Raw genomic sequence first — 144,179 nt, forward strand, 5'->3', positions numbered from 1 at the left:
TTTACATATGAAAGCCTTATTTGCTTTTCCAAAATAAAGCTGGTGCCTCTCAACGGCACAAGTACTCATGCCTACAAGTGGCCTGCCTGGTCTATCACAAGGTATGTGTTGTGGTCACATGCAAAGACCCCAAATCAAGATTGGAGTAGGGCTGTGGTACATGCTGCAAGGCAAAACACTGGTGCAGGAAGTCCCACACCCTGCACAATTTCCATGCTGGTGTGGAACAGGACAGGGATACCAACAACTGACTGCAGGTATGGTCATGGCTAATGGCAACTCAATCAGCCTGGAAAGCATGTTCTAGGAACAATCTGATCCTTCAAAATCACTCATAAAGGAAACCAAACAAACACTTATGCAAATAAAGCCAGTTATCTTTAAAGGTCTCCCAGCCAGCTCTCGGTGTCCCTCACAAGCTGATGCAGACTGTCACAGCCTTGGTGGCCCCACTCCACGTGGTCAGCGTTGTACAGACTGCTCCGAGCAGCCAGGAGGGCTGTGAAAGCAGGGCAGGTAACACTGCAGAGCCCATCCTCTGCCACAGAGGACATGCCTGCTGGTACCTCACAGAGGACTCCTTATACTTTCAGTAACTCTGCCTCTGCCAAAAATTGGGTGGAGGGAGCCTAACCCCACACAGCTGCAAGGCGGTTACAATGGGAATGCAAATTAAAGCCACCCATTTATGTAAACTAACTCAAAGTACTGAATACAAAAGCAGATGCATAGAAACAAAATTGCAATACCAGTTTCAGGCAGGATCCACTGGAGCACAGGATGAATTATATACATATGGGATTTCAAAGGAGATCATTAGGACAGAGCTCTGCCCACGTCTTAATGACCTGAATAGATTAGCCTCTCCTCACTACCTTGTGCTATCTGGCTGAGGATTGACACTGCAGAGATTTTCATCTTCTCTTCAGGCCTTAAAGCAGAGCTTCAGCTTTGGGAGGAGGGCAGGGGGCAATGGTGTCTTGCTGCATCCCAAGGAGCTCCCACCACACTGACAGGTGTGATTTGTGTGCAGAGACAAACCCTGGGGCCAGTCTCAAAGTAGGAAACAGGCAAAGTGAAAGGAGAGAGCCTAGCTGAGCACACTTGGGGTGGGCAAGCAAGGACAAGGGGGAATAGTGTCTGAAATTAACCTTTCTAGTTCTGGTGTTTCTCAGGCATCAGTAGAGAAAAGTGAGATAAAAGAGAATGAGCAAAGGAAAGAAACAATGAAGGAAGAAGTATAAGAAGTTAACTGGAGAAAGAGCTTAAACGAAAAAAACCCCAAACATCCAAGAGATGCATGAAGAGCATAGGAGATGCCCCTGCATTTTGCAGGTCCTTCCTTACAACAGCTCCTCCCAGTTCTGTGAAAGAAGTGCCTGTTGTCCGGTGAGGGAAGGCTGAGCAAGGCTCCTCACAGCCTGCGCAGGGATTCCCTGCAGGGCGCACTGCCCATCCCTGTGCCGAACAGCTCTGCCCTTCCGGAGCACAGGTAAATAATCCCACGCGAGCACGCCTCGGGGCGAGTACATTTTTCCTGGGTGAATACAGTTTTTCCAAGTGATTAAGATAGGATAACCAGAAGTAAGCGACCAGATTATACAGCGGAGCTCACAAATTTCCATGGAAGGCCAGGAATGCTGTGCCACAGGTAAGCACTGCTGTCACCTCTGTTGTTTTTCAAGACCAGTTTCCAAGGGTAATTTTTGGTTTGTGATAAACAGCCTTGGAGTCAGTCCAGATTTATTCTTGGTAGATCACATCCATTGACTGTCCCCTTGTCAGGGTGGTCAGTGTCCTTATGACTCCAAGCCTGTAGCCCCTGAGGGAGCCTTCCTGCAACTACAGCAAACATCCCATCAGGTTCCCTATGTCCTGCATGCAGCACAGAGGGTCTGCATGGCTGCATACAAGAGCCCACCCCAAAATTATGACTCCTTGCAAAGCAGCAGAGTATCAGAGTAACTACCTTTGGATAGAGCAGACCTAGGGCCTATGTTAGCATCCCTTAACCCAAGCAGACAGGTTCAGATAAGGCAACTTGACACAATCTGTGTTTTACCCCTCTCTCTGCCAAGAAAAACTGCAGCTGTTTGGGTTCCCATGGCATTTATTTAGTACCCTTTTATCCTAGCCTCTGTGTTCTTTCATGTAATAAACAAATCACATATCTTGTTTTACATATCTTTGCACATGAAATCTCCTTCCAATTCTTCTTATGCTTGTCTGAAAAGTGCCTAGCAAACTGCTGCATTAAATAAAAATTAAGTCAAGGTTGGGGCTCCTGTACCCAGAGCCCTGAGGTTTTATAGAGCTTTCTTTGTGCAGCTTCTATTTCTGTCTGATTAAGCTATCTAATTCTCAGAGGTTAAGCTATCTAAACTGACTGAGTACTGGAGCATTTAAAATGTAAACCCACTGAACTTTAATCACAGTCTGCAGACTACACCTCTCTCTCCATCCATATATATGTGGGAGCTGTTTCCTTGCAATTTCTTGATGTTACACTTGCATCTATTAGCATCTCACATGCTACAATTAACCAGAGTGTGCTGGAGCAAAGGACAAGGTGTCCAGTATATGGAAGTGAAGCTAAACGTGTAGCTACAGCAGCTAAGATAGAGCAGCTGTCTCCTGTCTGTGTCCTGCTACCCTCACAGCATCTTCTGTGTTGGTGCTCACACTGCTGGCTTGTCCTTGGTCAGGAAACACTGCTGCCAGCATGAAAGTCAGGAAGGGGGACAAAGACACAGCTCCCACAGTAATGCACTTTAGACAAGTGAGAGCTGCCAAGCTCTCCTCCCTCCCTCCTAGTACCTCACAGTGATATTCAGAAGTCCTTTGATTTTTAGATTTGAGAAAAATCCTTGCATAGGTAGTATTTCCAGTCTGGCATGGTGTGCCCTGGGAAAAGAAGACACACTAGAGCTGTTCTGCAGCTCTGGCCCATAGGGGTTATCGGAAAAGAGTGCAGTGAGCCTGATGCAGGCCTGCAAATCCCAGCACCAGGCAGCCCAGGGACTTCCCAGGCCACAGGCAGCATCTGCAGCAGCAGCTCTAACCAGCCTCCATAGCCTGCTTTCCCATTAATTTCCCTAATTGCTTTTTGAACCAATGTATAGTTTCAGCACCTGAAGCACCCCATGGCAATGAGTTCCACCAATTAATTACGGTTGGGAGAAAAAAATACTTCCCTCTCTTAAAAGAATATTGGCCTGATGATTTAATTTAACATCCCTTGGCTTTTGCCTTACAAGCAACTGCAGCCATTCCTCCTGCTGTTCGTCACGTTGCAGGCCTGTCGCAGCCCTGAGTCCTCCCTTTTTTAGGCTAAGTCTAACTGATTCAGTCTCTTTTCATACAGATAGCATTGTACATCTCTGATCACTCCTGTCATACATCTCTCTGCCTTTTCCCATTCAAGTACAGCCTGATTTTCAAGAGTGCCACACACCCACAATCCTGAGGTTGCTCAGTAGGAACTGAAGGCACTGTGCTCTGCATCCTTTAAAAAATATTATTTGCTGCTGTGGGTTGTGCTCCAAAACTGACTGCAGCCCTCTCAGCAGATGTCCTGGAGGCATTCAGCACTAGCCCTGTGTTTGGTGGAGGGGTGGTAGCACCATGCCTGGCTCCCAGGGCTTCTACAGAGATCAGCTCCAAAGTGCCAGCCACAGCCAGCTCTGGCATTTGCTTCTTGGTGCCTCTGTCACTAAGCCCACAAACAAGAGGTGACTACCACAACATTTGTGTTTGAGATCACAGGGACAATGTAGGTAATATGTTCATTGAGCAATTGTGTTACCTCAGTGAAACATTTATAGGCACTTGCAATAGAAATATTGCAGATAGGATGAAGAAATTACCTCAGACAGGATCAAATATGCAAAGCTAACTGTAGCTGTGGACTTCTCCCACAAGATAAACAAGTGGCTAAGGCCTCAAGGGAAATAGCAGGAAGGGGAATCCCAGCAAGCTATTCTTGTGCCAGGTATTTTTTTGCAGGGCTTTAGTAGGAACTGTGTCTGGGAGTCCCAGGATGACCTCACCCCTGCCTGCCCACAGGAGCCCAGCCTGAGGACAATGCTGCTGGACTCCCACTTCCCCAGAGCCCTGCACTGCAAGCCCTGCACACCAGGGACAGAGCAGGCTTGCACCTACTTTGTGTCAGCAGTTGTTTGCAAACTGAACAGGACACAAATATAGACAGGTTTCAAAGGGAGAGGGGGAATGTTTACAAGAGCCCAACATTTAGGATGCTTTTTCCTCTTGCTCCTGAGATGCAGAGATCATTCTGGTGTTCAGTTCCATCCCCTCCAAGACAGCCACCAAGAAAGAAAGACAAAATGTGGGGCGAAGAAAAAGCTGATTCAAAGCACCATGCACACTTACCTACATCTCTTGAGATAACAACTCACCAACCACTTCTCCAGGCAGTACAACTCCCAGTGGGCTGCAGTGGGCCAACTCAGAGCTTGTCTTTGCTGCCTCTTGGCATTTTACTACCTCAGTGTATAATCTATAATCCATTTTTCTTTAAGTACTCTGTTTTTCTTAAACAGGGTTGCCATTCCCTTCAAAACATAACTTTGTTTATCCAAAACAAGCAAGGGCTGGTATCACACCCTGCCAAATGCAACCGTGTTGCTGCTGGGTGGTGCTTGACAGCCTGAGCTACAGGTGATAACTCCTTTTTCCACTCAGTGAAACAGGCAAGGATATGCCCATAATAAACCACCACTTATCTGTTGAGGCAGAGATTTTTTTTCCCCTCTGGTTGCCAGCATGGATTACAGTCTGAATCTTCCTTTTCTTTATCAAAAAGCATTTACAGACATTTCCATCATTCCTTCTCTAAAGTTATTCTGCAAAAAATGAGTGAAACAATTAAATTGTTGGATTAGCAGGAGTGAGACAGCTCTTCTTTTAACCAGGGGATTTTGATTGCACCCTCTTACTTAATCTCTTTAGAATATTCACTAGACAAAGTAATTTTCTTGTCTCTGAACAATGCTAAGGTGTCAGACTCCTTTTATCTGAGCAAAAGGCAGTGCAGCATCTTCTCCCCACACAAGTGCTTTTTTTGGAGAATAAAAAAGAAAAGGCAAAAGAAGAACATCCCCACTTTTCCAGTGGTCACTTTGAGTCAAGAGGAAAACTGTGTCTGATCATGTAAAGCCCCAGCACCCAGGAATCCCTCCTAGCAGGATTGCCACCCCAGGAGAACCAGAGCATACCAGGAGGCTCATTTAGCAGCTAAAATAATCCACCCTGCAAACATTCTTCCATTCAGTTTTAAACAGCAGTGGGGCTGAGATTCAGCCTCAAACAGGATGGGGGGATGTGGAGGATGAGGGATTGGGGCAGGGCAAAAAGAGATTACCCAGAGCCCTCCCTTGCAACCAGCAGAGACACTGCCCATGTTGTTTGGTTATTGGGGAAACAATGTCCTCTTTCAGGGGCTGCAGGTGGCTCGGGGCCTTGCAGAAAAGGGACATTATGGCTTTCTCTGATAGCGTGGTTGAAAGGTTTGGAGCCTATGTACAAAAAAGCCTTTGCTGAGGGTATTGCTGCTGCATCAAGTATCCATGAAAGCTGCATCTCTGCTGTTATGAATCCAATCACCACAGCAAATGAATGGGAAGCATTAAGAGTGGCAAAATGGTGTTTCAAGCTGCAATGAACAGCACCCAATTCATCAGTGAATAGCAGACTTGGGTCAGTGAAAGAATAGCTCTGATTGAAAGAAGTATGGAAGAGCCTTGAGCAGTGTGCAGCAGATGTGTGAAAGAAGTACCCAGAACGACAGACACTTCTGAGGTCTCATGTACAGCTAGCTCCAAGCCAGGCAGTCTGGCTGGGTGTAGGGTCTCCAGCTCCCCACGTGAACCAGTTTACAGGGCCTTTAACTTCACCACTCCCTTGTCTTTGGAAACAAGCTTCTCTAAAGAAGAAAAGCAACCTGTATGTGCAACAGCATTTTAGCCCTGCAGTTTATCTCCAAATGTCATGGTCAATCTTTCAGATTCCAAACTGGCATGAAAAACATGAAGATGTTATCAGAATTTTTACAGTTAGGCAAAGTAAGAGCATGTAGTAAATCCAGAAGCAAAACCTGGCTGTCCCAGTTTCTCATCCGTAATCGTGACCATGCTGCTTCACCAGCCCCTGTTCATTTTTAGGATCCTGCAGCCATGAGGGCTGCAAAACCCAAAAGCAAGCCCTGCTTTTTCTTCACCACTGCAGCAGGACAGCCTAGCCTCAGGCTGGTATCAATGGGTGTCAGGAACTTGCTTGCCAGCAGCCTCAGCCCACCTTGCTCCCTTGCCAGGGCTCAGCAGGCTCTGTGCAGTCTTTTTCTAGGTGACTGGGATGCACCTGATGCTGGTGAGACCCTGCTGATGGCACCCTGCCCACACTTACTGCGAACTAAAGGAGGCCAGAAAGGCCGTGTTCTTGCCAGGGAGTTAATAGGCACTTGGGCTCTTGGCCGAATGGCTGCTAGTCCCTGAACTGCTGGGATGCCATGGGACTGAACTAATGCCGGGATGTCCCTCTTGTTTTGTACTGCTTTGGTGTGCACACTGGACTTCTACCCAGAGATTGCTCGGGCTGACCTCTCTGTGGCAGATGCTGTCTTCAAAGAGCAGTGACACAGGCATAGCAAGACAGCTGATAAGGTTTGATGGCTCTTTATTTAGGGGAAATCCTCCTAATGATTGCCCAGGGCAAATAAGGGCTTGAATTCCCAGAGGAGGCATTGATGCACCAGATCAAAGCCTGCTCCCCAGCTGTCACCACAGAGGCATCACCTCCAGCCATAACAGGAGGTTATAAAAACAAAGTCTCTCCCTGACACATCCCAGGCTGCTCAAAGAAAACGGCTCCAAAGAGAGGAAGGTGAGAGAGCAAGTGCACTGTGGACTTTGAGAGCAGGGGCAGGCTCCCAGAAACACTTTGAAGTGGGGGTTTCAGCCCCAGGGATGCACCAGAGCCATGTGGGAGCTGGGGCAGGGCAGCACGTGTTGATCAGCTCTGCCTATTTCTTGCCTTAACTGCTATAGTCAGAGATGCATCTGTTTGCTTTCATTGGTACACTCTCACACAACAGAACTTAAATCCAGAGCACTGTGAGACTTTAGCTTTTAGAAGTTCCAGAAGATAGTTTTTAAACCCATGGAGCATGGGGTCCTGCTGCTGGCAGGGTGATTTCTCTTGTGTGAGGCTTTCCAAAAAGCCTTGCCACTGCTGATACCTCATAAGGAGCCTGGCTGCAAGTGGGCACAAGCTACATCACCATGCTTGTTGTAACACACACAGGACACAGGACTGTCTTGCAGGGCACTGTGTGTTCTCATGATGGTGGCTGCCTCTTGGGAATGGGCTGCCGGCACTGCTGGCACAGATCACACCAAGCCAGTGTCAGGAACAGCTGGCAGCCCTGTGGAAAATTTCTCCCCACTTGACTAGTGCAGAAAAGGCCAAAGAGGTTGTTAGTTGACATTGCTTTAATAATTTATATCACATTTTATAGCTGTTGAAGTTACAACTCCTTCAAGGTACTTCAACATGAAAGACAGCAAGGTCCCTGCCTTGAAGACCTTGCAGTCTAGTACAGACAGGTAAACATAACAAGTAGAAACATTAAATTTTGGTAGGGAGTGGGGACAGGTTGAGGGAGTATGTACAGAAATTATCTTTGGCACATCAAAGAGCTGGAAGAAGTCCATCAGAGGAACCTTTAGGCTATTTATGTATTTCAGGTAGCAAGATAAAATCATGAATAATTAGTTCCTGCAACCTCTTTGCAGAACTAGGACTGAAGCAAGCCTTACAGAGACACTTCCCTGCAAATGTATGGCCTATGGAAGGGGAAGACTGAATCCTCCCCAGATATATTTTACATTGCTGTCTTTTAACCGGTAACAAGAAAAGAAGTAACAGGCAGCACAAGCACACCAGCATCCTTCCAGGTGTTGGTCCCTGTCTGTGGCTATATGATCACATTGTTGATTAGCCCAGCAACATCTTTCTTTTTTTTCATTCTTTTCACCACAAGCTGCATTTTGTGAACTGCCAAGATACCTACCTTCCCAAAACACCCTATTTTGAAGCTGAAGTTCCCACTCTTTAATCCTGCCCTCCCTCACCATACCCAACCCATGCTGTGTTCACTGAATCATTGCTGAAAGAACGAAGATACACATCAAAGAGTGGAACAACCAGACCCAGCTTCAACAGAGCCCACTGTCACCTCAGCTCCTGCAGCTGGACAGTCAACACATGGCTGTCCCACCAGTGCCTGCCTGCACAGCTTCTCTGGACAGGGCAAAGGACTCACACCCCTTCCCCAACAGGCTTTCAAAATTCCAGAGTATTGCAGAAATCAGGTTTTCTTGGCTGGAAAACAAAAGCAGATAACCCACTTGTGCTACACTGTCAAGCACTGGTACACTGAGGCCTCCAAGCACCAGAGACAGCTTGGGCACAGAGCAGGAGGTGTTTCTAGATTTATTCTCTCATTTGTGAGAGCTCCCTTGAGCAGATACAGGACATGAGCTCCTTCCATTTTGATACAAAAATGTATCACCCAAAAACCTACAAACATATGTAGTATCATTGTAGCTGTTCCACTGCCAAACAGATCCAGCCAAGACATTTGATCAAATCAGAGAGGAAACCTGTGGGTCCAGAGCAGGAGACCCTTTTTACCAGGCTGATACAGGTCTGCCAGCCAAAGCCCCATAGCCATGGTGTGGAGTGCAGGAACAGAAAAAAAAGCAGCTCCTGCCCCCCCTGCAGCTACCAACTCCTGTGCTGTCTCTCTCTCCCTGCCAGCCCCAGCACCACAGCAAAGAGCTGAGTGATAAAAGTGTTAACTTTTTTTAAGTATTAAAAAAAAAGTGTTAAAAAAGTTATTTTAAAAAACGTTAACCAAATGAAAAATGACCTGGTGAAAAGCATTTTTTCTCAGACAGATAAATCCAGTTCATCCCATAACAACTCCTGTGGGCTTGTCAGGCTCTATTCTTAATTAGATCCTGAGCAACTGAGTTAGGACTCTTCTACTTGGTGGCAAATACTTGCAAGATATTGATAGTGTTTCGGGGTTTTTTTTCTCTGGCTGTTTGTTTTCTCTTGCCCACTTTATTGGTCACCATCTCGGTTGTGGTTGCCATGAGTCAAGGAGCTTGGTGGCATTATGGTATTTTTGGTTGGAAAAGGCTCTTCCCAGATAACTCTGCTTCTCCACAGCCTGACCTCAGGGCACACAGAGAGATGTAGGCAGAACCATGCAACCCAACAGAAACCAGCCACGACAAGGTGGTGAAAGGGCAGACAGGGCATTTGCCTTTGCATGGCTGAGGGCACACAGGGCTACTGAGAAGCTGCCTCCGCCTTAGCCACCCGATAAACTCTGAGATAACTGTCAAATTTCTTTTTCCCTCCTTTCTCCACTTGTGCTCCCTTCAGTCAGGACTGCCAGAGACCTGCTCTCCTGAATCAGATAGATGGAACCTCTCTGTCCTTGCAGCTGTCCTGATCTCTCCTTGCCATGGTATCACCCACCAGTTACACAAGCCAGGATACCCCTCCCTCCCCATTCCTTCCCCTCACCTACATCAAATACCCCCTTGTTTCCCTTCTGTTTCAATGACTTGAGGAACTGCTGCGGCGAAGCAAAGGCTGGTCTCCAACACCTCCTCCTCAGGCATGTGGATAACAGAGACAGCAGCAGGGATAAGGCACAGCCTCCTCAGCCCCTGCGAGGAGCTGCTGCTATCTACAGAGGACATACAGATTACCAGACACAAAGTACTCCACAGTATGTCTCACAAGGGGTTACAAAAGGCTTTTAAGTTACCAAATGTTCTCTTTCCCACTTATTTGGCCGTGGACACTATAAATCCATGGTACATTGTAGACTGCAGCTCACTGAGTATAGGGTCATCTGCTTGCCCTGCTGGGCACAGAGCCCAGTGCTTTATGCACAGCCATCCCCAGCCCTTCCAGGCTCCTCTGCTAATTAAAAAAAAAAAAAAAGAATTAAAAAGCACCATATAAGTGAGAGGAATCACCAGCCTCTTAAAGGCAAAGTAAAGAATCTGAGAGAAAAAAGTTTGTACATGGGTTGGCCAAGAGAAAAGGATGTTTGTTGCACAAATAAAGTGAGTGGGAGCAAGACTTTCCAGCCTGACTGGTGAAGAGATCTGTAAATCAAGACTGGAGCTCCTAGCCATGTATATGAATCAATTAATGCACTCAATGAATCATTCATTTTCAACATAGGCAATCAGAAACAATGGTTTGATGTTCAATTGATTTCTCATTTGTCTTGCTCCCCTGAGTAATGATGAACAACTCACCACTTACATGGTGCATGCCTCAACCCGACTACTCCTGGAGCAGCTTCTTCAAGGAATCACACTGGGCACCTGCTTCTACCTGCTGACATTTCATACCTCTTGGTCACTACCTGCTGATGCCTTTGGCTCCACTTATCTCACTCATCTCCTATGCTCTTCCCACCATGTTCCTCCTTATTTCTGTCTTTAAAAAATTAAATAGAAAGCTTTGTTTCCAACATGTGACAGTAGAGCCAGATTCTTCACTAGGAAGCATCAGGATTCTACTTCTCAAAAGCTCAGAATACCAAAAACTGGCAGAAAAGCAGCACAAAGGTCTGTGACATAAAACAGTCTAAAGAAAGGAGGGAGTCTGGAGTATGTTTTCTATTAGATACCATATTCACACTTTTCCTTCATCCAACGTGCCTTTAGATGAAGTAGTGTGTGCAGACCTCTGCCTCGTATTTTGGATACCTCCTGGCACATTTCACTAGTCAGACCCAGACACATCCCAAAAGAAAGCCCTCGGTTCACACGCTGGGCTATGCTGCAGTCTCGAGTGATGAAGACATCACCCAGTGGCGAGGAGTCCTGCAGTCACACAGTCAGCTTTGGGCTGTGCCATTCACATGGCCCCAGCTGGTCATCCTGAAACAAGACAGCTCAGTGTGGCTGTTGACTATTCCTGGCAGATACAAGGCATCTCTGGGACCAGGCAAAGAGGAACACAAGCATAATCCTATTATGATGAATAAACTGATAAAAGACAAGGGAGAAAAAAATATTGGGGCACACTGAGCTTTCTCATCCATGAGAACAAGGTATCTGCATCCAGCTTGCAGAGATGAGCATGAGCACTGATTTGGGGACACTGGGAATAAGTTTGCTGGAGGTCCAAGTCCTCCCCTCATGTGGTCCTCTGTGGGGAGGGCAGAAGGCAGAGGTGGGAGCTACACTGACTCCCTGGCCACTGGCAGGACTGTGGCATCGGCTTGTCACTGCTGAATATCAGGGGTACACAAAGTGTGCTTCACCTCTGTCTGCCTACAGTCACCCTGGAGCATCCTCTCCCCAAAGGATATGCTCCCTGGCAGGAGGCTCTGGGGCTCCTTTTCCCCTCCAACAAACCAGGCAACTGACCAAGAGATCTTGCTTCTTTGTCTTTCCCCAGCCCTGTGTAGCTCTGTAGCTCTTCAAAAATCTTTTTTTGGCCATATTTGTGCATAAAGCAGGCCTGAGAGAGCTGCGGGATCATAAACAATTTGTTTCCTCTGTGCTCAGAACATTTGCAAACACTTGGGCTTTTCAGCCACTTCAGTGGAGAACATCTCAACCCTCCCCTCTCCTTCCATTTATAGCCACAATTTAAAGATTATATCTCCTTTCCCCACCTTCTCATCTCTAGAGCTTTCAGAGAGCAGGGAACCTGCTCTTTGAACCTGCTTTTTCCTCGAGGAACCAGCTGCCAGCATTGCCGTTCCAGCCCCCATAGAAGTGAGGTGTGGAAAGCAAAAACTACCCCACACCCTTTCCCATGCACACACACTCTGATTTTTTAAAGAAAAATATCAGCATTTTCAAGATTACATAGCAAGCTGCAGGAAAAGCTGTTGAGATACCTCTCCCAAAGTGTGAACCCTGTGTCATTTGCTGCACTTGGGCAGCACCACGCATGCTGCAGTTATGACTCAAAAGAGTGAGCACAACAGCTAAGGAAAGTCCTTTCAAAAGGCTCCAGATTCACCTCCATGGGGCAGGCACGTTCAGAGTTCACCAAGCCTGAATTTGATGTTAGCTCCCTGATGTCATCACAATTGCAGCTCACTTCCTTAAAACCCTGCAAGCCGGAACAGAGCTGGTATTCACTGAGGCCGTGAAAATCATGCCCTTGGTGCTCCAGCTCTGGTTTGGGCCATGTTCAGATGCACCTTCCCCAGCGAAGTAGCTCTCCTGGGAAAGGTAAAGAGCCTTTGACCTGATAGCTTCCATCTTACCTACAAAATCCCAGGTCATGCAGTGCATCCCACAGGCTTCTTTGTTCTAATACAGTTCTAATTTCATTATCTAACCCATGCTGTTACATGTGGTTAGCCACCAACATACACCTAACAGAGTCAAGGAATGGAAAGCAGCTGCCAAAATATTACTTTGGGGATTGTTAGCACTATCCAATTAGCAGCAACACATGAAGGTGCCTTGCCCAGGAAGAGGGATGATGGCCAACACTCACAGTTCAAGAAGCAAATATTTGCAGGAGTTGAGCCCTGCTGACTGCTCCTTGTTGCAGCCCACTGGCTTCCCATCTATGCTTTGGAGACAGCAAATGTAGCACCTTGAAACCCCAGGGATCTCTGGGAATAAATTTCCTCGACTTTCTCCTGAGATCTGAACTCCAGATGACAGCAATAGAGGCAAAAAGCAGCTTTGAGCTGCCTCATTGTCATAGATGCAAATTCCAACTTCATCAAATCCGCCCCCCAACCTTTCTTAACAAAAAAAAATAGTTGATTTTAAATTCTTGTAAAATTATCAGCCTTTTACAATTTTAAGATGACTTTTTAAATTTTTACCAATTTTCTGCATTGGTTTTGATTTTAGAAGTCCATGCATTTAAAATAACTAGCACTTTTCATAGCATATAAATATTTGTCTTACAAGAAAGAGTAAAGGGTTATTATTTTTAATATTTGAAATTAGAAAAAACCACTTGATGCCTGCTCAGAAATCAGCAATTTCTTTGAAATAACAAATCCAACTGAAACAGAAAACTGCCACAAATTAATTTTTAGAAGAGGCAAAAGCATTTTACTTCAGCTAGAGAAAAACTCAAGTAAATCCTTCAGCTGGGTTTGGCAAGTGAGTCTGAACCGGTATTGCAGTAAGTCAGCTCCATGGGCTGGACACAGTGTGCAAAGATTACATCATCAGACTTCATGTTGTGATCACTTGGAATAGGCAATACCACTTGGAGAATCAAAAAAGGAGACAAAAACAGTCAATGCAAAGAGAATTGCTTAAGGCTAAGTACTTTGTAGACCTTGTGCCGTATCATTCCTTCTTGCCTTACAAGTTTTGTTATGAAAGTCACCTCAAATTAATTCTTTGTGTATTGCAGTACCTTCCTTCCTTGCGAGAAGGATCTTTGCCCTGTTTGATCCTGTAATGCTGAATCACATGCCCGATTAGGTCACCTGAAAGCTCTTCGCTGGGATGCCATGTTCCTGGCTCCGGGAGCAGAGTTCCACGTGACTTTATCCTTATTCCACTCAGCAGGCAATGAGATCATCCTTCTGGTGGCCCAGGAATTGTTGCAAGTCCTCTCAGGCTGGAGTGATTCATGGGGAGGCTGCTGGAGGTGGCTTTGGTGGAGCATGGCACCCGTGACTCACGGCAGTGCTGGATAAACACCCGCGCTGGCAGGGTGCCGGCTGCAGCAGGGCTGGTCCCCAGCAGCATTGCCGAGTCCTTCGTCCCTCCGCCCCACTCCAGCTCCAGAGGGTGCAACTCCTTTGGTTGCCATAGCACAGGACTCTGCAATAACATCAATAAAGGAGAACGACCCAAGATGAGGCCACCTTGTTTTATAGTCACCTTGAGGCACTGCAGCAAACGTGTTGTGCTCAACTGAGAGATGTTTCATTTCCATAGCACAGGGAACAGGAGAGGTCAGGGAGCAGCATAGCTCAGGTCTGCTCAAAAAAAAAAAAAGTGAAAAGACTGGGGGGAAAGGGAAAAGAAAGGTAAAAGAAAGGAAAAAAAGTCCTCTCTTCTTAAATGCACCCTTAAAATAGAAAAAATCATCAACAGTCAAAAAATGGTCAATTGAGAATCAAGTGGCATAGCTGCCATTTGGTCTGTAGGGTAGCTCAAGGTTTCTCATCTGCTTTCGTGGAAGGGAAGGAGGGAAGGAAATGCAGGAGAAGAAGGGACAGAGTCAATGGTTTCAGATTTACTTTTAAAATTATTTCAGTAAATGAGTCATTAGAAGTTACCACTGTCTCCTTAATTACAGAATGCTCAACACAGTCCCAAGGGGAAGGGAGAGGTTTACTGAAAAATACATATTCCTTTTTTAGGGACAGAAGGATTGGCCAAAGAGCTGCAGACCAGCTGCAGAAGACAACAGAGGGGAAAATCATAGGGTTTATCAGCATCCACATTATCCCCATCAGGGAGAAAGGAACAACAAGTACAACAGGTCTGACCAAAGAGGGCCCTGGTGATTTCCAGAAGCATGAGGACTCTAACTGGCCAGATAGTGGATGCCTGGTTAAATAACATTTTAGGCACAATTATTGTGTATTTCTGAAACAAGTCTCTTTTGTTGGGCACATTTTTAATGTAACAGAGACTGAACTTGGGCTACCTAGCGTGGTTTTGGGAAACCACTGCAGGAAACACAGATCCAACCTCCCAGAGCTTCCACTGAACTTTGCTGTCAAACTTAACTCTGCCAAACAGGTTTCTAAATTGTTCCTGTGGGTCTCCCCGAGGCCAGCAGGCAGGCAGCATCCTGCCAACCAGAGCCGCTATCCCTTGGCAGCCTCTGACTCCATGGAGCTGAGGGGGGACCAGCCTGAGGGCAAGACCCAGTGCCTGTGAGCAGCAACAGTGCCCCCAATGCCAAAAGCCACCACAGCCTGCTGAGAACAAGGTTCCCCCATCCCAGCTTGGCAGTGGGAGCACACCGGGACTCCATCTCCCAAGTGTTTCCACACCCCACACTGTCCCTGGAGCACGGGCTGGCCCCAGAACTGCTGTGGACCCTCAGTGGGGGAAATCACAACTCCTTTCCTGCAAAGACTTAATCAAGCAGAAATATGATAATAAGAGTTTGCCAGTTTGGCACATAACATTGTAACAGATCCAGTTACCAGCAATTAGACACTCCACCCCGATTAATTTGTGCTAGAAATCCTATCACAGTTTTAAACAGAGAGCGTGATTATGTGTTCAAACTATTTACTAAAGGCTGGGGTGATTTCTCTGTCATTTAAAATGTTGTATATTAAGGGTTGGACATTTTATTCAGAGATATTTACTGTACTTTAAATGAGACTTATTCAGAGAAGTACTTTCATTAAACAAGAGTTTAAACTTGATCGTACAATGGACCTCTGTGATTAGTCATGGACCCCACTGCCAATTCATGCTGAATTTTCAAGCTACACATTCTTGCAAATCTCTGCTTTATGGCCTTTTTAAATACTGTTGGTTGCTTCTATAATTACAAAACGTCTCCTGCTGTATTTCCATATGCCCTTCTCCCACGGGTTGCCCATGCCACATTTCACATTATTTCAGATACTGTCTTTGTGCAGGGTTGGGGACACCACAACCTCTGGGACTCCACGGCCACAGGGCTGTGCCCAGTGGCCTTGCTTCTCTGCTTGTTGTACAGACGAGGAACAGACCAAGATTTCAGCAATATTCCACACAACAGTTTAAAGAGCTTCCCTTGCCCCCACTCCACCCACAGCCCTTGTGCTGCATCTTCAGCTGGCAGCTCATCTGTAAATTGTCTTGCAGGGTCTGATTTGGTGGTTATATTGTTTAGCAGATCCAAGTAGTCAGTGAAAATTGGTTATGTTCCTACTGCAAGCTACACACAAAGAGGGCAGGGGTTAAGATTGGACTTGTGCAGTTCATATTCTCCCTACTGCCATCTCCTTTGCTGCTTTACTCAATATGAGGTCCTTCAGAGCATGAAATCTGATCTGGAACCATCTCTACTGGGGTATGAACCAGTCTCATATTTTGCAGAGGTCACTAAAAGCACCATCAGGAGCTGCTAGATGAATCAGTCCATGCTCCATCCAGCTGTATTTCAAGTCTCTGGCAACAGATTGCATCAAATCCCTCACAGTAACTCGGGCAGTACTTTGCAGTAATGCAAAAATACTTCCTAGATTTCTAGGCTTCCTGGTTAGCTGCTGTTTTGCACACTCCATACAAGTATTTGTACTACTTGGGATGACCACAGCAGCTTTACTATAAGTGTGAGGGTGCTGGTTTCATTCATAAATCCACACTGCAAGAAAAAACAAGCATCAGAAGTATTACGTTTGTCAGGAGACTTGCTGCTTAACAGTGTATGCATAAAGAGGCATCCCATCCTGCAGGACACAAGTTAGTCACTGGGAACACTTACTGTAACTTACTACTCCATTTGATTCCTTTAAGAAGAGGGTAAGCAAATCTCTGCCAGGAAAGGTTGAACTGTTGAGCACACAAGGGTCGTTCCTCAGTCTCCCACAGATTGATTTTGGCACTGCCAGCACCTGTCCACATTCATCTGTGCTCAGGCTAACAGTGCTGGACCAATCCTCAGCCTGGCTAGTGAGCATCTCTCACCTCTCCTCCTCTCTCTTTATCCAAACTACAGAAGTCCACTGCTCCCACAAGTCTTTGCAAATTTCAGTGTTCTTTTTTTACCTCTGGTGTCCCTTAAGCTACAAGCTTCTTTATTTCTTGCATTCAGTAGGTTGCCTCCTGTGTTTGAGTTTTCTCTCACGTTTCTTGCCAAATTCCTGTCTTTACTTGCTTTACTGACTTCACATCACCATCAGACATCTCAGACAGGCTACCATTAAAAATTGCAATATATTCCCAGCTTTCAAGCCATAGCCCACAGAAGACCAGCATTTTCCTTAGGGTTTTCCCATCTTCAAAACCCTTATTTCAGTAGCAAAATCATAGTCCTCCCTCTTATAACTACTTCATGCTAAGAACAACACCCTATGGCCTTCAGCAAAGTGACCTATGCATAGTTAGCTCTTCTTGGAGCAGGAGGCTGGGCGACCTCTGCAGAATCCTTCTCAGCTCAATTACTCAATTGCTTAGGCTGTAACCTCCTGGGAGGAAAGCCTGTCTTAAACAGGATTCTGTCCTTTTTAGAAAGAACACATGTGAGCACCAAGTATTTGCAGCAATAAGCAGTGCTTATGGTATGAATACACTATACATGTGTTCCAAGTGCTCTCCCTTTCCTATAGTGATTAGTTACTTTCAGCAGAAGGAAAATTGAGTATACATTCTTCAAGAGCTTCCATGTGCTCTTATAAAAAGGTTGTTGTCCTTATCCTATCAGAGAAACCCAAAATATCCAGGAGCCTTAGGACACAGTAAGCTTTTCCAGACATGAAAAGCTACGTGCAAATTTAAGAAACAGTAATACAATTATTTTGCTCTGGTGCACAGGGAAGCAGCTCAAAACTGGCAGGACAAATGTATTTGCTCTCAGTACCAAGACTAAGGGTGGGGTTAGAAATCATTTCACCAAATGGCTTTTGAAGCTGTCGTCGACAGTCTTTCATTAGGGCTTTTTAGACACCGCAAAGCTAAATTAGTCACACCTTTATTTGAACAGACTTTCCTCACCCACCTCTGCAAAATCACCACATGTGCTCAGATTCTCAGCTACCCCATAAGCTGCTTGGCGCAGGGGGTGAGCGACGTTCACATAGAAAAGATGCAAAGATGCACTTCTCGGTAACGGCCTCCCCCGGCGACTCGCATGCAGTAACAAGGCAGAGCTGCAAAATACAGACATGCAAGCCTTAAAAGCCTGAGTTAATTTTGTTCCTCTATTCCCACACCTTACTGGAATCTGGCAGCAAAAAGTCTCAGTTTGCAGATTTTGCAGACAGACGTTAGAGAAGGACTCACACTGGCAGAAAGAAGAAAGCAATGGAGCAAAGCAGCCACTGGAATCAAGAAATGGAGAAACAGCGCGATGAAGCAAATGGAAGAGTACAGAAAGCCTGCCACGTGAAAATAAGATTAAGAGAGGGATGAGTTATTAACAGATGATGGAAAATTTAAGAGGAAGATGAAGATTATAATAGAGGAAACAGAAGTGGGAGGAAACAGTCATGGGACATATAGGGGCAAATACAGCTGTAAAAGGGTGGGGAAAAAATCAAAACCACACTTACACCCATTTTTCTTCCTAACAACAGGGATTAAAGATTTGCATAGGGAATACGTCTGAATCAGTTTAAAATGCAGCGTGAGAAACAGCAGAAACCAAAACATGAAGCTAGCGACGTGTCCTATTTTCAGCCCCAGAACTCAAGCGACTCCAGCAGTTCTCAGGCAATTGCTTTCTGCAGTGAATCAATGGAGTCAGGCACAGGGAGTCCTGGTTTCTCCTGGAGACTGTGGTTTAAACCTAGAGTTGCCAGAAACAGCAGACAGAAAGGGAACCCCAAGGGTTCTGAACACTTGTCTCCACTTGTGCCTATCTGTTGTTGTCACTTCCTTCCTTATGCACTTATCCCTATGAAGCACACTAGTTACTGGGTTTCAGCAATTCCTAACACCAACTGAGCACATATCCACCTTAGATATATATTTATTTCCTTCCCAAAACTTATGCTAGCCCACCTGAAAGCTGCAAAATCTTACTCTTTCGAAGAAACTACCAAAAGTGCACATAGAGAGTCAATTAATCTGTTTTCCCAAACCTACAGAAAAGGACCATGAGGAAAAAGCACCAGGGAAGTGAAGATGATAGTAGCTTTGTATCCCTCAGCCCTGCTTTACTGCTCTCTCTTGAAGGTCACCTTTTTACTTCTAATGACAAAGAAATGGAAGAATAAAGGGAAATAAAACTAATTGTGAACAATTATTTAGAACTGGAATCAAATATTTTCTAGCCAGCTCCTCTTGGGTGCCCAAACGAACATAGTCTGGGTTCAGTTGCTAGGGTTTGTTTCCAGAGAAGAGGAAACTATCACTGGGATGCACTCTGGAGCCAGAGTTCTTGCTTTTATGCTTATTTTGCTGCTGGATCACTCAGCCACTGAAATTATCTGCTGTCCCTGTGCACAGAGAAGCTAACAGCTCTTTTATGAATGAAAGTCCTATTGTTTAAAAAAGACCAAAACCAAAGTAGGTAGAGTTTATATCTTTGCTCCACTTGACCCATGAGGAAGCATCAAAGTTTCTTGCCTTTTTTCCCCTCCTCTTCCCAACAAGGATAGAATAGGACAAACAAGGAGCTATTGTTCAGACCTGATCAAAAGCAGAAAAGGCACATCTCTGTTCAAAAGGGAGTCTGTCTGCTTCAGATGGTGTGAACAGTCTCAGAAACTCATGTAACTCTTCCCCTTCCATGCACACAAGGCCACCCTTGCTGAGCATTTGCTCAGCCACTGCCAACCTCACCCTATACACCACCACTAAAGTCAACCTGCTCGTATCTCCAGTGCTTGAATGCTGAAAGTTAGGACCTCATCAGCTACAGATTGAGGATTTTTGTTTTCCTTTTTTTTAATCAGAACAAGTTGCCAGTTGAGGCAATCGGTGCCTATCCTGCAGCCTCAGCCTTCAGGCTGAAAAGGCATGGAAACCAAATATATGGCAAGGAACAACCACTGTCTTGAAACAATTTGCTCTGAGTGGAAGTATTTGATGCTCGTGGTGCCGATAACACACCTTGCAGCAAATACCTTCACATGTCGTTCGCCTCAGTGTCTCTTTCTTTTAGACTTGCACAGATACTTCCTCAGCTGCCAGTTTTAACAGCATACAACATTTCCAGAAAGCATCTTTCAACCAGGAGAACATGACAGAGTTTTTAATATCAGCTTACAAGTAATAAAAAAGTAACATATTTTTGGCTATTTAGGTAGTGACGTGTCTAAAACAAACTCTTTTGTTTCCAGCAGCTGTTAACAATACCTGTAGGGAGCTGTTCCCAAGGCAGTTATCTCTGGCACTGACGGCAGGAGGATGTAAACAGCATGTATCAAGTTAATGGAAAACATTGTGCAGCCAAATCTGAAAGGAGCAGTGTTTAGCTGGGCCTCTCTCACAGGGATTACGTTCTCACATGCAGCAGCAGGCAGGCCTTGCCGGGGTGAGCAGCCGGGGCTCTGGGCAGTGCTGGTGGAGCAGCGGAGCCGGAGGCACCGAGCCCGGGAGTATGTGCAGTGACTGCCCCAGGCTGGGAGCTCGGGGTCAGTGCCCAGGGAACACCTCCAGCACACAGCTGGCTCGGGAATGGAAGGCAGGAGCCAGCGTGTGGCTGTCTGCATCCGTCCACACAGATGGACCCTAAGATTAGGAAGATACTGACGGGTTATTTTGAATGACATAGTCCAGGCTTGTAAACTGTGGGAGGTGTGATGGGAACCCTTTCTGTCTTTCTTGATAATTTAATGAGCTGTTGTAATGAGGGATCCACCGAGCCCCTCATTTGTATGCAATTCCCACATGAGATGTGAATATTAAATTCCTCCAAGTATGAATCAGCACCTCTTACTCCCACAGCTTCCCTCTATCTCTCAATCTTCACCAGCTCCACAGTTCCAAATTCCCCTCACGGTCCTGTGGGCTCCCCCACTTCACTGCCACCTCAGTAGGGACCAGAGGAGATTGATGCACCCTGGCCACAGTCAGAAGCATCAGCCACTCAGTAGAACAAAGCAGGAGACAAGGTCTCAGTTCCTTCTTGAAAGCCAATTGCAACCAGGCGAATGCTGTGCCCTGCTAGCCTTGGGGAAAATTGTATGACATGGGAAATTTAACCTACAGGGCATCTCTGTCTCTGACACCTGGTAGTTTAAATAATGAATTGGTAATTATAAACCCTTTTGACATAAAAATGAAGTTTAAAAAAGCAAACTTTTGAGACACACCTTTTGATGGTTGAGGGCTTTCCCACGTAGATTCCACCAACAGCCGTCATTCAGCACTGGCAGACAGCAGGTGCTTGCCACTCCAAACAGGGAGAGACACTCACCAAACTAGAAAAGTCAGGGGCTAAACAAGTTTGCAAAAAGCAGCAATTCCAGTCCAGAAATCATTTCCATAGCAGAGAGGAGGAAGTATTCCCTGAGGACAAGGAGGCTGGCTGGATTTCACTTTTTTCCTGCTGAATAGATATTCTTTTGTATGCAATAAAGAAGGAAAAATAATGGGAGAATGGGACAAAACTGAAAAATTCACAATTGCAGTGCAAAAGTCACCACCTGCTCCTGCAAAACAGGCTGTTCTGTATTTCCACAGTCCTGGGAGTTGTAGACCAGAATTTCTCAATAAAGTGTGCTAAGCTCAAAGGCATGAAGATAGCGACAGATCCAGACTTGTTAGTGCCATGAACATTTGTCTTGGCCACAACATACAGTGTGTACACAAAGTGCTGCATCTACCATCTAATGCCTTCCATGTGATATCCAAACCTGTGCAGAAAGTCCCAACCCAGAAATGTTTAGAAACTGAAGTTCAACTGCATGTCTCAATATAAAAACAAACCCAGGATTTCAAACACCATGATTTCTGCTGTAGACTCCTTCCCACAGTCACCCACCCAGACTCAGTTGCTTGAGATCTCCAGGATCAAAGCCAAGAGTGTAACAGGAAGGAGAAAGTACAAACCTCATACCCAGTAAATGGGAACTTTATTAAACTACCAAGTTACTTCGAAATGTATAAATGTTCCATTAAATACAGTCAGTTTTCTTTTATGCATATTCATAGAAATTTATTTACATGTTCCAAACACATTTAAATTATTTTCAAGCTTGCTACGAATAAAATTTGTTGGTTTCTTTTAAAAAAAAGGAAAAAATCATCTGCTCTTGCAGATGTGCATACATCTACATAGATACAAATAAGAAGGGAGATTCTTTTGTATTCAACCCACAGTGGAGGCAGTATCCAAAAAGCTTATCCAAAAAGCAAAATATCTGCCCTTGCAGAAAAGCGGGCTCTATAAATTCTCCCTGTGGGACAGACTCAAACAAGAGGCCCTGTGCAATACTTTATGGTGTTTGGGTATGATGTCTACATCAAGATTGGCTGGTATGTGGGAGGAGCTAAAGGCCCTTGCCAGATTCAAACCTCAAAGTTAGCTGTCCCTGATACCAGCCCGTGAGAAGCATGTGAGCTCATTCTCACTGAATTACGCTCTCCCAGCACAGAGGGATAGAGCAGACAAACAGATCTAGCACTAGTATGTCAATGCCACTTGTCCAAAGAGATTTCCCTTTTGTTTTTTATTTTATTCTCAAATGAGGCTTCATTCATAAGTGAATAAAAGCCAATTCTTTAAATAAAATGCTTAGGAGAACAGCACTTCCCCCATCTAAATACATTTATCTGGGGAAGATGCACAGCATGCTGAATGAGTTTTCTCTCATTCTCTGTATCTTAGTGTGACAGAGGTTAAAATTTGTATCTCCAGGAAAAAGGGGGTGGTTTTATACTTTGCAAAAAGCTTATCAAATGCTAGTTTGATTCCTTTAGAGTCTTTAAACATTAAAAACCACATTTGAAGCAACCAAAGAACTCTACAAAAACATTGTCATGCGTAAGCTCTGTGTTTCATGCTAAATATTCTTGTTGACAAGGAGAAGGAGTGGAGGAGGAGAGGCAGGGAAAATAATGGCTCAATCAGAGCCATTGCAACATTCAAGTAGTTTGGTAGTGTACAAACCAGTGGAAACATGGAATGGTAAGAAAGTGCTCGGCACTACATTGCAGCCTTCAAGAGCTGAACTGCAAGCATCCTGATATGTATCATAAATATATGGCACTTCTGTATGACCAAAAGCTGACAAGTTTGCTTGTGATCAAAACAATTCAGGAGTAGTCGTCATGCCAATGGCCCTTCCAACAGGCACAGCCTCCAGCTGTGCTATCCAATGCAGCACCAGCCATATCCACTTGTGCATGCAAGACAATGCTGCCACATTCTTGGAGAGCAAGCCTTCTGCCCAGCAGAAAGCCTTCCCCAGACACACATACACATTCATAAAACATGCTATAAATTCTTCAGGGGAATTAAAGACAGCCACAAACAGCAAACGTCTTGTTTTACAACTTTTTGGCCAGCAGTTCCCAGTTTGTCCAATTGCCAGCAATGGACTTTGCAACAGGCAAAAAGAGCTCCCTAATCCAAGGAATTGAAAGCAATGGAAAGCACAATCACCTAAGTTCATTTCAGTACTGTTCCACAGGATTCATTTTGACATCAAATAAGAAACCAACAAGCACAAAGGCTTGAGTCCTAGGAAGAATCTTATGTACACAAAAAAACTGGCCTTAATCCATGTTTTCTGTCACAAAGTGTTTCATCTCATAGGTAAAACTTCTTAAAACTTTTTGGCTTTTGGTAACTTTTTTTATCACAAATGCGAAGATTTGCTCTTCTGCTCACATTCCATCACAGTAGCTTTGAATACATTCAAATTCATAAAAAAGGATTTAGACCAGAACACAACTACTTGCCCTTTCCCAACAGTGTGCTGTACTTCAATAAGCACATGATGCCATGCATTGGCAAGGTTACTGTTTTAAGGAATTTCACTACACAGCCATCCAGTGCTTGGACAAGTGTTCACATTCCAAGGTTAAAAAAACTCTCTCCCTTATTTCAATAATGGCTTCAGTATTTTACCAATTGTTGTTCGGTTTGCCTCCTTCAGTTTAAGAGATGCCTTTTCCACTGTTCCCTGTTCCTTTGGTGCAGGCTCTGCTTTTGTGCTCACAGCTTCTCCCTGCAGGATGCTTCTTCCAACCACTCTGGCACTATTTGCTCTCTTTAAGGTATTCACGCTGTTCTCCTTTGGATTTGGATCATCAGAGGTTGCTGCTGGCTTCACTTTAGGCAGCCTCTGGGACACAGACCTTGTGATGGGCGGAGGTCTGGATGAGCTGGATAGATCCACTTTCGCACGCTTTGAAGAAGAGGCCACTGTATTCCTTGCAAAGTTTGGGACAGCAGGTGGTGCTTTGGGAATACTGACTGTGGCAACCTTGGTGTCATCTGCAGGCGTCTGGGGTTTTACACTGGAGCGGCACATCTTTGTTTCATCAGTCTTTGATTTGACATTACTCTTAATTGGTTTAGAGATTGGCTTCTTGAGAGCGACTCTGTCCCTCTCAAAATGAGCACTGCTTGAGGTGACAGTGCCCCTTCGTAACTTTGGCTCTTCTACTGACATGCTGTGTCTGTAGGGACTTCTTGGCAGTGTGTCTGTTGTGCCTCGGACAGAGCTGCGATGAGACAAGCGACTTTCCACTGCACTGCTTTCACGAAGGGTTGCTGGCTTGGCTTCTGGCTTTTTCACGCTGCTGGGTGCCCTGTTTGACCGAGAAATAGGCACCACCTTCCTCATACTTTCATTCTCAGAGGCATTCAAAGTTCTGACAGGTCTGGAAGGAGCTGTGTGGTTAGGGCGAGTGCCACTGGATTTTGTGGAGTTTGGAGATCGATCTTTTAGAGCATTTGTCTTTGGTCCTACTAGATCTTTATTTTTTATGGGTTTTTCTTTAGGAAGAGCATGCTTGCTATCGGCATCATCCTTATCATTGGCAGAAGTGTGAAGAGACAGGTCCTTGTCAGAGGTGGAATTCAGGTTTGAGAAGAAAGATCTAGCCTTGTTCTGAGAATCATTGCCAGAAGAGCATGCTTTGCCAGCCTCATTTCTTATTTCATTGCCTGCTGCTTTAAAATCATTTCCCTCTTCAGAGTCCAACGTCAAAGAACAATCAGTCGTGGTATCTGACATGTAGCACACTGGCCCATCTTCCCTACTTCCTGAAACACTTGTATCCATAGACATAGGGCTGCTGCTGTTGGGCTCTAAAGGTTCATTCTTGCAACTCACTGCCTTGGCTTGATGGTCATGGGCTTCTCTGGAGCTTCGGCAAGCTGGAGGCAGGTCATCATCAGCAGTGCTCAGGGAATGAAAGCTTAGATCATCTAGAGTCTCCAGGTCTGTCCCACACGCATCCTCTAAATATATTAAAGGTGCATCTTCTGCAGGCTTTGCTCCTTGAATATCAAACTTACGTAACCCTTTAACAAGTTCACGCTCCTCAATTGCAAGGGCCAGAGCATTTATATCTGTGGACTCCTCACAGGACACATTGGAAGCGTGCAGGTTGTAGTCAGTGCTCCTCTGTGAGTAATGGGCACCAGGACCGGCTGAGCCGCTGAGGTGACTGGGCTCAGCTGGAGACACCTGCATGGGACCACCACTTTTCACTTCCATTTCAGACTGTTGGTGTAAGTGCAAGGTATTTAAATTGAGATCTCTTGTTTCTTTGGACTCCGTCCAGGCTACGTTTGGTCTTGCTTGTCGGGTGTTTGCACGGGGAAGGCTGTTAAACTTGTTTGGATCCTCATCTTTTGAGATTTCCAGGAAACTCTGCAACTCCCTGTCTGCAGTCACCCCCAAAGAAAGTCGAGAGCGTCTGGAATTTGTGTTTCTGTACAAAGGGCTTTGAGGCCTCTGCTGCAAGAAAGGAAGAAATTCTCCAAGTCCGTTTTTAGCCAACATCTCTACATCATTTTCACTGCTGCTCCGCCCAAAGCTGCCAAGCTCTCCAGCTGCCCAGGATCGACGCTTCTCCTCCAGCTCCTTTCGCCTTTGCAGATTATGAAGTTCCTGGACCTCTCGTTCCCTATTCTCCTGAAGAAGGAAAATCACAAATATATGTCTCAGAGGACAGTGTCCTATGCATAAGAACAAGACACACTCCTTCCTCTCTTCCTTTTTTTCTTCCCATCAAAGTTAGCTCCTACTGCTGCCATCCACTCCCAACCTCCAATACATACACAGGCATGAAATCACTGCAGCAGCCACAGCCTGCAACCATTAACCCTATGGAGAGCAGCTCCCTGCATGACTAATGAGATGACACATCCATCCGGCTAGTGTACGCAAGAAAAATCACCAGACCTTGCAAAGACCAACAAATTGACCCATCAAACCCAAGCAGATGTCACATCTTAGAATCACAGAATATGCTGAGTTGGAAAGGACCCACAGGGCTCACTGAATTCAACTCCTTGTCCTGAACAAGACCATCCCCAAGAGTCACACCATGTGCCTGAGAGCATTATCCAAACACTTCCTGAACTCTGTCAGGCTTGATGCCATGACCCCTTCCCTGAGGAGCCTGCTCCAGTGCCCAACCACCCTTTGGTCAAGCCAGAGTTTCAGATGTAAGATGGAGAGCATCAAGTCCTCACTAAGTTTAAAGGTGGCAGTCTTATCAGGTTAGTAAACCTCTACCTAATCTTTACATTCATATTTTAAGACTAACTTGTCTGACCAGCAGACAGCCAGCATGGTTTTTCCAACCCACCTTACTACAACTGCAACTATTCCTCAGCAAGTCCAATTTCTACGCAGTGATACTTTCCTCTAACATTACAGACTGAAAATTTTGTGAAAAGGCATTGCTTAATTGCATATGAAAGCAAATAGAAAAGTTAACACAATGCCTCATGATACTTAGACATAACTGACACCACTCAAGGACCATCAATCAATGTCTTGCTCCAATTTTGGATCTCATAATCACTGTTGGTTTCAAAAACTGGCAACTGTAGTACAGAGATTGCCCAGGGTAGGATGGAGATTTTGGCAGCTAAGCTGAGTGATTTTGGTTGAGGAAGCCATAGAAGCGGTAGTTTGAATTTGAAAGACAGCACAGTAAACACCTTTTTACTAAAACAATTAGCAATGATTTACTGTGAATATCAGCATTTTAACTGTTACCTCTAGGCTTCAGATTTAATCTAACTGCACCTTTGGTTGAACTTTCTGGGTTGCTTTCTGAAACGAAGAACTTGGCTTGTTGCAGCCATTACAGCTGTAGCAAAAGAAAGAAGTAAGAGGCTAGTCTTGACAGAGGATTCAAAAATTACATGGCTTTCCAGCATGTTGTTAAATCCGGTCTAATCAATGACACACTGTTTTAAAAAATCACACCTTTATTTGTCTAAAGCTCTGTGTAGTTTAATCTTCCCGTTGTTGTGACAACAGAACAGCTGCACCACTAGAAAATGTCACCTGAAAGCTTTCAGTAAACAAAAGCCTAATGCTTTGTGATGAATGGATTAATCTACATCTCTTAAAGTGGATTTGAGACTACACTGGCCTCTGAAAGATAGGATGCATTAGAGACCTAAGAAACCTGAACATTTAAGAGAGGAAAAAGAAAAAGCTTGCATTTCAGGAAAAATGTTTGGCAGGAAGCTTTCTTTCACAGGTATGGATTTACAGAATGAATTCTTGTCAAATGCTAAAGCTCAACTTTAAATATACCATTGTGAAGAGAATGGTTAAAATTAGTCACAGATATTAATACTATTAGAAAAAGACTATTTTAACCTCACCCAAAAGGAGTTTTAGGAGATTTTACTCATACGAAAATCTATTTTAATCACATAGTTAGACACATCAAAAAATTGCAAAAAATGCTTAAGCATTTAAAATATGTGCACATGGTTATTGTGGCACAAATCATCTTTTTAGACTGTTGGATGTGCTGTCTACACATCATTCTTTTGTCAGTACTGACATTTTTATTCTAAATTGTTCTGCTAATTTTGTAGGAACAACGGTCAATCAACAGTTAGCAAGCAAATCTCAAAATTTACAAGCAAGAGTCTAATTTGTCTTTTTCTTAGACTGTAGCTACTTACTGCAGAGAGATGACCTCAAAAGTCATAGCTATCCAACAACCACTTTTAATATGTGACTATGAATGAAATCCTCAATCTTCAATATTTGAACACATATGGATGAAGTCACCTCTTGCTAAACTGACTGCAATAGCTATCGCCATTTGGTTTTACACATCTGTGCAATGTTCACCCTCGTGTAACTACGTGTTGTCTTGGGTGCTAAAGGTTAGGTAAGCCAATGGTACTACAGGCACAATAGCAGAACATCCTGTCAGCCCTGAATCGAGACTGTTCTCTTCTTTCTGAACAAAAGCTTTAATCCAAAGTGCTGCCAAATGCAGATTGCAAAAGGGCACTGATCCAACTAATTCATGCTATTTATAAAGATCTAAGAAATACCTGTAACAATAGATAGACTTTGCTGAACCAAAACTGTAACCAATGCCAATACTGCTCCTCCATCTTAGTACATTTCCTGAATTATTTAGGACCAATTAAGGGTATTCGGCAAACAAATGCTCACACTGGGGATAAGGTATCTTGCTGCCATAGGCCTCTTCCACTTAAGTTTTCACCCACAATAATCCTTTGAAAGGACGAAGTAGAACATACAGCCCTTACTTGGTAAAGTGCCTCAGGCCATGTAAAGGAAGGCACTGGAGAGCCCGAGCTAGTGCGGATTCAGGCAGGTATATCCAAGGAATGGCGTGCCACACCTTTCCTTTTGCCTTTCCAACGATCCAACACTACCAGGCCAAGGCCTGGACAGGGAGCCATGGTCAGGAAGTCTGTGCAATCTGTCTCACAGCTCAGCTTAGCAGTCACCAGCCTCCTCACCAAAAGAGAAGGGAGGTCCCCACTCACAAGGCCAGCGAACAACCCTGATGTATCATCCCAGTGTCTCGCCTGCCGGAAACAGAAGATGCAGAGCAGCAGGGCTGCCCACAATGGCCATTTCCCACCTGGCTTCTGGCAAGGAATGCTTACAAGAGTGCAGGTTTCTGTCGCTATTTGAGCAAATAGATCAAATACAAGATACAAAATGCCCCTTTAGCAGAAAAAACAACTTAATTCATGTGAGTCAATATCCACTTCAAAAGTGTAAGAGCCTCATTCAGCACTCTTACCTTAACAGCTGTGTTGAATCTTATGCAGAAGTCCCTAAATATCTGGAAACATTCATCCAACTTCATAGTTTCTTTGTCTTCACAGAAAAAGTCAATGAGAGCATTTCCCTCCTTTTGCAATTCTCGTTTCTGGTGTTCAAGCTCCTTTAGATACCTTACAGCAAACTGTAGCAAAAACCATACACACATGAACCAAACAGAAAAATTAAAGTTACAACGGGTCATGTATATATTAGGAACTTATGAAATTCATGTTACAACCTAGAAGTTGTTACAGAGCCCAGGAAATTAACATCTTGAAGGAGAACTTGTACTAACAAAAGGAAATATGCCATTTCAGCAAACAGCGTAAAGAAGGTCAGGAAAAATGGATCAATCAAAATGTACATTCTAGTGACTAGGATGGAAACCAAGAAAAAACTCAAAAGCCCTCAAACAAACTTACAGCTTTAATTTTTAGATGAATAAAATCAAAGACTGTACTAGAAGACTGACAGACCTCTTGGGAGCTCCTTAAAAGCTCCTCATTTCTTATTTTCCCATCTCCCCCTCAACCAAGCATAAAGGATTAATTTTTCCTCCCCACTTTTCCAAAAACAAACTTGAACTGATTCATGGGTATACATCACAAAATCAATTCCTTCCTAAGGTGACCCTAGACCACAAGAAAAAAGGTTTTCATGCTTGAAAGGTAAGGAACCACTGAAAATATATATATATTAAGACATTTAGAAAGTGTTCCCATAAAGTAGCACTTTGAATTATAAGTATAGAGCAATACTGACAGGACAGGAATAGTTTAGTGGAAGAAGATTCAGGAGGAAGAAAGCCTGTGATTACACTCTGAGCAGCAGAACTGCTTAAAACACTTTGATCAGGTGCCCCTGTCTCCTCTATCTGCATCACCAGCTATCCACTTCTATTCTTGCACAATCCCACATCTGACACCACCTGTAGCTCAAAGTGACCTGAGAAGAAAAGTTAATTTTTCAGACAAATATCTTCTCTAACTCATAGTCCCTAAATATTTTTCATAATGTAACATTGGGGTGGGAAGATGCACCTGGAGGCCCTGGTGACCACTTAATCTAAACTTGCTTTCAGGAATTGCTTGGAAAATTATACCACTAGGATAGCAACAAATATGACTTGCGAGTCTTAAGAAAAAAAGAAAAAAAGAGAGGGGAAAAACCCCCCCACAATAAAACCTGGACAGAAGATAAACTGGACAACTGATAAAAGCATTCATCAAAAAATAGCTCCTCCCACATATTTCAGGAATTTATTCACAAGGGTGAAATAATCAAAGCTAACTTTTAGATCAGCTTGGTTATCACCTGTAATTTAGAAACAAAATCCGGAAGTGTTTCTGTAAGGTATGCATTTGTAAATTTTTTTCCCCAACATTTCTTTTGGAATGTGGCCTAAACAAGGTTGTAGTGTTACATAAAACCACCTATTAGATTTTTAAAAATCCCAAACATGTTAAAACATAACATTAAAGAGTCTGGGTGCAATGGATAAAAGCCAGCAATTCAGAGTGAATGAGGACAGGTATTTCAATCTTAACCTGCCCCTCTCTTCATCAGCTTTTTCATCTCCTGAAAAACTACAGGGACTATTAACTACATTTGCAAGTTGAAAATAAGGGCGGGTTAAGTTCCAGATTAACACCTGCCTTCTTACTTTTAATAATTACCTGTAGTGTGAAACAGAAAAAATCATTTAATTGAAGTATAATATGTATTTCTCGAGGCATCACCACATACTCAGAAAATACCAAGAACTCTGCTTTCAAGGTAAGAACTATATACATCCAGGCCTGTAAAGTCACTGCAGTACTTAATAAAATTAAAAAAAAGGAGAACCCACACAGATATAATGGTAGGGCTCTGAATAAGAGACTCTGCGTTAAGGGTAAATTAGTAGAGAAAAGAGTCCCTTAACTTTCCAGCTTCTAACACTATCTCTTCAGTCACTCAGCAATCAAGATTCGTATGCACAGCACACCCTCGGCTGAAACTGATTTGCTCCAGAATAACATAGCATGCAGATATTATATTTTGGGCAGCTGCAAAGTAGAAAATCAGAGACCACTCCAAATTGTCTTATATTTTAACCACTGATCTTCATCAGTAATTTCGCACGCACCAAACACTCTTGCCTAACAAGCCTTGGGCAATGTACACTCAATATCCCTCCTTGTAAAAACACAGCCCTCCCAACACGCTTACATGACAAACAGCATGAGGCTGGAACACCTTTGTACAACTGACAGGCTAGGCATATTAAAACAGTGCTTCTGTTTATTAACAGGTCCACACAGATGACATTCAGCTGAAGAATGCTGCTATATTCAGGCAACAGTAACACATTAACACAGATGTCCTACAAACCTGGAGAAAGTTTTCCATCTGGTGAAAGAGTTTTGGGTCTCGTCGGATGCTATCTTTAACAGATCTTGTCTTGACAGACAGTGAGTGGAGCTCTGCCTCTACACTATCGATGGATAACCTAAAAATAGCATATACAGGGAATGTTTATCAAAGGAGAAGGAGTATCCCACAGGTTAGCCATAACATGCTGCAAAAGTGGATGCTTTACATGAGGTGCAAACTGGCTATCAAACAAGACCTGCCTGTTCAGGAAATCTTTCTAGAGTAGACATTGAAAATTAGGAGAGAGATAAGCAGGTTTCTTCTTATTTGCAAGCTGAAAAGATTCCCATGGGGTGTGGTTTCATGATTAACTTCAGCCAGTCCTACCCACCCTACCCACCTATCCTTAGGAAGGTTAATGCTGCCCTGCCTCTGTCCAGGTGCTCCTTTTCTGTCCTGGTGCCTGTCCTAGTGCTCATTTTTGAGATGGCCAGCCATATCTGTGAACTGAAAATTAACCTAGGAAAAGGAAAAAGCCAGTTTGTTCCAGATTGATCCTTTGCTTGGTCCAACTGGTGACATGACTGTTTGAGTGCAGGAGCTACCACAAAACGAGGGCCACAAGAGACTCAGCCAGAACTACTAATTTTGGCAGTAGCATCTGGCATCATTAAATTCATGTCACACTCTTCTAAGCAGTCTCAGCAATGCAACCCACACAGTCTCAACCCCACAGTTACAATATTTCATCCTTCTACTAAATACCAGCAGTGAAGCCGCTGCTATGAAAAGGGAACTAAGAAACTGAAGATCACAGGAAAGACCTCTGATCTGGTGTAATTTAAGCATTCTCCTGGTAGACCCATGTTCCATACAACAGTTCCCACCTAAATTTCCCAATCACTTTGAGGGTAAAAGCTTCTAAACCTTTGTCATTTCCTTCAAAAGAGAACTAAGCTTGGCCTAAGAATTGAAGCACTGCAGTTTGCCAAATAAGAACTAACAACTGTACACATGCTCCTCCTAAGGTTGTTTCACCAGCACCACGACAAACACTAAAGCTGAAGAACTTGTGGCAGCCTGATTGAAATGCACATGGCAGCAGACAGTGACACATGCATAAGTTTGTCAGCACACACAGAAATGAATATAATGTGCTGGTTTTTCTCTGTGCACTTCATCTGCAAAACTTAGTTCCCTGTTTTGGGAAAACACTGTGTTTCTGCAGCTAAGAAAAGCAGTAGAATATACAGGCTACATTTTTCTGCTTTTGAAGGAGGAAAAGGATGGCCTACGAGTAAAGGTGGCAAGACAACAAAAGATAAAGAACATAAAGGTAGTTGTTTTAACATGCTCTAATTGGGTGAATTTATGAGCAACATGTACATGACAGTTCTCTTTAAGGACCTTCCTCATGCCCGGTGGTGAGGTACGTATTTAATTTTGTTTCGTTTTCATGTACAGAGTGCACTCCCTGAATAGACTTCAGCATGAGTTACAACAGAAGACTTTCAGCTTTAACAAATGTGATCAAAGAACAAAGTGGTTAGAAAATAAATATCATCAAATTTGGGATCCTGCCTGTTCCTCTCCTGTTTGCCAGGGGGCTTGGATGCTGAGGAAAGCTACATTCCCCAGCAGGCCACATGGCAAACTGCCAAAAAGGTGTGTGGGTTGGATGGCAGAGAGCCACACAGGTGGTCCCTCAAAAATTTTCCGATTAACTCCATTGCCACTCCTTTCCTCAGAAGATCTCAGTCTTTTGGAGACATTACTTAACCCTCCATCAGATCTAAGAAACTGGATCCATTTTGCAGCTGGGAAAATAATGTAAATAGATTGCCCCAAGCCCAAGAGTAGGGAAGTAGCAAAACTGGGAATAGAACTTCAGCACTGCTAGTTTCCAGGTTTCAGATTTAGATCACACTGTCTCACAAAAGTAAGCACAATTACTGAGGTATGAATGAGGCTCAGTTTAAAACGACGAAGCTTAAGACTGAGCTGAAAAATGCAGAGCCACAAACCCTTCAGATTTTCCAATGAAGACAGCAAATGAAACCTCAAAAAGCATCTAAGTGAAGCCAGGGCCAGCACCTGTCCCTGGTACCAGATTTGGAAAAGTATTGTAGCCTGCTCAGACACTAATGAAAATCGGTTTAAGAAAAAACAGTAACATTCTTTCAGTTCGGTCCCTTAAGAGTAATGAACAGGCACATGTCTTTGACAGAGACAGAATTACTAAAAATCTATGGAGATCATGTAATAAAAAAACCTCATACCTGAAGGCACATTGCAGGCATACTTCTGCCAGTAAATGGAAATGAAGACCTCAAAGCTGCAGTAAATATTTGTAATGATCTGGTTTTGTGCCAAGAGTTTCCTGAATAAACCTCATTGCTTGACAAATGAGAAAATTCCAATTCCTGTCTAACCATAAGTTTTCAATTTTCTTTTAACTCACCTGGCGGCATCATGAACACTCCTAATTTTTTCTGAAAAGTTGAGAAGAGCAGCATCTTTCTTTTGGGCTTCCTGAAACAAACATAACAAAACCAAAACACACAATCCATTAACATTCCACCACGATGCAAAATCCCTAAGTCTGGCAGCTCTAAAGCTTCTGGGAGGGCACTTAAAGGTTTCTCTCGTGCACTGTTTTAATTCCCATTCAATCCTAACACAACTGAGTGGAGGATACCCCTTAAAGAAAGGCAGGAATCAGAACTGGAGATTTTAAAAAACAGTTTCCATTTTGCAGGGTAAAATAATACTGCTTCTGCCAGTGAACACAAGCCAGATGTATTAATAAGGAATATCAGGGAAAGAACAATTTATTGATGCCATTGTTTGAGCAGATATGATGCTTCCTGCACAAACACCAAATTATACCCTGTTGTTTTCTGACTGGAAATCTGTTAAGCCAGTTTGATAGCCAAAGCCATATAGATGCATTTAAATTCTCTCCCTTCTAAAATGAAAATGTTTGAAAGGAAGGAAAAATAGCTTGAAAATGTCTGCAACAGCTTTAAAAAACACACATCAGTCATCAAGGGAGAAAGAAAAGCTATCAAGAAGGCCACTGAAAAGATTCAATGGGAAGATTGAGAGAACTTTTATCAAAATAAGCCACTTCTACAGTGTAAGAATTTGGAACAAGAAGAGAAAATCAACAATGAAGAAGTTTGATGAAGGCAAGTTTCTACAAGATATAAAAACTTAATCTTTCAATGGGGTTCTGGATAGGATGATCAGGTAGAGGTAATTTTTGGTGAATTTTGTGGCAGGAGAAGAAAGGTGAAGATTAGATCAAAGCTGTGAGAAAGTTGCATTTTTTTTGGAGGCACATGGCCCCTTTTATTGTCTAAATTGTGTTAAGACAATTAATGGACCTGTATTTGTAGAAGTTGCTTATATCAGCAAAGTAAATGTTCTATACCAGAGCAACAAAATGCAGCAGACTCATCCCAGGTTTGTTTGCTTTCGTGTCTGCCAGCTTGAGCAGTGACGACAGTTTAAATCCAACAGCATTGCCAGCATAACCTCCCTAAAAAGAAACAATTTGCAAAAGAGCAAATGAGAAGCTGAGGCATGACATCAGAGCACTGAAATACTAACAAGGAAGTATGGTCCATCAGCCATCTCCCTTTGGGATGTCACTTACCGCATTCATAATATTCCCAGCCTGAAGGACCAAGTGCAATATGGAATGCAGTTCCTCACAAGTCATTAACTCTGTAAGGAACAAGAAAATTGCTGTCTAACAATTGTTTGTTTAGAAAAATAGTCAGTTACCAAGCTCCTCTTCATCTCAAGCTTTTTTTTTTTTTTTTTTTTTTAAATTTGACAAGAAACTACAATAAACTGAAGACCTCGTGGGAAAGATAATGGCACTATACACTTCCAATTCACAAGCACAATTGACAAACCTCAAGTCTATGTTCAGACTTTAACTTAGCAAGTGTAGTATTTCCAAGGCAACCTCCAGCAGCTAAGGAAACATTTGGAGCCTAATCCAGCAATGTGTGAAGTGCCTCATGCAAGTGGTTAAGTATCCTCACCACCTACTAATTATTCCAGTGTGAGGCAAGTGTTCTGCACCCTGCAGGATCCATTTGCCATCTGCCAGGATTGGGCTTTTGAACAATTACTCGGGTTTTTTTAGGAGACTTGGCCATAAGGCCTGAAAAGGTAACAGGCAATGTTTAAATTTTCCTTGCTTCTCCCACTATGAATCATCATTTTATTTCTGTATGACCACCAACTCAGAGCAAGCAGCATTTATTTTACTTGTCATATCAAAGATGATTTAGCACAAAGTTATGTTCAGTGTGACAAAGAGTCAAATGGAATAAAACTGCCTTTTGAAGTTTTCCCACTACACAAGCCTGGTTTGTATGTATGTTCATTTCTTTGCAAAATGCACACTAGTGTTCTATCTGAATTCATGCACCTTTTCATTCAGCCACATATGAGCAAAAAAAAACCTGTGTGCAAAACTCAATGTATGTGGACCAGAGGGATTGCCTTAGAAATAAGGAGTGGAAATTCAAAACTGTAGAGTTTATAAATGTGGCAAAACCAATCAAGTGACTCCAAATTTGCAAGTACCCGTATGGCAAGAAAATCACCATGAACATGTTTCATAGTTCATAGTGTTAATGTGAGGTACTATATGTTACACTAATGAACAAAATAGAAGGTGGATTCCTTTTGATTGCACTGTAAATGCTTAAAAAACCCTATTTTGCTTCCAGCTCCACATTCTATAATTTACCCTGCATTGGGCTGCCCGACACAATACAGTAATCAATCATTTTGGAAGCCCATAGCTCTTATGCATTTGTATTTCAATACTGGCAGGCTAAAAACATAATTAAATAACCTTTCATCTAACAAGTGATAGGTGAGGAAGCAAGAAGGGAGAAAGAGGAGAGAATAAGAGAACAGCAAATTTCACAAGGCCAAGAGGAGAAGGCAACTTCTAAAGACTTCACACAGTACGAGCCTGCTCCGCGTCGCTGTGACATACATCCATCTGCAGGCTAGATGAGAATCCACCAGGTTGTTTAGACCATCCTAACCCTTAGTGATTATCAGCATTAGAACTGAAATAAATATTCTCTCAGTTTAATTACAGGAAAGAAACCTAGGAGACAGCAATAGAAAAGGAGACATAATTCCTAAACAACTTCAGGCTATCAACAAACCCTGAAGTGAAAAGACCAAATGGAGAAGAGCACATGACAAAGTGGACTGAACACAGGGAAGCCCCAGTCAGTGATTTGCGTGACTGGCCTGATGCAGGAGTTGGAGACCAAAGTGTCTCCTCTCTGGAGGGAATTAATTCACCAGTTTTTACATATGTCTTGGGTGAAGGACACGAAGGACATTAAGGTGTGGCTGCTTTTATACATAACATATTCCCTCATGTAAGTCTGTTGCTCAAAACATAAAGAAAAAATTATTTGAAAGAGATCCTAATAAAAGGCCAGACTCAAACCTAAATCCTATGGTACTGCACACTTTCCTGAATTAAGGACAAGTTCAATCTCCACTGGTGGGAAAAAGCTTTTTTTCCCTTTGCTTTTACTTGAAAGGACTGTTCTAATCATCAGTGCTCATATAGTTGAATATTTTATTTACTGCACCTTTTTATACTACTAGAAGCAGTCTAAACATGATCTAGTAGCCTGTCAAAAATTTGCAACACGAAATGAAAATTTCATATTGCAGAACAGGACCAAGAGGCCCTCAAAGTACTGTAAAGGGTCAGCATTAATGTTCAAGTGAAACCAAGAAATCAACTATTTTCCTGCAGAGTAGAAGACACTATATTACCTTAACAAATAATCAGCTTCAGCAGTTCAAAACTTGTGAAATGGAAAGAACAAAACAGGTATGTAGAGAAAAAGAGAAGAAAAACAGAAAACAAAGGAATAGTGACAGTATTCTCTACAATAAAGACTTTAACCTCTTGATACTGTCACCTCAAAAGGAAATGGCCTATAGAGAAACTTAGAAAATACAATAATTTTTTCTAGGGATCTCTGAAAGAATGAGCAGAGAGGGGTAACAACCACATTCCATCAGAGGGAGAACAGTGCAGGAATGAGCAAACTATACTCAAAAGGTGGACATCCTAATTTGGTTATGGACACCTTTGCTTCTGTCAGTTTAGGATACATTACTTATAAGCTTTATGCATGAATCTGTTGCTAGTGTATCCAAAGTCTCCAGATTTCTGATTTTGGAAACAAAGATCCACTAGGCACACCCTGATGGCATTTGTCAGAGGGGAGTTAGCTTCCTTTTAATAGCTAAGGTACCTGAAATTCAAGCTCTGGTCTTCGTAATGCAGACTAATTAACATGCTAACAAAAACAAGAGTATTAGGCATGTCCCAACATATTTAATTACCTTTTGTTGCCTCTCTTATAATTTTCATGTCATCCTGTAGAGAAGCACAGGAGGGTGAGAACTCCCTCTCCAACACCATGGCTTCAATCCTAAGAGCATAGCTGGAGTACACAAACAGGTTTAGAACTGACAGCCAAAAAAGAACATTTATCATAAACAGAACAAACCAACTATCTCCTTACTTTGGCACCTGGATTAGTAAATACATGAAGGAATCAGCTTGAGACAGTTTTGATACATCTCCATCAAAGGCTTTTAATTTCTTTACCTAGAAAAGAGGAAAAAAAACACTAGCAAAGAATTCTATCAAAGATCAAGATAAACTTTACTTCAGAAGGCCTTGAAAAGCAGTAAATTTAAATGAAGGCATTGGAAAGTCCACTCAGTGACTGGCTTCACTGTCCCAAAATCCTGTAATTTGCACATATCCCAACCACAAAAAAAAAAAAAAAAAAAAAAGTGTCACTCTTTTCCCAAAAAACTAGCTACACAGTTCAGCAGTAGAAACCATGATGCCACCATTCTGATTGGTGATCTTGATTTCTCATCAATGGCTGCTTTCATCACTATGTTTAGGATACTGATGATGATCTGAAAAATGATCCTTAACTCTTCAACACCTGTGATGTACACTTGGTCATAGTTTAACTGTGTTCAGAATATCCAGCATAGGACTGCCTAGATCTAATTGGCACAATGCAACTAAACTTTAAGTTACAGGGTTGTTTTCAAGATACTTGCTTCAACCATTCCCCTGAAAATGCTCTTAAGGGGTAAACTTCATGATCTTGAGTTTCTATGTTTTTCATTCATATGAAATATTTTAAAAATAAATGCAATCTTACATTTTAAGTAATTTGTTGTCAGTATTCTCAGTATTCTGAGGACACCATTTACATGCAGAGGAAATATCACTGCATTAATTTTGTCGATCTTCCTTCCCAGCTCCACCAAAATCCATATATTTGCATGATCTGGAAGCCACTGATCCACCCACATACCTACTATTTGTTTATATAGAAGAACTGAAAAACACATGCACATATGTTTAAGCACAACTGGAATTTCTTCCACATCTTCCAACACAGCAACAGTGTCCAAAAGCAGAGCTCACTCTCAGTTACACTCTTTCTTCACTTGACCAACAAGTTCACACCCAGCAGCAGCTGTATGTTTCCACTGATTTACACACCAGCCCATCATCCTTCCTTTGTGTAATACCACACTTAAAGCCCATTCACAACCACATCTACACAGATGGTCTTCAGCTTTAGAAAGCATATTAAGCTGTTGGACAGAGGGACACTATGCCAGGGCATCAACAGTTACCTCACTGCCATGGTTTAGCAAAATATCCAGAGGGGTTTTTTTTTAAGAATCAGCCTACAAATTAATCACTTCAGTTAGTTTTCTGCTTCAACAGTAAAAAAGCAACTGATCTGTAGCAGAAGACAAATAATATGCTATACCATACCAAATCAGAATTCTTTTGTTTTCTGTTTTATTCCCTTTTTTTACCACATCATAAAAAATAGAAATGTTGAGAACACATTAAGAAAGAGAAAAATACAAGTCAAACAGAGAATGGAAAATAATTCCTTTTTTAATTAAAAACCACATCAACAAACAAATGAACAGGGGAAAAAAACCACCAAAAAACAACAAAAACTTAGGACCAAGAAGGAGACCTCTAATCAGACAGTAATTTTTATTCAGGCTATCTAGCTTCATTTCCTAACACCACTGTCCCTCTCTCCCCCCCCATTTAACTCAAGAGACCCAGACAAAAGCTCCTTCTAAAGATAAACAGCATACCCATTTTTTTAGGCCTGAGAAAAGTCCTAATTTACTGAGTAATTCAAGAAGTCTGCCAACAAGAAAACAGGAAAGACCAGACTTGACATTCCTGATAATTCTAAGGTGTTAAATGAGCAAGAAACAAACCCAAAATAAACACTTTTTCTACATCATTAAGTGGGAGTGAGAGATAGTATACTATCTCAGTCTTTAAAGGTGTTCTTTAACCTAGCTTCCCAAAAATAGTGGTCTGCAACCTAAGAAACAAAAGCCTGTAAATTCTCCAACCTTATTTTAGTATCTTGCAAATATCAGTTTGACTGAAAAAGATACAGGCATTCAGACATGGGAGAGAGGGAGGAAAGGAAGAAAAGCAGCCCACCAATAAAACCCACGCCACCTCACCAAAATCAGATCATACAAGCCACAGGTTAATTATAGGAAGATGCAATTTGAAGACTGAAATGCACAAAAAAGTGAACAACAAGAGATCCTGAGACACTCACAGGAATATTAACTTATTCCTGCTACCAGTACTATATTTAAATATACTTCCAACAGTAAGTTGCAATCAGTGTTTTCCATGTGGAATTTTAGTTTTACATGCAATGGATGAAATCCTCTTTCTTCTATCCGACTAGGAAAAATGTCTGGAGTCACACGAGTGAGTACTGAATCCCAGAATTAATTCAAAGCAGGAACATTCCTTAACAGGCACAACAGAAGACACTGACAAGGCTGCCTTCTGATGGGTAGGATGGGATATCAATGTCACTGTGCAAAAGGCTTTGGGCAATAGTCAACCCAGAAGAAAGTCGTGTAATCAGACTTGAAACAAAGATATGTTCACCACCTGGTTCCAAGCCTACATCTTCTTAACCCTCACTGTCTTCTGCTTAGATATCCCAAGCTACCTTTGTAAGAAGCATGAAGGCAGCTCACCTAAGAAGCCCAGAACCCAAGAATGGTAGAAAACAATGACCGATTCCACACACAAAACAGGAACACGACAGAGTTATAAGGTCCTTTTTACCCCAGAATTCAGTAAACATAGCCTGTCTCTCTAGACACGTCTTAAGTTTTTCACATGGAAGACTAAATCATCTGTTAACTTGGCCTTAACAATAGTAAATAGTCTGGGAAATAGCTAAGGTAAAGATAGGATAGCAAATATTCTGTGTTCCTTTTTTATTAAAAAATTCGTAATTTAAAAATAATTCTCACCATGAAGGAAAAAAAGGTTATTTGACTTTATCAACACTATCAATAAACCAAAAACCCAGCTTTTGAACCCCAAATCTAAAAAATTACTGGAACACATTCTGGATGTCTGTCATTACACATTCCAGGGGAGACTATTCTAATCCCATGGGACCGCCTCTAATCTCTGCTACCATGTTGTCCAAGTTTCTGGAAGAAAACTGAGATTCTCTGATGGCTCCCAGAAGTGGGGGTCAAATTCAAATACCAATTGCACCCAGGAGCTGCAAAGAAACTACAGGGATTGACAACAATGTTCACTATTAATCATGTTAACAGATATAGTAGATCAGTTGAGAACACAAGAGAATTAAAAATGTGGCTTATTATAAAATCATAATGAATAACCCTATCAGTTCTGGCCTTGACCTACTCTCTTGAAGCACAACAGAACTCCTCCACAAGAGTAGGCAGCCACGTACCGAGATATGGCAGTGTAATATGTACATTCAAGAGAGCATAATTACATTGTATGCTCAGCTCTGTATTACTCAAATTAGGTGCAAAGCTACTAATTTAATTTTTCATTATATTTGTATATGGAATATGCATTTGCACTGTCCATGCATGCCCATGCACACTAAATCTGATTTTAGATACACAAGGTTCTCACGTATGTAATTTGCTTAATTTTAAGAACAGTTATGAAACATAGAAAGCCTGATCTTTGATTTGATTTGTGAACAATTGCAGAAGAGATGGCAAATATGCCATTATACCTGGCAGACATGAAACCTACTGTATTCAAGTTCTTGGCAATTTTTAAGCTACCAGTAGCACTTCTATTAGGATTTTATTTTATGGCATAAAACAGGTACCTTGCAGGATCTTGTAGGAATCTATGAAGGGTCTTTGAAGAAGAGTAATCAACACTTTCTCTGTGGGTTTGTTTGTTTTTATTATTATTATTTATTATCTCCATACCAGTCCAAATATTCAGGGCACTAACAAAAAAGAGAGTTAGAAAGTATCCTCAGAAAGCATCACAGTGGAATCCAACTAAAAGGGCATGTGGGAAAGTAGCAGACATATGAGGCAGTGAGCACGACGGGGTATGAGCTGGGGCAGAGGCAAATCACTACCAGCAAATGATAAAAAGAAAGGGAGAAAAACCTGCAGGTAATCATAAAGGACAAAAAAAAGGAAAAGGAGATGAAAGGATCCTCTCTGAAGGATGGTCAACCCTATAAAGCACTGGCTGAGGAAGAGAGAGGGCATTTAACTACAGACATGGTTTGAAAAGGGTAGAGCTGACAGAAACAGTTCCAATAAAGCAGGTGACAGACGACCAGGTTTGAAGTCAGAGAACAAGAGCAAAGGACATGCTTGAGACATTATAAAGGAAGTAAAGACATTGTGTTGATAACCTGGGCGTGCATGTGTGTGGGTGAGCTGATTACCAGCATGATATGCTCCCTTCTGTATGTATTTAAAGTACAAATTCTGGCTATTCTAGCTTGTTAAACACTGGACTCTCTCAACTTTTACCAGTCTGGGCCTGTTGAAAGTGCAAGAGTATGCACATAAAAGTAGCTAAAAGCTTCTTCTCTGCTCTAGTCAGGATGCCAGTAAATAAAAGCTGTCAGCCATTTCAACAGGGTATCATTCAGAAACAACTAGAAATCTTTTTAGAAGTGATATAGCAGAGGAGATCACTGCTTCAGTCAAGGTTCCCTGGAAAAAAAAAAACAAACTGAAAAAAGGGATGAAGCAGAGGAGATTCCAAATAGGTGTTTGTTTCTCCTTAGAAAACTGCTAGGCACAGTATGCTACAAACAGCAGGATTTCTAAGATGGCTTAAACAAAAAGTGATCTTATCCTACTTGTTGATGCGTTGAGAATTTTTATAAATTTGCTTGGTCTTTTTTCTAACCACTGTATCACGGCCAGGCCACACACCCACAGACAGCCCTGAACAAAACATAGAGTGGAGCCTTGCAGCAAGCTCCATCATGGCCAGCTTCAAGTATTCGTCAAGTTTTTCAAACTAAACATTTGAAAACACCCAAACATTTTAAGTTGTAGGAAAGACTTCACAGCAGTGCCAGTATTTCAGTAAGTCTTATTCAGCTTGAGAAAAGCAGTCAGCAAGGAACCAGTATTTGTCATTTACATGCAAAAATCTCCACAGCTTTGATAGCTGTTGGGATTTTTCATAGAAAACAGCTAGAAAATTAGCAGTACTGACACCTCTTTCTGCATGCAAACAGAGTTGCCACATTACAATACTGCAAATAGAATAATTTTAAAGACAACAGGTGTTAAATGTACTTGTCAGTCCAAGCATCAGCCTCCATTGTCAAAAAGCTGGAATATCATCAGGTGCCTGCGATACTATGAACCAAAATGATCTAAAATATGTCACAAATGTCAAACAAGAGACATGGGGCACATTCAGGTAATGTGACTCGATATCAAAACACTTCTAGATAAGATACAATTGGAGTACAAAGCTGGTGCTTATTCACACTAGGTAAACTGTAAACTTAAACTTCTTGGTAAAAAAGATAAAACAGTCCAGAGCCGCCCTTTCTACAGCTGTGACCAGGAATGGCACTCCTCTCCCTCCTTTCAGTTTGACAGACTAAGAAATTATGGTAAAAAAGAAAAGAAAAAGCAGAAGACATCTCAAAGCACAGATACTGGTGCAGAGCACAGGCCTACAAAAGGCACCTGGCCCTCATTCCAACTTGTAAGAAACCTGTGCATACAGGCAAACGTGTCTGTAAATAGCTGAGCTGCTGCAAAGAGCACACAAAGAGAAACTGCAGAAGCCTGCCCATGGTTACACCAAGACAGTCTGCCCTGGTAACTGGATAGCTACTAACCTTTTAGGATCTGAGTGCTTAAGTCTCTGCTCAGAGTAATTCTCAACTCTTACAACAACAAAGCAGCTCTTTAGGAGAACAGGAAGTGTCTAAAGGGCAATCCCAGGGAATCCCTGCTGAGGATGGGTGCAACATTGCACAAGGACAGGCCAGTGTGATGACAGCTTGCCAAAGCTATCTCATGTGGTATGACAAAAAAAAAAAAAAAAAAAAAAAAAATCGGGGAGTATTTAACAGAAGAGGGAACAACAGAACAAATAACACCATTTCACCTAGTGTCTCTAGAGGTTCTGGATTATTTGTATGTGGGGCTCTAAGCTTCTGATGCCTTTCCCGCAGTAAATGGTGAATCGCTATTCTAGAAGACAGGTAATCAGACAATACAGAAGGCAGACAAACTAAGAAAAAGTAATCAACATAGCAGGAGAACAATGAACATACATTTAGGGCAAAAATGGTGAAAAAGAAAAACAAAAAAGCTCTGAGGCTCCTAAAAAGAACAAAATTTTTAACTACCTACACTAAAATATTAGGAGCCACTGTAGTAAATGAGTTACTGGATCCACTTATTCTTTGACCCCACCAAGCATGATAACATAAAGGCATGGAAACATTTTTCCATACAGAAAAAGCAGAAGCATCAGTTCCTTACATTCAGGATTTTCTCTCTGTCTTCCCCACCACTACCACCCAGCTCTCAAGGGGAAAAAATCCAAAAATGTTAAACAATTACAAGAAAAATAACAAAGAGAAAAGGAGTATTTCCTTCTTCTGAGACATGAAGTTAATTAAATACTAACACCTGCACACTGGAAAGCAGCCCTTTTCCAGCCGTCCCTTGGGAACGGCAACAAATCTCATGTTTGATACCCCTTATTTTCTGATTCTCCCCTGTACCATAGAATATCTTCTATTAATTTCTCAAGTGACTCCTTAAAAGCACTTCTTAAGTTCTCTGGCTTCACTATCTTGAGGGATGGACCTATTGTCAAATCGGTTGTCAAATAAATAAACACACTTTTTCACTCTTAGCATTACCTGTTGGATAGCTAATGAATCTAGTTAAGCACTGCAGACAATTTTGATAAAATTCAACAACTTACATTCAACTCTAGCTGAATGACAATAGTTACATCATACAAACCACACTAGCTGAAAGATTTCCTACCTGTCATAAAATAACAACCAAGATCTAAGCCAGAAAGAGGAAAACAGGACAAAAGTACATTTCTTCCAGTCAAATTTTCTGACTACACATGAAGTTAACTAGGAGTCACTCTTTCTACTCCACTGTTCTCCTCTGTCTGACTTTCAGGAGATAAATTCTGTTTATATAATGGAATATGTACTAAAATGCAAACAAAGAGGGAAGAGGGAATGGCTTTGAGGTCCCAGAACTACTGTCACCTATTTTTTTGATTAATTACATTTCAACTTGTTGATATCCCCCAACTCTAAGAGATATATTAATCAAGTATACTAATGTAACACAATTTTTACAAGATTCTCTGCAAAGGCAGCCCAATTTAGGGTCATAAATTTGACAGCAGAAGACTGCAACATGTTTTGCTGATGACTGGATCTGAGATTTGCTGCTGCACAGAAGAAACAAAGCTCTTTGACAGCATGACCTTGAAGTGGTAAAGCATGTGAGCTGAGGTTGATCTGTATGTGGACCTTAACTTAGCAATTTCCCAAGTTTCAGCCACTCACTTTGATGTGAAGCACTCAAGCAATTCTAATGCTAATTTTGTCAGGTTTGTGGTTTACATTTCTCTCAAGTACATACAAATGGGTCAGTGCCAATAGTGAGCAGGCAAGGAACTATACATCATTAAGCAGAGCTCTCAGGTCAGTTGATGAAGCTTCACCTCTTTAATCATGTGAATAGACTTGAAGTTTGGGACTAGGAGGGGAGAAAGCTGCGCTTGGATGTTGGTCATATGGTGATCACAGCGACATTGAGAAGGTACTGCTGGTAATTCTGTGCATTCTAACACGTCTCCTTTGAGCACTAGGCCACGTTAGCAAACACCACGGGCGCTGTGCATTGGAGCTGCCTTTCTGCCCTACTGAAACCCAGTGACCAGGCCTAGGAACAGACCCAGATGAACCAAGCAGGCAGTGAACCTGGCACAGGCACTGCAATGGGAAGGCATGTGGCAGGTGCCAAAGAAGTGAAATTTGTTTGCTTAGAATATACTTTGATTCTGAATTTTCTAACCTCCCTAGAGCAGTTATCTGCACAAAAGAAGGTCCCAGGTGTTGCTGTTTATGTGACAAAAGTGACATCATAAAAACAAAAGATGTCTTATCAATTCCTTAAAAGCAGGTGAAATTACTTGATGTGAAGGAAATTACTACACTGCAATCTCAATACCACAAGTCATATGAAGACTGAACATTTACACTCAGTGGTTCCCTGTTCCCTAGCCTCAGAAAGGCATTGAGATTCCTCTTTTACAGAGCTTCATGTTGGAATCCCATCAGCAGAACTCTACAAAAAATAAGTTCCACGTAAAGCCATTATTTACCTCCTCTGCTTCTGGTAATAATTTAAGAAATTCATGTAGCAGTTCAGAACCATAGGGCTGACTTCTTCCATGATAAATATCTTCAATGATGGATTCGGCAGACCTTGAAAAAACAATTGAGCACACATATTTCTAACACTTATAGGGCGAACAGTTACACAGATTGAAAAAACCATGCCTGGGCTACTCCACAGAGTTATAAAGAGATTGTGGATGCATCAGTGTCCACAGCAGCACTGCTCTGACACCACTTTCAGTGATGCCTTTATGGAAAGGCAACATTATCAGAGAATACAGACAGCAAATGAAACAGCTCGCTCTTGAAAAAGTTGCTCACATTGCCCCTTTCTAATTGCTTATGAAGAGAGGAAGCCAGTGAAAGGCAGCTCACAGGCACTGTTACATGAGGTAAAAGGGCTTCCCTTAACCATACCTGAAAACCCACTTTAACTGGTTAACATCAGCAAACCCTAAATGTTTGATGCTAAGTCATAAACGCACTCAAAACTAAACATGTTAGAAAACAAATTATGTCAAATTACTTTTGAGAAAACTGCATAAAACTGCAAACTCCACAAGGAACAGAGCACAATGTATATATTTTATGAGAACAAGAAAGAATTCTTACTTTTTGAATTGTTTGAGAAATATCCCAATGTTCATACTTCGTTTTGCATCCAAAATGGAAACCTGAGAGAGAAAGCAAGACAGATTACTCTAACAATACCTAAGAAAATAGCATATAATTCAGGCATAATTTCTTAAATTGCTACAGATAACTGTCTGCACCCAATCCAAGGCCAAATAAATACAGATTCACTTCTTATCAGCAAAGCTTATATACTACAAAACTACTTTTTACCAGGGAAATATATAGCATGCTCACATCACCTTTCTCCAAGTGAAACAAAAAATTCCATAGCAACATATAAGGAAGGAAGGAATCAATATTTCTATTTCATTACAAAGTAAAAACATTCTTCTTGCTTATTTCAAAACGCTGCATCTGCAAAATGTTGCTTATCAGGTAATACACTTTATTGCATTTGAAGGCCCCAGGGTTAGTGAACACCACATTTTAAAACCCATGTAAATTCAGAGGTTTTATGACAAATGTGAGGATGGGATTTCTAAGCAGAGGTCAGGTGCATTACTGATTTAATTCATGCCAACTAACAGCCACACTGATTCGGGGGAAGATAAGTTCATCTTGAATCAAAAAACCCTCAAATCTGTTTGCTTACCTAGAAGCAAACAGAAATCCATAGCAAAGTAAGAGTTTCTCCCAGCTTTGTATTTCAAAGCTGGTTTGCTGTATTATCTTACATGTACAATTCTGAAGATTAGGCAGCGGGGAAAAAAAATTCCCCACAATATTTTCCCCCAATTTTGTAAAAAATTTAAAATCAAAGTCCCCTCTTTTATGCTAGTTTTCCCTCCTGAAACAGCATACAAGTTTAAACCTGAGAGGTTTGCCCTGTTTTAGCAAATTATGTCCTTAAGGTCAAAATTTTACCACAGCTATTTTGGTGATAACAGCTAGAAAAGTCATGAGATTTACAAGGACATGAGAATTGTTTCACTTTAGCAGTTCCACCTGACTGCTGCAATAAAAGAGCTCAGTACACATAGATGTTCAAGACTACTGCTGGACTCGCATGCTGTTTGTGGTTTTGACAACTGGAAAGGCGTTTTGACCTTTGTGACAGTGCTCAGATTAGAAGCAGATATATAAATGCAACATTGGCATTGTCACGAAATTGAATTAGCCTGCAGTCAGCTGGTGACAGTGAAAATATAGGGATGATTAATGGGCTATCCTCAACATACACCCAGGAGACAGCCTCTTTGTCTGCTGAAAATAGTGAGTCGTATTGAAAAGTTTTCTGAAATTCTGGAATTTCCTCTCTTCTGAAAACAGCAAAGACTAGAAAACACAGGAAATATCAGCATATTAGTTTTAATTAGATGACTGGTAGCCCAAAGCCCTTCAGTTTTAACATTTGCAGAGATAAGGGGACAGATTGTGGTTTATTCTCTTGTTATCTTAAAGAGTTGAGAGGCCCCCAACAGATCATTAAGGAAAAGCCCCTTAACGCAGGACAGGTTCAACTATCTCTCCCCCTGCAGTATCTAATCTTTTTCAAATGTTTTACTGCAGGGACCTCTCACTGACCTCTCTAACTGTAGCTCCAGTCTCCAATTGCTCCGGTCACCCTTAATTCTCTCATTTCTCTGTACTGGTTTAAGCCTATAAGCTTTACCATCATTTAGCTTTTGGTTTGTTTGGGTTTTTAAGCATATTCAGAGTTAATCTTGTGTACATTTTTTAAACCACAGTCAGTAACTGTTACAAAGAGACTGATCATCAGCTGAGTAAACCTTTGTTTTCCATGGCACAACTCAGATTTACAGTACAACCTCAAACAAATGACATAATTTTTAATACCTTCCCTTGAAGAAAAACAACAAATAGGAACATATATAGCTATATTTGTCTTATTAGCACAACAAATAAAAAAGAAAAAAATCACAGCTGTTCTTAAGTACCAGGATTTTACATACACTTCTTGCTCTGTATATGACTGTACTCTATTTATTTTTCTTTTATTTCTTGTTTAACCACATAATCAAAACAAATCTCACTTTTGGTCACTCTTTGCTTGGTGTCTACTTCAAGCTTATCAAAAGTGTTTGAAACTTTATTGAAACTACTGTTATTACACAGCCACCTTCAAGGAGTTTCCAGATGGAAGCACAAGGAGGAGAAAAGGGGAACCCAGCAGATATTCCATAAATACAAGTTCCTACTCCTTGCACACAAATACACTATCTTCCAACTCATACTCAGTTGCATATTAGATTCATAACCTCAGCCTGAACATCTGTTCACAATGTCTACTCTTCTCCACCGAGATTTCACTTGATTTTCTTCACGCAGAGAGCACTGTCTGCTGTTGCTTTTTACCCTTTGAACATTACAACAGCTTTTTCTAAATTCTGCTCAGTCTGCTCCTGCCTTCTGTTCACACACATTGTCAACACTGTTGCTGTCATAGCACGTTTTAGGTCTCTGTTCGCCACCCGAAGAAGTTTTGAAATGCTGTCCACCAGTAGTACCCCTGAACTTCTTGACTCAAAAAGTTACACTGGACTGTAATTGAGAATTGAGAGCAGGCATTTGTAGTCCCACTGGGATTCTCTATAGCAAAAAACCCTCTCATATGCTTTCTTAGGATTTATTTTAGATAAATTCAGGAGAGCTTTCTCCATTCTCATCCTCTACTCTTTAAAACGGGAAATACTGCAATTCTCTCAGATACTTTCTACCATCTTCACATCTGCAGTTTGCAAGGCCATGCAAAACATCACAGGTCACGCACACTTGCCACCTCTGCTTTATAAACAGTGCAATCTCTAAACCAAGGACAGCAATTCACTCATGAATCCACTTTTCATCACCAAAGTACTCAACCCAGCATATTTCCATTATCTGCAGCAAGCACAGATCACATAGTAACAGGCCTCAGTTTGACAAATGTTAATCCACCACAGAAATATTCAGTTTTGTGAGAAGGGGAAAATTAGCTTGACTACCACGGTGAAGTTGTGTTGATAGTAAGAGGATATCTACTCTTGAACCTAAACACAAATTTGCAATCAATATGAAAGAGTCAGAGGAGTGTTCCGGGAGACATAAAAAGATCCACACCAAAAGTGACTTTGTAGTGACTGGAGAAATGCAACAAGAGTTTCTTGCCATGAAATTATCAATAAGGAAGAGAAACACAACAAAGTAGAGTTATAACAGGTCGGTAAAACAAGACATTGTAGGTTTTCTTTGCCTAAGAACAATGGAGTTTCACATAGTGAGATACAGTTTACAAATTACAGCAACCATGGAACAGCCTGGTGGCTCAGGCTTGGTGATGAAGGTTAGGAAGGATATAAATGGCTTCCTGTTTCAACTTCCACTTCACATTATAACACACTAACCATCATTCCATGCCTGGAGTCACGGTGCATCAGAGTGAACCTAGCAGCTTACTGAAGGGCTGTCCCCACTCCGTGTCATCCTCCCATGTTATGTTCCTAGCCTGCTCTTTCCTTTAGGCAGGCACTGGTACTCATCTCCTTTGGTTCTTGCTGTTAGTTCTTTTCTGGATTAACAGGTTGAATCAGATCTCAAGAAGGTGGAATGAGCATCAGAGCCAGCACAGGGAAAACAGAGAGGGTATGTCTAGGAGAGGGGGCAAGAGACATCCTGTTCATTCCTTCCATCTTCCTTCTCTCTTCTCCTCTCACTGTCCCCTTGCACAGGTTCTGGAATTCACTGCATCCTTCCACAAAGTCATCAAAACTCACTCAAAGAGCAGAAACGACTCCAGTAGAAAACAAATTAAGAACCCCACAGCACTCTGCTGAGCTGCTTACTCAAATATGTTTACAGAGGGTGCGCTACGTGTATTACATTATCCAATATCTGTCCAGAGCCTGCGGACAGGTGGGGTGAGAGCCAGGAGCAGAGGCACAGTTTGAAGGAGAAAGCAGGAGCAGTTCCTCTGGCTGACAAGAAGCTGCTCTGCCCACTCCGTTGCCAGGCTAACCATAGCCTGGGTGAGTGCCTGTTGTGCCACACTGGGACACCACAGAAGGATGGGGAAAGTAAATTGGCGTGTAAACTTAACCTCGCACCCCCTATTTTTCAGAGCCTCAAATTACATGGAACCATAGGGCAAATTAGGCCTTTAGTCAAGGAAACATGTTAATTAATCTCCTAAGGGTTTGGTGAAGGATTGTTTACAAAAAGGAAAGCATTTGCTGTAGGAGTTTGACTCAAGCCTCAGAAGGGACTCCTGTTATAATGATGATGTTACATCTAAATTCCCTGTATAAATCACTGTCAAGTGAGGAATTAAAAGGACACGTAGTGTTGCAAGCTCCTACATGTGTAGAACTTTTACCAAAACTGCTCATGATTTCATAATCAACAGTGATCTCCGGCAAAGGTATGAAACCCCAAATCTCCTCCACAGTCTACAGGGCAGTACCCTCAACACTGGCTGAAGAGTAATTCTTCACCACTTCCATTGAAGCTACACCACTGCACCAAGAGGGACTCCACAGGGACAACAGAGCATTCTCTGGCCATCCACTTCTGCACAGCACTTTGGACACATGCTACTTTTTTCAGATTTGGATCTAAGTAAAAGTTGAGTATATGTACTTGAAGTTATCTTGAAAATTCATTGCTGATATACTATGCCAACTAAGCTAATTCTGCTATGTAAACATCAAAGAACATTTTTCATTGCTAGACCATAAAGCTCTGTCTAAAATCAACTGTTTTACACAAAAGGAACAGGGGTACTGAAACACAAATTGTTTTGCCCACCTGCCCCTGGTTGGCCAGCAACATGGCCACACCCAGGACTAGAGCTCCCTCAGCCTCACACTAACACTCTCCACAAGGTCATACTGATTCTGCACACTTCGGCCTGCTCCCGGCTCCTGTCAGCCTCTGTAGGTTTTACCAGAGTGAGCTGAGGATAGCCATCCCACATGGAAGCAATGGATGGCAGGAGTCACAAACAAGGCCTGTGCTCCCTTGTGCAGCCCCCTGCTGAACCACGCCTGCAGTGGGTGAAGCACCTGAGCTGCTGTGTCTGCACTTCCGCACTTCCAACAACTCCTCAGGATTAGCTCCTTCCCTCCTTGCTAAGCAGATAGGACTGCAAAGTCCATTAACACATAAGAAATTGCTCACCACTGACACACTGCTGCAGCATGCTTGACAAAGCTTAGCGAGTGAGTGGAACATTTTGTCACTTAAGTGGCATCACTCGGAAGCAAGTCCTGTTGCCTCACCGCCTGCCACGTGCAAAGTCACCATGGGAGCCCTGAACCAGGGTGCACAGGCATAAAGCAGTGCAAATGCACTGCACCACCATACTGGCTCCAGACAGACACACAAAACCCATAACTTTTGGCAAAGCAGGGTTTTGTTTCTAAGGCACTGAATCTTGGAGAACCCCCAGTTTTGCAGGCCTCTGATTTTAATCTCTGCCACTGCATGAATTCTGGAGCACTCTGGGGTTTTCTCTGACCTACCTATTGCATACTATGGGCCACAATCAGTTTACGAAACTTATTTTAATATTTACTACAACTAGATCTTTATCACACAGCAGTCCTGAAAGGGGGAGCTTCTGAGGAAATGCAGGAGGCCAGAGCTCTGTACGTGGCACAGGAAGTCCACTCACTACACTCCTGATTCAAAGATGAACATAGCCTGAAAACAGCACAGAGCTTAATGACTACCTCTAATGACGGCCCCAATTACCAGTTCCAGACGTCAGGGTTTCAGAGCTGACAACACACATGCCTTTTTAAACCTTAAATTTCAATATGTACAGCACGCGTGCTATCAGTGCATTGATTTCTCATCTTGTCCTTTTTGATCTTATTTTGACATCTCCTGAATCCTGCAAGATATCAGCAACTTCCTGTCCCTATTTTCTCACTAAAAAATCATGCATTGTTACATCTCTTAACCCCATGCCCTCTGTATTTTGTTTACAAGCTAACATGTATGTAGACACACACTAGTGATTAAATCTGCATTTCAGCCCTCCAATTACTTCAGAGAAAGATCACTTGAGACAATTCAATTCAGGCTTCACAAAGAGGCTGTCTATAAATGAGGATTTAAGAACCAGAAAAGCTACTTATCAGTTCCCTGGAGAGTGTCTGAACCTGAGAGTACTCGGTACAGAGTACTCCTTGCCACCAGAACAGAAATGGGTGGCAATCTTGGAAGGTTATCTTCATGTCCAGAAAAAGCAGGGAAGACGAAGTGAAGTTTTTCTTAGCAAGAAAGTCATGTTTATGAAAGTGGAAACTTTAAAATTATCAAATAATAAATATCCTTCATCACTATATTAGGTTCTATATCCTTGCTGCCCTACTGGCACTTCCCTTCGTGATGTCTCTAGGATACTGTGGGCATATACAGCATCAACCCTTGCAAATGGGACTCTCTTCTCTCCTGCCTGGTACATGCTTGCATGTACAACATCTTGTTTGCATCACAGACATAGAGGCAGAGTTGAAGAGACAATATAATTGTGTTCCACACTGAAAACTCATGGGCTATCCAACATGAGTAAATACAGATGCTTTCAGCTCCCTCTGCTTATTCATATTTATTTTAACAGGTGATCAAATCACAACACTTAGCAAGTTAAAATAATAAAACACAGTTAGCTCTTTGAAAAACAAATATGTGCCACTAAGAACAAAGAGTTTATGCTTCCCATCATTCCCCTCTCCTTTGAATCAAGACAAAATTGCCGTAAGGATGAAACATGACAGAGAAAGAGAAAAAGGTGAGGCAGAATTCACATAAACTCCTACAGCATTATGTAAAAAAAGAGGTTTTACTTTAATTCTTACCTCCTCTTTAGTCTCTTTAAACGAAGACTTTAAAGATCGGTTTCGGGAGTCCTGGGGTTTGGCTTCTTCCTGCTGCCCAAAAAGTTCCTCAATCGTCTTCTTATCAATTTGATACTGTGATCTTGCAGCAATTGTCCAGATGTTGTTTTTCCCACGGACTTGTTCTTCAGGGATAGTTTTCCAGAAGAAGCTCCGCATCCGTTTTTTTTTTGCCGTGGCCGTCGTGCCCATTGAGCAGCTGCGGGGGCAGAGGGATGCTGGGGCCAGGCAGAGGAGGAGGGGGCGGCGGAGGGGGCGGCATTCCCGGGGGCAGCGGAGGGGCCGGGGGAGCCCCTGTCAGGGCACATGGCGCGGGCGGCGGCGATGCTGCCGGCTGGGAAACTTGAGGCGCCGTCGTCGTATCCTCGCTCATTAATCCCGTCGCAACTGGAATAGCCCCATTTTCTTTATCATTGACCAAGGAGAGACAATTCATAACATGCATTTTACAGCCTCCCCGAAGGGGAGAGTGTTACTTCCTCGGATGGGTTCGGAGCATTGAGCAGTCAGCGCGGCAGCCGCTGGGATCACGCCCTCTCAAGCCCTATCTGCCAGCGGCGGCAGCGCAAGAGGGGACTGCACCATCTCCACAACCTGCGACAAAGGACAATAGGGACACTCAGATCACACATACCGGACATTGGCCCTCGCACTGAAAAGACACCAAGGTACAACGGCTATCAAGTTTTCAACCCAGAAGAGAAATTTAGTGATTCAAAAGTCTTTCACAGGGCAATTGTTCGACATTTACCCACACCGAGATTTCAAACAGCTTTAGGTGCTTTAGATTACAAGAACATACATAAAAACAAGGATACCTCTAAATCACCCACAGTAGGTGTCAAAACTGCCTATGAATCTCTGTTCAGTGAAATTTTGTAAGAGAATATATTTCTCTCAACTTATTCAAACAAATACTATTCCACTGCTGATTTCAGATATGCTTTTAAAGCTGACTGTACACAGTACTAACTATGGTACTAGATTAATTACATCAAACAGACCCTGTTTGAATCCTCTAAACTCATGGTTCAAACCCAAACTGCATTAAAATAGCTAAAACTTTACAATAATTTGACAGTCTAGCCTAGTGTACTACTTTTTTTTGCCTTTGTATTTTTCACACAGTTGTCAGTAAGGGCAAAAATAGTGTGCAGTCCCTAAAGTCTCTGTGTTTGCTGAGCATGAACTTCGAAGTATTACTGTTCTGGCTGCACCACCTCCCAAAATACAGTCAGAGAAGAGACCACAGTTTGATTAAGCTGTCCTCTATAATTCACTTCAGCATCTAGGTTAACAGTGCCAGTTCAGTAACAGAGAGAGAGAAAGGCTAGAGAAGCTGGTAGGGACTGGACCCTGCATATCCATTGCACATAGGCAACGCTTTAAATACTTTGAGAAGTTTTTATCTCTAGATGATCTCATAAAACAACTTAACAGGAATCACAATGGGTTTTAGTACTTTTCTTATACTGTCACCTTTTAAATAAAAATGCTATTATTAGCAGCAAACCTTCAGGTAAGAGCATGATTTCCACAAACCCCACACTTTTGATAAGCCAAGTCTATTGAAACAGATTTAATTCATAAATCTCAGAGAAAACAAAGAGTTTCAAATACATACCATTGGGGAATCTCAGGATTTTATGGAAATTTGGAAGCTATCTCAAAAAAGAGATTTGGGCATTCATAAAAAAAATAAATTAAAAATTCAAAGATGTCACCCAATACAAACTTAGATAGGAGACAGTCCCTGAGCAAAACTCAGTCTCAGGAAAACTCAACAGAAGAAGCTCAAATAATGCATTGGCACAAAACCAACGTCAAATCAGAAATCTGGCACTGACTTAGTGGTATGCCTCCTCAGCAGAGTTCACACGGAGCCAATTGCAACTCAGATCAATTCGACATTGTATAATAGTGATGAAAAAAACTTCACTATTTTTGCCAGAGATCCATCACTAGACTGTACATGAACAAACAGACCCAAGTCACAGAAACAAGCCTTAGGCAAATTCTCGCTTGGTCTGCAAGGACTCAGCCACTCACAGTTTCACTGAAATCAATAGAAAACAACACAAAATCATCCACTGTACCTTTTCTTCCCAAAACCTTGCCTAGGTAGCAAGGAGCTCCTCTCTCCTGCTTCAGATTTTCTAATCCCATACCTTACATTATCCGGGTGTTTACAAGAATAGAAAACATATATAAAAACCCTGTATGAGGTTTAAATCACAGGCATGATGGAAAATACTTTAATGGCATGGTAAAAAAGAGAGAAGCTACAAAGAAAGTGGATCAGGATAGAGTGTTTCAAATTTAAGCCAGTATTAATACCCAGCTGCTATTACAGGCCTCTGTATGTTCACGCCTCTCCTCCCAAATTCATGATCATAGAAGCAGAGAGGCATAAAAAAGCAGGTGCAAGGTGGTGGAAAGAGATTAACCACTCAAAGCAATTAAGTGTTGCATTAATTTAAAGAAATACTCAACTAGGAAAAACACTTTTCCTCCCTACTACTTATTTAAAAATGAAAAATGTATTAGCTAGTTTTCCACCATCACAAAGCAGTATTCAACATTATTGTTTTCTACCTTGGGTTCCCACACATCCACATTAAAAAAAAAAAAAAAAAAAAAAAAAAAAAAAAAAAAAAAAACCACCAAGAGACACAGACAGACTGACCAACCATGCCCCAGGCAACATCCAAGAACCTCATTTTGGGACTTTCAATAAATCCATATGCTTTAGGAAAAACAGGATCAAATCCTAATGGAACAGAGTTGAAGGAGATGAATCATCAGCCCCAGCACCAACACACAGGAGTGGAAAACGACTGATCTCAGACCTGAGTGCTTCTGAGCTAGACAAGGGACACTCCTAGTGAAAGGAGAGGAGAAGGCACGGGGAAGAAAACATCCCAACCTAGATGTAAAGATAGACAGAACAGGAAAAACTGTTTTCAATCCAACGAGCCCTGTACTGCTTTAGATGAGGTAAGAGCCAGAACCAGGAAAGGGGAGGAATCAGCATTTGGAAGGAAGGCATGAAAGGAAAGGCACAGCATAAAGGCTGGCATTCAGCTTTGTTTTCTGACAGATAAGCACGATCCAGGTGACAGAGGTCACCTGCTTGTAAGAGGATGGCGGTCTCGAGTTACCAGACACCAGGAGACTGGTCAAAATTCCCTTCTCATGCTGCCTCTCTGCAGGAGCGACTCAAAGTCGTTCCCAGCGGAGGCTCCCACCACTGCCGTGGGTGGGAGAGGAGAGAAGCTGGCAGCCAGGACAGGTTCTGGGCTGCTCGCTGCTATCAGCAGGTGCCTCTGAGCAGGAAGTAGAGCAAGAGGAGGTGGGGAACAACGCAGCCGTTCCAACTGCGAACTACAGATTACCAAGACACGCTGGGACTGGGATGCGTAATAGAAGCCAAGCAAAATTTTAACTCCTAAGGAGCCTCCACACTTTTCAAAGGATTAAAGGGGGCAAAAAAATGGACCAAAAGAACAAACGTTTAAGATGTCGCAATTATACCTCATTGTTGTACGTCTGTTACCCAAAACAGCCGGAGAAGCACCAAAGCTCTAATATAACATCTTTACTGCACGTTTTAATTGTGTCCATATTTGACATAAAAGAAATATTTTATTTCTTTGTCTCATTCATTGTTTTAGCCAAGCTAATCTAACTTGGAAATGTAATTTAAAAGTTAGAGGGTGGGGACAACTTTCTCCCCAGGTAAGAGAAACACTCTAAAGTAATTTGTTTCTTGCAAAAAAGGCAGTTGCCACTGAGACGGACACAGATTGTGTTTGCATACACAAATTAACAGGTGAAGTGCACGACACACTGAAGGGCATTTCATAATTTATACTGCAAGACATGACTCCCTTTAACTCACACCTTATGCTCTCCCCTGCCCACGTTTTTGTATCAGGCTCCCTCCGAGTTCTCATGAGAACAACGCCGAGCCCAACCACAGCATTTGGATGCCTGTGTCTCAACAACAACCCTACAAAGAGGCAAAGGGAGCAACTAGTTGCTCAGTGCAGACAGAGAAGCTGCAAACGCCGACAACCAGCCGCGGATCCTGCCAAAAACTGCGGGTTACAAAGAACAGGCAGCTCACGCTATTCAGCGTCTTCGCACTTCCCCACTCAGTGAGTGCATCCCAGCCCAAAGCCCTGCACGGCACCGCGTCCCCGCCAGCCGGGCCGGGCCGGGCCGGGCAGCAGCCCGGGACAGGCAGGGACCTGCCAGGGCTCGACTCCGGCTATTTTTTGTTCGGGGTCCCGGGTGCCGCGCTGGCCCCGCCGCAAGGAAAGAGCTGCCCTCAGCCCCAGCGCCGCGTTCTCCGCCCGGAGCAGGTGCCTGGCTGAGGTGCCCTGTGGGGGCCCTACCGCCGGGACCACCCGAGGGGCCGCGACTGATCCTTCCTCCGTTAATTCCCTTCGACCGCCGCCGCAGGCCACGGGCACGGCGGAGGGCGCCGGCAGCTCGGCTGCACCCGGGCTAACACCGCGCCGCTGCCCTCCGGCTCCCGCCGGACCCCGACGCCCCGAGAAGCGCCCTGGCCCGGCGGGAGCGGCCCGACCCCGCTGTTCCCCGCGGGACGCGGCGGGGTCAGCGCCCGTGCCGCCGGAGAAAGCCCGGGCGCCCGGGACAGCGCCCGCCCCGCCGTCAGAGAGGAGCGGGGCAGCGGCTCTCCCTCCGCGGCAGGGCCCGGCCGGGCCCGGGGTACCGCGGGGAGCGGACCCGTCTCCCCGGGAGCGCTCCCTCCTCCTACGCCTCGGGAAGGCGGCGAAGGACCCACGCAGGCGGCGGCGACTCTCCTGCAGCGCCCGGCCGCGCCCCCCGGCAGCGAGGAGCCGCCGCCCGGCCCGGGGGTCCCCGCGCCCCCCGCTCACCTCGGCGCCCGCGGGAAGACGCGGCGCAGCCCGGTCCGGTGCCGCCGCCTCCTCCCATCGCCCCGGCCCGGCCGCGCCGGCGGAGCGCGGGGCGGGGCAGCGCAGGCGCGGCCGGGCGGGGCCGCGGCAGGTGACGGGAGCGGCGGCGGCGGGAGCGGCCCGGGCGCGGGGCGGCGGAGCCTCGGTGCCCCCCGCCCGGCCCGTGCCACCGAAAAGCCCGTGCGGGAGGAGAGCGACCCAGCACCGGTGCCGCCGCCGCGGCGAACGGAGATGCGCAGTGGGGCCTCCGGGTGCGCTGGGTCTAAGCCAGCTCCGGCCGAGCAGATCCATCGACACATCCATCCATCCATCATTGCTCGCACGCTGTCACCGCACTCACAACAACGATTTCTATAGGAACAGGACCGCGGTGCTACCGGCAGCGCGCGGCTGGAAGGAACGGGCTCCTCTCCACGGCTGAAGCCTTTCGCCCTCTGCCCACGCTCCCGAGCAAGCGCATCCCTCGGTCCATCCCGCATCCCTCACCCGGGCGCTCCCGGCTGAGCCCTGCAAGCTCGGGGGAATCAGCCGAGACGGGCCCCTTGTGACTCCAAAGCGGACGGTGTGAGAGAAGTGCAGACGAATTTAAGATGTGATCACAGCCCTGGGTTACAGCGCTCCAGGCAGCAGCGCATGTGAGTTGCGGATACCCGAAAGCAAAGTACCGTCCACTGATAAGCCAGCAAACAAATACAAAAGGTTCTAAAATATTTTATCAAGAGATTGAATCCTATTTCTAAAATAAAACCAGTTTCCCAGGAAGAGTAAAGGTGAACTTCACTCAAGTCTATTATTAAGTCAGTCCACACACCTCAACACTATTTTTCACAGAAGGCAAATTCTAAAGGCAGAAACAGAAACCCTTCCTTTCCTGAGAAAAGGAGAGAGGAAGAAGAAACCTCACTTCCAGTCTTGCTTCATAAGCCACCAGAACTTATGAGCTGAGCACAGGAGAGAGAAAATAACACCTTGGCACAACCAGGGGTGGGAAGGCAGGAGCAGCGGGACAAAATCATGTCTTACCTGAGTGTGTAGTGCCTCACCTGTGCTATTTACTCTGCCCAGGTATTGGGAGGCAGGAACCCGAGGAAGAGTGGGAAACCAGGTGGCCTCCTCTGGTGCCAGGCCTGGAGCCCAGGCCCATGGTCGCTGAGGTTACACCATTCCTGCTCACAGTTCTGCAGCCTACTGGTCTGGCAAGACAGCCTGCTTGAGTCACCTCAATTTAAAAAAGTAATATTAGAACAAAAGGAAAATTCAAGGAATGTAATGCCAGAACTCAGTCACTTAAGCTGAAAATTCACTGAGTGAAAAGAGTTCAAGTGCAGTAAAAGGCAATTCCCATCACAGCACACATCTCTGCTTGGCAGGGTTAGCAGCAGCTGGAGAGGACAAGCTCAGCTTTGAGCCAGCGTGGACATTCCTCGAGAGTGTCGGGTCAGCCCTGAGGTCATCGGCGAGGAAGCACTTTGCCGCTTGGACTGTAACTGCTTGTGCTGGAGCCAAGGGGACTTGTTTTCATTGCTGCCAGTCATGAGCACAAATGTTCTCTCAAAAAGACGGAAAGAGCAAGCCAAACAAGAGACTTGCATAATGGCATTGTATTAAAAGAGTCAGAACACAAACAGGACAGCAGAGGACCTGGGAGCCAGTCCGGATGTGAAGTTAAACTCTTCACTTTTCCTCACCCTTTGGGTTTGTTCTCCCTGAACTTTTCCAAAACACACTGGCAAATTAATTTTACATTTTTAGCTGATATTTTTCACCTAAACATGTAACACTCAACAGGCAAATATTTTACCCACAAGGCTAAAACTGATCTGAGTTATAAACAACTGAAAACAGGCCTTTACAGTAGGAAGTATTAGGCAACTTTAATAATAGGTAGATCAAGCAGCCCCACCTATAATATTCAACAAATGCACCTCCCTAGTACAGATAGCATTTAGATGACTTGGTATACTACAAAACCAATTCATACTGTTAATTTTTTTAGGATTTCCAGTTAATGAAATGCTCAAGACAGTTTTCAGGATGACTACTTTTTTTTAAGGCTTTTTTTTTTTTAATGCGAAGTAAAAAACCACCTTGTATTTTGTAAACTCTGCTTTTCTTCAGAGCACAGAGCTTCTAATTCTTTAGGCTGAACACCAGTCCAATGACTGAACAGATCTAATGGAAATAAAGCAATTTATACCACCTAAAAAAAGGTGTCATCTTCATTATCAGCCCTCAATTCTACAGAGCTTGGGCAAAAGGAGGAGAAAAAGTTAATTGTGACACTCTTGTGACATTAAAACCAAGTTATATTCGGATTCAAAATTAAGCACTCTGTTAGTTAAGCTCTCAAAACAAAACACTGCAATTAATTACCACCATCACGTAAAACTAGCATGATGCATTCACATATGTAAGAAAGGCAAATCAGAACTGAACAGGCAACACAAGTTTTTAGCATTATTTATCTCATAAGTGCTTGAATTTAAAGCCCTTGGTATTCTTTAAAAGGCTGCAAGATGTATAATTATTTAATTAACACAGTAAGACACACTATTCGTTAAGTACTAGGAACACACTGCTGATAGCTGAACTGCTCCTGACTGAACCAATGGATTTATGCTGCCATAAACAGCAAGAACAGGGAAAACCTGAACTAAAAACTCATTTCGGGTTGATTCTGTTCTATATCTCATCTCTGCACTTAATTAAGAAATGTTATCAGACAGTCACACTGGGACCCATCTCACTCCTACCAACCAGTATTACACGGGAACTCTGCAAAGATTCTCCTGATCTCTCTTCCTGCTCCTCCTCGAGTATCAAATACTCCCTTTTCTTCCAGAAGCTATTCTCTTTAGAACAGATTCTCATCAAGAGATCAGACTGAGTTTATTTGCTCAGAAAACAAAGTTCACCTACAGCCATTAGAAAAACTTGAATGCTCACTTTATGCTAACAACAACTACTTCACAGAAATACACCACCAAGAGCAGACAGCACACAATTGCTCCTGCTCCTGCTCCCTTCTTACACTTTTCTTTTCTAGAAAGGCAGCTGAAGTGTAAAAGGCACTGCTTCTGTGCCAGCCACTCTCAGCTGCAGGAAACAGAAGATTTGCAAACCACAGACTGAGCTTTTCTGTCCAAGGCCACTGCAGTGCAAGGTTCATACACTGCTGCTCTGTGTGTCAAAGCAGGGACCCTGATGAGAACAGCAACGCATCACTTTGCCTTTCCATTGCTTCTCCATCAATTTATACCCTTCTTCTCCAAGGCAGGCACAAGCCATCCTACCTGCTAAACCTACACTACAGGGCAAGCTACTGCCTTGACTCCCTTCAAACTATTGCCATGATGACAAAAACATGTAATCTCCTCCCATCTCCCTGGCCATTTGGTTTCTACTCAAAACTCATGGAAATGAAGAGGAAGGACGTTGGGAAAACAGGTACAGAGAGGTGAACAAGAGCACTGTCACAGAGAACTCTGTTTTCTATGTATCCCCAGCTTTAACCTCAGAGCAACTGTGAAGAACACAAAGATGTCAAAGAGCAACTAACAAGGCCAAATATTAAGAAATGAGAGAAATATAAAGCACTAGTCAAATTCTCAGTCTAATAAAGGTCTTCTAATACAAAAACCCCTTCAATTCAACACAACTTAACAATGAGTAGTTCAGTCATTTTAGGGTGGGATCTACCACAAAATATGATAAGACTCATAACTCATAAAAATTTTTGTGACTAGTACAATCTTACACCAAGCATGCAACATGGAAAATGTAACCAGACTAAAAAAAAGCCACCCCAAACCTACAGATAATTGCAGATGAGGAATGCTAAATAATTACAATACCTTACACTTCTTATAACACCACAACAAGGAACAAGAGCAGATAAGCAAAGCATAAAAAGTGAATTTACCCCTCATTCAATTAAAAACAAGAGTTGAGGCCAACATTTAGCTTTCCTTTGACATTACTTTGATCATTTTTGAAAGGACAGACAGGCCAGAGATAAGGTTTCTGGGAAAACCACTGAAGACTGAAAAAAAGCTGTTACTTTAATGATGTTGGTGTGTTACTGTACTCTGCTTGTGTAGATGTCTTTCCAAATAAAAATAAAGACACATTTTGTAAGCAGAAAGGGTCTTTGGAAGGGGCTCGTCAAAGCATGAAGTAAGCCAAAGAGCATTTTTAGAGCAAAAAAGCTGTTTGTAGAATTCAGGTGAACAAAATAATAGGAGCACTAAGTTTCAAACAAGCCAGGAGTACAGATAATTTATAGTATGGTTACTGAGAATCAAAACAGCTCCCCAGGTCTCTGGTACAGCTATTACAATGACACATCTGACAATGTTACTGATTGCTTTTTCTTCATGCTAAGAGACCTCACACAACACTGTAAGCATCAATGTAACAATTTGTTAACAGAGATGAAATCTTTCACAGACAAGTCTCTACTAGGTGGGTATGGCCTCCTCTACAAACAACAAAAACACCTCATTCTGACAACTGTCCACCTAGATAAAGGCCACATTACCACCTGAAGATATTTAAAATGCTTTTTTACAAGAACCGGAAAGCCTGACAACCATAGTTAATTTCTATTGGAAATACTGAAGGGTCTTTTCTCTTACAATCTCTTGATACATGTTTCTAAATTTGGTTAGATCTAAAATGATAATTTTAAATATAAGATAGGAGCTTGAATTATTTCATAAGCACATGCATTTGAGCAGTGACAAAGGAAGTTAAAGTGCTATAGCACGCTGCTATCAGTTTAATAACCTATTGAACAGCTGAACAGAGAACCCTGTCACTGAGGCTACCTATTAATTGTTTTGCTGAGCAAAATTAAAGTAATTCTTCCTTCCCCCTGGTGTAAACAATACACAGACAGGTTTTAGCAAGTAATCTCTTTGGTCCCCACTTTTTTTTCAGGTGAAGAGACTCCAGCAGCTTTAAGCCATTGCAAAAGTTTGAGGGTTACACAATGCCACCATCGGTCAGTCTTTCTTAAGGCAACTGCAGACTCAAAGTTCACTCTTACCCTTTCTGACAGATGAGCTCCTTCTGAGCAGCAGCAGTCGTAGGCAGGAGACATGTGAATCTGAGGGAGAAACCAAGAGCACATGTCCCTTTTGTACCCTCTTCCTACAGTGTTCTGAGAGCCAATGCTTCAGTTGTGGTTGGTGGGGTTGCATTCTTCACCTGTGCAATAACACATTTCTTGGCTCAACCCTAGTCACTCAGTTCACTTTCCTTGCACCATCATCACACACATATGCCAGGATTCAGTGGAAGTCAATGGCTTTCTAAGAATTGTAAACGAAATTTAATTTCCTTTAAAACCATGTGTATTTCAAGATTTGTTTCGCTATGGATTTACTTTCCAGGTGAACTTGCCCACTCTTAAAACAGCATCACTACCTAGCATTGCTCTATGAGCTATTCTTGGGCAGGGGTGACAACTCACAAAAACAGGACTAAGCTTTCACTGCAGAATTTCCCTTCTACTTTTAACCATCACAAGTCAAGAAAGTTTGACTGCAAACACATTTAATGTGAATACAAAATTCAAATAGGATATACATTTTAGGGAACGAAACTGAGCTATTACAAGAGATTCTGACCGAACAAAAACATAAAGAAGGCCCTGTCAGGCCAAGAATTTAATGAGGAATGATTAAAAAGTTTGATTTACAGTTACATTACAGTTGTGTTAAGCACTGAAAACTTTAGAATGTCAGCTGAAAGGTGTTTAAACATACAGTACATAAATCATACAATCCACACCATTGTAAATAACATATTTGAAGTATTTCATTTTACTTAACATAACATAAAAAGCAACATAACATGTGCAAATGAGGACTCCAATAGATTGAATTTAAAATGTCTATGATAAAATTGACATATAATTTTACATTTAAGGACTACAGAAATGATGAAGAAATTAAAAATGTGTCCTCCATTTTACTCCCATTACTGAAGTATGCTTTTCAATTAAACAGAAAAAACATACTGGCCCACTTTCCTCTCAAAATCATACCTGTTAAACATGAAGTTTAACTAAAGCTGTAATTTGCTCTAAGTGTACAATGACACAGCATTTACACAGTCATCTTCCCCTTATTGGGAACTGACAAACTATCACATGAATGGGTTCTTAGATTATGTACACTGGTGGAAAATATCTTATAAAAAGGCACATACCTGTGATTTAAGGCTAGTACGGTATTTGTTTCATAGAGAAAGAAACATTTTAAATGAAATTAGTACATTTAATGGTTGGCCTCACTCAGCAAACCACTTGGTGCAAAGCAAAAATGTGTGCTCAGAAGCCTCAGACTGACAGCGATTCTTGCTTTAGTGTTTTTTGTTTTTTTAACCCTTTGATGGAAAGGTACATCTTTAAAAAAGACATTTGCTGCAATTGCACTTGTCAATTAACCATCTGCTACTCTTGCCTTATATGCAGGTATCACATACAGGCCTTATATTATTCATCTGCAAAATATTCTTTTAACTTTCTCCTTTTTTTAAAAGTCATATGAAAATTACTAAAGATGTTTTCTATATTCATCTATAAAATACCAGATGTTGGTACAAATCACGTAAACCTCCATTTGGAAATATTTTCACTAGCCACCAAAATACCAAAAATCACAAGCATCATTTGTCAGTGCAAATTTATAATAGTTTTGTTTCCCCTCCCTCTTTCCCTCCCCTATCCCAGTTACAGAAATAACCACCAACCTTTACATACAAAAGGAGTGCTCTATATTTGAAATTACAGAAATTACTTTTGGTTATTACCTTAAAGTCGCCCACTTTCCTATCAAATTCAGTTTTACAGTATTATAAAAGGGGAAAAAAATTAAAGCTGTCTGTTCAAGAATCACTACAACAGTCCTTCAACCCCAACCCTTAATTATTCTCAGATTTAAAGATTTTTAGATTAACATTGGGTCCTCCTCTATGATCTGATTACTGTTCTTCAAGCCAGGACGGGGCATCTGCTCCAGGAGTTTTCAATTTGATGTGGAACTGTTTGAGTGTCTGTTCAAGCTGCTTTTGATTGCCAGCAAAGTAGGCCGCAATGGCATTGTGGAACAGAACAAGCTGATTGTGCAGTACCTTCACCTGCAGGCAAGGAGAGAGACATAAGAGGAGGAGCTGAAGTTAACATCATCACAGGTCGGTTATAAAGAAATAGGTGTATTTGAAATGCTCAGACTTCCTATAGATTTATTTAACAAAAGCTTAAAAATACAGATACCATATGCAAATATGAATTTCTTTAACATTAAAGATACAGAGTTTTCATAAAGTGTGTTTAACAGTCAATACCAACTCAGCACGCACAGAGCAAACACAATTCACTAAACAGCATAATGTTATCAAATATCAAACACTCGATTATAAGTACTTGATGCCTTGAAATTACATGCCAAACTTCTAAGATACGTGCCTGCAGGCCAAATGGACCTCCCTGAAACAGTACATGGCAAGGGCATTATCTGAGTATACACTTTATGTGTTTGCCCCCCTTGCGGAGAGTTGCTGCTTTCCAGCTCATGGACACCTAAATCAAATTAAACTGATTTCCTTCTCCCAGCAATATTTCTTGCCCATCTCCTGTAACACATGATTATTTACAGCACTTTGTCAATGTCTTGCTTCTAACATTTGTGCAAAGTCGAAATAGTCATGAAATACACCTGTCAGAGCAGCAACCAAAACCTGGGGAGAAGAGCACAAGGGCAGCTGGAGGGCACCACTGTTTTTCTCTTCCAACCTGGTCTATGATAACAAGCTACAGCCTCACTGCTGAAGTCAAAGCTTAAGCAAAGGATACATTTCCATCCTAGCACACCAGGAAACCTGAGGCTGTGAATAGACAGAGACATGCTGAAAGGCATCTGTCCAGTTTCTCCTGTAGCCAAACCCTGTCCTTTTTATTCCTGAGTGTACTCTCAGCCCAACATCACCTCACTCTTGTGTCAGACTCCCGTGCTGGTGGCCCTGTACCTGCTTCCAGCCTACAAGGTTGAGCCTAACAGCAGGCAGCCAACATAAAAGGGAACAGAGGAACAAGATGGCTGAGAGAGCCCCAAGGGAAGATGTGGGAGGTAACAAATTACACTTTCTCTACTCAAATTTTAGATGACTGTCTTATCACTCAGCACAATCCACAAGGGTCTATTTCTGTCACACTGGGAATTAAAACTGTCCTTAGGCCAGGTTTGGCCTATGCCTACCAGTGGGCTATGCCTCTTTTAACAGGTTATTTGTTATTGGCTACTGTGCTTCTTTGAAACGCATGCAACCCAATACAGAAAAACCTTATAATCTTCATTTAATGAAAGATCTCTAATTAAACCCCCCACCATTATATCTGACATCCTACAACACCTAAAGAGTGCAACACTTACTGAGAAATATAATAAATATATTTCAAAAATTCCTTAAGAAAAAAGGGCTGAACATGTGTGTGTGTATCCCTTCAGGAATATTTAAAAATTCTGCACAAAGTTAAAGTTTCTAATTATATAACTTTTTTTTTTTTTTTTTTTTAACTGAATAGGAGACTCAGTTAAAAAATAAGTGATAAACTGTTCTCTGCTGGTCCAAATTTTCATCTAAGTTGCTTTGGAATCTGAAAATTTGAATTCCTATGTTTTCTCCCTATGTTTCCCCTAATAATTCAGGTTAATTTATGCAAATACATGCCAAAGAGTAGACTTTTTGTCTCATTAACAGTGTAAGATGATACTTTATTCCACCAAAAGGCCCCCCAAGAAAATAAATGAGAGGTGTGAATGGTTAGAAAGGAATTCCCCATTACACCTTTAGACAAATTTTTTTTCACTTAAAAAGAATTTACAGAATTTATCACATACAGACATTTTAACATCTAGGAGATACAGGATTTAGCTAAGTACACTTGTTCAAACAGAGTTCAAACTCTTTTGAGTCATAAAAGATGGCCTCTTCTTCAGTTTGTGTGGGCAGACAGGTATATAAACACATGGATTTTTCATCTATAAAAATGTTAATTACCAAAATATTACACTTTACAAGTGGAAAATGTCACAACAACATGAAGGATTTGCTTTTAAAAGTTTAGATAGAAAGCACAGTGCTCCTCTTGAACAGATTCTTTCATCACTGACATGCAAGACTTCATGCAATCCAAGTCAAGAATTCTACAGACAAGTATACTCACTGTTATAGCATATTATTAAAATGATACAAGAGTTTTAGGAACTCAAATAAAACAGGGGTAATGAACCTCCCCCTCCCAGCCCAAGTCCATCAGTCTGAGACTATATTTGGTACTTTGCTAGCATAGCTTTTAACATAAACCCTCTGTGAACTGCCCCAAAAATCTTCTGATGATTTTAAAAATTCAGTCAGGCCTAGGATGTGTGCCCACACACACTGACAGAGGCACACACACAGTAGAGGCAGACAATTTGGACTGGAAAAACATGGTTTGTTTTGGAGGGACTTTTAGAACTACTAAAGCAACCTCATTGTATGAGGTTCTATCCTCTCAATCATTGTGGTATAAATTTTGTGATTGTTATCAAACTGGTTACAGAGGTTCAAGGTGTTACAACTTCTATTCTCCTCCTTTAGAAGCTGATTGCTAAGTGAATGCCAAAAGTGATGGTGTGACCTTCTTTTCCATAGCTTCATTCAAGTAACTTTATGTTAAAGTTTTTCTAGAAAAAGACCACTCAAACTGTCTGACACCATACAAAGAAGCTCTACTATGAAGCAGCAGCCAGCAAAGAGAAAAAAAGCTGTAATACCTCAAAACACCTGATGTCCACAGCAAAACCACCTGCAACCACGGCTACGGACTGGAAACCAACTATTCACTTAAAACTAAGTTCAAATTTACCCACTCTTCCCATGAAAGAATCTCCCTCCAACTTGGGGAATGGGAAAGTATTTTACCCACTCCCATATCCAGTCACTGATTCCAACTTCCACACTGTATTTCACCTTAGCCCTCTGTTGGCAAAACATTCATGCAGATATGCAGTCAGTTGAATCAGAGAACAGATCTAGATTAAAATTAAGCAGACAACAATGTATCTGCTTTAACCTGGATCAACTCCCCAGTCTGATTCTCTATACACAGCTGCAAAAACACTTTGACGAACACTAGACAGAAGGCAATGGAGGGAAAGGGAGGGATTTTTTTTTTTGCAGCAATGCCTTGAAACAATTGTCAGATTACAGCAGTAAAGGCCAACTCTTGATCATCAAGCTGTAGCACTGATTCCAGAAAGGAGTGTTTGAAGATTTGCCTCAATCTAAGGATGCTAATCGTATGCTGCTAAAATACAGCTAAAGTACAGGTTCCAATATATGACTAACGTAGCTGTCAAAAAGCCATTATGGTTGAACAACAGTTAAAATCTTTGTTCCTTGTTAATTAACTACATATACCTATTTGTTCCTAATTATAAGCAGAGTAAGCACTCTGTAATACAATTGGCAACCATATCTCAAAACAAAACTGAACTTTGTGGATAAGTATAAGAACCAAGGCACGACCTACACAGGAGACTAAAGTGTCATATATGGAAGACAGTAAAGGTTGGATTTTACTTCTCATATGGATGCTCTTAACATTTCAGTTCTTTCTAAATACTGTCCTCTTTCCCCACCTCCTTCTGAACACTGTATTTTCTGTGGCACAGTATGTGCATATTTCTTTACACCCTCCTCATTCAGCCTGTTTCAGCCATCTCAATGACCAAAAAGACAGCACCTCTTCGAGTCTTTCTGTGAGTTTGTACCTCCTCACAACCATCACAATCCCTTCTCCTAGCTATCTTAATTTGAAGGTGCTTAGTCTAAACAGTTTCATCATCTGGATCTCCACTGGACTGCAGACTGCTTTTATTTGTAGAAGCAAGCATTTAAGAAACAAGCTCCTGAAGTACAACTCACACAAGTGCAGTCAATTTCTTTCTCTACATGGAATGGTATTTGACATTTCTCTAGTGCATCCAAGAGTAACAAGAGTAACTTTTTTTCTTAAAAGGACAAAACCCTCTAAAACTGTTTTCAGAAATGACAGAAATCTTTGAGCCAAGAACAGGCCATCATCCTTATTTAAAAAAAACCCCAAAACTATTTGTAAGATGCAGATTTTAAATGCAACTATTCTTATAGTCATTAGCAAATACTACAAACTTCTACAGAACTCTGCCAGCTAGGGATAGCACCAATAAAACTTTGTATCAGCATTAAGAAAAAATTAGTTTAAACTTCAAGATCAAATGCTATAATAAAAGTCAATACAAATCTTGGTGCAACTTGGTTTTACAGACAGAAACTTGCAATTGCAGCTTTACTGTAAATGCAACTCTCTAAGCCTTTGAGGGCTTTTACCTGAAATATTAGCATATGAACTGAGGAAAACAGGCACAAAGAGACTGCAACCATGTGATGCCTTTTCCCCATATAGAGAAAACCTAGACAGGGCCATCTAGATTATGGGTTCTTTGGTGACATTTGCAGCAACACAGACCAACTGGAGCCCACCAGCCAGTTAAACTGGCTTCAGAGGTTCTTTGCAGCACCATTTACTTGGAACACACTGCTGATAGCTGAACTGCTCCTGACTGAACCAATGGATTTATGCTGCCATAAACAGCAAGAACAGGGAAAACCTGAACTAAAAACTCATTTCGGGTTGATTCTGTTCTATATCTCATCTCTGCACTTAATTAAGAAATGTTATCAGACAGTCACACTGGGACCCATCTCACTCCTACCAACCAGTGTTACACGGGAACTCTGCAAAGATTCTCCTGATCTCTCTTCCTGCTCCTCCTCGAGTATCAAATACTCCCTTTTCCTCCAGAAGCTATTCTCTTTAGAACAGATTCTCATCAAGAGATCAGACTGAGTTCATTTGCTCAGAAAACAAAGTTCACCTACAGCCATTAGAAAAAGTTGAATGCTCACTTTATGCTAACAACAACTACTTCACAGAAATACACCACCAAGAGCAGACAGCATACAATTGCTCCTGCTCCTGCTCCCTCTTACACTTTTCTTTTCTAGAAAGGCAGCTGAAGTGTAAAAGGCACTGCTTCTGTGCCAGCCACTCTCAGCTGCAGGAAGCAAAAGATTTGCAAACCACAGACTGAGCTTTTCTGTCCAAGGCCACTGCAGTGCAAGGTTCATACACTGCTGCTCTGTGTGTCAAAGCAGGGACCCTGATGAGAACAGCAACGCATCACTTTGCCTTTCCATTGCTTCTCCATCAATTTATGCCCTTCTTCTCCAAGGCAGGCACAAGCCATCCTACCTGCTACACCTACACTACAGGGCAAGCTACTGCCTTGACTCCCTTCAAACTATTGCCATGATGACAAAATGTCATCTTGCACAATAAATAGAAAGAAATAAAGTAAAGCTTACCTCAGAAAAGCTCTCAGCAGATAATTATATTTAAGCCAGTATTTAAGTGTAAAGGAAGTCCTTTCTATAGCTCATTTGGGAACCAAATTACACACACCCTTTAGTAAATATTTTTACATCTCCCGTGTCAAAACTGAGAAATGTCAACCACTGATAAAAAGGCTGAAGCATGTGAGATTCCCTACTATATTAATCTAAAAGGCAGGAAGGAAAAAACAATCTCTTTCAGAAACAATTTGTAGCCATTGACTGCTAACAGGATGCTTGGTTTAATTCAGGACTGTCACTAGAAGACAACTTCTTCATTGTTTCTTAAACTATCTTATTTAGTTTAAAGAAAATATGATAATGTTTTGTACAAGATTTAAATCAAATGGTTTTGCTCTGAAGCCTTCCTATATGTATAAACGTAAATTGATAAGTGTGTTATATAGATAATGGAAACCATGAGGAAGCAGGGTAAGTCCTATTTTAAACTAATTTGAACTTAAGCATCAGAGTTCCTGTACAGATATGAGCTGAAAGAATTTAAGCATTTTAACAGAGGTACATTTTAGTGGTAGCAAACAACTTACTAAAAGGTGGGGAAAGTTGGAAGACATCTTCAGCATACCAGTTTTCAACCTAGCACAGTTTTAAAACTCAGTTCTCAGGAGCATTTTCTAGTTTAAGAATCAGTGTCAGCGTTTAGATAAAACTTCAGCTTCTTCAAGAAAATGAATTTCAATAAAAATTTTCTCAATCCTTTTATTTTCCAATTTTTTCAGCAAGAACCAGAAATAACGTCAGGCTATTGGCAATTTTTTCATCACCTGATGATCTGGTCCATCACAAAGCCAACTTCTGATGGCTATGTAATTCCAGACCAGGGAGTCCTAATGCAGATGCCTGTATGAAGGAACAGAGCTCAGGAGCTAAGTTTTAAGCATATTTTGTTTTGAAAAACAAAGAACTTTGCTTATTTTCTCAACCTTTTTCTTGTCATGTGTTGATGGTTCATGTGTCTTCCCTGACCTCATCTAAGAAGCTGATGCAATGGCATATGTGATATTATATTCAAGAATATAACATAATAATCAATTTTATTGGTTTAGCTTGTCCCCATGATTTTTCCTTTAAGGTTTCCTCTTTCCATGCAAGGAGCATGGTTTGCTATTGCCATCTGGGGCCAGTCATGTATTCTTTGACAGGCTGTTGTTAGCTACTTGTGTTTAAATTTTTAAAATACATTGATCATCCCACATTGAAAACATTAACCAATTGATAATGTTAAGCCTGGATAAACTGATGACTTTCTCTTATGTAAATTTTAATCCCATTTTCTTTCCTCTGAAGACATGGGAAATATAGCCACACATGATTATAACCACCTCATTTACCATGAGTATGGACAAAAATCAGATCTTGAAAGACCATAATTTTTACATCTAATTTGAAAGTACATATTTATCAAAGAATGGACAGTTTAAAAGTTTTGTATGGCAGTTTTGTTTTCCATCTGGGAGAATAAGAAGGGTAAGAATCCCATCATTAAGAGGGTATGGATGAAATGGCAGGGTTGAAATAAACACTTACAGAAAAAAACCCCACCCATCAAACCAACACTTCGAGTCCTGTTTTAAATTAAGAAACTGTAAGGGCATTAATTATAGAAAGTAGTACTTCTCAGTTCAAATTCTTAAAGAAAGCTTAATTTTGAAGAAGCCTTTTCATACTTCTGTCACTTTCTTTGTGCATAACCTCCGTGACAATGTTGCCAAACGTACATATTACTTTGAATATTAAATCAGTAATTACGTGACTCATTTAACCATTAAATGTGGTAAACTGGAAGAGTAGAGCTTTTGCAAACTTGAAACCTCCTGTAACAAGAAGAAACTTACTGCCACAATGTTTGTAAATTGTAGCTGAAGCAGCTTGATTAGGGACTCCTAAGGCTGCTTGCTCTAGAAGTATGTCCTCCACTGATACAGCAAGAACTCAGAAAATTCAGCTTATCTTCCTTGCTTGCTCTACTTTTAAATGAATAAATATTTCAAGATGTAACAACTTAAAATATGTCTAGAAAGCGGTAACTTCTACAACACAACTCCTAAACATAACATGAGAAGTAGTTGCTTACCTTATTTTCTTCCAAAAACTTCAATTTGATAGATACGTCATTACGCATTTTGTCGTATTTCTCTTTATGCACTTGAAACAGTTGCTGTGATTGTTCAATCTTTGGCAGAGTGTTTGCATCACGAGGGCCAAGATTCAGCTCTTCCAGGTCTGTTCGATAAGCATCGTATTCAATCCTGAGAAGAAAGAGAAGCGAAAAAACCAAAAACATCTAAGGGCAGTGCCTCAAAACTGACCTCACACATAAGGCCAAGTACAACAGAAGATGAACAAAACAGTGAAGTACAGAAAAAAAAAAAAAAAAGGGTAAGTTTTTTTTCTCCTTCGTCCTATTTATGAGGCAAACCCTGACGCACATTGTATAAAACTGCCTCGACAAACACCCTCCCTTTTCTGTTCCTGTCTGGGCCAACATGCTCTCAGCCTTCTGTTTTGTACAGGCCTTGGTAGTCAGAGCTTTTCCTGGGACATCTCAACCTACTAACCCAGAAAAAGCTAGCAAATATTTTTGAGGTCATTTATCTGCTGTTGAATCGGTTCACTGGAGAGTTTGTGTTGAGAGTAAGAGGCACAACAAGAGCAAGATATCCCCTTTAAACAGACGTTTGAGGAACAGGTCACTTACACTAAACTCTGACCTAAAGCATTTTGACCACGCTTCAGGCTTCTCCATATGCATTAACTGGACAGTTTCATAGCTCTTCCAAAAATACTTTCCTGAGAACTTGTCTGTCATATGGAAAAACAGACTGCAAAAAGATGGTGCAGCCCTGCCCAAAGCATCACTCCTCCTTCCATGCTTTTTTGTAGCTGTCAAATAATGGAACCTAGCATATCCACCAATTTAATTGGACACACCACATGATTTCTGGCCTTTTAAACATGCTTTCTTACAGACATTTCTTAAACTGGTAACAAAGCAGGATGAATAACTGGTTATAAACCACAGTTTTCACTTGATGTAACTGCTCAAAAGAAAAATAAAACTTATTCAGAGGTAAAAGGAGTAATATTCTCAGGGCTCTGCTTCTCATTGCCATTATGATTGAGGATTTATATGTAATTTATGGATTAATTCCAAAAAGGAAACCATTAAACTAATAGAGAGCTGACAGAAGAGGGGAACAAGAATGCTAAAGTAGAACTGCACACAGGAAAGAAGAGGCACAGAAATAAATGCAACCTGTTTTCACCATGCAAAATTATTAACTAGCCATGTCAGTGAAGAACCTTTATAATCTGCTTTATTAAACATTCGATTTCTTTTGTGAGCAGAAAGGGAAAGCAATGAAGGTATTTCACTTAGTGAGCAGAAAGGGAAAGCAATGAAGGAGGGAAGAAACATATATAGAAAATTACTGACAAGAACAATTGCAGCAGATATATTATGCATAAATTTTCAGGGGGATACCTGGAAAATATATGAACCAATTCTTTTTTTTTTTTAAACACGCGTCAAAAATAAAGCAATACCTCATCTACACATTAATTCTGCCTTTCATGCTTTTGAAAGTTTACCTAAATATCAAAACAAAACATTACTATTTTATTTAAAAATAAGCATTAAAACAGAACAATTAAAAAAGAGGAGGAAAGAAATTCAAAACTCTAGCAATTTGCAATTTCTGACCTTCAAATCCCAAGTATCACAAAACATTATATAAGCAAACTACATCATTTGTCAAATTAAAAGAAATGCACTTTATTTAGGTAAGTGAAAGAAAGTCAGAATGGAACCACTCATCAGAAAGAACTACAAGTCCTTGGCAGGAAAAAGGAACCCAGCTTTAGCATACTACGCCACATCTAAAAGTAACTTTCTCCAGAGTAGGAAAGCCATTATTCACTTGCTAAGAAATTTGTGTTTTATTTTCCTGTTTCTGACTGAGTTTGCAACTTCTGCATAAAAACTGAAGTGTGAATTGCAGGCATTGTTCATCAACAGAGGCACAAGATTCAATGTCTTTCAGTCAAAGAGATTATTTTACCTATTGCAATGCAGCTGGATAAAAGTGTTAATCTTCCACTGTCACACTACTAAGAAAGCCACCTTAATCTAGCACATGGGAAAAACCAGCTATAATTACTCCTACAGCTAACAAGTAAAATTCAGTCTACAAGGGAACATGTACAAAACATTTGAAGATCTGTGCAATCGTTTACCGTTAAACAGAAACCCTCATTAGATGAGAGCTGTGTTATAAGGTTTTTATCTGACAGGTTAGTCACTCAAATACAAGGCCTAAGCTCATACAGAGTCTGCTTCCTGAGGATTAATTCACAAGGAAAAGAGCTAGACACAGGATAGCTACCTGGCACTTTCATACTGTTTCACAGTCAACAATGTATCCTCAATTGTTTTATTCACCAATGTATTCACACTGGCAATAAAGAAGTTAATAGCCCCGAGAAGTGTTTCTCCATTTTTAGCTAGAAGTTTCTGCGTATCTGCATTGTAGCCAAACTCCTCCTATAAACAAAGAACAGAGAAAACAAAGCTGTAGATCAATTGAAATCATAGCATTCATCAGCAACTATATAAAAAAAATGCAAACACAGATGTGGCAGGTCTTTCACTTCTGTTTGGGTATGATTATGATTAAACCATTATGATTTCAATACAATATTTAGTTCACAGTTCTTATGAAATCTCTCCAATATCAGTAAAACATAGGGTATGATTTTGTTACCACACATGATGTTAAATCCAATTTTATAATGTGACTTTTCTGCACTCTGATATCTTGAATGTTACTTAAAAGTAAGTGGTAATGCAAACTTCACATTGTCATTCAGCAGGGTTTTAATCCAACATCTCTTGTGGTTGTCTAGGTAATGCTTTAATATGAACAGAGACACTGCTACATTGAATACAGGAATGTAACTAAATTCACAAGGGCACATAGCATTAATTAACTACTAAGTTTTATTCTTGTATTCTGGAGAGGAGTACTGCAAGAAATCCCAACATCAATCATGTTTAATAGGCTATAAATAATTGAAGAGCAGAGCACTATAATGAATAAAATCTTTAATGTAGCCCATCCATAAATTTCGAAGGGAAAAGGGCAAAATTATTTCCAAGACATTTTAGTCAAATTTAGACATATGTTTGTCCATGTGTCTTTGTTAACAGCAGTGTAAGCTGACCAAGGCTGCAAAGATTTTCCTAATGCATAGATGCCAAATGAATCCAATTATTATATCTATGTCATCCATATGGCATCTCTGTATTCTACAGATGGGAGTTCTCACAAAGGAGTACAATCCCTGGTTGTAATGACTGTAAAACACACTAGGTTCATATTTGGAACTTTGGTCTTTTTAGGCTTGCACACTGCCAACAACTGACTCAGAAGTGCTGTATTCTCCCAGTTTCTTTTCATCTGTCTAGAAAATGAACACCAGAGCAAAATGATATTTCATATTAACAACTTCATGACAGTAAGGGCAATGGTGATGGGCAACGGTAAGCAAAGAATCCTTTAGAGAAGAAGGTGCAGTGGAAGCATGCAAATGAAGGAAAAGAAAAAAGGAAGAGAACTTAGAACAAGTTTTCATGAGCTAACTCCTGTAAACACTGCTACAGATCTGTCATCTTTGCTTCGTACAGCTGCTTGGGCAGCAAAAGCAGTTGGCTAAATTGCTACATATTTTGCTAGAAAAAAAACCCCAAACAAGTATGTTCCAGCTGGCTTTGCTCTAACATTGCCAACCACACAGCTAACACAATTGCTAGCACAGAGAAGAAATAGCAGCATGCTGGCAGACGACAACAGCAGTAGGACTGCCCCTTGCAGCAGCTTAGTCCCATTTATTTTTCCTCCTGCAGGCAAGACTGCAATTAATTTCCCAGCTGGTCCTCTCACTCAGATCACCCCAGACCTAAGTGAACAACACTACTGGTTCAAAGGGGAAGGTACCAAGGGGGGACTGCAGTGGCCTGCAGTACTAAGGAATACACTAACCAACAATCGTGTCCTTCCAATGGCTCAGAGTGTCATACAAACTTTTCTGTTTTGTCCATGACCTCTGCAGATACCTTTTACGAAACAAACAGGAAATCCTTTCTTCACCAGAAGTTTACACTCAGTTCATACTCTATGCTCAAGCCAATTAAAATTGGGATTCATCTGCCTGTGTAATTAGAGGCACATGAACCTGGAACCAGCAGTTACTTTTATATCCAAAAGAGAAACAGCAACCCATTCACATGAAGTAATACCTCACCAGATACCACATTAAAATTTTGTTTTATCATGCATAAAAGAAGAAGTATTATCTTGAGACTTGGGGAGCTTTTTAATTTTATTCAAGCTTATATACTGTTACCACATAGACTAACTGTTCAGAAATTTTACTTTTAGTCCTGCACAAGTTCTAGAGTCAAAAATCCAAATAGCCAAAAGTAGGCCAGGCTACAGATGATAATATATTACAGATTAAAGAGAGAGAAAACACAAAGAGGAAAGAGACAAACACCAGGCAAGTCTCCAAGAAGCAAAGGTTAGATAACTTTTATTATAGCAGCAGAAACCTTTATTTGATTTCCATCAACAACCCCATTCAAGAATCTACACCAGAGATGAATGACAGAAACAAATCCCAAGACCAATGGATTGAAAGAACTTGGGAGATAAGTATTCCCATTAGAAGTTACAAGCTAATCATGGGAAAACCCCCAAGATTCATTAAATGAGCATGATGCCAGATTCCATCAGTGTTTTGGAAGAAACATCCAGCTTCAGCACATACTTTATAACAATCACTAAATCCTGCCACAAACCCCATGCCCATATTTGTGTCAAGAATAAACTGATTATTAAAAGCTTCTTTTAGCAGATCATTTCATTTCTTAGCTGCTAGAAGTGCTCTACATTCACAGATTTTCATCTGTCAGGCTAATATTAAAAATTCCTCCACATTAGTGTAGGAGTTTCACATTTTTTCAGCTAGCTATCACTTAGGTTCCTCTGTGCAAGCATGAACTCCACCTACTCCCTTAAAACTCAATGGGAAAAGAACAATTATGAAAAGGCAGATGTTTTTAAAATCACAAAGATAATTTGAGCTGTTTCAGCAGCTATGTTTTAGGGTATTAGTAAACCATTTAATATTGGTTTTCCAAAGGACTAAATTTTTTAACTTTGCAAATGCAGAAAAAGCAATGTAGAAACAAGCCAGCTACTATGCTCTGTAAGCAACATCCACCTTGTCTCTCTTTACAGCAAACAGCTTTACTACTGGCAACAGAAGTGCCCCAGTGTTACATAAACTTCTATACCATGGAATCATAACAACCCAGATATCTCAAGACTGCCTCTCTTGCTCAGCAACTCCAGACAACGTAAGAATACAGATTAGTCTTATTAGTAGGAAAATTCTGATTAAAAAAAGGACTTTGAGATCAAATCTCAATGCCTAAATATGCTACAGAAAAGGAATTTACTCACATTCAATACGCACAAGTGAACTAATGTGCCCTAATATACTTATTGCCAGGCACATTCCCCAAAGACATCTTGTAATTGAAATGATGTAACACTCTGGACCACTTTGACGGCATTTCATTAGGTGCAAAATTAATACTAAAATGCTTCTTCTCTACAAAGCAAAATTGTCATTTCTTGAGTTCAACCATCAACTAGAGGCTAACGTTTAAGAAACAATAAAGAACTACAGTAATTTCAATAATTTCCTATAGTTTTAAGTGAATCACATAAGCATTCAACACAAAGAGCATGTAATATATTGTTAACTATCAGGTTTATGAAAGTAGCTGCTAACTAGCAGATACTCTGCACGCGTCAATTAGGTTTATCTTCATCTCTGCCGCTGTATTTTTTTAACACTATAAAAGTCTTACATGAAGTTCCAATGATTTCAAACTCAGGTCAGCAAATGCATCTCCAAGTTGCCTTTGGGTATGTACCATCTGGAAGAGCTGCGTGGACAGTGTTTGTGCCAGTCGCAAGATATTTTCATATTTTTTTTTGTTATCTCTCAATATATCTATCTGAGCTTCTAATTCCAGGTCTACTGTTCTTGAGCCACGACCCAGCTTTTCAGAGATGATCTGACGTGTACACTGCAGAAAAAAAAATTAAATTATACAGATTCAAGTAGATTCAAGACAACACAGCATACACCCATTTTCAGCTTCAAGGGACATATAATTACACACAATTCTTTCACAACCACCCCTCCCAATATAAGTTTGCACAACAAACTGAAAAAACAACACAGTCTTTAGAAGTTTATCAGGACTCAGCAAGAACAGTTGGACAAGTCTCAACTCCTACTAAGATGAATATTCAAGTTAGCAAATCAAGAGCATAACTAATTGTTTCTCAAGTAAAAGAACACTTATCTCTTTATAGGTTTGGTGAATCTCATTAAGTTAAAAGCAGCATTTTAGCACATTGCATTTAAGTCAGTTAATAGGAGCGTTACTATTCTGCCTAAAAATGTCTACTTAGTAATCTTTCGGGCTTTGTCTACCAATCATTCAATTCCAGAACATCCATGTTACATTTTACAAAAATATTCTTTTTGAGGATTTTTTAGGGGGCAAGTAAGAAGGTGGTGGTTTTCAGCAAGTTTTTAAAAGCTAACTAGGAAACTGGGAACTCCTACTGAAAAATATGCAAAAGTATTAAAATGCACTCATTATTTACACATCTTTAAAATAGAGATGATTGACTCAGAAAGATTATTTCTTTTCTGCCATAAGTCAAATTCTTAGTAGGTCTGCAGTTCATTAACACACTGAGCAGGAAATGTGCTCTTCCGTGGCTGTAGACACTCTCACCCAGCCAATGGCTGCGACGGAGCAGGCTGCTGCCACATTCCACTGATCTGTGACAGCTTCTCTGCCAGAGATTCGAGCCCAGCTTGGCACTGAGCGTCCCAAGAGGCACAGTGGGGTTTCCCTTGACTGAGACATAGAAGAAGCCATTTGCAAAGCAGATATGTGGCAAAGCTATACAGTTTCTCTATGGAAAGCAGAATTATTTACTGCTATAGTAAGTTACTTGAAGTTAATCTGTGGTCCCAAGGTGTGAACAGATAACCAACTTAGACATGAAAAATTACAGCTAGAAGCAAAAGTTACAAGAAAATTAAGTTAGTAGGTCAAGGCAACAACTACTCTGAAAGGACTTAACCTAAGCACAAAGCTGCTATTTTAGTTTGGGGTTTTTTTTGTGAAATAATGCCCAAGCTTATCTTATAACATACCCCCCAAATACACTAAAGCACTGGATTTTCCAGGTTTCCCAACTCAAGGACTTCAGTTTACTACCATCTTTACTAGTTTCCAAAGCAGATGCACATTCAACATGCTAGAGCTTCCATGTGCTTTCTTAATGTAATAGATGAACACAAGAGAGACTCAAGAATTATCAAGGAAATCAAGTTGGTCATGACCCATAAAGTCTAGGTCAGAAGATAAAGACTATTTGGGGTACTTTGTTAGATTCAAATAATTCACAAGAAAAAGCACAGCTAATCTAGATGATGTTTGTCTGTCAAGCACCAGAAATTTGGGAGAGCATAACAAATCATAGCACAGAATGCAACTTTACTACCAAAGACTCCAAGAGAAACTGCAAAATAGAGCTTTGCTCTAAGTGCACTCAGAGCATAAATAAGCCTTTCATTAGGTACTATGGAAATGACGGTCAAATGTTGGCTATTTTCCAAAAGAGCTGACGTAAACACACACAGACCCCGGTGGAAATGCAAGAGAAAAATCTGAATCATGGAAAGCAAAATTTTTGAAAGCAAGGATAAATTACAAATGAAGGAATTATTTTCAGCCAAGGGGTATTTGCTTCTTAAGTCACAGCAAAACACTTAAAAACGTCCAGCAGTGACAAGTGAGGAAAAACCAGCAAAAGGAAAGACTTATACTGCATGCTTTAATAACTCAGATGCAGCAAAAGATAATGTCTTAATCTACTTTGATTTACTCCAGTTCTAAGTGGAATAGTACACACTGCAAGCACACAAGTCGCTCTATATTCTCACTAGCAAAGAAAATTCCACACATTAATTCCATCGTGCTTTGTTCTAAGAGTATCTGTAAAGGAAACTGCCATGAAAAAGACCATGCAACTCAAAAAGAAGTCATCCAATGCAGAGCTTAAGAAAAATAACAGAAAGAAAAAAAGTTATGAAAATACATTTAAGAGAAATATATTTTAAATTGTATATGCCAAAGATGAACAAAGACATTACTGGACATGTCTCAAAAAAAAAAAAAAAGGATTTTATTGGTAGCCCAGTGTTGGAGAGATTTGTGAAACAGGTTTGCCTTTTTTTTCGCCCCCCCTCAAAGTTTAAGAAGCTGTATGAAAAACAAAAAGATAAGCTTGTTAGAATTGCTGAAAGTCAAGAAGAGTATTGACTTTCTTGGGCCTAAATGTTTTTGCTAGACTGAAAGCCTCTTTCTCATCCAAAGGGGAAGGCATGGGAAGAAGAAAGAACGAAAAAAGATCTTTTCACTAGACTATGGAAAGAAGAGCAATTTCTTTTCACACTAACTCATGATTACTAGGGAGCATTCAACTGGAAAATGTGAAGGGTAATGGTAGTTACAAAGTCATTTAGAGACAGGAATGACTTCTGAACATACCCAGTAATTTAGATTTCTCAATCCCAGATACAGACACCATGGTACAGGCACTACTCATGTTAGATTTGTAAAGAATTTCCTAACAGCAAATTTCACCAACTCCTCTTTGTGTATCAATGTCTGGTACATTGATAATAGGAATTTTAAATTCAGAGGAATGCAAGCATTGACATTTATGCGTCCGTTATTTCTGCATCTTCAAACCTATGAACACTTACCTATTATGAGGTCATCTTCCCATGATCTTCCTGATAGGAACCAAAGCAAGCCAATATGTCCACAAACTTAAATACTGTCCTTAACTATGTTAAATATGCGTTTTGTATGAAGCCTATGACACAAATGTATGGCATCTTCAAGTATAGTTGCACAACACTCCGTCAACTCAAAATGAATTTTTAAGTTCTCTGAATGATTTCAAAAAAAGAGTGGATAGCAAGTCAATATGGAACTCTAGAAAGATCATAACTGACACATCTCCTTAGGCATATTTGGGAACAGATAAAAGTAAACATGTTGTTTTCTGAAAATGCTAGTCTTTGGTTGCTGTGTCATTACTGCTGTGATTCTGGATTTCAGCAAGGGGGAAGCTTAAGCTATAAAAGAAATCTAAAAATCTGGACTTTGCAGACATCACAGCCAAAGAAAGAATGTTCTACACAAAGACCCAAGACTCCTTTCCCCAACATTTTCCACTACTTCTCTGGCTGTTGGTTCATGTCAGTGAATTTGAGACATTGTGAGTTTTTGTGGTTTTTTTCCAAATCAAGGTTCCAAAGGTCAAGTCCTGTCCTATTTAGTTGTGGCATAGGAGATTTGATCCTAAGAATCAGTGTTTTAAAGAGACAAGAGAATTTTAAAGAACAGTTTCAGCTAAATAGCACATATTCTGACTGGACCACAGCACACTCCAAAGTAGCTGACAGAAAGCAGAATCCTAGAACAGGTCAGATTGGAAAGGACCACAGTGGGTCCTCTGGTTCAACATCTCTGCTCAAGCAAGTTCCATCCTAGAGCACATGGCACAGGGTTGTGCCCAGAGGGTTCTTGGGTATCTCCAGTGAGGGAGACTCTAGAACTTCTTTGGGCAACGTTACAGTGCACAGTCACCTGCACAATAAAGAAGTTCCTCATGTTCAGATGGAACTTCCCGTGCTTTAGGTTCTGCCCTCTGCCTCTTGCCTTATTGCTTGGCACCACTGGGAAGAACTCGGACCCATCCTCTTGACACCCCCTCTCAGACACCTGATAGGCATTCATGAGTCTCTTCTCAGTTGTCTCTTCTCAAGACTGAACAGGCCCAGCTCCCTCAGCCTTTCCCCATACAAAAGCTGCTCCAGTCCCTTCACCATCCTGGCTGCCCTCCACTGGACTTATTCCAGGAGCTCCGTGTCTCTCTTGTCCTGAGGAGCCCAGGACTGGACACAGCACTCCAGATACACCTCACCAGGGCTGAGTAGAGGGACAGGATCATCTCCTCAACCTGCTGGCAACGTTCTTCCTAAGGCTACCAGGATAAGTCCCAGGATAGCACTGGACTGCAACTTCTGCAATTACTACAATATTTAGATGACAAGAAAAGGAGAAAATCTAAAAGTGATTTACTTAGACATAAAAAAAAAATTACATAAAGAAAAGAAACTTCTGATTCTAACAAAGACAGCATTAGCATCCACTAGGGGTAGAACGTCTCCATCCCTGCTTCTCATCCCCACTTAGGAGGATATTCTCATCTGGACTTAAAGAACACTAAAGGGATTCAGACTTCCCTTTCCACAGATTGTCAATTCCTTCATGATTTAATGTAGGCCTCACTAATGCACCTGTCCACAACCCTATCATTTAAGCTGTAGGCATAATAAGCAGCTATTTTCCAAAACTGACCTTTGTTTAAAACTTTTGACAGGAATACATTCCCTGACAATTGTTCCTTACCTTATAGGTTTTTAATGAGAGTCACTTCCAGCAAACTGTGTGCTTTAAGCACCTTTTCATTATTCTTATGTTCTTCTAATTTCATCAAATCTCAACTGACCAGGAAGTAGAAGTATATAAAACACACACAAATTGAAGCAACTATTACAACACTAAGAAGAAACAATCAGCCAAGATGAAACAAAACCATCAGAATAGGAATTAACAAGTTCGGAACTTACAGACGCCCCTGATTTTTTTCACATCACCTAAAATCTTATTGTATCAGCAGCCAACTCAAGAAGATCAAAAAGATTTAATTCCAAGCTTTAGTATTGAAATCTCCACATTCGGAATGACGAAGGGAACATCAGAAATGGAACATCCTTTACCTTGCTAAATCATTAATACCTATTAAAGATTCTCCATGTGACACCAGGGATTTAATAAGGAATATTACACTTGGAAGAAAACTAAGCCTCTCCTATACATTCTTGCTGATGCTCACTGTAACAACGGCTCACTTTCATACAGCTCTATTCCTATCTACTAGCAAATTAACTTACAGAATACATACACACACACACATATGGCTGCATACCTTGTAAGTGTTTAGGCTCCACTTTCTCACCAATTCCAGTTTCTCCATCGCTGGATTCTTTACTTCATCTGCTAACACAACTGGTCCACTCTTCTGCTGAGCTCTGCCCCCTGTGTCAGACACAAAGCAAATCTTCAAGGCCTTGGGTCTGGGCTTTTTGTTTCTTAGTTTGTTTTAAGGGATTAGTAGCAGGTATGGAAGACTTGTGCAATTGCACATCCAAAAGCAGAGCAAGGTGACAGTAAGAACTTATTATGAATAAGCAGACTTTTTAAAATCAGTTCCAGAAAGAAGGACTTCAAAACTGATATAAAATGTATATATACCTCTCAGTATTTCATGAATAGGGCAAATTAAGCACACTGAAAGCTTAAAACAGCTTTGAGACATGTTTATTACTTAATCTATGTTTAAAAACTCCAACAGTTGAACACTCTTCTGCATTTAGTCAATCTAAAAGTCTGTTTACAACCTGAAGACCATTAAACAACAATTACTGGCATACTGCTATCATGAAGTACAGAGCTTTTTTTAGTATTTTCTAATTAAAGTCATTCTTTCTAGAAGATGTGTTCAGCCAATATTTAATTTATTTATTTCAGTTTTATTAGCTCATTGTATTAAGAACAATTCATTCTACAAACCATGAGTATAAAACCAGCAAAGAAGAGGTTTAAAGCAACAAATTAAAATACCTAGGGCAAATCACTACACACAAATCGCCATTATTCAGCATTTTCAAGCTAGTATGGGATATCATATGGATTCCATGCTTCAATTTTGCAAAATTCCTAGTGTCCTAAATATTAAAAACTGCTAAGTATCGTCACTTTTCAAGCAACATTTTTATTTATTCATGTCCATATTAATTTTAACTACCCCTGACTGATCCCTACTGCTACTCATAGTCACTTTAGTCTTGGCAAGTTATTTATGCAAGCTAGAGTTTGGAAAAAAGTCTATACAGATGCCTCAAGATACTCCTGTAGCATCAAGTTCTACTGTGTTCTTTACATCTTCAACATGCTGCGCCAACATTAATTAATTAACCCTCTCAACACCCTTATGAGGTAACTGAGCTAAGTTTTCTCCTTTTATGCAGGAGGAAGCAGACTAAGATGTTAAGTAATTTGCCCACAGGCACAAAATGAGTCAAGTGGCAGAGCTCAGTTTGGGTGTTGTGAATTCCAATTGGCTGCCCCCATAGTCTACTGGAATATGTGATCATTGTGGCAAAAAATGCTAAAAGTTTCAGCTTTAACCTAAATTAAAGATTTTGGACACTCACATTTTATCAAATGTTTGTTATTATTAATATTAGTTACTATTTTAATTTTATGGAGTAAAAGCAGTTAAGAGAGAGGAAAGCAGAGGTTAATTTGTAAACTGTTGAAATCAGAAGTGAGAACCACCAAAATCCCGCAGAAATTTGATTTCCAACTAATAGTACATCAAATAATTAGAAACATGGAAGGGTTAGTAGAGTGTCAGCAGAGACAAGGGCGTTATCCATTCACTGCTTTGATACCTGTGGGAATAATTAAATCACAACCTTGTCCAGCCAGTCTGCTAGCTGCTGCACTGCTAGGAGATATAACAGATGATTTGGGTGATGCTGAGGAACCTGAAAAGGGGACATTTAACCATGAAAATCCATAATTTTCCCTTAGAAGTGAACATGCATTCTTGTATTTTTTAAAACAAAGAAGTATTTGCTTAAGCAACTATTAGAAGTATTCACAGAAAAGTTGTTGACATTTCTGGTGGAAATGCTTTCCAAGAGGTGCATCTCTCCATGTGAACTACTCCAAGTTTTCTCGACTTAATCTTTTTCTCTAGGTCATGATGACTTTTTTTTTCCTGTAAGAACAATCAATATGCAACTGAAGAACTCATCAGTGAAGTACAAACCATACAGAAAATTTCATGGAAGATTGTTATATAACAATCCACAGCTGAAATGCCTTTTCAGGTCTAGGTAGAATTCACTGCACTGTCACTGAATGGTACTTAAAGCATTAAAGAGTGAAGCAAGCCCTGAAATCTCTGCCAGTTTCAGGTACACTTTATTGACATCGGCTCTAAAGTCTGTGTAAACATGCAGCAAATAAGATATCCTGAAGATCATACAAGTCACTAGCTGTGAAAGTTTGTAAACTTATCCCCAAAAGAAAGATTTTATGGCACTTGCTTTTTCTCTTAAAAAACAAGCAAAGAAAAAGAAACAAACCAAGATAACCAAAACAAAAAGCAAACAACTTTAAATGACCTGCACTGTGTGTGTTCTCTAAGCTGTTTTAGGATTATGCTCATTATGCTTTTCAGAGCTTTGCCACTCTTTCGTAACAGATAAATCTGAAGTGGCATCCTTAAGGAATTTTCAGGATTTAAAAAGAGTAAGTTAGCTTTTCCTCTGTAATGACGAATGACCACTATACTGGGCAAAAACTTTAACTGCTTTTGCTGAGAAAGTCCAATATACTTCAGGGCTAAAGTGTACTGAGGGAAAAGAAAATCAAACCTAAACTTTGCAGTTTCAACAAAATTTAGTTATCAGTGATACCAAAACATCACCCAAAGTAATTGGATCAACAATCAGCTTTAAAACATTCCACAGAGCACTACTAACATGGGGTAAATAAATCCAACAGTTTGGATCCTGTTGCACAGAAAAGATGAGACAAAGACAGCTCACTTGCTGTGTTCTTCTGTAGATATACATTGCATAAGAGCTGCAACTGAATTCACCCAGGCATAGAAGTTTGACTGCAAGATCCTGCCTGAATCATTTCAGCAAGCGAGCCAAGACAAGCAGTTAAAAAAATCCTTATCATTTGACAGAGTATTAACACAGCCTTATGCATGCTTCATCATTCAACATCCCCCAAATCCTAAAAGCCCTTCCCCCTTCAGTACTGCCTACTTTGCATTCAGAAATGAAGCCCTAATAAGGACACTCAAACAGAGGACATAACTTTTAGAAATAGGGCAATCATTCAACTTTTGCCCATGATTTCACAGGAAGCTCTAGCTTTTACCACTTCCCTCTCTCTAATTTTGTTAGAACATCAGGAAAAATCCAAAGGAAATATCCTTGGAGAAAATATATGATACCCAAAATGTCCAAAGCTCATAATTTGTGTACAGAAATTTCCACAGAACATTTGCATTTCAAACACATTAGTGTAGCTTGAAACATCTTCAGACACTTTTCCCTTACAGGCTAATACATGTAACAGCTGCAACAGTTATCCTGGTAAAAGAATACAAAAAGGCAGGAATGAGCAGTTTGCCATCTGCTCCAGTTTTTAGCTAGATATTTTGCTATTTTCAAAGGTATAAAGAAACACAGCATTCACTTTGTAATATATGTAAAGTACAACATGTAAATCAACTGTTTTCATAAGCAAAGAGTTTTACAAAACAGGAAATTAAGCAAAATGTAAATTAAATTTATGACTACAAAGAGACTTATTTTCACAGCTGCACATCTGAGATAATTTCAAATCCTTCAAATTCAGAAATGGTCAAAGGTACATAATTCATCAAATACCATTTGCCCATACAGTATCATGGTATTCTATTGCTTTCAGAAAGGAAATAGTGACGTTATTGGCTTGTCTATCACTTTAAATTTCTCACTGTTTAATACCACTTAGACTCTCTAAGGCACACATTAATATGACAAGAAGGATCCTGCTTTTTAATTTATTCTCAGTAAGTGAAGTGTGAACAAAAAAATATCTCTCCAGTTATGTTTCAAATCAGAACAATAACTTGCAAAAGCTGAAGAAAACTTCAATGCAATGTAACAGTAAAATTCTTCAGCCTGAGACCAGTCCAAGGTGCTCAAGGCCTTCCTCCCCTGTAAGTGCAGACCAGCTTAACACTAAGTAGTTCCCTCCAGTCCCTTGACAGATATTACAAGTGTAGCATTGATTCTCTATTTTAACAACCCAGCTACAAGAGAAGATAAACTGGTTGTCACTAATGCAAATCTCAAATGTGTACTTTCATCCGAACTTCTCAAAGCAGCTACAGAACATTGTATTTCTGACCACGTAAGAATATGCCTCAAGATTTTAAATTGAGAAATAAAAAAAAAAGCATTTACCCTTACTTGGAAATTGTCCTGCCTCAACAACTCCCTCTTTGGCACCATCAAAGCCATGAGATGTTATTTTGGTTTCAGAAAGTCCAAGTCCAACTGGTAATGAACATTTCAAGTCCTGGAAAATACATGAATAAAAAAGGAAAGTTAGAGAAAAAACAAAAACAAACAAAAAAAAAAGGCAGCAATTTAAGTGACTCTAAAGTATTATAATGAAGTTTCAGCAGCTCTCAGACAAGCAATTCTGCCTTTAGCCTGGAGAGCCCTTGCTGGTGTCACAGCTTTCTACTGGTACGCACAAACAAAACTTAAATGATTGAGAAACACTGTAAGGATAGCCTGACTATTTATGCTAGATTTTTTTGTTATATTGATAACCAAGTAGAATGCCGTGTCTTAGAGAAGCAGTTACCAAAAATGTGGCCAGAAACATCATATTATGTGGTCTGACGCTGGTCCAAACAAACATGTCAGTTTAATGAAGTTTCCAGTTAAAAACTGACATGGGTGCAGAATGATATAAGATTATCAAGCAGAGAACACTTTACAAACAAAAAATATGGAAGCAACTATCATAATGTTAAGATCAAAAAGCTCACTAAGCAAAGAATATCCTTAAAATTCACAGCATCCTTATTTCTTACAAATAGCACATGAAGTCTTTTTAATATTTGACATGGGAGAGAAGAGACATCCAGTAAGGTATCACTTCAACAGCTTCCTTCTGAGTACCTATTCTACATCGTATATGTCCAGAGCACAAAGCTACCACAAACTTTTGTTTGCTTTTGAAACTCCTTCATTTAAAATTGCCTGAGATCACCTTGTTTAACTTCTGAGGGCTAGATCAACTATTTCAACCAGCTCTCAAGCAACCAAAGTCTTCACTGAAACCCAGCACAGGCCTAAGAAGGACTCCACACAGCACAGCTCACAAAACATCCTACTGCCCATTTTTGCTGTCTTACTCCTCTCTACAAAAAGCTCCCCACAGGTTTCCTGAACTATATTGCCAGCCAAGTTTAAGCCTCTGGAATAATGGAATTGAACACAGTACTTTAAAAAAGTTCAGGTTTTAAAGCAATTTAAATTTAAAATTCATAGTAGTAAAAACTGGGTGGAAAAAGTACTATGAAAGTGAAAGCAAAAAGGTAAAATAGAGTTACAAAAAATAAAAGCATCAGGAAATCAGCAAACTGTCAGTGTCTGGAGTCAGGTACTATTTTGCATCCCCTTTGCTTCCATACAGAGGTAAAAAAGTGGAGAAAGTTTAGAGGACCACTAGAGAAAGGCTATACATAGCTTTAAGAAGTCAGTGTCTAGACACATATAGTAACTGTTTATGATCCATGCAATGCTTCTAACTACAAAGAAAACACAACCTTTAAAATCTAATCCATGTTTGACCTGTAACAGTAGTTGTTCAATCCACAAACCAGAAGCAAGGTAGTGCATAAGAATGACACTGACACTGCCTAGAGGCTCAGATTGTCAAGAAGCAGTTTTGGATCACATCCCCCCAGATATAGTTAGATGTCTTCTGTTTAGGACAAACCCCTGGGAAAAAGAAAAAAGGAAGAACTACAAACATACAGCAATTATTCCAGCAAATTAGTTTTTCCATGTGAATTCCAGAAATCTCACTGACATCAAAAACTCAGCATGTTACTGCAAAGAGTAACCAATTCCTACATGAACAGGCTATGTGATAATAGATCATGCCACATTTGTGTACCTGAAGCATTATTAAAAGAAAACAAACAAACAAACCCAAAAACCAACCCCTCCAAAAACAAACACATCACAAAACAAAACAACACAACAACAACAAAAACAAACAAACAAAAAAACCAACAACAAAAAAACTCTCCCCACACACACACACACAAAAACCAAACAAAAAAACCAAAACCACATACACACACACAAAAAAAAAAAAAAAAAAAACAAAAAAAAAAAAAAAACAAAACAAACCCACACACAAAAAAAAAACACCACCCCAGCAAGGAAAACAAATAGTAGTCATATGCAGAACCTGATCCCCCAAATTAAGCCTGTCAGAACTTCTTGCAGTTGGTGGTATGCTGGAAAGCCTTTCCTTCAACTTAGTTTAGCTAATAGAGTCCATTTAACTTAAAATGTACCAAGTCACTGGAAGCTGAAAAAGCGGAGACTTGAAAAAAGATAACCAGATTGCAGAGAAGAGGCACTGATTTCACAAAGAGGACATGGCATGGACTATTTTTTTCCTGAAGGCACCCTGGCATGCTGTGTAGTTTTTAGAAATATCCAAACCTGTAGCCAAACAAATGTAGACAGCTAACCTGCTTAAGCACGTTCACCATAGGAATCTAAGCAATCATCTGTACTTAAGGTAAAAATGCAGAACATGCTTTGTAAAGACAAAAATTTGTATCTAAATCTAAGCAACTGCACTACTTCTGTACACTCAATGTAATTCTAAGTTAAATACAAGCTGAACAAACTACAGAACTAAATAAATCAAAATACTACAATCATATCAAACCAAACCTTGATATTTGTAACATGAAAAATTTAAAGATCTACAATTGTGCATATTTACATATACACACACACCAAAGTTTTTTACATGAATACATACACATATGTATATGTATACACATATTGTTTGAAGATATTTACTTTTTTCTCACTGTCAAAAAGGCGAAGTTCAATTTAAAGAAAGGCAAAGTTCAACTTAACCTCCTTCTTTAACATCTAAAAACCAGTCCAAATATATCTTTATGAAGAATGATATTCTTGCATATGAATTGAAAAGAAAACATTAGCATTTGTTGATTTATACATGACCAAAATTGACAAAAGGTCACTGATTATCAAAACAATACCTTTTCACTGTTTACAAACATGCAAGTTACTGTTCAGAGGAGATACACTGCTGGATGGAAACTAAAATTTTAATGTCATTCTTGCAACTGATGGTGCTTGGTTTTGTTTTTTCTTTTTCTTTACACAAGTGCAGATAAACAAAAAAGCTAGCAAAAAAAATCTGTAATCATACTGACAAGACACTTTATCCCTGCAATAACTTACAAAGAGATAATTTAGAAAGGGTGCACAAAATGTCACTCTTAAAGGGAGGTATGAGTGTACTTAATGTTTGAATGGTAAGAGGGTAGGAAAAATAGCTTTTGTTTTTGTTCCAAATAAATATAAGTTTGGCTCTTACAACATAGGAAGTGAGAACAGATCCCCTTACTGAAATATGATGATTCTATTTTGATAATGTATTGCTCTCCTAGCTACGTTTAAGATTCTCCCCTTCTTTGTAAAAGGCAAATTCAAGTCTTTGGAATTGATCAAAATTTATTGATACATGGCAAACCCACAAATCTATGAAGGGATCACCATCACCAAAAAACAAATAGAAGAGTGCTTCATTAATAATTTTCATTTGTATGACACTGAAACTATGTTGATGCAATTACCACCTAGCAAAAGTACTTTAATTTTATAAGTTGACTGAGACCCAGAGCTAGAGGTATAAAACCCCCACAATTTAAAAGATTCCCAAGTTAAAGACTGCATTATCTACCCCATTCTCAGATATTTAGCAAGAAGCAAAAGCATGAAATACAGCTAAACAGAATAAGTGCACTAGTTTAATTAGGTCTAGTCAAGACAGTTCAAACCTATATGTCACAGAACACTGAAGCCACTCACACCATTTGTTAAAATCCCATTTTAATGACTTCAAATCGCTATATTAAACTAAACATATTTTAGTCAGGGTACTCTTATTTACACAACTCTATTACACAGATTGTCTGATGAAGCAGTACAGATTTTTGACATAGCAATCCTGTTGAGACAGTAGACACAGCAAAGAAGTCGTTCAGAAAGCATGTTCATGAAGGAATGTTGGCTGAATTACAAGACTGCCTCCAAAATGGTGCTTCCCAATCATGCTATCCATAACAATCTAAAATGAAGAAGGGAAAGACCAGAACTGTATTGTTTCTCCAACAGCAGAAACCAACCCAGCCAAAACTTAATTTATATAGACTTACTTAACTATTGAAACAACACTCTACTAATTTCTTAGTTATAGTACTCCATTAGTAATGCATCACTACGCATTAACTCTGGCTTAGTACCAACAGGAGGTGTGACAAATAAGAGTTTTGCTTACCTTTAATACCTGGAATTAATATACTCTTAAAACCTCACACCAATTGCTAGTTTAACAGTGGAGCAACTAATATCAGACCAATCATATGCTTGTTTGGTTTTAATGGTGGATGACATTTTAAATAATACTACTCAAGTTGAGTTCAGGAAAAAAATTACAACATATCTGATTGTTAAGTTCACAGTTTAAAGTGTGATTACAAGTCCTATGGAACAAAAGGTTGTATAGATAGACATAACATCTATCCAGTAAGATACACGGGCTCTGAACTTTAACTTCTTATCAAAATCACGTGCAAGTAGAGCTCCTCATACATATTCAGGGTTTTCTTCTTCTCTTTACCCCATTACATCACTCAGTTCCTATTATCCATGAATTAAGTCACTAGATCCTCAATCAGAATAATTCAACATAAATAAATGGGAGAAGACCTGAAGGCTTTAATCTTTGATGAAGTGGCAAATAACAGACTAACACATTTCTTATTTTCCAATACACTACTCTTCAATTGGAAGACCCTTTCTACCACATCCCATTTGACTTACCTAATGTCATACTACAATTCAGTTTCAGTTTTCCTCCCACTCTCATCATTGCCACACATAATTTTGGTTTTCCAGACTGGTTTTTCAACGTATGGAGAAAATTTGACTTTTCTATCTCCTCAAACCAGTTTTCTAGAACTGTCACAGTTCTAGAAATATATGTTAAATCAGTTCTACATTAATTAAACTATAATTACCCAAAGTGAAAATCTACCTATGCCAGTCAACATAGGAAAACCTAAGATATGAACTCAGTCCTTGCAGGCAGAATGTGAGTGACAAGGCTGGCATTTTTTTCAGAAGGCAAGAAACAAAAGAGAATTGATGTTATCTATTTGTGCAGTCTGGCAATAAAATTACAGAACAAGACAGTGAACACATGCACTCAGATTCATCAGATCCCAGAACTAATTTTGTAATTCTAGTAAGACAAATTGAAAACTCACAAAAAAGTTCATAATCTTTTTGCATCCTGAAGTTTATTTCTGGTTTTATATGCATGATTAACTATGGTTTTTCTCCCATAGAAGTACAATAAGAGCCATGAGAAGAGGCAGTATAAAAAACAAAACAAATTCAGGCACGAACTGGTAAGAATATCATGTAAATTTTGTGCAATACTTGAAACATAACAAATTGCTTACAGCTGCGTGAATATCTTCACAGGCAGATAAACTATTTTCTGAAAAATTTAGTTTATTCCTAAGCAGCTCTCATACTATATGGCATGTTCTTGCATATAGGAATAATAGCAAGAATATACTTCCCTCACTCCTTCCTACCATCCTATGCTCCCAATCTCCCCAGTCACATTAAAACACCACTACGCTAATCACATCATTACAACAGCATGGGAGGAAACCTGGGCTCTGGAAGTCAGGGATAAGTGAATAATATAAACCAGCCAGACATTTTTGTATGTTGGGCTTTCTTATACAAAGTAATAAGAAAAACTTTTGATTAGGAAATGCTGAAGTCTTCTGTCTACCAAATACCCAAACATTAGTCAATAGTTCCATACAAAAGTTCTTAAAGCTCAAGTGAGACCCAGCAGAGCTTGGGGAATTAAAAAGCACTATGTCAAGCTTTTTGGTACTGCAAGGACATTAGATATTTGATCCAATGATGACTGAAGCTACAGCTTTTCTTAGTAGAAGAGTTTGCATCCATCATATGGGCAGGACAAAACTTGTTTGAATTCCAAGGGCATGTCTTATTAGAGAATTAGAATGTAGCAGCATATTTCTGACTGAGATTTTACAGTGAGGAAAACATGTAAGTTACCTTTTAAATATGCATTATACCAAAAAGATGCATCAATTAATGCCATGTCACATTCCCACAATAATAGAACTAACATGCTTCCTTCTGAAATGACATTATGACAATCTATGCTGTCTGATGTTCTGCAAAACCAATGGCATCTTTCTTTAAAGAAGGAGCAACCCTACTTGTCATTTCCAGGTAAATACATTTGCTCTGAACTGCCTCGCAAAATGAAATACTTCTCATGCTTGAATGCATACTAATACTGCTTTTGGTGAAACACAAATGTGCATTTTCATGCCTGAGCAGCTTATGGATGAGGTCTGATGGAAGTGCTAAACAGAATATGACTCTAAAGGAAAGTGTAGTTTTGTAATTAAAGAACTCTAAAGTAAAGGTTGTACAAATACCTCTTTACTCAAAACCAAAGAAAGCTGCTCAAGTCTTGGTGCAAAATAGCTGCAGAAGACCAAAAAATACAGAACGAGGAGTACTTAATTCTTTACATCGGAACTGTACAGCATCTAGATGAGTATTTCCCTGATCATAAAAATAAGGAAGCAGGAAATTAAAATAACCTTGTTCCACAGCTTCCCAAGAAGGTGCAATCAAAATGAACATATTGGAGTGCTCAAACTCTAAACTCTACTGTGGTCACATACTCTCACAGAGCACTGTGGTAACAGTACAAATTAGAGTGGTCATGGTTTCTTGCCCCTTTCTTAAACGACCTCATAAAAACCAGTACTTGGCTTGTCATTTCCAGAAGTTGTAGGAAAAAAGACCCCAAAAATTTTGTGGTGCAATGCATATTGCTTTAGGTTAAAGCAAAAAATTACCTGGCAAGCAAAAAAAGAGAAAGCATGGCATTAAGCATTAGAAATAACAAACATGAAGCAAGATGAATAGAAGCTAAATATTAAAATTTGAGACTAACAGATTAGTAAACAGACCTAGATGTTAATTCCAAGAAGTTTATTTTCTTTGTTTTGTTTATAAGAAGCCTTGATTATCACATATTTTGACTTCAGGTCACACATGCAGGTGTGAACTTGTACAAGACAGTTCAAAAAAATAATTGAAGTGCACTTCTTCATTGATCTCAGAATAAGCACTGCAAAAATAATTACAGCAAGTTCAAATATGCTTGCAGAGTACAGGTTTTTCTGCAATGTGACCAAAGATTTGACCCATTTTTGTGGAAGTACAAGTTTCAAAATATAGTTGACTCCAAGCCAGCAAAATGACTAGCATGCAGGAAAAATCTACTCCAACTTCCACACATGGCCACAGACAAAAACCAACTTAAAATTCGACCTTTGCATTTTCCCTAAGCAAGGGTCCTAATGCAGTCACCAAGACTGCAAGTTCCATTTGCTGTACATAAGTGTTGCATGCACTGCACTGCAGAAGCAACCACTATGTAAGGAAAAGGTAACTCAGATAGTAGTCAAGTCACAGCAGTAGCAAGGTCAGCAAGCTTCAAATTACTAAGTCTGTTTCCCTACTTTGAGGTGAACCCAAATTCCTTACCTGTTCAAGATGCATTTCCCAAGCTTGTCTCCCTAAACATACATCTTTATAGAAATGTAGTTGTAACTTTATTTCATCAAACACTCCACTAATTTTTACATTATGTCACTGGTAGATCTTAGTTGAACAACAAATCTTATGAAATTTCCCGTCTAATCAGCATTTTAGTAAAATAGAATAAAATGTTGAAGTTCTGCTGAGTATTTTTTTAAGAATAATTCTGCATTGCAAGTCAGTATGGAATTGTTAAAAATTAAGAGCTTTCCTTAAAAGTTAAGCCTCAGCAGATATCAAATGAATGTGGACAGTTAACTGGCCTTCATATTTCCAAAGGAAAATGCAAACAAAAGGAGCCCGAGCCCAAATTCCACACGCTGTGCCCCAGCGCCCTCTGCTGGACACGCGGGCACGAGCAAAGCTGATCGTTCACCTGCAGCAAGCGGAGGGGGAAGAACTCCGCTTCTGCAACTACGAACGCGCCTTTAGACAAAAAAACCCACTGCAATATGCAACAACACCGTGCTATGCTAACGCTGACAATAATCTATGAGCTTCAAAGGAGTTTCTTCGGCAAACCCCCAGAAAACTATGTCAAGTGAAGTCTGCTACACATCAAATTGTAACTTCAGCATTTCTGATAATAGTATCATGACAGACAGCAAAGAAAATTCTGACCCTGTTAAAGCTGTGTTCATGAGAATCTTCCAGCTGTCCATTGCTAGTCACAGGAATTTCTGCCGCTGAATTTTTGGGAGATTCTTGAGCCATTGCACTTTCCTGTAAAAAGAAACAGGTTAGTGTTTGTCTTACATATGCAATGAGTAATCTATACGAAAATATTTGATCTATGGGTTTCATAACAGTTGATTTTATTTCAAACTTCAACTGGAAATATTCTGATTTACTCAGCCTGTATATGTTTATTTAATCACATCACTGAATCACAATAATACTCTAGCACAGCTCAGTCAGTAGTAATTTAAAGTTTCCAGATCTAAGAGAAAAGGAAAACTAAAATTGAACCCACTGGCATTGGGGGAGTAAGGCACAAATGAGTCGTGGGCCCAGACAAATGTTTCAACACACTTGAGCCTTAGAGTAGTTTCTGTATCTCAAATTTATAATAAGCTTGGCTAAAAAATTGTATTATCTATTCACAGACAACAAATACTAGAGAAGAGCAATATGTTTAATCATGTGTTGCAAGAAAAGCAATGATTCCAAACTGTAAAATAGTTGCTTCTTATTTTACCATAATGCAGTGCCACCTTCTGACTAAACTGTTGGAATGCAACTCTCATGAATTCAACAGCAGCACACCTGACACGCGATGCCTAAGTGCCAAAAGAACTCAAAAGTTCCAAGAGAATTCAGGATTCAAAGTTAGTTTCAAATGCAGCTGCATCATGAACCGCAGCAGCAGCAGCTGTGAAGCCAGCCACTGCTTTCAAGTACGACCTAAGGTATAGCCTAGAAGAGACATTCCCAGAACTGCACTTCATTTACAAGCACCTGAAGACAGAAAGGCAGCTTAACACTCCAAAGTTAAGAGGAAGTGAAAATTTCATCCCTTTCAAAAAGCTACTCCTAACTCTGCAAGGCAGCTTCATCAGTCACCTAAAGTGTAAACAGTAGAAAAATCAACACACAACAGAGGCAGTGTTTGTTAACTAACATAAAAGTTGTCTAAAGTCCTCAAACCAGCTCGTACACTTGTGCTAGACTGGCAAGACAAGGTGCACCATCAACAGGTACTTGAGAACAAGTACCCTTCTGCCCTTAAAGCTCTTAAATCATCAAACTGAACCAGCTCTTTTCAGTCCAAGGGTCAGGAAGAGGCCCAGCCTGAGATCAGGATCTGAGGTACCATCACCTTCTCCAACCACACGTGAAGCTTTACAGAGTATGAATATAACGCCAAGATTTTACTGGTACTTACTGAGCATCACTTGCATCATTCTTAACTGGAACATCTTCTGTTGTACCCCATTGCTAATATTTCTTCCACTTTCACATATCCCTGCTTCATTTATATTCGTGAGCCTGATTTCCTTTATTAGTTTTGAGGCCTCTCAAGACTTTTTCTAACTAGTCACTGTCTGTGGGCTCAAATAAATGTGCTTCTACTGAAGTATACTGAATGGTCTAAGCTTATTTTATGAGTACTTTTAAAACAGTAATTTGTTTCATTTCATACAATACACAGTATCTCAAGTTGTAAGCGACCCATAAGGCTCATCAAGTCCAGTTCCCTGCTCCTGACAGAGAGTGGCTATACAACATCATTATACTAAATGTGGTACCAGCCACATTACATTTTGATTTGGGAAAGCTGCCCAATAGCTCAAGTTTCTTAAACTTGCTCAAAATCTCACATGTGCTTAAGCTCTAAGACACTTCTACTTTATATGGTCAAGTGAGGTATTTTTCCAAATGCTTGGCCTGTCACAGCTACTTGCACAGTACAGAAACATTAGCATAGGCCATGTTCTGTTCTGTTCACAGCTATTTTTGCTCTTCTTTCTGCAGATTATCAGAGAACACAGTGCAAAGGGAAGTCCTCTACTGTCGAGGGAAGCTTTTCTAGGGATCAAAAACAAAGCTGCATCTCCAATTAAAAGAAAAACAAATAATTGACTTGGGTGCTTTTCAGTAAGAATCTCAAATAATTTTGCAAATAGTGACACTGATATATTATTATGGTTTTATTCAGTGATACACATGCTCAGTGCATATGCACACATCTCTAATAAATATATGTACTAGAAAACAAAAATTCATCAGCTTCTCTGGACAACTAGAAGCAATTCACTTATTTTTTTGGCACTCCTATTTGAGTCAGACCTATGTATCTAGTTCAGAGAAAGATAAAAAAATTACTTGCTTGGTAATGGAATGTCAGTTCCATGTTATGATTGAACTACAACAACTTCCTCTTGCTGAAAAGGGGACATTTCACCACACTGCTTTTCCAGTCTCTACTGTGAACCACACAGTGCCTCACCTCCCCAGCACTCACCTGACTACAGTCACCACACACAACTCACTGGCCTGGCAATAGACCTTTTCACCAGGTTAATTTTCCAGCTTCAGTGAGCTGAATCAATTTGAAATGAGGTCAGACAAGCACCAAAGCCATGAAATGAGCAGCTGAAAAGGAGAAGTGGGATAAACTGCTAATTCAACTCAGACATAACAAGAAACCACCATCTCCATTTTAATCAATAGTTTAAGCTTGCACTGCTGTCAAGAACCAGTCCTTACCCTCCTCCCCTAACTCTTTCCCCCAGCAGCTTTCATCATCCCTTCACCTCCTTCCCGTGTCACAACACAAGGTATTTGTACAACAAACAAGATTCTGGAAACACTGCAGATGAAAAGAAAGTGACCTGTGCTCAAAAAGAGTAATTTTTCTACTCCCATCAGTTCTCCAAAGCATGCACACTCCCAACACTTGTGCCTGTGAAAGAGAGCAGGTAGTAATGCAGTAAAGAAACTACTGAGAATGAAGGACTGCCCTAGCATCAGCCTACTTCAGCACTGCAGTATCTCAAAGTATCACCCTGACTGCAGGCTACTGCCAAATCCAGCAGCCATCTCTCTTTACCTCTGAATGTGTGCTCCTGTAACTTCACACAATCATGGTAAGGTAACTGATCTAAGAGAAAACTAAACCACCAAACCACAGGAGCATTTCTGTTGAAATAGGGAGCGTGATTGCTGAATCAAGTGTCTCTTTAGCAAGCATAGCCCACAGCCGACTTACACTAAACATACAAAGAGATTGATTCCTCAGAGGAAAATTTATCATATGTATAAACAACCTAAAGTAAATCTAAGTTCCTAGATTTGTACTGATGTATTAGGCACGAATGACATAAGCACTAGAGGAGAACACTGCATTTCAGATACACGTTTTATTTTGGAAAATACTCTTCAGTAACAATCAGTATTTTCTTTGTACATCTGTGTTTACAAATACCAGATTCGGAAATATGCTAAACAGAATCACTATTCTTTTTTTACTGAAAGTTTAAAAACAATTCACTGTCACTGAAACTCCAACAGTGATAAAGCCAGCATCATGGTTTTTTCATTATCACATTAGAACAGTCAGGAAAATGTTGACAATCTTTCTGAAAGAGCCTCCCAAACACATCCGATTAGCTAAGTAATATTGGGAACCTTAGGAATTTGTTCATAATTCAAATATGTCACAGACTTCTCTATAGAGAAGGTGCAAGAGAAAAAAAGTTTCGCTCTTTCAGCAGTAGGTAGTTATAGTGAGGTTATAGTGAGGTTACACAAAGATTATGCCTTGTTATAGTGAGGTTACACAAAGATTATGCCTTTTAAATACCAACCCTTTCCTCCTGCAATATTCACACAGATTCTACCATGCCTAAATCTATTCAACTTACAAAACAAATATTGCAGCACAGAAACAGGCTACTGGCTGAAGTAATCCTTCACTATGAATTAATTGGACTGCTCTTAATGGTGTCAAAACCAACCCCACCCATTCAAGATGCTGTGCATGAACTCGTATCCACATACTAACAGCACTGCGCTATGTGTAGCAGAATTTTTGGGAATCTGAATCCTGTTAGGATTGGTTGATTTTACACTAATATAACTATCACCCAATCACCTCAGAGCCAGACTGGACCTCTTCTGCAGACGGATGAGACACATCAACTGTTGTGGATTCACTGCTGTGTTGTGACATACCTGAAAACCAAATAGGTTTGGCATGCATTAATTGAAGTGAAAGGAGCTGGATGTTGCACCTCACAGAAAGCAAAGCAGGCTTTCAGAACACATTTCTTTTAGAAGTTCTGCTAAAGCAAAGTGAAACCTCTTTCTTTTGATGGTGACCAGGTCTTTAGCTCTCCAAAAATCTGAGAGATTAGGAATACAGTCTAGTGTAAGCTTCCACTGCCAAAGCGACCTTTCCCCACAGACAACAAAGCTTGCAACATAAAACCCTGGAAGTCAAACAAGGTTCTTCAGCTGATAAATATATACTGCCACCTGCAACAATACACTAACTGTATCTTACCATTGCAAAGATCACCCTTTTGTGAAGACATAAGAGTTATCCAAATATTGAAAGATTGTATCGATGCTAAGCCACTGAAACTTATTAAGCTGTTAAGTCTGTTGTGTTTACTAGAAACAAAATCCCTTTCATTTTAGCCTCAAAAAAAATCTCAGCTACAGAGGCAAAGAAAGTTGTTAACACTGAGCATATGTGCAAGAAATCAACTCTGTGAATATAGTGATTGTGAAAGATGAATTACATACACAATTTTAGCTTAAGTAAGAAAAGTATTTAAATTTGATCTAAATTTGATTCCAAATAGCTGGTAACTACAGGTGACACCACAATTCACTCAGCTGTTTGAGAGGAGGAGACAACCAATCATTAAAAATTAATCAATCTGCCAGTATTGCATATAATCACACATGACTTCAGTTCATTAAGTCTTGCACCACTTCATACATGTTCAGACACATACCAGATTAAAAAAAGTTACAGAGATTACAATTTGTGTTTATATTGTATTTCAAATTCCTGAGCTATAAAACATTCTAATTAAAGCAAATAATTAATAAGGTAAGCAGCTCACATAGCAAGGGAAATAAAGAAAGGACACAAAGGCTGAGAAACTGAATCACCTAGATCATATTACACTGGATAGCCTATTACTTTATTTTGGAAAACCAAATGCATAAAATAAGAGATTTTCTCCAGAAAAACAGTTCATTCAGGGCTATTACTGAATAAAGTTGGATTTTCTAGGAACAATAAAAAACCCCCTTTGAAGTAATCAAGAAGTAAGTTGAACATCCTTATACAGCTTTCTTAATTTTTCACATTTCTTTTAAACATGGAAGACTGTAGAGAAGAGATGCTGTTTGCCCACATGGTCCTGTCCGAACTCTGCTTGTGGCTGAAAACAACCTCTGTGCTTAACAGCTTTCTTCTGACTAGCTAAAACAATTACATTATAGAATAGGAGAGTAAGTGTGATTTTCTTGCTCTACTTGTTAAACAAAAAGCTAAATTCATCTTCTAGTAGAGCCTTCATTAAGACAATCGTCCTCCAGTTCTACAACATCAGTGTTCCTGATTTTTGTACATGTGATGTATATTTGCACATCACATACAAGCCATGGTAACACTGCTCTAAACTATTAAACGCTGCAGGCAAAAACATTTTTAATAGATTTAACAACTTTTGATATATTTAAGAACCTAGGGGCAAGAACCATCTCACCAATCCATGTAGAAGACGCTGCATAAAAGCAAATCATTTTTAAAACCCAAATGAATTCACCATTTGTGCTAAAACACCCCTCCATGATTAATTTTTTGTAGTGTTCTTTTCCTACAAGTAGTGCTAACAGTCTCAACATAGCTCTGCAAGATCACAGTGATCAACTTTAAAACATGTGAATGCAAAAAAATGTAAATTAAAGGTGGCTTTCATTAAAAGTTCAACTGCACATTCAAATTTAACTACAGAACTTCCTCTTTACTGCTTCTACAGCAAAAAAAATGGGGATGTAAACATCAAATACTGGATTAAAGGATGAAAACTTTCTATACCTTCACCAAGACTCAGAAGTGAAGACACTCATGTGAAATTGTGGTAATCATGACATCTGCATACATACATCATTTAAGGTTCCACTACAGCAATGCACACAGACTTTTGCATCTCTGTAGCTCCTGCAGGTGCCAGCCAAAGGGCTGCTCTTTATAAGAGGCCGCTAATTCCCAGTACAACGTGGATTGTGTTATCCAGGGCTTGGTTTGTTTCTTCACTAAAGCAGCCACAACTTCAGAACTCATTAGGTGACTGGTGTATCAGGACATTTGCTACCACCTGCTGCAATAGAACAACTCGAAGAGATTCTACTTGGAAAAAACACACTTGATCCATATTCTGACAAGAACTGAAACCCTGTCCATACCACTCTTGCCCTTCTGGGTCCTCTTTTACCCCACTATACCAGTTCTGCAAATCCACACAAACACTGTACCACAGTAAAACAGAAGACACAGACTAGACTAAGAATCATTCCCCCCATGGTGAAGCTCCCTTAAATGCATATTGGATTACAGTCTCAGTAATTTTAAGTTTTGCTCACCATAAATAAAACCACATGATTTTTGAGTCCTGGGGATTTTTATATCACTTCTTCAAATGGCAAAGTAAAAAGCAAAACAAAGCAAGAACTTACGAACAACATAACAAGCTTCCTCTTGGATGAAGACATAAAGAGACATTTAACCATTTATAATTAATGGTTATAAGAGCATGTTTATGTGCTTTTCATAAAAAAAGCCAAATTCAAATTTGCTCATTCATGAAAATATTAAGAAAATGTCAGCAACAATGTATTAATTTTGAATAAAAAGTATATTCTTCACATACTTACATCACTTAGGTAAATGGTTGATGATCTCAGAAATAAGAACCATGGGATTCTCAATAATCAGATCTGCTTTTCTGAGCAATATGCACTGGTTCCTTCATTTACTTTTCTCCTAAATTAATTGCCAATAAGGCAACAGCAAGATATCTTCTGTTTAAAATGAACTTTATTACACACTTTTATTGTTGTTGCATTACTTAACTGCATAAAGAATGTAAATTTTCATAACACTGCAGAAAATCCCAGTGCTGGTGAAAAAATTACTATTTTATGGATGTTTTCCTAATTTCAGTTTCTAACTAAGAACAGTTCCACCAATTCTTGTCAAGATAGGGATCAATCACTTTTTTAAAAAGACTGTAAACTGTATTAAACACTTCCTGCTGCAATCACACCATAGTTTCCTCTTAATGCTCTTGAATTCCCTTGCTGCTCCACTTGCAAGATCTAATCATGCTTGGGAGTCAGAAGACACGATGGAGACAAAGACTGGAAAACAGAGCTGCTGCTGACTTTCACACTCCATGCTAAGGCAACTCGGCTCTAAACACTTAAACGCTCTGCTCGCCTCCAGATCAGCTAAGCCATGGGCTCCCATTAAGGTCTCAACTTCTACCAAATCAGAAAAAAGCAGCTGATCAAGCTACTGCCTCAGTTTCCAGTTTTTCCAATCTAACACTCTTCTGTGTTTCTTATTCCTGACATTTTAACTGTGTGTGTACACAGACACACACACACACACAAACATACACATAATTCAGAAAGTTTTGGAGTTGCACTGATCAAGTAAGATCTTTCTCCAGCCCTGCAAAAAGAACCCTTCTGTTATCTTCTCTCGACAATCAACTCTTAGGTAACAGAGCCACCGACTGCAAAGTGATAACTCCTTGCTACCTTTTCCACCAAACCTAAAAAGCACACGTGAGAAACTGAAACTACATCCTGGGCTGAACGTTCAGAATGATCGCCTCCAAAGACTTTCATGCAAGATGAAAGGCTATTAGAGGGCTTCGATTAAAAATAACCTATTAGAGAAGTACTATAAGAAATACTGGAAAAACTGCCTCTAGCTTGGAGACAACACCACCTGCAACACCTGCTTGTCACACAACACCACAGAGTTTCCGTGCTCTAAGAGCAGTAAACAAAACACAAATTGGCACACTTAAAACAGTAATTGCCAGGGTGTGGAATAACTCCCAGGGGCACAAAATTTACACAGCGTCTACAGTTTTCTTCCCGCACCAACACAGCGCTTCCCTTTCTCTCTGGCGGGGCCCGCCCGCTCCCCGGCTCGGGCGCTGCCCTCCGTGTCCGGCCGCCCAGCTCCCGGAGCGGGGCAGGAGCCGGGCCGACCCCGACCCTCGGCACAGCCGGCGCCGCCCGGGGCAGGCCGGCCGCTCCCGCGGGTGACACGTCGGACGGGACGGAGCGGGAGGCCTGCCCTCCCCGAACCCGGGCCCGGCCCTCACCTGCCGGCGACGCCGCTGCGGCCCCAGGGGCGTCGTGCTGCGGGGAACGGGAGGGCAGGACGGAGGGAGGAAAGGGGGGACGGAGGAGGCCGGGCGGGGCGGCGCCGACCGCCCCTCTGAAGCTTTATTTTCTTCCTTCCCCGGTGGCAGCAGGAGCCGGAAGCGCCGGGCCGGAAAGGGGAAGACGGCGGCGGCCGCTCTAGGCCGTCATGTCTATGGTCGCAGCCATGGCAACCACCGCCAGCGCCGCCCGGGAGGCTGCCCCGGCCCCGGCGCTGCCCGGGAGGCCGGGCCGCCGGCTGGGAGAGCGGCCGGGCCGCCGGCTGGGAGAGCGGCCGGGCCGCCGGCTGGGAGAGCGGCCGGGCCGCCGGCTGGGAGAGCGGCCGGGCCGCCGGCTGGGAGAGCGGCCGGGCCGCCGGCTGGGAGAGCGGCCGGGCCGCCGGCTGGGAGAGCGGCCGGGCCGCCGGCTGGGAGAGCGGCCGGGCCGCCGGCTGGGAGAGCGGCCGGGCCGCCGGCTGGGAGAGCGGCCGGGCCGCCGGCTGGGAGAGCGGCCGGGCCGCCGGCTGGGAGAGCGGCCGGGCCGCCGGCTGGGAGAGCGGCCGGGCCGCCGGCTGGGAGAGCGGCCGGGCCGCCGGCTGGGAGAGCGGCCGGGCCGCCGGCTGGGAGAGCGGCCGGGCCGCCGGCTGGGAGAGCGGCCGGGCCGCCGGCTGGGAGAGCGGCCGGGCCGCCGGCTGGGAGAGCGGCCGGGCCGCCGGCTGGGAGAGCGGCCGGGCCGCCGGCTGGGAGAGCGGCCGGGGCGGCGCTGGCGGGGCCGGGGCGGCTGTGGGCGCCCATGGGCGCGCCGCGGAGACGCCGCTCGGTGCCATGGCAGGGGCTCTGCCCGACCGCACAGTGAGGAGGAAAAAAAGCATATCTATCGAGGAGAAAATTGACATCATAAGCGCTGTGGAGAGCGGCGAGAAAAAGGCGGATATTGCAGCCAAGTATGGCATCAAGAGGAACTCCCTGTCTTCGATTATGAAGAATAAGGAAAAAGTGTTGGAAGCCTTTGAAACTTTACGGTTTGATCCTAAAAGGAAAAGACTGAGGACTGCTCTTCATGCCGACCTGGAGGAGGCATTGATGAAATGGTGCAGAATTGCACAATGCTTGAATGTGCCTGTCAATGGCCCTATGTTGCGCCTTAAGGCGAATGATTTTGCCCAGAAGCTTGGACACAGTGATTTTAAATGCAGCAATGGCTGGCTCGATCGTTTCAAGTCGAGGTATGGTTTAGTTTTCAGAGCTCAGCCTGTAGAAGCAGCTGCTACTCCTACAGTGGGTGCTCCAACTCTTTGGTACGAAAATGTGCTTCTTCATTATTTAAATGATTATCAGCCAAAAAACGTGTTTTACATACAGGAGACTGGCTTGTTTTATCAGATGTTACCGCATAACACGTTTGCGTTTAAAGGGGAAATTTGTTCTGTGGGTGAACAAAGCAAAGAGAGCATCACTGTAGTGGTGGGTACAAACATGGATGGCTCAGAGAAACTCCCGCTGCTCGTTATAGGAAAAAGCAAAAGTCCACGCTCATTCAGAGATGTGACATCGCTGCCAGTGGATTATGAAGCAAATGACAGGGCATGCATGACTTCAGGACTCTTTGAACAGTGGATGCATAAACTCGATAACAGATTTCAAGCACAGCAGCGCCAAGTGGTTATTCTTGTTGATTCTCTCCCAGCTCACACAGAAGTAAAGAACCTGAAGTTTGTCAAATTAGCTTTCTTTCCTCCAGACTCTTCTTCATATATAGCTATGAAAGAAAGGATAATCAGAAGTCTGAAAGTTAAATACAGGCACTGTCTTATCAAAAGATTTGTTGACTGTGTAGAAAGTAACAAAGAGTTTATGCTGACCCTTCTTGATGCAATTGAGATGCTGTACCTGTGCTGGAGGGAAGTAACACCAGAGACTATTGTAAAAAGTTACAATGGAGCAACTTTCAAATTAAAAATTGAGACAAATGATAATGACAATGAGGATGAAAGTGATTTTGATTTGATTGCACATGCACGGGCAGCTGGAGTAGAGTTTCCAGAAGGTTTGTCTTTAGAAGAATATGCAGCTCTGGATGATGGCTTGGTAACTTATGAAGTGCCCACAAATAATGAAAGGGTGTGTGGCAAAGAAAATGCATCAGATAAAACTGAGACATTTGTTGGTGATGAAGATAAGGATGAAGGTGATGGACTTCAGGGAGCTGAACAGTTTTTACCATCCAAAAATGAGGCTTTGAGTGCTTTAGATACCCTTCGCAAGTTTCTCAGAAGTCAAGACACAGATGATTCTCTTTATGATTCCCTAGCTGACTTGGAGAATTTTGTTCAACATGTAGCATGTGAATAAATATTTTAGCAAAGTGGGAAAGCATGTAATTGGGAAAAACAAATTATATAATCAAAGATAGGCAGTTTAAAACAAGCCTTGCTGAAATGTTTTCTGGTGTATTTTGCTCAGGTGCCTAGATGAACATAAGAAAGTTATGAAGAAGAGGTATGAACTGAAGTTTTCCACTAAATCATGAGTAAATAACACATACTTGAGATGGAGAGAGGGGGTAAGCTGAACCCTTAACATGCTAACTGTAATAAGTACAGTGGAAGCAAGATAAATTCTTTGAGCAGTTTGGTGCACTCAGGATAAACTGTTGACCACTTGGAATTCTTTCTTCAAGAAGAGACTAGCACTTCTACACATCAATAATTTCACCAGTGTTTGGGTGGTTTTGACAGTGGAGTAGTACATATTTATGACCTTGGTGCTTTTGGTACATAAACACAAAATCGACTAACACAGAAAACACACACTTAAATTCTGAGAAGTAAGGCATTTTAGAAAGAAATATTTTTCACCCTTCATAAAGAATTCTGGCCATCATTTACTCTTGCAGCAGATGATGAGCAGCAGAAAGTTACCACTGCTTTGAATGTGTTGTTTTGCTTTCTTTAAACTGCTCATGTGGATATGCCCAAATGGCATAATTATTTATCCGAGAGTCAAAAGACAAACAGACTTTTACTTGGTCTTTGAAGAGGTCAGAAAGGAAGGTCATTCTCTCCTTTTCAGCCTTTTTGGTGCATAATTTGATGTACGTCTTTTTGTGCAACTCCACGTTGCAGTAAATTCAGAAAAAAACCCGAGTATCTGCAGTAAAAACCTCACTGAGCTCTTGTTTTATTTTCAATACTTGGAGGCTTTGCTGTAGGATTCAATGCCCTAATGTGGCTTCTCACTACACATGCCATTAACAAGGATGCTGTTTGCATGATTGAAGTGTGAAGTTGTGTAAATCACGGCACATTTAAATGTCTTTGTGTATGCATTTCAAACAATGTTATCATATCAGAGCCAAAATCCACAGTGTATATGTCCTTCTGGCTTTTTTCAAAACTTGTTTTAAAAAACTTGTTTTTTCAAAACCTGTTTCCATATCTATCAATTTAAATTTATTTAAAAAGTTGGAGATAATAATTTATCTAATTTAGGGGAATAAGAAAATATTTTATGGAGGCTCTTTAGGAAGCCTGTGTAATAAAAAATCTATTATGGTGCCTATAATTAAACCATGAGAAAAAAATCTCATGCATATGTGAATCCTCAGTTTTAAATAAATAGTTTGGCTATAGCTTTTTTTACTTTTTTTTTTCTGGTGTAAGACACTTTATCCGTTTGTGAAATCATTTCAGAAAATGTATAAGATTGTTGGAAGACAGTGAAAATATTAGGGCTGGTGAGAAAAAGCTTTTGGCTGTATGAATGTTTTACTAGAACCCCTTCCAAAAAAAAAAAAAACCCCACAAACTTCTGGTTTCTTGTAGTGAAATATATTATGTGAATTCTATCCAAAAGATATTCTGATTAAGTAAGAAATTTCTGTTGAAATCCCGATAAATAAAGTCCTGAAGATTTATAGAATCTGTGAAAAAGATACTCCTCTGAATTATCTCTTCTAGGTATTCATTATTTTAAAATACAGATGCAAAATCTTTTAAATTAACAATCTGTGTCACATTCTGCTTGCTTAAATACTTTTGAACAAGCTTATGCAAAGTACTTTCTATTCTGACTAAGTTTATTTGAAGTTCCTCTAAATCCCACAGACATCTGTAAATAATTTTCCTATAGTAATCTTTTGATTTAAAATCTATTTCTTTGTAACAGCTTGTCCTGCTGAAGGCAAGTTTAGGAAAGAGTTTTCTTATCCATATATTAAATGTCTAAGTTGTTAAGCGATTCCATGTAGCCCTCACTGGCCTGGTTTCTGGATAGAGAAACTCTGTTTCCTTCTGGGAGAATTCAGAGTGTGAAAGGATTGGATCTGAATGAGAAAGGCTCATGTATGTAAGCAGCAAATCTTGGTTAAACAAGGGGTCACTGTACAAGAAGTGTGACTTTTGCAAGAAGAGGCTTAGAAAATCAGGAGATGGGAAATAACTTCCTTAGCTGGAAAGGAAGGAAGTGAATTACTGAGTGTTGTCATACTCCCCCATGAAAACAACAGGAAGGATTTACTAATCTGGCCTGGACTTTGAAGGTGAGTTGCAGAACTTGCTTTACAAAACATACAGCCTATTGAAATCCTGTATCTTTAGAGAATATATGAGCTAGGACTAGCCTCCTAGTTCATTCTGAGAAACCAAGCTAAAATGCAATCACTGAAACTGATTCTGTAAGTCAGACACTTTATATTCTAACAGTATAGCTTTCAAAATTATTTAGGAGCCCAGATATTTCTCCTTGCTTGGATTTTGGTCACATTTATAGGTAGTGAAAATGAAATCCATTCTGAAGTTGTTGCTGTTTCAGGTGTTTGTCACGGGGAGATGCAGACTCTCGGATCCGAAATGCTAACAGTGGAAAAGGAAGCAGTGCACTGTGTAAATGTTTGTCAGTTTAGCTTGTGCACACAGTTTGAGCTGGAGGTTTCTTTACATTGTCTGGGTAAACCAGTTGGACACTGGCTTTTTACATCTTGGGGTGATATCTTTTGGAGGGAGAGGAAGAATATAGCTTTAGATTGCATCATATTTAAAATTAAGAACTTTTTCTACAAAAGACAAGTAACTAAGGCTGTCATTTTCTTTAATACTTTAATATTAGTATGGAGACAATAATGTGCTTTTTCTCTATAGCTTTTCCACTTCATGCTATGGTTAGGTAGTGACTATGTTCTTCAGCATCAAGTCAGTGAGGTTGCTTTTGGTAACTGAAAAGTGACTTCTAGAAGTGGGAACTGAAAATATGAAGTTTTAAAAATATAACTGCTGTCTAGACAAGGCCAAAATACAAAAAAACCCAATGGAAAGTATGTCTGATATAATAAAAAACATCCTCAGATTGATTCTTGAGATAAGTAATATGTAAAATAAGTATGCTCTTCAAAAGTGCATAGGTTTTTGAAAACTGTAAGAAATACTACACTGTGATTTGTATGTGTGTGTGTGTGTGTGACTGTGTGTGCAGTTCTGGATACCTTTCAGGTCTATAAAACAGGTCTTTTTGCACCCTTAGGCAAAAATGGAAGAGAGGAGGCAGACAGGGATTGATAGGAGAGCAATCCATGTGTACCTGTATATCCAAGATTTGTGATGTTTTGTTAGCCAGGCAATCGAGGGAGTAAATGAGTCGATGGTTTCCATTATTACACAAATCTTGAGAATAATACCCTCAAACACACAGAGTCTTTAGTGATTTAAAATTTTTATGCAATATTTTTGTAAACTTAAATTAAATTATAACATTAAAATATTAGTAAAATTTTAAGTCTTTTGGTGGCTGTGTTTATTGAAATGGTAGAGTAATATTGGCCTATTTAAGACTTAACTGAAATGTATGGTGACTGGGCAACCATGGAATGTAATGACAGTGTTTCATGTTATTTTATTCCTTTAATATCAATAAAATCTGGTGCTTCCTATTTTCGGAAGGCATTTGTTAAATGAAGGGTTTGCAAAGTTGTCATTGGGCACTGAATGCTGCTGTGACCAGAGAACAGTTCTATATTTACACAATGAAGTCAATATCTGTATCTAAATGTTTTAATATGTCTGTTTTGGGAGATCCTTCCTTGAAAATCAGAACCAAGCCTAGTCAATTAATAAGCAAACAAATCTAACTGAAATTTTTGCAGTGGGATGAGCGACAGCATACTTCTGTCAATACATTCATTAACAACAACAAAAAAAATCTTTGCAACAGATGAAAATATAACATCTTCATGTCTGACAGCCTGATTTTACACACAGCCTTTATGCTGGTAAAGCAGTGTGGTATAGACATGTGATTCCCTTTTCCTGATACAACTGCACTGTGGTATAATCACATCATTGATTTATAGAAACAGGAATTCGGGTGTAGGCTCATTTCCCTTCTTGGTAGCACAGTTACTCTACTTGAGCTGAATTTTCTCCTTTCAAATGTAGCTATTTAACTGCATTGGTCTAGTTAAAACCATATAACATCTGGGTTAAGCAGAGTGGGGAAGCCAGTAGTGTCTTGCCAACTTATTCATAGCTGTGTCACCTCTGTTCCTTGAGCAGAATGGAAAAGTGTAAATTGCAAATTAGTGTGATCAGTAAAGTGAATAAATAGCACACTGAATTACCAAATCCGTTTAATGAGAAGGGGATATATTTTTGACAATTTTTTAAATGGTTTTCTGTGGTTTACAATATTTCAGCTGCAAGTCATGTTCTTCCTAAGCTTTCATGTCATGTTACCTCTGCCACAACATTCCAGCCCTGTGCATGAGTAGCACCTCGGGGAACAGGTCACTGCCATAGGTAGCTATAGTGTGTGAGTTGTGAGGCTGCCCACAGGTAGTGGCTGTGTCACTGGGGAGGTGAGTTCCAGGGCTTGTTTGCATCCTCCCCTTCCACGCTCGCATTGCTCTGTGTATCGTGCCAGCACTTGGCTGTAATTACCAAGGTAGTGATTCATCTGTCTGAGAAAGTTGTGGTCCCATGGGATGATGCAACCTCACCCCAAATACCAAATGAAATAATTCGTGGTTTATTGTTTGAAGGCTGTGGGACCAGGAATTCCTTAGGAGGGCATTAAGATGTCTCCACTCTCCTGGTCACTCCTCAGTAGCAAAGCTGAAAGAGAAGTTCTTGCTCGAGAGTTCTTACAAAACACTTGCTATTCAAGAATTGCTGAGACATGTGGTAACTAGTTGTTGGATTTCTCATCTGAAGTCATCCACTTCTCTTGAAAGACGTGCTGTGGGGCTGCCTCTGTATCATGCATACAAGGAGACAACCTAATGAAAGCAGTGCTTCTCTTCTAATGAGAGTGTTGGTGCCTCCTATTTCTAACCTGTATAAATGGTGCAATATGATACTTTGCTATTCAAAATTCTATTTCTTTCCCCTTCCACCTCTTTTTCATCCATTGCCCTTATCATTTTATATTCATTGATATCCTGACAATTCTAATGTTAATGTCAGGATTGTTGGCCCAACCTTCTGGCAAGCTGCTTTCCTCCTTACTCTCCCTATTTCTAATATTATCTTTTGCAGGTCATATTTTTGAATTGTCTCATGTATCAGCCAGTATTAGCCTCTTCGTACACGTCCTCGTGATCGTGGGCCCTAATTTCTCCATTGCTGTATTTAGTGGCTTTCCCAAATCCTTGCTTCATTTATCTGAAAACATTTAGTATGTCATCATTTCTTTTTGTCTTTTCCTTTTGTAGAGGAGGGTGTGCAGTGCTTTTTTCCAGCAGCCCACCAGGATGTCCAAGAGAACCAGTAACAAAACACATCATCTCTCTCTTTTCAGGTCTCTCCATTTTCTCATTCTGCCAGTGGTCCCTTCTGACCTGTTCTTTTGAAGTTCTCAATTTGACATTTAGTATCTTTGTTTAAACTGCTCCTACTTCTCTTTCGTCTCTTACCCCTACCTGCCTGTATAGCATCCTTCCCACATTTCACTTTTACATTTCCATTTCTAAATATCATATCCCTACCCTTAGTTCTTTGGGTCTTTCTTCTTCCTCTTTTACTGGCCCCATCTAATATTTAAACTGCATTTCAAACTCCCTTGTCCTCCTTTGTATGATTTCATGTCCAGTACTCTCTTCCAAAAACAAATACTTAACTCTTTCTGGAGACAAATAGCTTTTTTACTATCTTACTTGGCATGTCTTCATTATATTCTTACATCAAAGATTATGTGATGATTAAAAGTATGTTATCTTCCCTAAATTTACCTCTTTGCATTTTATTTTTCCCCATCCTCTACTCTTAGTCATTTCAAGTCTTGCCTTTGTTGGAACCTTTCTTTTGCACTCCTCATCACCAGCACAAATCTTATTCTTTTTTTTTTTTAACCTTGTAAAAAATAAACCCACAAACAAACCCTGGACAAAGATGGAGTTTGGGACTGTTTGTGTTACAACGTTGCAGTAAAAGGTCTGATTGAAAGCCAGCTCAAACATTAGCTAGTATCTATCAAGGTTTTTATTTGAACCTACATATTTTGTTGTTTATTTTTGCTCTTCACTATTTCAGAAGCTGTTTGTGAGACTTCACATATTTGTGCCATATTCTGCTTTGTAGTGAGCTCATATGGCCTGAGATCATAGAGAAATGCAGGTAGAACATAAAAAAGGAGGAGTTAAAAGACAGGGTCCTGATCTATCGAGATTCCACTGCAGGAACACAAGAAGAATTTGTAAGTCGGGTTAAGCAGAACTTTTTGTTAGAAATCAACATCGAGAGTCCTCTGTAAGTCCATTTCCATTATTATTATTATTATGGAAATTATTATGAGAGATAACACCACAATTTCTCTGAATTCTGGATACCAAGAAATGGACACCCACAATTCAGTTGCACTTCAAAATTGACACAAGTTTGGGTTTGAGTTTTCTTGCCCAGAGCTAATGACAAACAATCCATGTAACCTGTCTGTCACTGGCCTGCCCAGGGCCCATCAACCTTCAGTAAACAAACACACATTTGCTTAGAGACAAAGCAAGGCTGAAACAGCATTTCTGTGTAAGAAGAGTTCCCGCAGAGTCCAGATATTTCTGTAGGAGTCAGATGAGCTTGAAAATTGACATGGCTTTTCGAAAGTTAACCAAGAGACATTTGGTAATATGAACTTGGGAACTGAATTAGAGATACTTACTATGTTACCAACAACTGCTAAACTATTTTTGAAAAGCTGGTACAATGGATATCAGTTTTACTGCTCTGAGAAAAACTGGCTCTGAGTGTTACATGTATACTCAACACATGGCAAAGGCAAACAACTCGAATTTGACTTGCAATTCAGATTCTAGTAGAGGCAAACACTTAATTCCCTGTGAGAGCTGAGGGTGACCAGACTCCGTGCATTGTACAGTGAGCATCTGCTGAGAAGCAGGAGCAGATGTGGCAAACGCTACAGACATGCAACAGCAGGACAGAAATACAAGTACAGGCATACAGAGCTACAGGCTCTTGGCTCTGCTTGTTGAATGAATACAAACAATCCTCCAATGCTCCATCAGGAGGCTTCCCCTACATGTCCTATTACCAACCCAATCTTTTCAAAAAGCAACAGAAATTCCCTTAGGAACCAAAAGAAATTTAGGGTTTGATAATTTCTTGCCAGGTTGGCAATGTTGTTCTTCATACTCTTTCACTGTGTAGAAGTTGGCAGCAGAAATCCAAACTAGAAAAGGTAAAGCTGAAGTAAATGTGTAATAAAACATACTTTTTTTGTGTCCCATCCTCACCTGGTCTTCACTCATCTCATGTAGATTTAGGTGCCCTAAATCATACAACACCTTTGGAGCTTTGTCAAAGTCTAATCTGGTGCCAATAATTTGCCTGTCAGAGCTAAGAGGAGAGCATTTGGCAAACATAATGCTTGGGTGGCTAGGAATCATCTTGCAATTTCATCTTAAATATTTGTGGTTAAATAGTTTTAGTAAAATGACCTGATCATTCCCTAACAATATCTACTCCATTATTTATACCCAGCCATAATGCACATGTGCAACTCCAAACCTGCATTCTTTGTGAAATGCCTGCATCTGCAGTGATAATGTGTTGAGGGCTAATACTGGGATGGCAGATAGCATCCTGGCCAGTGAGATTATATGAAATTTACATTAATGTAAATTTCCTAAAGAATTATTTGGAATGGGGATTAGGTAGCATTATAAATTTAAAAATTTCCTCAGATTTCTTTATCCTCTCACCTCATCTCATGGGGAGAACCCAGTCGCTTTCACTGGTGCAGCCTCACTGACCATTTTGAACACTGTTCTTTGGAGGGAGCACTGCTAGTGTTCAGAAGCATATTGACCTGCAAGGATTAGGAAGAAATTTTGCAACGTGTGGAAAACAGCCCATAGGATCCAGCCAGTGGGAGATTTAACTGCTGCTCTGCCTCCCAAGTGGGCTGAGCCAGCCTCTTTATGAGGATACTGACTCCTCAGGCAAGGCACATATTTGTGAGATTGCATCCTCCAAAAGTAGTAATGCAGGTACTGGTTTGCTTTTAATCATTCATCCTTCTCTCGTCTTCCTGTCTGCCATTCCAGCTCCTCAGTGATTAAAAATTCTCTGTCAGCTGCCTGCCTGATCCAATCAGTCCCCTGGTTTGGAAACCTGGGATGGTTCTGTGCCATCCACTCTCCTGATTTACAGGCTTTAAATGCAGCACTTATATTTGGCAGGGTTGTTTTTGTTTTTGTTTTTGTGTTTTTGTTGAGTACTGGATACTTTTGCATTCTCTAAAAGCATTTCCAGCTCTAATGGGAAAAGAATGAGTTGTGAACCTTAAATGAACTCCACATTTCTCTCTGTATGGAGATAAAATCGTAAGAATTTAAGCCATGCTGAGATCTGCCCTTATTTACATTCAAGAAGGGTGTAGACTCAGGTTAGGTGTGAATTGACCTTTGCAGATGTGGTAGAAGACATAAAGCTTCACAATTTAGTAGTCAGAACCAAAATGGATTAGGAGAGGAATGATAATGTTCACTTCCAGGAAGTTTCTATTTCCTATAGGATATATGTACAATTTTTTCCATCAGGGGTTTCATTAGCAGCATTAGTTAGGCCTGACCTCTTTCATTCTTGCTGCATCTGCCTGTGACTGGCTAAATGCCAGTTGTCACAGAATTTTGGTATTGCCTTGTACTTAGGATACACCCAAGTATAAAACCTGTACCTTCTGACAGAAGATCAAGCCTCAGAGAGCAGGATGTAGGCAAGGTAGCAGCCTGTCAGAATCATGATCTTCTCACTTCAGACCACACTTGGTGCACCTACACTTTGGCACAGGGGTGTGGCTGTGGCATGGACAGATGCATAGAAAGGGAGCCACAGGAGTTAAGGGGTATCAGTCTGTGTACTGCTATTAGGATGTGTAATTGGGCTGCTAGTATCTATATAGAAGTATATTTCGCTGTCACAGCTCTCTACAGCAACCAAATATATTTAATGAAGGTGTGCCATCCTGTACTGCCATCACAGATACTGGTCAAAACACAGATCCACCTGAAAATGTGCTGCAGTACATCCAACCCAGCTCTTAGAAGAGGATTTCTCTCCAAACCAGACTCAATCAGAAGGCCAAATTTATGATTGTCTCCCCAGGTAGTCTTGCAGCGCTACAGTCAGCTATACTGAACTGAAAGTTAGATATAGACACAGGGTGTTGAGAAACAATGCTTTCTGCCACAAATGCCCTCAGCATATCCCTCCCTGGGTTATGGCTGATAGCATTTTGCAAGCATACCACCAAAAAATTCTATCACCTGTATGAAGATCTGGTCAGTGATTAATTACACCCTGTGTTGAGATAGGGTTTTCAGAGAACTAACGATTGTAGGCAAGACACTACTCACATTTCCATCTGAAAATGAGGGTGCAGATACATGATTTTCCAGGTTTCAGCATGGTATTTGATTTCAGATTCTAGACAAAAGTGTAAAATTTCTGAAACAGCTTCCTTGGCACTGCAAAGGCTGTTGAAAACTTTTGAGTTAGCAATATGTGGGTTTAGTATCATCACTCTGGCAAAGGGATGTATCACATATTAGCATCTGTGATGGACAGTATTAACAGTGTAATGCCATGTACAGACTGCTTTAACTGAATTTTTTTTTAATGTGTTTCAAAAATATGTTTATTTTCTATTAATCAGCTATGTTTCATTGCTTCATTCCTAGCTTCCAATTGCATAGAGGAGCAGGCAAAGTGCCTTCAGGACCAGTAACATATTTTAATTCAGGAGACTGAAGTTAAACAGGCACAGGCTCAAAACACAGGCTGAGAGGGTTCCAAATAGCCTTAATTTAGCCTCTTGCTTGCATACACATTATAAATACAGTCTCTCTGCAGACTATCACACCTTTTTTTTTTAATATCTGTCTGGTTTAAAGCTGGATGCTGTTTCTTTAATTCTGCTGGGACTATTTATATGTTTAAATATGTCCTCAAATTCTGCAGAGCTGGACTATGACAGGACTGGAGGCTGCTTCCATGATTTTAAATGTTGGTTCATAACACTACACTAGAACTGAGCACTTGGGTTAGGTCCTCTAAAGGTATTTAAATGAAAAACTATGGAAAATAAATTTTTCAAATCATCTATGAACAAAATTTGCCCCAGATCAGATAGCCATACTATTAAATGTAGTTAGTGGTTATTTGCATTTTTAGGTATCTGGAAAGCTTTTGAAAAGCTTGTCTTTAATGTTTCTTTAGACTCTGGACTCTATATAAACTACTTGTGAAGTAAAGTTCAGTAATTACAGTGAAAATATGCAAAGAAAAAAGTCAAGAACATTTAATTCAAGAATAGAAAAAGGGACCTAGATGGGAGGATCAAATGAGAGCTGCCACAGCCTAAAAAAGTATCAAGCAACATTTAAGCAGCATTATTTTAGGACATCAAAGATTATCTTCAGATGCTTTAGGTGTGGCTGGAAAAATCTTAGTACTCACATTACAGTTTGGATGTGCTGGTGTGTTTTTTTATGGTCTAGTATTCCTGAAGGAATGTGCTTTTCAGATTTTATTCCCTTCTTATGAATTGTTCACAGCTGAGAAAATACCTTTGGACATCCAGCTGAAGCACCCTAGAAATGAAAGTAAGGAGAATTTTAAAAAATCTAGTTTACTTTCCCTCAAGTACCTTGTCTCTCTACTCTTCATTTTACTAAGTTCCCCAGTGATTGCACCTGAGACAGATTTCTGTTTTGTTTTCAAACCTTTACTTCATCAATCTCACTTCTTGTTATCTCTTTAAAAGAAGTATTTCAATTTCTACAGAGCACTGTGGGTTTTTTCAAGCCAGATATTAAGCTAGCATTGTGACAACAACAAATAAGTGATAACCCCTGAGCAGGCACCTCCATGTAAGACACACAGCACTGACATTTCATGTAAAGATAATTCACTGTCTGACGGCTTTTTCCCCATTTAAGTTGCTGACCATGCATCTATCAAGTGAGCTGGCACATGAAAGCCTGTGAGCAGACAAGGCTCTGATCCTTTTGTGGAACACCCAGGATATGTTTCTTCTCTCACCCCCAGGAGCAGCCATAGAAAATTTCCATTCTCCAAAGTTTTTTTCTAAATTGCACAGATACTTCTTTCAGCATTACAGTCATATTGTCTGCCATATATCTATCTGTCTGTTCTGGGGGCTCTGCTGCTTTCCTGTGCCTGCTCAGCCATTTCTGTACAAAGCAGCTTTATTCCCAATACTCAGGAGTCAGCTCCTGTTCTGAGCAGGCTTTTGAACACACTTGCATCCCTCTGCAAGGCATCTCAAGCAAATTAATTCTTCCTAGCTTATTACATGGCTCATCTTTTGGGGTCCACTTCTGGTCAGATGTGCTCCTCAACCCCTGACTGAGAGTGGAAGGGGACCCACTCCTGACAACAGAGTTGCAGTGCTGAAGGACCCATTTGTTCCTTTAACTAGGATTTGGATTGTTTATATCAACTGTACAATTAATACAAGTTTGGGGTACCGCAGGCCTACAGAAAATTTGTTTTTCTATTTATATAATTTCAGTCTCTAATTCCATCTTAAACCCTAATACAACGTGTGCATAATTTTTTTTTTTTTCAAAAAATAAGACAAACCTTTAACTAATAAATCCCTGTGCTGTTCCACAAAGAAGTGAAAGCTTGATTTGCTCATAAATAAAATGTCAGGAAGGTGACACAAGCCTTTTAAAAAAACTGATGTTTTTTATTTCAGTTTCATTCCAGCTCTGGCCTCGGAAGAACAAAATATAAAAGATTAATAAATAGTAAATTTCTCTCACAGTGGTGGTATGTTAAAATGAATAAAAGTGCCTGAAAATTCGATTCTCAGAATTGTATTGCTCAGGCCTTGGCTGCTTGTCTGAGATGTTCATGGCCTCATTTCTCATGAGGGTGCTCTGCACAGTTTTGAAAATAAGTGGCCCACAGCATCCTGGCCCAAAACCCTGAGTTTTCCATATTTAAATAGACAGTTTTGGTGCAGAAAAGGGTACAACCATTGTTGGAGCCCAGGAGCACTCTGAAGTTGCAAAGTTAGGAAAAAGCACTAATTATTTAGCCATCAAAAGGAATGTGAAGCTGGTAGCTTTGAGGTAAGTGCAGGCTTTAAAAAAACCCAAACCCTAAAGTTGTACTTTAAGGTGTTCATCCCATCTTTATCCAGCTTGCATGGAGACAAAGATAGACCTCATGGAGTCCCACCTAGATTTCAAGGATAGGAGTCTAGGAAGGTTGTTGTGTGAGGGATTTTGCAGGTGAATCCCCACTAGGCTAGAGGAAAGCTCTGCTGGCGACTACCTACATCAGCTAGTAATTGTGTCTCTCTTGTGGTCAAATAACAAGGTGACTTTGCTGACCAGACATTGTCCTTTTGGAAGTGCAGTTTCAGCTGTGGATTTTGCCTGAGGGAAAGCTGAGCTTCCAGGAGGACACATTTTTCAAAATACAGTCAGTTCTATAACAGAAGGGAGGCATCATCTATTTTAGGAATTTACACAAGTCACAAATAACTTAAGAATCTTTTGGCATGAGCACAATGTATAATCCATGTACTGCTTTCCCAAAAATGAGTAGAAATGAAGTGTCCAGCTACACTTCAACGTACACTTCAAGCACACTCCAGTGCTCTTGATGCACCCTGAGCCCTCTTCCATTTCAGATATTTTCAATCTTAGAGGTCTCTGTTTGAAGCCATTTTTTAGTTTGTTAAAGGAAACTTAGATGCAAACATCTGAATATTTTCAAGTATAATTTAGTTGATATAAACATATTGGATATTTTCAAGTATTTCTGTTCCTATAGAAGTATCCAAAATATTGTCAGCATGAAATAACAGCTTGTGCTATGCATGTGGAAGAAAAAAAAAAAAAAAAAGAAAATAAATTAAAAAAAAAAAATAGGTCCAGTTAAGCAAAGAGATTCTTAAAACTGGCAGATACCTGTTTTTATGCTTTTATTGTCACTCTCAGTTATATTACATCATCCTAGTTAGGGTTTTGTTCTAAGCTTTGTTCTAATTTACACTGGTGACATCGGCTTCAGCAAGATCTAAAACTTTTCCTGAAGCACCTCTGGGGATGAAATAAAACATAACTTGCCTTTTCATATAATCTAGATTTGAATTTGTTGGAAAGAGCATTGTCATCTGCAACTCAGTCAAGCACTGCTTGCTCTGAAACAAGTGCAACCGTGGATGCAGTTCCAGATCCCCATGAGATTTCTACACAAGAATAGATTTTAGCCTTGATTCTGCAAATCTTACTTAGCTCAGCAGCCTGCAAAAGTGCCATTGCAGCTGACACTCTGGCTGACTCAAGAAGATCCCTGTGGGCTTTGCACAAACTCTTTTGCTTTGATGTTTGGTTTTGGGGGTTTTTTTTGTTTGTTTGTTTGGTTTTTTTAATGTTGCAGTGAATTGCAATGCACTGCTATTTTCCATTCTTTCACAGCAACTTGTGGGAAAATTTTATCTGTCCTTTTTCAACAAAGAGACAGAAACAAGTCATTAAGGGACTAGCAGAACCTGGCTAGCTCTAGCCCCTGCTTGCGCTTCAGAGCAGATGGATTAGCTGCTGAAGAGTGCAGTGGACAAGCTGCACTAGCAGGTTTGTAATAAAAGCCCTGTAAATGACCATCAATTCACCACACACTTGAAAAAGTTAAGTTGTTCTCACAGAAAAAAGGAACAAGAAGAGCATCAGCCAAGTGGTTGCAGCATTGCAATACATTTCTGTTTTTCTGAAAATGTCACTCCAATGACATCCTGTAATCTCAGTGATGCAAATCCTTTCCTATTAGGGAACAAGATTAGCAAATATCCTAGCTTCATGGTCAGAAATGCCCTTTATACTCTAAAAACCAATGGAACAATAACATTGAACATGTGATGTTCAATGAGTAACATATATTGTAAGCAGCCCAAAAACTTAATGGTTTTACCTGTGAAAAGACAATTCTTTTTGCTAAGGTGCATTGTGGATCCTTGTAAATGCACTAAGGCCTTTGAAATACAATCCACTCCTCTTACAAAATCATCCATGACCGAAGCTACATGGGTTTCCAGATGCAAAAGTTTGTTTTGCAGCAAAGTTGTTGCTACAGCTTTTGGTTTCTGTATTTCAACTATGAAGAGAGATGCATGAGGTTGAAGACAGCAACAAGGCAAAGGTACCAATCTTGCTTCCCAGGCAGGCAAAAGGGAACCTGCTGGGAGTACTTCAGGGGAGCATGATCCCAATGCCGCTGGGGATGGACCAAGGTAACTGCCCTTGCTTGAAAGTCTGATTTGCCAACATCCAAAATACCTCATTACTCCTTTTCTACATTAAAAAAAAATTAGAATAGTCAAATACATGTCAAACCACCTTCATATCCCTTTAAAATCTTAATTAAAAGGTGCTGTGGCAAAGAGTCGCATTTCCTGTACTTTTATTTGCCTTAAAAATCATACCTGTGAACACAGCAGTAGATGGCTATCTTGCTTTCAAGGGGCAGTGATGAGTTGTTAGCCAAACATTTGTCAATAAAATAGTTGGTGGAAACTTGAGGGGAAATGCTAAAACCTATGTAGAAAGACTGAAAGGGAAAAGAGAAATGTATATAGTTCTTTATCTTACAAATATGGCGTAAAAATTCAGCAAAGATACAAACCAAACACAAATCCTTTCCTGTTTTCCCTTTCCAGTTTCTCTGTCTAGGTTTATTTTCTCGTAATGGATGAGCAAGCAGGTCTGAGTCTACAGAACGGGGCAAACCACAAATATGCAGGGCAATAATATGCAGGGATAAATCAGAAGAACATGTTTGCAGTGCATGTGGTATTAGAGTGGCAAATTTGGGAAGGAGACAGGGAAGAAATAGAAAGAAGCATAGCACATCTTTTCTGCATATTAAAGCAATGAAAATAATGTTAACTAGTAAGACTTTGCCTACTGTTGACTAAAGTTCAAGGAAAGCTGAGGATAAACAATAGTGACAGCCTGGGATCTGAGACACTGCTCCTGAAAACAGACAGGCTTTGCCTTTGCTGGCCACCAGCCCATTATCAGTTTTCCTATTGCCAGACTAGACAAAATCACCTCTGAGCACAGATGGGTAGTCTCAGTTTCTGGAGGTCCATCATTCAAACAGTCTATGTCAATTAGACACTGTTACTAATCCTTGGAGTTTCTGTCATTTTTTTAACAGAAAAATCTTGAAAGTATTGGCAAGTCTCGCCTCTGACACTTCTGTCTGCTAAGTGTTATTGTGTATGACTATGACATCATATTAAAGAGTATCTCCTAGAAATATTTGATTAGTTGGTAGTGTACTGATTTCAAAACTCAGAGCTCCTCTTTATTTGCTCGTAGGTGCAAATGCAGCAACTTTGCTTTTCCACCCCACCATTTTAGGAAGTTCATAAACATACATTGCCAATACTAAGCAACCAGTTCAGTTTTTTAGTTAACTATATCATTCAAGAGGCTTAAATCTATCAACAAGCTGGTCATTAAATGAATCACTGACCTATTTCTTAGCTACTCAAGCTAAACAACCTATAACTGATGACCTATAAAAGCATCAGTGGGTTAAGAAAAACTATTAGCTGGAGAGGCAGAGCAGCAATTGATCACCTCCCACCAACCTCAACAGAAAGATTCACCAGCTTCAACAAATTCCAGAACTCAACAAATTCTGACCAGAAATCAGATTTTGACAGACTCATGTCTAAGGGAAGTACTATGAAGCTCCTACACAGTCACCATTCAACACTCCTTCCTTAGATTACTACCAGAAAATTTTATGCATGTACTTAAAATGGCTCTAACCTGGGTTGCTCCAGACTAAAATCTGGAGTGCAGATTCTCCTCAACTCAGAGGTATTAATTTTGGAGCTAGCACTTTTTTCTACAGTCGAATAACCCAAATCTGTGGTCCAACCACCCTCCCTGCTTTGGTACATGTATGGTTCAGATCCAGATCCAAATCCTGAGCCCTGGCTAGGCCCACACACCCTAGGCAAGAAGACTGAAAATGTTTGGTTTAATTTTTAAGTTCTCCATTGCTCTTACTCACAGAGCACCACCCAACAGGAAATGTGTGGAAGCCTTTGGCTAGCTCTTACATGTTTCTGAGTGTGTGGGCAGATGGGGTGGTGGGAACAGAGGACAGGGCAGCGTTTAGCGGGGGGTGACAGCCCAGGTCTGCACACCCAGACAGAGACAGCCAAGGGGGAGTGAAAACAAAGAGGAATCAGGAAGGGAGGCAGGATTACTTTCCCCTTGCCACTCAATCAACTGTGGCACTGTGGCCCCCATGCCAGGCCCTGCATCCTGGTGGGGATTGAAACCCTCTGTCCCCTATCACCTGCAGCCATGACCACATCTGTGTCTCAGCACTTTCTCTGTAAGCCACCTGCTCATAACAAAAAAGGATGTGGTTTTCTGCTTTTGTCTCTTCCCCTGCACAAACCAGCCGAGAATACTCAGTTACAGGCTCCTAAGAGAGCCAGCCATTCACCCCATTTGCTGAAGACAGCCCACTTGGGGGTTGCCTTTCGAGACTGTAAATGCATGCAGTCTCCTCCCTGGATGTGGGGAGAACTACAGCTTGAAAACCAAGGCAGACGGGGAGGCACTATTGAAATTTTCTTGCTTAACCGCCCTGAAAAATGACGTAAAACCTTCCTGCTAACATACATGTATGAAGTTTTGCGTCAGGTTTGTATTTGTATGATCTGTGGCACTGCACGTAGATGAAGACAGAAGGTAGTAAAGTCAGGAGTGAAGGGAAAGGAAGAGAGTGGGCGTTCTCACCTACAGCATAAAGGTGCTTCAGCCAAGTGCATGCCTGAAGAGCAACTTCTGCTTTTTTTTTTTTTTTTTCTTCTTCTTTCTTTTGCAATCATTGCTCGCTTGACAGGCCCAGACGGAATTACATCACTTCCTAAAACCCATCAAAGAGAGTCCATCTCCTGAAGAAATGCAGCTCAGATGCTCCCCGGCAGGAAGCAGGAAACGTGGATGTTCGGGTGCAGCAGGGAGGCAGCCGGAGCGCCCCTCAGGTGGGAGCGCTGCCGGGGCAGCATGCGGAGCCGCGGGCTCTGTGCCCTGCTCTGTGCCCTGGCGCTGGCCGCAGGATCTGCCGGCACTGGTGAGTAAGAAAGCGCCTTTCCCTGCCGAGGTGGGACCGCGTGTCTTGCCTGCAGCCATCGGACCAAGCTGGAGGGCAACACCCTCCAAACTGAGCACTGACAGGAGATCTGTGGGGACTTGCTCTCTGCTGCTTTTTTGCTGGTTTACCCTCTCTGTTTTCAGTTGCCTTTTTTTTTTTTTTTTTTTTTTTTCCCCTGAGTTTTGACTTTTTTTTCCCTTAGATCTATCCCTGAACAGCAGCAAGCAAATCCTACCATTCCTACATTTCCAAAATTGCAGGTGTGTAGAGAACCGGAGTTTCCATGTTGACCCATCAGGCATTTTGCTCCTAATTTTAGTTATTTTCTGAACTTTTTAAACCCCATACCATCAGTGTTAAATAGCAAAGTTAAAGGCAAAGCACTGCTTCCATTCAAAAGGTGACTGCTGATTTCCGCAGTCCCGGCGCACTGAAACTGGTTTAACAAAGGAACAGCCGGTTCCGGAGACAAATATTTTGAACTCTCAGCTGCAGAACAAAGTGGCCGGCACCATGGGCATATGTTCTGAGCCTCTGAAGAGAAGAACCATGAGTGGAAAAGCAGCTTGTGACAAAATGCTGAGGCACTGGGGTGTTGTTGCAGAGACTCTTGCCTGTTTGCAGGGGTCATGGGTTCCACTGGCGTTTTGGCAGCCAGTGACTGAACATGACAGGCAGCTCTTGTAGTGAAACCTTGCTAAGGTAGTGCTCGTAAGCCTTTCCATGTCAAACAAATCCCTGCCAAAGCGCCTTGGTATGGAAGAGTTTGCTGCCTCTGTGCTGCTTTAGTGAGTGGGAGCTCTAGAGAAAGCAGGGAAAGAAGATGGTCACTTTCAGATATCACCGGACTTCCCTTCATGTCCTGAAATGCACCGCTGGAATAGATGTTTTGGTGGGTGTGCTTTTTCTCTGAAAAACAGAACTTTCCATAAGCAGGGTGTAGAGCTGGGCTGCAGGCCCCCAGCATGCTGCTGAGCTGCTTGTGCTTAAGAGACTCGCTTAACTGTACGAGCGAGCTAAGTGAGGTATAAAATGGTTTGGGTTTGGCTGTGTTACTACAGCCCTGCTGCACTGCAGACACGTTAAGAAAATATGCTGCAAGCACTGAGTGTAGCTCAGAATCGAAGCAGTCAGAGGAACAAAAATCCTGCCGCGGGCAGAGCTAAACAGAGGTCCCAGGGAAATGGAGAAGTACTATGAAGGCAATGAAGGCAATGCAGAGTGATCAGGCTCCTGCTTCTCTAGCTCGTGTGCAGGGTACTGAGAGGTACTATTTCATCACCACGTCACCATGAGGGGGGACGCCTTAGCCCAGGGCCCCTCAGCTCATGACTGGGTGCCCCCCCTGCCCTTCTCTGCAATGGGCATCAGGGGCTGCAGGAAGTGCCAGGCATATGTCATACACCAGGTATGTGACACTCCCCACACTCCCCACTTCCTTCCACCTTTCAATTCTGGTTGATTTCGGAATGGTTCCTCTTTGGGAGTGAGTCAGTCTCACCAGAGCCCTCCCCCAAGCCCTGTCAGCTCTGACTCTATGGAGCCAATCCACAGTCATAGGGGAAGGGGAGGACAGCACCCACTTTTTCTCCTCACACAAAGGCAGTTTTTCCTTATGCAACCATCCCCAAAATGTACTTGGGGACTTATTCTGACTTCGAGGGTGGGACGGGGAGGTTGAGAACTTGAGCCTTGAGGGGGAAATTAAACTGGCGGGGAAAAGGTTTAGGGCTTATGTACCCCACAGGCATGGGTGGGTCAGGAACTCCTCTGCTGAGAGCAGCCTCCCAGGGACACCCTTTGCTCTCACCCGTCCTCGCTCACAGATCAACAGGGCAGGACCTTTAAGGGAGCTTTTTGACCTTTTGTCAGACACAGTCTTCACCTTTTAAGTTGTCTACTGTCTAGAGACCATTTACAAAATAGGCAGAGTATGAGTAAATCTTGCAGCACAGACAGATTCAAGTCTTTGTAAGTCCTGTTCCCATACCATGCCAGAACTTTGTAAAAGCCTAGCCTTGCCATTTGGATTATGATTTGTGGATGGTTTTCTCCCTGCAATGCTACAATCACTCTAATCCAGTAGCTCTAAGAGCATTCCTGAAGTCTCACCTCTGAGTGCTTGCCTTCTCCCAGCTCCATGCTGAGAGGACGCTGCACCAGTTTACTTCCCCTTGCTTTAATGCAGTCAGGAAGCCTACAGGTAACAGTGTAGGGCATCATGTCTACTGTAGGGGATGGTACTGTACTGCTCAGCCTTGCAGCAGCCCCGAAGACCTACCTAGGTGTGTGTGCTGACCCTAGTAACAAGCATTAAGACCCTTACTATAGGCCATAGGAACATGCTCTGACCCTTGAGTCATTTCCCAGGCTAGGCCATCTCCTACTGTGTTCGGTAGGAAATTGCAGCATAAGTGGTCTGACGTGGGGAGCAATAAAAAATGTGAGGGAGAGGAACACTAAAACGTGTAAGATCACCAAGTGGAAGAGCTGGGGTGGTTGCAGGTAGTGCTTTATTTTTTCTGTGGCTCTGTGCTATTGTTTTGAATTGTCATTCAAAGAAACACTGCTACCAAAGACCCAGATATTCAGCAGCTTGTACCACGAGTACAGGCAGTGACTCTCCTTGGCAGAGAAGTGTCTTAGGCTGCCTTCTCTGCAAAACCAAGGTCTCTAAGGGAGCAATAGCTTTGACCTGTTCCCCCTCCAGTAATGAACTGAAAATGGGTTTGAACCTGTTACAAACACCTGTTAAAATTTTCTAGCATAGCAACAATGTCAGAAATGAGGATTTGCTACATTTTCTCTTTCCAAAGTGCGGTGCCCTAAAAAACGGATGAAAAATTCTACTGAACACAGCAACTTCTCCCTACGTATTTACTACCATTCCTCCATTTTAGCCACATACACATTCACTGTTTTATTCAGCTGCTTCAGAGACATATCAGAAAATCTCTCATTTACATCAGCTGTATACTAATTTTCAGTCAGTGACACCAGTCTCTTTTCCCTCAAGAGATTTTATGATAGCTAGAAAGCCTCTGGAGCTTTTGAATCTTTAATTTCAGGGTCCTTGAGAGCAAGGAGAGCTGAGAGATTTGCATCACAGTGAGGTCGCACGGGTATCTCAGATGCAGAGCCAGAAGGCCATCAGATTAAGTAGAAGCAACTAAATGCATAAATTGGTTTGGAAAGCCTTTAGTACTGGGGGTGAGCAATGAGACTACAGGTTCACAGTTTGACTCTAAGATGTGTGACTGAATTTGCAACACCGCCTGTTAATGCAGCATTTCAGCTGGATAGAAATACCGTGAGGAAAAGCAGTTTCCATCTTGTATAAATGAGCTTAAACAGTTGTTTCCTCTTTCAGGTTATACCTAGATAACGCTTTCTAAGCACCTCCTTTTAATAGGATCTTGTCTACAGATTAGCCACCCTGAAATGCTTGTGCTCCCTCATCAGAAGAGTGTATGCTCCCAACAGCTAGCCTGCAGGCTTTTAAGGATTCCTCTTCTAGCCAGACTGACAGGCAAGACCTGCCACAACAGGCAGCCGGGCAAGCCCTGGCCACAGCAAGGAACAGCTCTTCTTGCAGCAACCTGAAATGTGGAGAGAGGAACAGTGCAGAGATGAGCCAAGCAGTACATGAGAGATCATACAGACCATGTGGAGTGGTATGACTACACCACCAACAGAATGTGTGTATGGAGCAGAGTGATATAGGATATGGTAACTTTATTCCAGCTTTATAGCCTTTTCTTGTTTTGTCACCTTCTTGCGTGCCTTCCTTTCACTGCATTTTTATAGCTTATGGGAAAGTTTGGAGAAATAAAAATTGTCCTTTCAAACTAGTAAGCCTGGCTATCCCACTGACGTAGCTCCTTCTTTTTCTCTATCTCATTGCTTTTTCTTCTGTCAGTAGGCACTATAGTGTGATTTGAAAAATTCCCTTGAGAGAGCCCAGTCCTTGAGTCTGATGGCAAGGCAGGAGAGAGCGATGGTTCTACAATAAAACTGAATGTGCTGACTGCCAGCTATTTTCCTTTGCTATTTTCCTTTGCCTTGCATCCAAGTGAATTCAGAAACCTGTTTGCCTGCTTACTTCATCAGGAAGCCCATATCACCACCACTGAGTGCTGCAGCACAAACCTGAGGTAGAAATGCTGCAACAAAAGAAATGCAGTTTGTTTGATTGAGACATAATTTTTTCGACTCCAATCTGTAAAACTGCTTAGTATATTCAACTACCTCTGTCTCCCATGAAAAGCCAGTTTGGGAGCACCTGCAAACTCAAGTAAAATCTATCAGTGATCCAAGCATATTTTTAAAGTAAAAAATGTTGAGTAGTACCTTATACCATGGTATCTGCATACAGGGACATAGATTTTTCATAATTTGTAAGAACCATTAATAGAACCTTTTATGAGATGCTGGTAGTGCTTGCTCAAGTATTTTGGTCCCTTGAGTTCCAGATTCTCTAATACCTCAATTGTGGAACCCTAAGAACTTCCTGACTTCCAGCTCCAACTACTTAGCTTCCAATTCCAGCTGTGCCCACCTTCCCATCAGGGTGGGATGCAGCTGCATGCCAGCCCCTCTCCCTTCTCCTCTTGAAAGCTTGGAAAGTGGCAATACAGGCTGGGCTGAAGCTGTGGTGTGTTCCCATCCACTTCCCCTGACACAGGAAGAAGTCACCAGCATTCATGCCCTGGATGGTTCAGACAAAGGTGAAGCCCATGTGGTTGTTGTATGAGCATTTGCTCCTTGGACAAGATGTGCAGAGGGATGAGTATGGATGTTGGAATGTAGCCCACAGCATGAGGCTGAGCTCAACCAGAGAAAGGGCACAGGCTTTGCAAAGTCAAGGAGATATCTATATGGTCATATGTGACTCGCTCTTTGTTACACTCCACTAGCCTTGATTTTCCATCCTGAATGTCATGCTGTATTGTTGTAAGATTCCCATTTGCAGGGAGCTAGTAGATGTCTGCAAGATGAAACCCCAGCACATCTGACAAGACAGTTCATGGTATGAATTATCACTGCAAATCTGGCGTGGAGAAAATGTTTGAACGGCAGTTCAGAAAATCTCCGATTTTCATTTGTTCTTTCACCCTGGTCCTAACCTTGGGTAATGCCCAGCTTCCATTCACCCCACCAAACAGCCACCCAGGCCAGCTGCAACACGGCCCACTTGCTATTTTGAGCACTTTAAATTGAAACACTATGAAAAATAGCAACTATCTTGAGGTCAACCACGTGTGTCTCATGTGGCTTGGGTGGGTGGCTGTGGCAGGCGATACAGCAGCACTGGGAGGCCTGAGCCCGACTCTCCCCGCCGGACTGGAGGCACAAATCCTTCCCTGATACAAGCCACTGGCCCAACCCAGGTGCAGGTTGTGCTTTCCTACTGTGTAAAAAGGGTGATGTGTAGGTGGCCTGAGAGTGAGAGCAACTGCTGGGTGACAGGTGAGGCATCCCTTGAGGCTGAACTCTGTACCTCAAAGGTGATGGAGGAGCTGGATATGTTGAGGCAGCAGGTAAAATGCAGGAAATAAGAGCAATATCCTTGCAAGAACATTGTGCAATTGGCTGCCCTTCTGCTGAAAGATGTATTTAATTCACTCATAGAAAAGATCTCTGTAAGAGGAAATGGTGATCCCAGAGAGATGCTGTTTTGTCGCTGGAATTATGCAAAGTGAAAAAAATATGTGGCAGCAAGGTCACTCCCTGTGATTTGCCATTTTCTTTGCCTAGAGACTAGAAAAGGAAATTCTATTTCACACAGAGACAAATGATTTGAAGCCTGCTTCATAGTTCAAAACCATGCAAAGTGGCAGAGATACTGGAAAAATCTCTCTCGGAAATCTAGCACAATATACTCCACAGCTGAAAGTTTATCACTGCAGTTAATGAGGTGTGACTGTTTGCTTTGCTTTAAAGCCACACCATGCTTTAGACATTTGAAAAATCCATTTTCGCTCTACAAATAAATGAAAAGCAAGGTATTTTCTCCACACCCTTCCCCTATTTTAAGCAACAGGCTTGTCCCTCTCAATATATCAAATGTGGCAGGCAATGGGTTTCAAGGGCAATGACTAGAGGAGGAAAATGAAGCAAGGTCATTGAAGAGGTTCAGTGAGGCTGTGGTGGGCCATCAGCTCTGCCTGTGGCACAGTTCATCACGCCACAGTCTGCAGCACAGACATCTCTCGTGCTGCCTTGCCGCTCTGCACAACAGCAATTGAAATGGAGTGGCTGCAGCCGCTGGGAACTACAAACTACCTTGGAAAAGAGAAGTCAAACAGCCAGACTAGTAAGGGAGAGGAGCTCTCCCTCCTGTCCTCTGCGATAAGAGTAAGGACTGCCAGCAGGTCACAGGAAGGGGTGGACCACACCTAAGGGGGTAGTTACCTGTAAGAGAGGCAGAGATAGTGTTTTGCTCTTGACTGAAATACTAAATACAAAAGAGACAGAGAGACCATTGATACAAAGTGCTTTGTCACAGAAAAGCTATCATTTTCATTGTCCTATTGCGGTGCAGGAGTCTGGTGACCTTCACAGTATTACATTAAGTATTCAAATTCTTTCCTAGTTTTTAGGAAAGGATGAAACAATCAGAAGCCTGTGTGATATGTGCAGCATGAAAATCTAGATAAAACACTGCTGTCACACTCAAATAATTTTATTCATCTGAAATTGTGTTTCCTTGAATACAGTCTCATGAAATACTCATCTCCTCTTTGACACAAATCTGGTGGGAGAGGAGATGCTGCAGAGTGGATTAAGCAAGAGATAGCGCTCTAATCCCAGTTTTTCTCTCCCACTTGGCATCCCTGGGAAGGACAGCATCCCTGTCCTTCTGATTTCTCATTTGTAAAATGGAGATGATAACTGCTCATCTCTCAGGGCCATTATGAAGATTAATGTGTTTACAAAAGCATTAAAATGCTAAGTACTTTTGGTTCCAGTCCTGTGAGATTGGAAATGCCAGCACTGAGGTGCTGAAAACCTTAAGCTCTTGCTAACTCTAGTGGAAACTCTGGCTGCCCAGCACTTTACAAGAATGAGGAGAAACATGTAATTGCAAAAGTCAAGAAATCCCATCCTGCTTTATTGCATAAAATGAGATGTGTACCATGCCAACATTGTATCTGAAAGAGCAGACAGCACAAAACCCCCCAAACATTTCATTTCTTGCCAAGAAAATTATTTTGCTGTTGTAATTTTTCTGAAGATTGATTCTTGCACTTTTGGCTACAACAGGATTTTTGGCATCAGTATAGAATGCAGTTTCAGCCCAGAATTTGCTGTAGTTCTCTAAAGCTTTTAAACTCTGTGACAGTCAATACATAAACAGTGACAGTCTTACCTAAACAGAAAAACCCCATTTGTTTCACTATTACCAACAGGCAATTTTAGCCACTTTTCTTGCAAAATCCATGGTAAATGAAACCAGAACTGAGATCAAAGTTCAAAACCCCCAGTCTTAGCACTTATGAGGAATATCTACTGCTGATGCTCTGCCACACACTCCTTCAGCCAGCCTAGAATCAGTCAGAAGAACAGTTAATTGGACCTGTATGCAGTAAGGTCCCCATGTTACTACCACCTCTTCTAGTCCATGTAGAAGTTGAAGTCAGCAGCTTTTGCATCCTCCAGACTTCATTTCACCAATTCTGTTTTTTCACAGTGAGACAAATTTAACAAATGTGAGAAAGGCACAGAAACAGAGAGATGAGTGAACCAAAGGAATTGGTGAACCAGGCATAATGGTCTCCCAGAAGGCAATACCTGGCTCCTTGGGTAAGGAGAGGGATGCATGTGACAAGAATAAGAAGCAAAACAGGCTGATGTGGTTTACTGAGAAGCAGAATAATTTCACATGTGAGCAAGACCGGATGCCAACCTGCAGGAAAAGAAGTCTGTTTGTGCAAGGCAGCTGTGTGCAGACAGATGACACACGCTGACGTGTCCCAGTAAAAGTCAGCCGAAGAACATGGTCATGACTGCTAAGATTACGGGACAAAGCTGAGATTTAATTTTACATCCGATGCCCACAACTTCCAATCTGTGTGTATGGGGCATCTGTTGGGGTTTTTTAATCCATCAAATGGGAAGTATATACTAAAGCTGTACACTGTGACTCACTGATAATACTAATGAAACCCTTAAAATGTTAAGTTGTCCTCATATATTTGACAGACCCTGGAAATGATGGATCAGGAGATGGATCGATATTACCCACTTTTACAGCAACACATCTTCCTGCTACGACTCCTTCAACTGTGGATGACCATGAACCAGTACTTGTAACTGCAAGCACTGCTGAAACCAGCTTTGAGACACAGAGTTCTCCAAGTACTGAACTGAATGCTGTGAACGGAGAGGACAGTCTAGAAGCAGAAGAACAGTCCATCTTGATATATGTTGTCCCTGTGGCGCTGCTGGTCCTGCTGGTTTTGTTGATCACATTTTTTGTAATGCATCATAAAAGGAAAAAGTCCAAGCAAGGTAAATTTGTCTTCTTGTGCATCAAAAGGCTGTTGCTAGGATATGCTCAACATTAACAGAACATTATTTTGAGGCACATTTAGTATTCCCTTCTCTGACTGTAGTTGCACAATTAACAAGTAAGAGAGAGATCCTCTGCAGCCAGTAGTACCTAGTCACACACCTCTCCTTGGCAGGAGCTACTTCTGCTTCTTGGCGCCTCTTGATCATGCTGCCACACCCATGGGAGTCCTGGCACCAATCTCTGGCTCCTGGAAATGCTGAGAATGCTCAGGAATGTAACTGTGGCTGCAGATGCTTGTTCTGTCTTTATGCTCAACAACTTTAGGCAAGGTGAAATTAATGCTTCTAGTGCCCATAGTGCCCTCAAGGTAAAGTTGCTTGGAGCATCAATGAAATTAGAACAAAAAAAAAATCATTTTAAGGAACAGTTTTAAGGAATCCTGATTCCATAGGGTGGAGGCTGCTATGAAGACATCACAGCAAATGAGCTAGGTCAGACTGTCTGGGTGGTGTAGTAGGGTGAGCAGTGCTTCAGTAAGGTGCCGTGATCTGTTAGCAAAGGAATTGGTAACTTGGGGTGTCAAGCCACAGGAGAACAAACTGAGGCGTCATATTAAAATCACATAAGCTGGTAAGTGGAATTCTGAGATGGTTGTATCAGTATTTCTGCATGGTCAGAGTGCAGCTGTCAGCTCATCAGCCTGCAGACAGTAAAACACATTTAACATAGATTTTAACTCAAGTTTGCAGGGCATTTTTAGGTTGCATTTGCCTGATCACTGTGTTTCCCTCTAACCAACTATGAATTTGCAAACAGGTATCCAGTTGCCTGCCTGTTTCTGGGTGACTGAAATGCAGGTACACTCTTCAGAGGGTTAGGAAGTGTGGTGCCTTTCAGGAGCACAATCCTAGGATCTCATGCCCTGTGCCAGCCAGGGATTTTGAGCATCCTCAAGGCTGGGGCAGATGGCTCTGTGGTTCTAGGGTGGCTCTGTAGTCTGGGAATACGCTGGAACAACTGGGAGGTATTACCCACTGGCAACAATGAATTAAAAATAGGGTGCTTCAAGACAGGTTTTTCAGTGAAGATATTTATCAGGTAAAGATATGTATCAGAATTATGTCTGTGACACCATTTTTCTCCCCCATCTTTTACTTTGTCTTGGAGATTGGATCCCTTTTGACATCTGGCTAGTCCAGCTTCATTTGCCTAACTGAGATCTAATCTGCCATGCAGTCCGACTCCCTGCTTCCCTTCTCCCCGTGAGCAGCTCCAAGAGTTGCCAGGCACAGCTGAATTGCCTGAGAGTAATCTGTAGCAAAATGTCCCAATGCTTCCAATAAACAATTTCTTTGCAGAAGTGGTCCCTTTTCAGGATACCATCTCCCTCAGCACATGTTTTGCTGAAGGAAGTGTGCATCTGCCCTGTCTTGCCCACTGCAACACCAACACTGGGCTTCCCCCAGCATAGCTGAGCTAATAATGAGATGCTTTTAGATTCAAAATAATGGGTTCCTCTGAAAATTGCAAACAGGATAGGATGTTTTGCCTTTCATCTGCAATTTAGTTTTTATGCCTTTTGAAAATGCAACCCGTTTTACTTGACCCTATTCAGGGCATGCATGCAGCCTGGGACCTGTAAATAAAATTGATAAATATCATGCAGAACAATGAACATCAACTTTCTTCTTTTCCAGATGAGCTGGGAAGTGAAAATGTAAAAAGGTAAATTTTATGAGTATCGTTCTTTTAAAAAAATTTCTTTTACTCTAACCTTTGTCTCCCTCACTGCCTCTTTTAATTTATGTGTACACTAAACACTGTTACTTTCTGCCATCAGCTGAACAAGCAATCTCAACAGGTGGATAAAGTGTGACTTCAGTACATGGCTGAAGTGCAAGACTAGAGCAGGAGAACAAGAGTTAGTGGTGACGGAGGCAAGGGCTTCCCCACAGACACCCATAGTCCATAGCCTCCACTGAGCCTGCTCTTAGGCATCCCCTGCTCCATCAGCCACGAGGTACAAGGATACCTGGCTACTGGGATCAGTTCCCAGGCTCATCACAGGCTTTTGCTATTCAGAATAAGCTCTGTGTGTCTTGCTCCCCTGTTTTTCAAGTTTATCTTCTTACTCAGAGGTGAGGCAGAAAGGCTTGCCTGGCTGCCACATAAGCAATGCTTTAGATGCTTGGAAAACAAGACAGAAGCTGTGTGGAGAGCTCTCAGAGTCATAATTTTTATTATTGCGTTTCATTGACCTCCACCTTGCTAATCAATGCTAAAAGTTCACAAATTGGCTCTACGAGATTAAAAAAAAAGGGGTTTTTTTGTTAAAAGAATATTTTCTATCATATGACTGCAGGAATGATAAGCAAAAGGAAGCTACGCAGAGGCATTTAAATAAATGCAGCTCTAATGACCTTTCCTTTGAAGTCACTACAAATCACAGTCACAGCTATGATGAAACTTTAGGCCTTCAGCTTTTAACACTGGAGCAATGGTACTTCTGTCATGTGTTCCAGGAAGGCAGGGACAAACAATCTCAATTTTTTTTAGTTTTCTATTTATGGCAGGGACAGTTTTCAAGAAGCTGCAGTGATCTTGTGCTCTGGCATGTCTCTGGCTGCACAATCTGAGTCCCGCTGTGTGTTATGTCTCAGCTGGCCCTACCTCTGCCCAGGACTGGCATCTCAGTACCGCTCCCTGGCATCTGTTCGTGGCCCCTTGGTTCACACCCACTGGGCTGACATCTTCTCAGATTACTGGGCTAGGATGACTTTCTAGAGCTTATACATGTGCCTGGAATTAGAGGAAAGGCATACAAAATTGCTACATTGCAAGTTATTTGAATTAAGCATTTTGTGTAATGCTTTTTCCCCCTCTCTCTTCTCTCAAGTCCTATTTTTGAAGAAGACACACCCTCTGTTATGGAGATAGAAATGGAAGAGCTTGATAAGTGGATGAACAGCATGAGCAAAAATGGTACACGGTAACCCCCCTACTCCATCCTCCCTCTCTTGCTTGCTGATGTAAATCCCATGCACAGGAAATCAATGGAAGGTGTTTTGTATGCGTATCGCTGCTTTTCCTATAACATTTTTAGTTGTGCTCTTGACTCCCTCCTACTAAAATAACTGAACAAATGTCAGGGGTAGATTTTTTTCAGAGGAGTATTTTAGTTTGTGTGGGAGTTTATTTTTAATATGTGATAGAATCTCATAAATGTTTTCAGTTTCCAGTAGACACTCCTATTAAACACACTTATAGCTGTGAATGTTATTTGTATTTTTTAAAGACACGTTTTAATGTTAGATACTAGTTTCTCTGAAGCATCTAGTCCTTTCAGTCTCCAGTATTTCTACACTTTCATGCTCCACATTGAGGTATTGTAGAAGAAATATGCATTTGCTCATAGTTCAGATCACCATCTATTTAAAATTGCTGCCAGGAACCTATGAATATGCCCTTCCCCTCCCTTGCAAGGCTGTCAGTCCATGGAGCAGTTGGAACGCACGGTAACTACTAGCAGCAGCATTTTCAGCTGCCTTTTCAGTTACTTACAAGTACCTTGCATTTTTCCCCCCATTTTTCTTCCAGGTGAATTCCCCAGGCAAATTCTCTAAGGGGTCTACATTGCCCTTCCAGGGTCTCCTCAAAAAATGCAGATCTTTGGTAAACGATGAGTTAACTAAGGCCTGATTTTGAACCATGAACAGCTTTTCACTGGTTAGGAAATGCTGAAACACTGATATTTTTTTCATTTCTGGTCCCCTGCCTTCTATCCAAATGGCTCATTTGCCTGACCTACTCAGCATGCTTTGTTTTTCAGGACATAAAGCTCTTTGGAGCATTTCTTTGCGTTAGCACAGTGCTCCACATGATGGGGTTTTGACCTTGGTGGTCTGTACGCTCTTGTAGAAAATGTGCTGAGTGGCAGTAGTGAAACAGAGTCATTAAGTGTACTACAGGGAAAAATAAGTGGTGTAAAATACATTTTTAAATTTTGTGGAGAGAAGGGAGCAAATATTTTACATACTTTCATGTGTGTGTGCATTAATGTTCCCTAAACTCCAGGCCCAGATTCCCAGGTGAACTATGAAGCATAGGTGCAACTGTCAGCAGTGGAAAATTAACAAACAACTCTCCCCATGGCAGTGTGTAGGAGACAGTCCTCAAAAGTAGCTCATTTGTATAGGTGTACATAAAGAACTGGAATGTATATAATAAATAAATTGTGGCGACATCTATCAACGGGAAGGAGGTGTAAGATTTATGCTATGGGGAACATGCAGATAAAAGGGTGCAGAAGTGCATCTGCAGATGTATATTCTAGAGTGACTGCATGATACAAGTTGATGCATTTTTTAAATAAATGTAGAACAGCTGCCAAGAGTAACTAGAGTCTTGTTTCTTACCCTTTTCCAGGTGACTGTGAATGTTTGCCTACTGTAAGAGAAGAAGAAAAAGAATCAATTGCCAACCCAAGGTACTTTAATTCATTATATTATTTGAAGAAATATGGTCAATGTCATTCTAAAATAATCTTCTTTTTTTTTTGTATGTAATTATAGAATTATTCTTTGGTCTATTTAAGTTTCAAAAATTTTTATATATAGAAACTTTGACTTCAACTTAAACTAAAGGCTTGACACTCTTATTCCTAAACAGGTCTCTTCCTGTAAACTGCACTGCTAAATAATCTTACAGTTGTAAAGTGGTGCAAGACAGACAACCAGATGGCACAGATGGAGTTTCACTCACTGATCAGACTTTAATCACAGTTTCCCAAGGTGTTAATACAAGCATTCAGCATAGCTTCCTTGGCACTCTTCACCAAAGACACCCAGTTCCCCTCTGCCACCTGGTGCCTATAGGTTCTTGGGAACCACTGCCAGATGTTTTGGCTGGAGCTGTGACCTGACAGACATGGACTTGTCTCACTCCAAGAAAAAAATGAGAATGAGAAACATGAAGGATCTTCCCAGAGCCCCCTTGCAGCACTCCCCCAGAGCTGGCACTAGTTGACAGTCCAAGCAGCGATCCCAGTGGGATGTAAAACTGCAATCCTGATAGCTTGTAAGCTTAAAATCTTTCTAGTTGGTTTCTCAGGATTTTGGCCAGAACTCCCAAACCCCTTGCAATTTTCCCTGATTAAAAATTCTGGGTTTTGTATCCAGCTGGAAATAAGAGGCTGTACATTGCCTTTGCCTGCACCGTTGTACTGCAGCTGCATTTTGAGGAGTGGGCAAAGCAGCTTCTCTGTGCCAGGTTATGATAACAAATGAGCCACCCTGTGTGCCAAGAAATCCCTGGTGCAGGGAAGCAATGATGCAATCAGGGAAGGCCAGAGGCAGGGAGAGGACCTAGATCTTCTGCTGCCCATGGCATCAGATAATTCTGCTGAACATGCCTCTGGCAGAATTGCACCTCTCCATGTAGACTGTCATAATGCTCCAATCCTTTTTTCAGAATTTCCTTGCCCAGGAGTGAAATAGGGATGTTAAATCACCACTGCTGCTGAGTTTGCAGCTCAGTTGCTCCAAAGCTGCAGTTTCAGAGGAACTTTTGGATGGGGCTTGTCTACCACACCCACTTGCATATAAAAGGGGTTTTTTTACACCTATTGCAAGTGAAATAATTGTTGTTATTTTAGTTCAGTTTTATTGGGGAAAAAAAAAAAGAAAGGCTTAGATCCTAGGTTCCAGATGCAAGCAAGCGCATTAATTTTACCCTTAGCAACTGGAAAAGATCCCGGATTTGTTAGGCATCTGGGTCCTCCCTTCCTGCTGCTGAATGATAACTCAGAGGAGAGAAAATTGTTAAGGAGAGGCAGCTGCACAGCAGTTTTCTAAAAGCAGATTTGCTGAGCATACCACTGACTATAGCTGTGAGTATAGGACAGAGGCTGCTTCAGCCATAGGCTAACATGGGCAGAACTCATACTGTGAAAGGCTTTTTAGGCACAACACCATCCTTAGCATCAAGTTTATTTTCCAAATTTTTAACAATTCATTTTAAGGAAAAAAAAATAATAATGGCCTACCAGCTTTAGCTGACATTTTACCATCCTTGCTAAAGGAGTGTCTTTGTACTGAATTTGCATTAACCTCATTAGAAGAAGAGGGTTCTGCTCCTGGCTATCAAAAAGCATCTTTGGGCTACACCCTACCTCAAGCTCCCCACCTGTAAAACAGTTATTTTAGAACACTATAGTGAGGCTTAAGCCTTGATACAAAAAAGCAACCCTGTTCAGATAAATATCCTTCAGTCAGAGTAAAGGCACATACATAATCTAAACAAATTTTCTTATGAATGGTATCTTAGCATCAGACTAGATTGGAGAAATTTATGCCCCTGAATTCTAGAAAGGCAAACAAGTGCAAATATAAAAATAGGAGATTTGTCTCTAAAACATTCAGAGCTGCTCAGACAAGGGATATTAGTTGAATACAAAGTGCAAGAATACTAGATTCAATTTAAGATTCTGAAAGACTGCTTTGTTTGGGCAAAATTAGGGTAGTTTATTTTTTAGGTTTTATTGATATTTCAGTATGGGAAACATCCCAAGGCTACACTGAATAGAGATGGTGTTTTCTTGCTTCACAGAGATGCTGAGGGGGAGTTCATCAAGACTCAAATGTCTTGAACTATGAATGATTTTGATATAATTTTGAAAACATATGAGACAAAACATTTCAATAATGACACTTTGACATTTTCAGAATGAAGGTTGTTCCAAAACTACTCTTCAGAGTAAGTGAATTTTTAATATAAAAATTTTTGAAAGTTTGAAGAATAGAACTGTGTGGTGGTAAAATATTTCTATGCTGAGTGTTTCCCTTACCCCAAGGCTACTTCTTCAAATTTCATTTCACATGAAATTTTGAAATATGCTTCATTTCAATGTGAAAAGATATTTGAAGTGGTGGGATTTCTGGGTAAACAAAAAAATTGCTTCCTGTTTATTTGCAATTGAACCTTATCAGTCCAAGATCTGTTGCTCTTTCCAACCAAATTCTTAGATTAATAAATAAGGTCAGAAAGAGAATTACATATAGATAAGTAGATGTTTCCAGCAGCTCTTTTGAGCTGGGAAAGTGAAAGACTAAGAAATAAAAGGAAACAAAGCTATTATTATGGCAAAATTTGTACTCATGAGCATCAAGGCTGCACATTTGTGCACAGGAAGCAAGATACAACAGCCTGGGATCCCTGATAGGTGGAAGTCACCTACCCTGGCCTTCTAGGCTAAGTTACAAACATATGTATATACACATTTTCAAAATTTACATACACTTTTCAATGCATATATATTTGAATTAAAACCTCTTGCCTTTGAAACCTACTGCTAGAATCCTGATTGTGCCTGAGCACAGAATTGCAACCCCGACCCCCCCTCCAGCTGCCCTGGGCCAGGGCTCCCATTCTGTGCATGCAGGAGGGAGCAGGCAGCGTGTGCAGGAGCAGCAGGCAAGGGCTGATGATCTGTGGAACACAAGGGGGTAGAGACCAGTCTCTGCTCCAGGGACCTTTACTGTCCCAGAAATATAAGTGCAGTCTGTCCCCTTCACAGCATGGGTCGTTGTAGGGCGTGGAGTACAAGCCCTCTGTGTGCCCTCACCTGAAAGGTTTGGTTTGTCTTGGGTGCTGCTGGGCACCCTCCTAGTCTTTCTGTCTGAGAAAGGATGGATGAATGACTCCTTCTTATGGACAAATGTTTTGGGTGGATGGTAAGTCAGTACAGAAAGAAGTACTGTGAACGTGCCTCAATTTGGCAAGAGACTTACGTAAAAAAGTAAAATACTAAGATTATGAGTGGCCCTTTTAGCTTCAGATCTGGTTTTAAACCCTGCTGTTATTCCTGCTGAATTCTAATCAGCCAATATAAGATGTCACATTTTTTAATATTGGCATGAGACAAACACTATTTAGAGAGTGCTGGGGAGCAAGCCACTTGGGCAGAAACCAGTGGGACAAAGAGAAAATGCATCTGTTACGAGGTCAGATGTAAACCAAAAATTCCAAAGTTTTCCTCAGCTGTGCAAAGAGAGCTGTGAGCAGGAGAAAGGCTGTGCTGGGAAGCCATGAACCATCAGACAGGAATCAGAGCAGCCCTCACTGCCAGCATCAGTTCATCCATTGCATAAGTGACAGATTTATTTTCTGGTAACACCTTCTCATGAACTCTAGAGATACTCTTGCATGTTATTTCCTGCTGAGACAATGACCCAACAGCGTGACTCTGGTGTTTTTTTCTTTTCCACATGAACAGTGATGGTGAATCATGAAGTCCTCAGGACAGCAAAGAACTGGCTAAAGGGATGCAGCACACAAGCTCATCATCTCCCAGATATTGGAAGAACTGGATTTAAATATAATTCATCTCAAAAGGCCAAAGAAGCAAATGCTTCTGTTGTGTCCTGCTTTATACGGTCTTCAGAAAGGAAGCATCACCAAGGGAAAAGAAGAAAAGAAAAAGGAGGAAAAAAAAGAAAAGAAAAAAAGAAAAGCACTGTAGCAAGATTAAGGACTGATTTAAATTCTTTTTGCAATGAGATTCACCAAATCAAGGCTAACCTATTTTTCACTCCTGCTAAAAATTCTCAGAGTAGTCCATGTTTCTATCTACTTCTGCAGCTGTGTATTGTGCAGCACTTAAAACCAATTCTGTTCCAGGTTTGGTGCATTTCTTTGTTTCGGTTTGGTTTTGAGGGTGTTTGTTTCAGTGTCCATAATTCTGGACTGCCCTGGTTTGGTGGATATGAAGCTCATGCCTATGCAATGTTTATTTCTCAATTTGCTTTTTCAGAACAGTGCACTGATTTGCACAGGACTGCTGTTGGGGAGGTAGCAAGCTAGGACTGACAGACCAGTTCTGAGGACAGACAGCAGCTGAAAAGCCTCTCAAAGGAATAGCCACAAGAGACTGCAGCCCAGCAAGGGCACAGACTCTGTAGAGTGTTTTTTGGTTTTCAGATTAAAGGCACTGTAGAAATGAAAAGTATTATTTTGAGACTGCCTTTCAGTTTGTTATCTCCACACGAGTGCCCTGGGCCAGCTCTCCCTACGTAACTCTTCTCCCTGCTCTCTAACCACCTACTTCAGGAATATTCAACTTAAAAATGTTTATTTTTTTAAAAAAAGAGTGAGGTTTAAAAATTGAACAACTCACATTAAATACAGATTTAGATAAGTATTTTTTATGCATAACTACTTGGTCAAGGTTTTCAGATGCAGGAAGTTTCCTGTTGCTTCTGTTTTTAAACACTGAGCCTGCAATATCTGAAATACATGGACTTCCAAGTGTGCCCAGTCACCTTTAGATAAAATGGAAAAAAAATCAGACTCTTGGGATACCTCAAGGTGAGGATATGAATGTTTTAACTGTGTCTATTGATTTTAGATACCATGTCTCTTAGGGACGTAGCTTAAATATGTAACACACATAAAAGTGGATCCTTGTCTAGGCAAAGCTTCTCTTGCTTTATTTAAAATAGCAGATTCATATCCTACCATATCTTATGTCCTACCTATCCTCATATTCTATTTAAGTATATAATGCCTTCCCACTCAATAATACATGTTTAATATGATCAGTTTTGTTTTGCCTGCGAATAATTCACTAATAAGTTACCATGCATAACTTAATTAAGGAGAGAAAACAAATGCCTCAAGCCTCTGTGATGGCATCTAAGTATCACTAACAGCTGACAAATAGAGAGGATGTTTCAGCTTTGTAAATAATTAAAGACATGTAAAAATAAAGAAGGAAAAAATGTTTAGAGCTAACTGTTTTCAGTTATTACTGAATTTGACTCGATTAGTAATTTCCTCAAATAATGAATATTTCTTCACTGTTCCAAAACAATTTATTGCAAATACTGGATTTAGTAAATGAGTGAGGTAAATAAATTTTCCCTGTTTGGATGATTTTAAACTTTAAAGAAATGTTTTAAGTTCATATTTCACTATTTTTTTTTAAACATTTCCACTATTTCTTCACAGTAAACCCATCATGCAGAACATTGGTTTAAAAGAATGCAGTCAAAAGGGGAAGCAAAAGTGAAAGACTGAAATATAGAAAATTTTAAAATATTAAAGTAGATATTTTCCAGTAGCAGTTTTGTTAGCTACTTCTTTCCAACAGACAAAGATGTTTTGCTCAGGTTTCCCACAATTTGCAAAGCAGTAACCTGAAGATGCCTAAAACAGAGAGACTGAGGTATTTTTTTAATGGTACAAGATAAAAGGCTGTATTTTAATACCATTACCAGCTGTGTGGTTGGAGGGCAGTCAGTGGGACCCAGCAGCTCACAGCAGCAGTGTGCAGCAGTGACTCTCACCACACCATGCTCCAGTCCACACAGCTCTGTGTCCAGCAGCTGCTGCCTTCTCCCTGGAGAGAGCTGAAGCACAGCTGGACGTGAAGAATAGGAGGAGTCCTTGCCTTTCATATTTTATTTATTTTTGCTTTTGAAAATTAACCAACTCCCAAAGGTGACATTGTATGGCTTAACTCAGTTCTGGCACACTGATGATCCATCACCTGTCCAAACCACACACTGACAATAGTGCAATGCATTAACTCAGTTTGCTATGGCATTTGAAAAGAGCCTGTGCTGTGTGTGTAGATGATTTGGGGCTAATGTTAATTCTAGATGGTCCTTCTGCCAGATAAAAGGCTGCACAGCTCCAAATAAGTTTCCCAGAGATTAAGTTTTACTTACATATTTTATTCTTCAAGTTTACCTTTGAGAGAATGTGCTTTCTGGAACCTTATGCCATTAAGCATTAATTCTTATTCCAGTCTTCATGACTGATCAATCTCTTTATAAAGCTTTAAAATCAATTTTATCCAGAACTAATGTCTAGGTTAGAGGTTTATAATTATTCATGTCACTTACCCTCTCTAAATTCTGGCATGCTAGAGAATTTGCTTGCCTTTTCAGGAACTTTTCTCAGCATTTAAAAATACAAAACAATGCTTTGAGCACTTTCTTGGCCAATTCTGAAAAAAAAATTCTCTATCTGCTGATTTTTAAAAGTTTAAATTTAATATATGCTGCGTTATTATTAAAATGTACCATTCCATCAAATCTCACCTGTCA

At 41.0% G+C, this 144,179-nt stretch overlaps 4 protein-coding genes across 9 annotated transcripts; 2 read left to right on the plus strand and 2 right to left on the minus strand.

The window, feature by feature from the left end:
- Window positions 1-21,741: 21,741 nt before the first annotated feature.
- On the minus strand, window positions 21,742-54,206 carry FHDC1 (FH2 domain containing 1). Its single transcript, XM_066317691.1, is given in 12 exon segments — window positions 21,742-25,777; window positions 28,911-29,075; window positions 31,307-31,424; window positions 33,750-33,820; window positions 34,725-34,832; window positions 34,950-35,020; window positions 37,706-37,806; window positions 37,888-37,973; window positions 46,125-46,227; window positions 46,753-46,814; window positions 53,580-53,789; window positions 53,791-54,206. Coding segments are annotated over 12 exon segments (3,417 nt in total). The 5' UTR covers window positions 54,064-54,206; the 3' UTR covers window positions 21,742-23,728.
- A 9,900-nt stretch (window positions 54,207-64,106) lies between these two features.
- ARFIP1 (ADP ribosylation factor interacting protein 1) lies at window positions 64,107-105,025 on the minus strand. 5 transcript variants are annotated; one of them, XM_066317711.1, is made up of 10 exons: window positions 104,848-104,999; window positions 100,578-100,657; window positions 96,602-96,703; window positions 88,412-88,526; window positions 85,850-85,921; window positions 84,298-84,407; window positions 79,011-79,232; window positions 75,457-75,614; window positions 73,146-73,320; window positions 64,107-65,710 (listed from the first exon to the last, which is right to left on the minus strand). In XM_066317711.1, exons 2-10 carry the CDS (start codon window positions 100,653-100,655, stop codon window positions 65,555-65,557), a joined length of 1,188 nt encoding a protein of 395 aa, XP_066173808.1. In that variant the 5' UTR covers window positions 100,656-100,657; window positions 104,848-104,999; the 3' UTR covers window positions 64,107-65,554. The 5 variants fall into 5 exon arrangements, with proteins under 5 accessions (XP_066173808.1, XP_066173806.1, XP_066173810.1 ...); XM_066317709.1 differs by having other exon boundaries at window positions 85,826-85,921; XM_066317713.1 differs by lacking the exon at window positions 100,578-100,657 and having other exon boundaries at window positions 85,826-85,921; window positions 104,848-105,025.
- Window positions 105,026-105,652: 627 nt separating this feature from the next.
- Window positions 105,653-108,286, plus strand: TIGD4 (tigger transposable element derived 4). The gene has a single exon (XM_066317716.1). The coding sequence runs from the start codon at window positions 105,712-105,714 to the stop codon at window positions 107,236-107,238; it is 1,527 nt and encodes a 508-aa protein (XP_066173813.1). The 5' UTR covers window positions 105,653-105,711; the 3' UTR covers window positions 107,239-108,286.
- Window positions 108,287-124,182: 15,896 nt separating this feature from the next.
- Window positions 124,183-143,019, plus strand: TMEM154 (transmembrane protein 154). 2 transcript variants are annotated; one of them, XM_066317717.1, is made up of 6 exons: window positions 124,190-124,532; window positions 132,759-133,067; window positions 134,769-134,796; window positions 135,968-136,053; window positions 137,497-137,557; window positions 141,344-143,019. In XM_066317717.1, exons 1-6 carry the CDS (start codon window positions 124,373-124,375, stop codon window positions 141,357-141,359), a joined length of 660 nt encoding a protein of 219 aa, XP_066173814.1. In that variant the 5' UTR covers window positions 124,190-124,372; the 3' UTR covers window positions 141,360-143,019. The 2 variants fall into 2 exon arrangements, with proteins under 2 accessions (XP_066173815.1, XP_066173814.1); XM_066317718.1 differs by lacking the exon at window positions 141,344-143,019 and having other exon boundaries at window positions 124,183-124,532; window positions 135,968-136,060.
- Window positions 143,020-144,179: the final 1,160 nt, after the last annotated feature.

This window comes from Sylvia atricapilla, chromosome 4 (genome assembly GCF_009819655.1).
Source record: "Sylvia atricapilla isolate bSylAtr1 chromosome 4, bSylAtr1.pri, whole genome shotgun sequence".
Taxonomy (NCBI): Eukaryota; Metazoa; Chordata; class Aves; order Passeriformes; family Sylviidae; genus Sylvia; species Sylvia atricapilla.

What these genes read in the sequence shown, in the direction of transcription:
- ARFIP1 (XM_066317708.1), bottom strand. Translation starts at nt 100,685, where the DNA reads ATGCATGCCAAACCTATTTGGTTTTCAGGTATGTCACAACACAGCAGT. An exon ending in ATGAACACAGCTTTAACAGG is followed by an intron (nt 88,527 to 96,601) that starts GTCAGAATTTTC and finishes TGTATTTTCCAG; the next exon opens with GACTTGAAATGTTCATTACC. An exon ending in TGAAATCATTGGAACTTCAT is followed by an intron (nt 75,615 to 79,010) that starts GTAAGACTTTTA and finishes CTTTGTTTATAG; the next exon opens with GAGGAGTTTGGCTACAATGC.
- TIGD4 (XM_066317716.1), top strand. Translation starts at nt 105,712, where the DNA reads ATGGCAGGGGCTCTGCCCGACCGCACAGTGAGGAGGAAAAAAAGCATA.
- TMEM154 (XM_066317717.1), top strand. Translation starts at nt 124,373, where the DNA reads ATGCTCCCCGGCAGGAAGCAGGAAACGTGGATGTTCGGGTGCAGCAGG. An exon ending in CGCAGGATCTGCCGGCACTG is followed by an intron (nt 124,533 to 132,758) that starts GTGAGTAAGAAA and finishes TATATTTGACAG; the next exon opens with ACCCTGGAAATGATGGATCA. An exon ending in AAGGAAAAAGTCCAAGCAAG is followed by an intron (nt 133,068 to 134,768) that starts GTAAATTTGTCT and finishes CTTCTTTTCCAG; the next exon opens with ATGAGCTGGGAAGTGAAAAT.